At 39.3% G+C, this 144179-nt stretch overlaps 1 protein-coding gene across 1 annotated transcript; it reads left to right on the forward strand.

The window, feature by feature from the left end:
* The first annotated feature begins 7911 nt into the window (after nucleotides 1-7911).
* On the forward strand, nucleotides 7912-9029 carry LOC127075386 (uncharacterized). Its single transcript, XM_051016861.1, has 2 exons — nucleotides 7912-8280; nucleotides 8351-9029. The coding sequence occupies exons 1-2, from the start codon at nucleotides 8057-8059 to the stop codon at nucleotides 8784-8786; spliced, it is 660 nt and encodes a 219-aa protein (XP_050872818.1). The 5' UTR covers nucleotides 7912-8056; the 3' UTR covers nucleotides 8787-9029.
* Nucleotides 9030-144179: the final 135150 nt, after the last annotated feature.

A 144179-nucleotide genomic window follows, 5' to 3' on the forward strand; every position in this document is an offset into this window, starting at 1 on the left:
GCATGCATTAGTACAGACTAGGTGGGAGTGTTGCATTCAAGGGTGTGACACGTGTAAGGCATGCGTGGGAATCTGCCAGACTTGGTGGTGAAGACTTGATGGGGAACAGGCATGCATGGGAATCTCTGAGACTAAGTTCAGGCTAGGTGGATAGGTTGGCATGCATTAGTACAGACTAGGTGGGAGTGTTGCATTCAAGGGTGTGACACGTGTAAGGCATGCGTGGGAATCTGCCAGACTTGGTGGTGAAGACTTGATGGGGAACAGTCATGCATGGGAATCTCTGAGACTAAGTTCAGGCTAGGTGGATAGGTTGGCATGCATTAGTACAGACTAGGTGGGAGTGTTGCATTCAAGGGTGTGACACGTGTAAGGCATGCGTGGGAATCTGCCAGACTTGGTGGTGAAGACTTGATGGGGAACAGGCATGCATGGGAATCTCTGAGACTAAGTTCAGGCTAGGTGGATAGGTTGGCATGCATTAGTACAGACTAGGTGGGAGTGTTGCATTCAAGGGTGTGACACGTGTAAGGCATGCGTGGGAATCTGCCAGACTTGGTGGTGAAGACTTGATGGGGAACAGGCATGCATGGGAATCTCTGAGACTAAGTTCAGGCTAGGTGGATAGGTTGGCATGCATTAGTACAGACTAGGTGGGAGTGTTGCATTCAAGGGTGTGACACGTGTAAGGCATGCGTGGGAATCTGCCAGACTTGGTGGTGAAGACTTGATGGGGAACAGGCATGCATGGGAATCTCTGAGACTAAGTTCAGGCTAGGTGGATAGGTTAGCATGCATTAGTACAGACTAGGTGGGAGTGTTGCATTCAAGGGTGTGACACGTGTAAGCCATGCGTGGGAATCTGCCAGACTTGGTGGTGAAGACTTGATGGGGAACAGGCATGCATGGGAATCTCTGAGACTAAGTTCAGGCTAGGTGGATAGGTTGGCATGCATTAGTACAGACTAGGTGGGAGTGTTGCATTCAAGGGTGTGACACGTGTAAGGCATGCGTGGGAATCTGCCAGACTTGGTGGTGAAGACTTGATGGGGAACAGGCATGCATGGGAATCTCTGAGACTAAGTTCAGGCTAGGTGGATAGGTTGGCATGCATTAGTACAGACTAGGTGGGAGTGTTGCATTCAAGGGTGTGACACGTGTAAGGCATGCGTGGGAATCTGCCAGACTTGGTGGTGAAGACTTGATGGGGAACAGGCATGCATGGGAATCTCTGAGACTAAGTTCAGGCTAGGTGGATAGGTTAGCATGCATTAGTACAGACTAGGTGGGAGTGTTGCATTCAAGGGTGTGACACGTGTAAGGCATGCGTGGGAATCTGCCAGACTTGGTGGTGAAGACTTGATGGGGAACAGTCATGCATGGGAATCTCTGAGACTAAGTTCAGGCTAGGTGGATAGGTTGGCATGCATTAGTACAGACTAGGTGGGAGTGTTGCATTCAAGGGTGTGACACGTGTAAGGCATGCGTGGGAATCTGCCAGACTTGGTGGTGAAGACTTGATGGGGAACAGGCATGCATGGGAATCTCTGAGACTAAGTTCAGGCTAGGTGGATAGGTTGGCATGCATTAGTACAGACTAGGTGGGAGTGTTGCATTCAAGGGTGTGACACGTGTAAGGCATGCGTGGGAATCTGCCAGACTTGGTGGTGAAGACTTGATGGGGAACAGGCATGCATGGGAATCTCTGAGACTAAGTTCAGGCTAGGTGGATAGGTTGGCATGCATTAGTACAGACTAGGTGGGAGTGTTGCATTCAAGGGTGTGACACGTGTAAGGCATGCGTGGGAATCTGCCAGACTTGGTGGTGAAGACTTGATGGGGAACAGTCATGCATGGGAATCTCTGAGACTAAGTTCAGGCTAGGTGGATAGGTTGGCATGCATTAGTACAGACTAGGTGGGAGTGTTGCATTCAAGGGTGTGACACGTGTAAGGCATGCGTGGGAATCTGCCAGACTTGGTGGTGAAGACTTGATGGGGAACAGGCATGCATGGGAATCTCTGAGACTAAGTTCAGGCTAGGTGGATAGGTTGGCATGCATTAGTACAGACTAGGTGGGAGTGTTGCATTCAAGGGTGTGACACGTGTAAGGCATGCGTGGGAATCTGCCAGACTTGGTGGTGAAGACTTGATGGGGAACAGGCATGCATGGGAATCTCTGAGACTAAGTTCAGGCTAGGTGGATAGGTTGGCATGCATTAGTACAGACTAGGTGGGAGTGTTGCATTCAAGGGTGTGACACGTGTAAGGCATGCGTGGGAATCTGCCAGACTTGGTGGTGAAGACTTGATGGGGAACAGTCATGCATGGGAATCTCTGAGACTAAGTTCAGGCTAGGTGGATAGGTTGGCATGCATTAGTACAGACTAGGTGGGAGTGTTGCATTCAAGGGTGTGACACGTGTAAGGCATGCGTGGGAATCTGCCAGACTTGGTGGTGAAGACTTGATGGGGAACAGGCATGCATGGGAATCTCTGAGACTAAGTTCAGGCTAGGTGGATAGGTTGGCATGCATTAGTACAGACTAGGTGGGAGTGTTGCATTCAAGGGTGTGACACGTGTAAGGCATGCGTGGGAATCTGCCAGACTTGGTGGTGAAGACTTGATGGGGAACAGGCATGCATGGGAATCTCTGAGACTAAGTTCAGGCTAGGTGGATAGGTTGGCATGCATTAGTACAGACTAGGTGGGAGTGTTGCATTCAAGGGTGTGACACGTGTAAGGCATGCGTGGGAATCTGCCAGACTTGGTGGTGAAGACTTGATGGGGAACAGTCATGCATGGGAATCTCTGAGACTAAGTTCAGGCTAGGTGGATAGGTTGGCATGCATTAGTACAGACTAGGTGGGAGTGTTGCATTCAAGGGTGTGACACGTGTAAGGCATGCGTGGGAATCTGCCAGACTTGGTGGTGAAGACTTGATGGGGAACAGGCATGCATGGGAATCTCTGAGACTAAGTTCAGGCTAGGTGGATAGGTTGGCATGCATTAGTACAGACTAGGTGGGAGTGTTGCATTCAAGGGTGTGACACGTGTAAGGCATGCGTGGGAATCTGCCAGACTTGGTGGTGAAGACTTGATGGGGAACATGCATGCATGGGAATCTCTGAGACTAAGTTCAGGCTAGGTGGATAGGTTGGCATGCATTAGTACAGACTAGGTGGGAGTGTTGCATTCAAGGGTGTGACACGTGTAAGGCATGCGTGGGAATCTGCCAGACTTGGTGGTGAAGACTTGATGGGGAACAGGCATGCATGGGAATCTCTGAGACTAAGTTCAGGCTAGGTGGATAGGTTGGCATGCATTAGTACAGACTAGGTGGGAGTGTTGCATTCAAGGGTGTGACACGTGTAAGGCATGCGTGGGAATCTGCCAGACTTGGTGGTGAAGACTTGATGGGGAACAGGCATGCATGGGAATCTCTGAGACTAAGTTCAGGCAAGGTGGATAGGTTGGCATGCATTAGTACAGACTAGGTGGGAGTGTTGCATTCAAGGGTGTGACACGTGTAAGGCATGCGTGGGAATCTGCCAGACTTGGTGGTGAAGACTTGATGGGGAACAGGCATGCATGGGAAGACTTGATGGATAGGCAGTAAGATTCTTGCAGTATAAATATTCACACACATTTTCGCAAAGGTATTCACAATATCTTCACAACAATCTTCACAAAACCTTGACAATATCTTCACAAAACGTTCACAAAACCTTCACAAAACCTTGACAATATCTTCACAAAACCTTCACAAAACCTTCACAAAACCTTCACAAAACCTTCACAATATCTTCACAATATCTTCACAAAACATGGCATCTTCATCACAATACAAAATTAAAGCTCACGTCAATGGTGAGACTTATGAATGTGATATGTCTGGCTTCCTATTTAGAAACACCGAATGCACTCGTTTTTGTCTAAATAGAGGAGCTGACTTCTCTTACCTGAAGAGGAAGATTGAGTCCAAACTAAGACAACCCGTGTCCCAAATTTTTTATCAACAACCTTTTTTTTCAGAAAACAACTCTGTCAAGTTTTATAAGTCATTGATTCAAAATGACATGGAGACACAATACATGCTTCGTAACCATGAGTACTCTGGTTACGAATACATAGTGTTGTACATTGTGTTGGAACAACCTCAACCAACTCAGAATATTCAATCACAGGTTATTGATCCTGTGATTGATGACGAACAAGATGCTGAGCACCACGTTGAAGACGATGTGGTTGATGATGCTGAAGACGTGCTTGATGACTTGGTGAACCGTCATTCTGAAGACGAAGACCAAGCTCAAATACCTATAGCGCAACGCTACTCACCTCCTGCGCACTTCACAACACTTAACTTGGGCGAGGATGAGCCCTCATCAGATATGTTCTACAACCCATATATGAGGTCTGATGAGGACTTAAAGAAGGGTGACCAATTTCGGACCAAGGAAGAGTGTCTGTTAGCAATAAAGAACTGACACTTGAAAAATTGTGTTGACTACGATGTTATCAAATCAAATCCGGAAAGATACGTTATTGTATGCAAAAATCCGGAGTGTGGATATAGGTTGATGGCATCGTACAAGAAGAAGCATAATGCGTGGGTGATAGGGTCCATATCTCAAGCTCACATTTGCGTCAACACCAACATGGCACAGGATCATCGCAAACTTAGCCATGACATGATCTGCCATTCCATATTACCTCTAGTTGAGGCTGACCCGTCACTGAAGGTCAAAACAATTATCTCCCATTGTGTGGCTGTTTTCAAATATACACCGTCATACAGAAAGGCTTGGTTAGCGAAAACCAAGGCAATTGAACTGGTGTACGGTAACTGGGAGGAATCATACAAACAACTACCACGCTACCTGGCTGCACTACGATTGTATTCACCTGGGACGGTTACTATAATGGAGACCTTGCCTGCACAATCCCCTGACGGAACTCGTCTAGAAGGTAATGGAATTTTCCATAGACTTTTCTGGGCATTCCGTCCCTGCATCACCGGGTTCACATTCTGCAAACCACTTGTTCAAGTCGATGGAACTTGGCTGTATGGGAAATACAAAGGATCGTTACTGATGGCGGTCGCACAAGATGGCAATTCAAATATTTTCCCAATAGCCTTTGCATTGGTGGAAGGAGAAACGGCTGCTGCTTGGAGTTTCTTCCTTAAGAATCTTCGAACGCACGTGACTCCACAAGCTGGCATCTGCGTGATTTCTGACAGGCACGCTTCAATAGACAGTGCATACAATAATCCAGCAAATGGTTGGCATGACCCCCCGTCTACCCATGTCTACTGCATCAGGCATATTGCTCAAAATTTTATGCGGGAGTTCAAGGATAACTTCTTGAAGCAACATTTGATAAACGCGGGGTATGCATTAAACCAACCTGGATTCCAATACTATCGCCGGGAAATAGTGTTGGCAAATTCTGATGCAGGGAGGTGGATCGATAATATCGACAGAGCGAAGTGGACAAGATCATACGACGATGGGGTGAGGTGGGGCCACATGACAACAAATCTTGTGGAATCAATGAACGGCGTGTTTAAGGGCATACGTAACCTCCCGGTAACCGCATTGGTGAGTGCGACCTATTTTCGGATGGCAACGTTGTTTGTAACAAGAGGCAGGCGCTGGAATGAAGTGTTGCAGACGAGTCAAGTATATAGTGATGCCTGCATGAAGTTTATGAGGCAGGAATCTGCCAAAGCCAGCAGCCATCGGGTTACGGAATTCGACCGCCATGGCCACACTTTTAGTGTCAAGGAAACAATTGACCACAACCAAGGGCTGCCCAGACAAGAGTATAGGGTCCTAATACCAGACCGTTGGTGCGACTGTGGTCAATTTCAGGCCTATCGTATGCCTTGTTCCCATGTCATTGCAGCGTGTTCACACAGCCACTTCGATGCATTATCGCTAGTGTCTCCAATCTACAAAGTTGCAACATTGCTCAATGTATACGACAATCCCTTTCCGGTGGTAGCATTGGAGGCGTATTGGCCAGAGTATGACGGGGAAATTGTTTGGCACAACGAATCGATGCGGCGGAATAAAAGTGGTCGCCCAAATAGCAGGCGCATTAGAACTGAAATGGACGTCGCAGAGAAAATGCAGAGGAAGTGTAGCATATGTAGACAACTAGGGCATAATAAGAACAAATGTCCATATCGTGGATCTAGTTCCACAACTTAGTTTTCACTTTCATAAATCTGTGTACCAAAATCATTTTAAATTAAAGTTTACTTTTTATTCCAAATAGAAGATGACACTTGAACAACAAACACAAACATCTAACATTACAACACCAATTACTAAAACAAAAACAAATACTGGAACAAAAACAAGTACTAAAACAAGAACAAGTACTAGAACAATAACAAATACAACAACAACATGACAAACAACCATTAAAATCTAAGAAATTACAACAGTTAACACTATGTCGTCTGATCCATGCATCATTTGGATGCAATCAATGTCGCTTTCAACTTCAACCCACCAACGTATCGTTTCTCCAGTTTCAAATGAGAACCTTGTTCTAAGCCTCTGAATCCTTCTGATGACTTCACCAGGTTGGTAATCTCCCTCTAACCAAGACATCAAGGACCTTTTTAGTTGGTCCAACGAACGGATGTTCCAAAATTTCATCTCCATTGGAGGTTTCAAAGGCGAGAAAATAACATGCCCATCCCTTTTTAAGATTACTGGTTCAGGATCCGGGCGCCTTGATGATGTTCGCTGCCATGACGACGGTCTTGGGGATGCCATGAACTCAACTTGATACAGAAAGTGATAGGAAACAGTGGTGAAGAAAATGCAAGGAAATAACACTTTATTTATAGGAAAAGATCTGGGTTGTACACCAGTCTACCTAACCCTAATTAGTGTCGCACTTGATTACTTAATCTTATAGGGAATTAGGGTTTCAATTAGGTCATAACTACCAAACTCTAATTATAACCGATCAATAAACCCTAATTATAATTGATAAATTAACCTTAACATGATTAACCCTAATTCTTCCAAAAAATTTTAAATAATAATAATTACTTATAAATTAAATTAGTATATATAAATTTATATATATATATATATATATATATATATATATATATATATATATATATATATATATATATATATCTTGTAAATAATTTTATTTATATATATGTGTTAATATAAATTAATATAATTTAGAAAAAATATAAATTCATAAATTAAAAAAAATTTAAAAAAAAAAAAAAAAAAAAAAAATTTAAGGGTAGGCGCCACTCCTAGTGGCGACTTGCCCTACCCTTTAAGGGTAGGCGCCAACTAGGGTGGCGCCCATGTAGGAAACTAGGGCAAAAATTGCCCATTTTGGTAATTTTTTGGAAAAAATGGATATTTTTGAAATTTTTTAAAAAATTCTGGATATTTTAAAAAAAAATTCACAAATATAACACATTAGAGAATACAAATGTTCTCTTATACATTGTTATCGTAAAGGTCAAAACTAAAAATATTGTTTTTCAAATCAACTTTGATTCAACCTAATTTACCTTTTTTCATATTCCATTTAGTACTTAATATAAAAAAATTACTTTTTAGACTAATTAAATAATTCATATATTTAGTCTGTTATAAAAATCAAATATATTAATTATTCAATAAATTTAAAATAGCATTTTTCTTATATTAATAGTCAAATCAATTTTATTTTAATATATTAAAAAATTAGTTCACACAAGTGATAAATATAATTATAATTTCTATTTAAAAAATATTTTCATAATTTATTAAAATTAGATTTTTTTTAAATTTCCAAATAAGAATAATAGCTATTTGTTTTATACTAATTTTTAAATTTAAATATGGTATTATCCCTAGTTACTACATATATTATGAATGAAAGGGAGGAGACTCGAGACGTGTTAATAATAATAGTGTGTGGATAATAAACTCAATTTCATCGTAACCATAGAACCAAAACCCTTTATCAATTCAACTTTCTGTTCCGTAACATTTACCAACTCTGAGCAAAATCCATGGCTGTTACCACCACATTCAAGCTTTCACTCTTGTTCACTCTCATCTCAGTTTCATTATCGGCTATTCCCCCAACATGCAAGCACATAGAGTGTCCCAATTACGATCTCATACAAGCGGAAAATGGCTACGAAATCCGTCGCTATAACTCAACTGTTTGGATTTCCAATGACCCCATTCAAGAAATTTCTCTTGTTGAAGCTACAAGAACCGGTTTCTTGAGGTAACTTCTCTTGCTGAGTTGTCTCACCGAAAGAGTTAATTGAATTTGATTAATCTTGTTATGTTTTCAGGCTTTTTGATTATATTCAGGGTAAGAACAACTACCAGGAAAAAATAGAGATGACAGCGCCGGTTCTCTCTGAGGTTTTTCCTAGTGATGGACCCTTTTGCAAGTCTTCATTTGTTGTAAGCTTTTATGTGCCTAAAAAGAACCAAGCAAATCCACCTCCTGCAAAGGGTCTTCAAGTTCAAAGATGCAAACCTGTGTATGCAGCAGTTAGACAGTTTGGTGGATTTGTCAAAGATACCGACGTTGGCGAGGAAGCTGCGGCGTTGAAGGCGAGTATTGCCGGGACTAAGTGGTCGTCTGCTATTGATCAAGGCGGTAGTGCTGGTCATGCTTCTGTTTACTCTGTGGCTCAGTATAATGCCCCTTTTGAATTTGATAATAGGGTGAACGAGATATGGTTCTTGTTTGATTTGGAGAGTGGATCGCGTGCTATGTGAAATTTACCGGACGAGAACCACTCGCCAATTCTAGGTAGTATGTAAATTTTCAATGTGAAAGTAATATGTCTAGTTTGCAGCTTGATGTGTTAGTGAAGACACCTTGTTGAATTAATAAATAAAGTGCAGGCTGAAGTGTTTCACAATGCTTTCAGCTTGGCTTTTTGGTTCATGTAATGTTAAACTTTTTTAGTTGGCTACACTGGCAAAATAAAATCATTAGAATTGATATGGCTTTTGAAACGAGTGTCTGACATTTTTAAGTAGTTTACATTTCTTCTATTGCGAGTCCTATATCCTTCGAGAGCACGTCTCTCTGGCATTGGTGGTGGGATTTCCCCTTGAATACAACAACAACAAAGCCTAATTCCACTAACTATGGTCGGCTACGTGAATTAATTTTCGTTATAATATTCTATCTAGAATCATGCTTCTATCCAAATGGTTAATTTCGAGATCTTTCTAGATCTTCCTCTACGTCTTGTAGTCTTTCCTCTTCAATATGACAATAATTCTTAAATGCTTTGGTTCATGGCTGGTTGGAATATCTTTATTTGTGCTACCTTTAAATCTTTAAATCTTTCCTAGTGGGATTTTGGGAAAACAAAATTCTCATCAATGGTACCAAGTTAGAGCTTTTCCTTCGACAGCAACCATGGTAAGCTGCCATTTCTCGCTGTCATTGTTTTCCCCTCCAACTGAAGAGTGTTAGATTGTTAGATTGGAAGTGTGAATTTTTAGTGTACATGAGTATAGTTTGCAGTCTCCACTTTATAATAGGATCCTAGGGTTTTGTCCTGAAATCTTCTTTTAAGGACAATTGTCTCATAGGGGAAAAATATTAGAAAATCCCGTTATTTGTTGTTTACCATCTAAGAGACTCTATGGATCAATCATCTCTGGTAAGATGTGCCACTAAAGGCATAACCATCTCAATACAAGAATCTTCTTTGGGGACGATTGCCACATATCAGTGGATCTAGGACTCTATTTGATGTGATGGTCCTAAAATGTTTAGTTGGCCTCAATCACATACTTTTCCAGGGTGTGAACACCTTGAGATCTTAAGCTTCTAAATCATTTTTCACGTATAGTTGCCCTTAACAAAACTTCTATCCAAATTAGATTCTTGGACAGGTGTGTGGACAACGAGATGTTAAAACTCCACACTCATGGTATTATATCGTCGAACATGTTGGACCTTGGTCCAAATCAGAACACCATCCACATGGGAAAAATAAAACACTACCTTAGATGGCGTTTGCAAATTTTCGAGAGAACCTTTTAGGTTTAAACTCTTTTGCCTAGATAGATTTTTGATCTGACATTTCTCATTTTGTCGGCGACACTCAATATGATAACAAACTCTAGTACTGTACGGTGGTCCTCGCGATATGTCTAATGATAGAGGGTGTACCTTCTCAGGTGATTGACTGACCTGGATCTTATATGATGCTAGGATGTGGCATCTCTAAGATCTCAAAATTCGGAATCATTCTTCGAATATGGAGACCTTCAACATTTGGAGAGAATCATTAGGTTGATCTGACGACCTTAGTGTCATAAATCTGTAGCTCATACCTTAATGTTGTGATATTAAATGAATTGGGACTGGACACAAACCAGGACAATTTCTAAATTTTAAATTCTTTTGAAGAACTCGAACTAAGTTATTATCTTGTAATAAGGTTAAATATAATTTTTCGTACTATAAATATATAACTTTTCTTTTTTACAAAACTTCCTTTAGTCTTCCGTTTCAATTCCAACCTTTTTTTTTTGTCTCCTTTTTTTTAGTCTCTTTTATGAACTATAGTGACACCAAGTACCCAAGTCAAGTGTGACGTGATTTCTTTTTGGTACGTATCTTTTAGCTTTAAAAGAACTAATAAAGGACCCGTGCGTTCGCACGGATCGCGCAAGTGCAATAATCTATTTAAAAAAAAATTAAAATATAATATATTTTTTTGTTTATATATATATATATATATATATATATATATATATATATATATATATATATATATATATATATATATATATATATATATATATATATGGTTGGATCAACGTACACAAATTTATTGCATAAGAGTTTTTTTTAATGTAATGGATGTTAAATAATCAATAAATTGCTTAATTTTTTTTGTATACTTTATTAAGGAAATAATCAAAAAATATAATACAAAAATATTTTTACAATTTATTGATATATAATAAACATCCATTGTTAATGTTATGAATAAACATTCCATTTATCATTGAGATTTTGGACATAAGAAATAAAAATATATTTATTTAGTAATGGATGAAATTTTCCAATCTGTTACTAATTTGAGGTATAAAAGCGCAAATATTAACCTTCATAATAAATGATTATTTAACCAAAATACATAAACCATGTAAAAGAAATACCAGAACCTCATTTGTTTTAAAATATAATAATGAATACTACCAAATGTTGAAATTAATTGCAATTGATACAGTAAGGTTTAATGCAACAAAAGATATTGAAACAAAATGTTCACAATTTTAGTTAAAATTGTGAGAAATAAGTCCAGCAACAAAAATGATTTAACTTCGTACAATTCTTTGGTCCTTAAAAAACTGGATTTATACAAAACCTGTCCGCAACCTTTTAGGAAGTGATGATTCAAAACCTGCCCGCAACCTTAAAAAACTACAATAATAACTAATTTAATTTCAGGATATTGATTTCATTTTGGAATGATAAGATTGCAACAACAATAAAATAACGGTAATATGTTTTAGTAGTATAAATAGATAATTTATTTTATCACATTTTTCACTCACATCTAGTCTAAATTTGACCAATTTATTTTATTTAATTTTAATTTTTGTGTGTACACATTTCATTTGAAAATGAACCTCAATCAACATAACACATGCTCCAATTTTATGCAAAATGATGGAAGTCCTCTTTGTATCCCAAATCAACAAAACACCCCATATTTTGGAAATCCATCTCTTATTCCAAATCCACACCATAATTCAAGATTTCAAAATTCTCTTTTTATCCCAAATCCATAAAATAATTCACCCATTGGAAATTACTCATATCATACATCACCTTACCCAATGAAAAACTCTCTTTTAATGTATTTTGATATATTTGAATCAATTTTTTAATTATATTTTATATAATATATAGTGGGATTTAGTGGGGCCCATTTTCTTAGCCCACTTTAATTATTTACAATCATTTTCTTGTACAACTAAATGTATAAAGAATTGATATTCTTATTGATTTATTACAAATCATGCATAACATTAATTATCTTACGGCTGAATTATTGTAGTTTTTTTGCCAAATATTATCGTTGCTTGATTTTCTTTAAATGATAAAATGATTTTTTTTTAATAATAAATATTACCGTTATTTTATGGTTGTTGCAATCTTATCATTCTAAAATGAAATCAATATTATGAAATCAAATTAATTATTATTGTAGTTTTTTTGCCAAATATTATCGTTACTTGATTTTCTTTAAATGACAAAATGAATTTTTTTAATAATAAATATACTGATTATTTAAGTGGTCTTTCAGAGATGTCAAACCGAGAATATGAAAAGATGGAGAAGTAATATGAAACGGTTTGATGAAAATTAGGGTTTTATTTAATTGAATAAATTGATATTATTATTATTATTATTATTATTATTATTATTATTATTATTATTATTAATATTGTTATTTATTAATATTTATTATCATCACTATTAATCCCATTTACCCACTTAATAACTCAAAATATTCCAAAACCACTATTCCACAACCACTGACAATATTATACCATTTTAAATGTAATGGATACAGATATGCAACTTCCAATACACGTGTTTCAACCTTAAAAAATCAGTATATTCACACCTTTCACTTCAATATTTTTTGCTTATATTTGAAGCAAACTTTCCCAAAAGTAACCATCATTAATGCTCTACTTTAACATCACATCAAACCTATATCTATCATACTTTTCAATAAAGATAGAAACCAAATTTGAATAATATAATATTATTTTTTTTGATTCTGTTTGGAAACCAAATTTGAATAATAAAGATAGAAACCAAATTTGAATAATAAAGATAGAAACCAAATTTGAATAATATAATAATAGAAACCAAATTTGAATAATACAATATTCTGTTTGGATTCGTATATATATTTTTTTAAAAAATCATTATGTAATTGCAATTTTTATAAATTCATTCTGTACATTGACAATATTTTTTCTTAATACTGTTTTGTTCTTACATTGACAATATTTTTTCTTACCTATTTATAATACTAAAAAATATTACCGTTATTTTATTGTTGTTGCAATCTTATCATTCCAAAACGAAATCAATATGCTGAAATCAAATTAATTATTATTGTAGTTTTTTTGCCAAATATTATCGTTGCTTGATTTTCTTTAAATGACAAAATGAATTTTTTTAATAATAAATATTACCGTTATTTAATTGTTATTGCAATCTTATCATTCCAAAATGAAATCAATATCCTGAAATCAAATTAATTATTATTGTATTTTTTTTGCCAAATATTATCGTTGTTTGATTTTCTTTAAATGACAAATTGAATTTTTTTAATAATAAATATGAACCACTTAAATTGTAGGAGCGTGTGTTTCTTTATATACTCTTTTTTTTTTCCAGGTTATTAGGTTTGTAATTTTATAGTCATCTAAATTTGCAGTTACATTAATTTTTGAATTTTTTTCCAGTGAAAATGAGTAGAAAGATTGATTCTGTGAAAGACATCAATGACTCAAAAGAAACTTGGCGTCTTGTTGTTCGAATAATGGATGTTTGGAGTGTTGTGAATAATAAGGGTATTGAACATTTGGAGATGATTGTTATGGATTCCTTGGTAAATTGCTTTTCTTTTTTTAAGTATAGATTTTTGTATGATAGTTAGTAATTACAACAAAATGCTTTTTTGTATAACATATAAAAAGAAGATTATTTTTATTTTGTTAGGGTGATCGGATTCAGGTCCTTATTCGTCATGACCATTTACTGAAATGGAAAGAGGTCATTAAGGAGAATATGATCTGCATTATAAACAATGGCAGTGTCTATAACAATGATTTTCAGTGGAAGGTATGTGATCATTCAAAAAAATTTGTGTTTCTTGGTGGTACCACAATGAAGGCAATCGAACTTCAAAATATTCCACCTAAAGGATATTTCTGTAAAGATTTTGGTGAGATATTTATATATATATATATATATATATTATGTGACATTGTTAGAGACTTTCAAATATTACTTAATATATCTTAAAGTAACATGAATATAGACTACAATTGATGACAAAAATGATGTGAGATAAGAATATGAATTTTTTTTTAGAAGATTAAAAATAAAATTTGATATATTCATTATAAAAAACATAGAATTTATAAGAATGTAGTTTTTTTTACTGATCCATATAACCAAAAATCAACATTAAGGTCAACTGATATTCTAATGTACTAATAGATAGGAGAGAACATTCATGCGTGAATTTGATTGGAGTTTCCCCACTTGTAGGATTGAAAATTCTACTATAGAACACACACCCCTCCAAACAGTTTCAAGTAAAGTGTTCAAATATATAATAAAAAACGTATTTGGACAACCAACATGTTTTCATACCATTTGTATTTGATATTTTTTACTTTCTAGCACTTGAGGTAGTTAATCTTTTTTAGAGAGTTCAAAGGTTCATCAATAACAATTGTGTGCTTCATAGGGAGAAGAACGTAGTTTTTAAGAAGATTGGTTTTGCCATTTAAAAAGGGTAGTGACGCAACTTGTTGTCCATTTGCCTCCCATTTTTGTGCAATTAATATTATCCTCTATAATTTTATATAACGATTATTATAAAAATGAAACACGTGATACCTACTTCTCGTATATCGTCTCTTCTTGTGTGCCCACTTCAGGGCGAGATTATTTGGCATTTACTTCATTAAACCTCAAACAAGACACACATAAAACTAGTTAATTAAAGGTATTAATATTACTAATTCGGTTTGTTACGCGGACTTCTCCATCAATATCGGTCTAATTGAGACAACTTTGGATAAGTATCCTAAACATGGCGCGTTGATCCAAGTCAGTGAGAAAAAATAGAAATAATGTATGAGGGAGAATGGATTTTGTTATGCGCATGAACAATAATTGATGTTGATTGACGATGGTGGACTCCTGAAGCGGTGGTGTCGATCTCTGATACAGTGATGTAGGGTGGACCTGTAAGCATAACACTCCAACGTCCAAGTTAGATACATAGTCCAAGATGAGTGAAGTGAAAAATGAGATCAGAAAAATATATCTTGAATCTTGTGCGTCTTGATTATATATGTTGGATAATTTTGATTGCCTTTGAATGGTTAGGACAAATACTTAAATTCACTTGTATTCAGCCTTTGTCTGGTCTAGAAAAATTAGCCCTAAGGCTTGCCAAGTATTTTACAATCGGGAAGTCTTTCAAAGTTGTGGCCGACATCTTGTTATCAAATCCGACCATGAGGAGAAATGGGAATTCCATGGAGTATCTACATAAGTAATAGAGAATAAATGCAATAAATGCATTTCCCATCATTGATATGTTCTCTGATTTTCCGGGCATGTGGCTTTTCTTTAAGACATTCGAGTGCACTTGAGTTCACTTGTATTTCCAACGTAAAATATGGCCGTTGATTTTTAAATTTTTGTTTTCCTTTTAATTTTCTATGTTGCTCGTTCTTCTATATATAAAGGTTTCTTAACTTTTTGGAGAATTTTTCGCCATTCTTGAAACTCATTTTCCATTTTGTTAAAACAATTTCCTTCCTTCTCAGAAGCATTTGTTTGAACGTTCATCTTCTTCAAAACAGAGCTTTCCTATTATGTCTTTACTTTCTACCTTCTTCACAAGATTTCATTCTCTCCAGGTACCTTTTTACCCTGAGTTTATTTCTTTGCATCCATTTCTTATTTTTGTCATGGCTCGTATAAATGATCACTTTGTAAATCTAACTAGTGATTATGCAAATAATTATTCTTCTCTTTTAGTTAGAACATAAACATGTTCTAGCTTTGATTCCCACCACTCAATTAATAGTCATTTTACTCAAGTCATAATAATTGTGTCTGATAGTTTTAAGTCAGAGAGGTTTTCTAGTGGTTCTCTTGATGGAGAAACTTCCTTTGATGTGTCTTCCTATGATGTTCTCCTTTATGATGACACTGCTAGAGGTAATTGTGCAGTTAGTTCCGTGCTCGCTCCCTCTGCAACTATAAGGGATGTAGTTTTTCGTACTTCGCTGTCACTAGAAATAGAAGTTGATGCCTTGAATAGGGAAGCGGCTTTAAATTTCATTAAGACCTACCATACTATTTATGGTTGGGATCCAAGTGATTATGAGATTAAGGATCATCTAGTGTGTGGGATCCTACCTACTAGTGTCGATTAGCTCAAGCCATCTGATATCTTCCAGACTAACGAGATACCACTAAGGAGTATCGAGCTTGTGGAGCCAATTAATGCAAGCAAATATAGTTGGGTGGACTCTGAAATAATTGGAACATAATATATTTATGTAGTCGTGATTGAGGGCAATGTTGAGGTAGATAGTCCATATGATTGGTTGGTTCTCCCTGTAGAATCAAGCAAAAGGACATGTAGCAGATTTAGGGAGTGCTCTATTCTTTTATATGAATTTTTGCTTACCCAGATAAATTTTTGGTTGCCTTTGTTTGAGTTTGAAGTAGAGGCGTTGAGGTTTTTGAAGGTTCCCCCTCGCAGTTTCATCCCGGTGCCTAGAATTTTATAAGGGCATTCCAACTTTGAGCCAATTACCGGTTTTGGAAGCCCTTATGTCGGCTATTCTTCCATTTTTTTTATTGTGATACATACTTCTCGAAATAATTTCCAAGATCAAGGGCTCATCTCACTTTGTCAGGAAGTTCCCCGTTTGGCCATTACGCTGAGAGCTGAGACGATTTCCAGGATCTCTTTGTGTTGGTAAGGCCCTGTTCTCTAGGGGCCCATTCCATGCTATGTCGGGTTCCTACCAAGCTTCCTCTCCCCACCATCTTTCAAAGTTTTCCCCCTAGTCCGCACACAGATAGGTTCTGAAAGAATTGGGTTTGGGTTAATTTTAAACATGAGCCTCATGAGTATATCGTCTGTCTAAATTCTCTTACTTCTAACAAGATTAAGATGAAGAAAGATCTTGACGCTTTTTATGAGAGTCTTGATGATGAGAAGGGGTTTGGTTCTTATGAGTTAACGTCTTCTCTATTAAACGAGAGGCTTAAATCTAGAAAGGGGGGGGGGGGGGGGGGGTAAATAGATCCCGAGGTAAAACTTTGACAAAAAATAGCTTTGAAAATTTATGACGCGGAAGCAAGTTTATAATATCCCGGATCAAAAATCGTCTAACCGAACCCGTTATCAAAAAGATCGGATATGCATAGTAGTGAATATGATATGATAATGATTCACAAATTGATCAACAACAACTAAATCTAGAAAGGGGGGGGGGGGGGGGGGGGGGGGGGGGGTAAATAGATCCCGAGGTAAAACTTTGACAAAAAATAGCTTTGAAAATTTATGGCGCGGAAGCAACTTTGTAATATCCCGGATCAAAAATTGTCTAACCGAACCCGTTATCAAAAAGATCGGATATGCATAGTAGTGAATATGATATGATAATGATTCACAAATTGATCAACAACAACTAATCACAACTAGTTGAATGCAAAGTAATACGGAAATTCTACTTCTAATGATAAATCACAAAAAAAATCAATTGAAGCAATTTGTCGACACTTAGTGATCAATATTGTTTGGATTTTTATGTGGTATTGTTGATCTCAAAATCCAATCACAACCTAAAGGTTTGTAATCAACCAAACAACACCAATTTTAAAATGTAATAAAAAATTATTATCCAAACAATTTGATCAAACAATCTGTGAAATCAACAATTTGTAAACAAAAAAAAAGATAGATAGATAGATAGAGAGAGAGAGAGAGGGATATATATATATATATATATATATATATATATATATATATATATATATATATATATATATATATATATATATATATATATATATATATATATAAAAAAAGATAGATAGATAGATAGAGAGAGAGAGAGAGGGATATATATATATATATATATATATATATATATATATATATATATATATATAGTTAGATAGATAGATAGATAGATAGATAAATAGATAGATAAATAGATAGAGTATACAAGGATTTTTTTAGACAATTCCCCAATCGACCTCATTATGGGTGCGTCTGCCCTTAATTCTAATGCGAATTGAGATAGTCTAATATATCTTATTTCGAAAATGTATGTATACAAGAGAGATGTAACAATCTAACCCTACAAACTCTAGGATAGATGTTGATTCTACCACCTTCTCTTCCCTTAATCAAAGCTTGACCAAGTAATCAACAATGCCGCATCGATTCATCATCTCATGCTACCTCTTTGAATGAAACTCCTTATTCTTCAAAGTTTTCACTCGATCCAATCTATTCCAAGCACACACTTGTTGAAAAATTTACAAATGCGATGCACCGTCCCACGCAACTCCTTTACCAAGAACCTTTCATTCTTCAAAGACTTCACTCGATCAGATCCATATTGTGTAATCTTATCCAAAACCTTCAAAACCTAAAAGATCTTGAAGGAAAACCCCACATTGGTTTTCTTATTTGAAACCCTCAAAGTTCTCAACCCAATTTTATAGTACAAAAAACCTAAATTGGACGTTATCAATCCTAATCTATATGGTACCCAATCAAAAAATGATTATGTGTAACTTGATTATGTGTATGCATAGAAGAGAGATTGAAGGTGATGAGAATGCTTTGAAATCTCGGTTTTGTATAGGTTTTACTCACTAGAGACCTTACTAGTAAATGATGCATGTACCAAGTATATATATGTAAATAAGTGAGAAGCAAAAGGAATGAAAATTTTCAAGATTTTTGATCTATAGGTCGAACTATACAAGTCACGTGTCGACTTGTACATATTATGTGCCGACCTTTAGAGGTGGCACATGGGATATAACCTACAGGCTTTAACACTTCAGCATATGAGTCGACCTATACATCATATATGTCCTGTAGTAGAAAAAAAATTCTTCTATAGGTCGACCTATAATGAATTTTTTATGCATGAATCTTTTATAAACCATTTCCAAACATGATTACATGCTTCTTAATGCTAAAATTCAAAACTAGACTCAGATGATACAGTCCAATGTACATAAACACTAAAAGTATCCTTATTTTGACATCATACAAAACACATCTAATGGAAAGTTACACTCACATACTCCCCCTTTTTTTGATGGCAAAACTTGAGACGATGCGTTTCGTGTCCATGAAGGCTCCCCCTGAATGTATGCATCATAACTTCATATACTTACTTCTCCCCCTTTGACAACATCAAAAAGAGACAAAATAAGTTATTTGCAGTATCACATAGATAGTAACAGATCACATATCCAATATACAATACAGAGGCAATTGCAAATATAATATGTGCACTCACATATACTCAACATACATGAAAATACACAAAATTAATAAACACAACAACATTACACATGCATCATCCAAAACAATAGACATAGTGCAACCATTGTCACAAGTTCAAACAAACTAGTAATATTGTCAATACATAACAAATAGAAAAACAAATTAATCAAAAATAACAATGCATGAATACTCAAAGCATGACTTAAAACATGCATAATAAAACATGAGACCTAAAAGAGATAACACAAAACAACATCACAACACTTCATCTTCTTCCATGGCCCCTAGGCACCGGTCTTATACCTATTAGTGTAAGCCCTAGAGGCCAATACTTTTGGTACTTGTATCGAATTATTTATTAATAATAAAAGGCTTTTTCTTTATTACGTTTGTTTAATAAAGTCCCTAGAATAGCTAGTCCGTTTAATGTATCAAGTGTGACTTGATCATGAGATCACGTTAAACATAAGGACACTATTCTTAAAGTATCCGTAGTCGAGCCTTATTGTGAAGTGGGATAACATTAAAGCATTAAGACTATTATGTATATAGACTGATGATCACATCTCATGGATCATGGATAAGGAGTTATCAAGTCTTAAACATAGGTATGAATATTAAGAGTAATATTTATACCGGATTGACCCGCTATGAGAATACTATATAGAAAGTTATGCAAAGTGTCATAAGTTATTCTCATGGTGATAATGGTGTATACCACTCTTCGACCTGAAACCACTATGGACCCTAGATGTAGAGTAGAGTGCTTTATTGCTGATCAAACGTTGTCCGTAACTGAATAACCATAAAGACAGTTGATGGGTACTCCACGAAGCATGCTGAGGGACATGAGTGACCTAGATGGAATTTGCCCATCCTGCGTAACAGGATACATGTCTATGGGCCCAATATTGAACTGGACAAGGATGACACGGTCTATGCCTTGTGTTCAATATAGACATAAGGGCAAAAGGGTAATTCTACACATAAGTATTATCACAGAAGGATTTGTCAGATCACATGACATTTTCGTGTCTTGGGTAGCAGTGATATGTTGCTAGATACCGCTCACTGTTTATTATGTTAAATGCGTGATTTAATATAATTGCCAACATCGCGAAAACCTACAGGGTCACACACAAATGACAGATTGATGAGAGATAGAGTAACTAAGGAACACCGTAAGGTACGGTGCACTTAAGTGAATTATAGAACATCGTAAGGTACGGTGTACTTAAGTAGAATACGAAATATGGTAAGGTACCACATGCTTAAGTGATTTTGGGCATATTATAAGATATGGGCCAAAATACACTTAAGTGGGCGTTTTAGCTTGAAGCCCACACAAGTGGTTCTATAAATAGATCCCTTGTGCAGAAGCATTAATTGCGGTTGCATTATTTTCGTTTTCTCTCTCTCTCTCTCTCTCTCTCTCTCTCTCTCACTCAAAGCCTTCATTCGTACCAGCTAGCACTGAGACTGAAGGAATCTGTTCGTGTGGACTGAGTAGAGACGTTGTCATCGTTCAACGTTTGTGATCGCTCTGTGGATCTGCATCAAAGGTTTTGATCGTCACAAGAGATCTGCACCAAAGGTTTCAATCGTCACAAGAGGTAAATATTCTATCACTGATCATGACCATTCGTAAGGATCTCTAAAGGAGAAAATTTTAATTTCCGTTGCGTTTTGGACCGCAAATCTCCTTCAATACCCCTATACCATCATTGGCCATCATTACCATAGTGATGATCTAACAAGTCACACATCTCTTGCTAAAACCTCATATAATGATGATGGTTGTCATTCTCAAACATAATCATATGGTTTGTCCTAGCAATAATGGTAGGATTATTCACATACATGTCATTCCTCATTGACATAAGACTTCTTGTCACATATGAAGCAAAAGCATCAAAATTAGCATCCCGAGTAGTCGTGTGTTCCTGCATCAGACGTAACCTCTCCATTTGAGCAACTTCAAAGGCATCTCGCCTTTGACAATCTTCCATATACTGCTCGTCTTGCCTCAATTGCATGTTATGGAGCCTTGACATGATGGAGGATGTATCACCAAAACCAGTACCAAAACACTAACATTAGCATCTCCATGAGGAGCATCTTGCATAATAGCATCACCCTCAAGAACATCATGAGGGCACCCATTGGTTGCTCATCATCCATATGAGCATCACTAAGATCATCATCGAATTCTGCATGATCATCAAAATTGTAAGCCTTCCTACCATTTTTACCTGTATGAAAGTAGTACGCTCGATATTATGCATCCAAAAAATATCGCATGTTGGTTAGGGTGCATTGAGAAAACTCTTGAGCAGGGCCTAAAGATTTATAGGTAAGATTGGGCATGCCAATGTTAAAGTAATTCAGAATCTTGGTGATCATGGAGACATAGAAAAAAGACATTCCTTTGTTGCACTCCTTAATAGTAAACATATGAGATACAAAATAATATGTCCAGTTAATCTTGATCTTGTTCAACAGAATATACACCAGATGAATTTCAGCAAAATCAATTCTCGAGAATCCGCCATTCTTCGGGCACAAGACATGAGAAACTAGCCATAACAGAATTCTAGGAACCATTTTCAATTGCCCAGTGGTAATAGGATCATAATAGACATCAGAACAAAGAGCTTTAAGTAGCTCATTCACATGAACTTTCCACTTAAAGTGAATATGAGGCTGGATATCAGTAATCAATAGATCAACTTCCTCCTCCTCATCAACATCAACAACAGTTATACCAAATAAGGATTTACAAAGTTCATTAGTGAACTCATAAACGATGTTACATACGGTAAATTTAAAGCATGGACCAATCCTATCATGCAAACCGGAGTAGAATACACAAATGAGGTCTTCATTATAATCATGAGCAAGTTGCAGAAAATAATCAATCTGCTGATGTGCAATAATATTCGTCGCTTCAGGGATATCCAAACCACCAAACACACTTGCCTTCCAAACATATTGCTTTATCACTAGCCGATGTTGGTGTTTTTCCTCAAATTACTTAACACGCTTAATAGAAACCAAATAAAACAGAGTTTCCGCAGTAGCAAAAGATGTACTTGATTTTCCTTTGCCTTTAATATCACCTTTGGTCTTAGAAAGCTTGGGAGCCATTGAAAATTGTTCAAAAACATTTTGCACACCAACTGTTTGATGAAATGTATGAACCAAAAATGGAGTATGAGTGATAAATAAATACTCACACACTCAAACAAGACACACAGTCACAGAAACACATAAAGAAGTGAAAAGGAACCATAAACAAGTGAAAATTTTGGATTTTTAGAGTTTTGGTGAAATAGGGATTTTGGAGATAAAGTGAGGAGAATTGATGAAAACGCAAGTGAGGAGAAGAGAAATGAAGAGATTTGACCATGAAAAGTCACTTATGTGTCGAATCTTGGACTCATGTTTCGACCTATCAAGGTCATGAGTCGACACATACTAAAGCATATACCAAAGATTTCAAAAATTTATTTTATGTGCCGACCTATCCAACACATGTGTCGACACATACTTAACGAATTTTGAAAAATTCAAAAATCCGATTTTATGTGTCGACCTATATGATTTATGTGTCGACACATGATGTTCAAAAATTTAAAATTTTGACACTTATGAATTTGGAATGACTTGGGAAGACTCAATTTGACTCATGCATGATTAATTAATGAGATACTTATGAATATGATTGTTTTTATATGATTTTCTAGTTAATAACATGCAAACACATAAACGCAAGCATGAAATGGTAAAAGATATAGATAAAATGTGAATACATTTAGAATGAGGCCACTATAAACATGTAAAATGAAACACACAATGGTCACGTTTGACATTTTTGGAAATGAACACTCATAACATACATCATACACACAATATCACATACCTTTGAGAAGTAAAAAGGTTAAAGAAAAGCTTACTTATAAAGCAAGAAAAGGATTGAAACAATATTACCCCACCATACAAACGGCGGAGGATGCACTTGCATTCCACAAGGAACTCTCGAGCAAAAGTTTGAATGAATGCAAAATGTGCCACAAACTCAATGAAAATGAACGCTCTTACCACTTTTCCCTTTGCAAAAGTACTTTAAAGTGAGATTAATAATGTATCCAAGAATCTCATTGACTTGATGACCATCCTTATGATTGGACTTTCAATCTTGTTAAGTCAAGATGATTATCTTACTCCTCCTCATGTTTTATCATTTTTGGTTGATCAATCCTTAATTTGATGAACTTGAGTATGTCTTATTGAAGATAACCTACATCGTGAAACACAATAACTTTTTCGACACTTCTCGGATAGGAAACATTAATAATAATCAACACACTTTTACCAATTAAAAGATCACTAAAAGTTAACCTCCTTGGTAACATTATCCTTCTTGCTCGCCACATAGTCAAAGAAATAAAGATATGTCACATGTATTATGTCTTGAACCTCCACAAATGAGATATCATACTCTCTTCATAGATCCAAGACATCTATCCTACAAGATCAATGAATAATGTTAGGTACACAATCTTCATTGGTTCCTTGATGAATAATGAAACCTTAGTTGCATTTAAGAAACCATTGAAAGGCTCCTTTAGGAACAAAAAGTCTCCTAAATTTGCACTTTGCTTTGTGTGACCTTTTTTGCAAAAGTAATGACAATACAAGTTATAAGAAGATGTACTTTTGCTATTAGGACCCTTTTCAACAAGTTATACCTTCTATAAGGATTATGAGAAGGAATATCATATTTATAAGTATCAATAGAAAAAGTAACCTTAGGTTGTAAAGCCTGATCCAACTTGGGTTTAAGAGTTTTTTACTCTTTTTACCAAATGTGATAAGTTTAACAACCAAACCATAAAGGTTTGTCATCCTCACTATTATCTTTTAGAATATCTAGCATAGATTGCCTAATAGCTTCCATTTTCTTTTCATTTTCCAAAATTTTAGCTTCTAAGAGTGAAAAAATTCTTTTGTTTGAAGCTAACTTTTTGAAAGCATATATGGCTTATTTTTGTAGATTTTCAAAATATTATTGTAATTGAGAATAAGATAAGTCATGAGTAAATTCAAGCTTAGAGTGACTTACAACCTTTTTCTTCTTTTTGTTTGCCATGAGGAAAACATGGGAAGATTCTACGCTTGAAGTTGAGCTTGCATAACTTGTGGAATCACTTTCGCTTTCCCAAGAAACATAGGCTCTTCTAGACTTTCTAGATTTATTGTGATGACATTTCTCTTGATCTTTTTTCTTTATAGGACATTATGGCCTATAATGACTTATTTTACCACAGTTATAGCATGAACTTCTAGGTTTACCCTTCTTATTCTCATATTCCTATGAGGAGTTAGATAACCTTCTAGATTTACTTCGGTTATTTTCGGAGTATTTATCTCCATGCTTCCACATGTATATATTAAACTTTTTGATGAACAAACTCATATCTTCTTCATCAGAATACTTGCCATCTTTTGTTTCACAGTCACTTTTCTCATTGTGTGAGGACTTTAAGCTAGAATTTGTTAGAGCAATGGACTTATTCTCTTTCACCTTGTTCTTACCTTTACCCTTCTTTACCTTCTTCTTATGTTCTTTTTCATGTTTTTCCAAGCAAGATAGTTCTTGCTCATGTTCTTCCAATTTTCCAAACAAAGTAGTGAGATCAAATACTTTAAGATCATTTGCCTCTTTGATTGCGGCAACCTTGGGTTACCATTCCCTATTAAGACATCTCAAAACCTTATTAGTAGCAATATCATTGTAAATAGGCTTACCTAGAGTATTCAACCGGTTAATAAGATGTGTGAACCTCTTTTGCATTTCGGAAATGGTTTCACCATGCTTCATACGAAAGAGTCCAAACTCTTGATTCAATGTATTGATCCTAGCTTGTTTGACCTCATTAGTTCCCTCATGGGTAACTTGTAATGCGTATCACATAGCCTTGGTAGTTTTACAGTGGGAAACACGATAAAAGTCATCAACACCGAGTGCGAATATGAGAATTTTTTGTGCTTTCCAATTGTAAGACCTTGATTTCTTATCATTATTATTCCGTTGACTTTTTGATTTCAGCATGATAACGCCTTCACCATTGGTCATTGTAATTTAATGATGACCATTCGCGATGACGTCCCATACACCCTTATCAACCGAGTTGATAAGGATACATGTACAATCTTTCCAATATCCGTGATTTTCGTTGGTGAAAATTGGTGCTCTATTGTACGCCCCTTTAGGTTCAGTAGCCATTTTCTAATAAGCAAATATTAAGCACGAAAATAATGGAAGCTCGTGATACCACTTTTTAGATGATAGGATTAGATATAAAGGAGGGGGGGTAAATAGATCCCGATTTAAAACTTTGACAAAAAATAGGTTCAAAAATTTATGGGGCGAAAGCAAGGTTAAAATGTCCCAGACCAAAAATCGTCTAATCGAACCCGCTATCAAAAAGCTCGGATATGCATAGTAGTGACAATGATATTATAATGATTCACAAATTGATCAAAAATAACTAATCACAACTAGTTGAATGCAAAGTAATACGAAAAGTTTACTTCCAATGATAAATTGCAAAAAAAAATAAAAATCAATTGAAGTAATTTGTCGAACACTAAGTGTGCGATCAATATTGTTTGGAGTTTTATGTAGTATTGCTGATCTCAAAATCCAATCATAACCTAAAGGTTTGTGATGAACCCAACAACACTAATTTCAAAATGTAATCAAAATTTTTTATCCAAACAATTTGATCAAATAATCTATGAAATCAATAATTTGCAAACCGAACATAAAGGAGAGAGAGAGAGAGAGAGTACACAAGGATTTGTTTAGGCAGTTCTCCAATCGACCTCGCTATATGGGTAAGTCTGCCCTTAATTCAAATGTGAATTAAGATAGTGTAATATATCTTACTTTGTAAATGTATGTATACAAGAGAGATCTAGCAATCTAACCATACAAACCCTAGGCTTGATGTTGATTCTACCACCTTCTCTTCCCTTGATCAAAGCTTGATCAAGTAACCAACAATGCCACTTCGATTCACCATTTCACGTTACTTATTTGAAGAAACCCCTTGTTCTTCAAAGTTTTCACTCGATCGAATCTATTCCAAGTACGCACTTGTTGAAACCCAAGATTTACCAATGTGATCCACCATCCCAGACTACTCCTTTGCCAAGAACCTTTAGTTCTTTAAAGATTTCACTCGATCGGATCCAGATTGCGTAATCTTGTTCAAAACCTTCAAACCCTAAAAGATCTTGAAGGAAAACCCCACCTTGGCTTTTTGACTTCAACCCAATTTACAGTACAACAAACCTAAGTTGGACTTTATCAACCCTAATCTAGCTGGTACCCAATAAAAAAATGATTATGTGTAGTTTGATTGTGTGTATTCCTAGAAGAGAGATCGAAGATGATAAGAATGATTTGAAATCTCGGTTTCGTATAGGTTTTACTCACTAGAAACCTTACTAGTAAATTATGTATGTACTAAGTATATATATGTAAAAAAGTGAGAAGAAAAAGGAATGCAAAAGGAATAGAAAGAAATGCAATTTTTCAATACTTTTGATCTATAGGTCGACCTATACAAGTCATGTATTAACCTATACATGTTATGTGCCAACCTGTAGAGGCGACACATGGGACAGAACCTACAGGCTTTAATACTGCATCACATGAGTCAACCTATACATCGTATGTGTCGACCTGTAGTAGAAACAATTCTTCTACATGTCGACCTATAATCGTATGTGTCGACCTGTAGCCAACTTTTCACACAATAATTAATTTTTGATGCATGAATCTTTTCTAAACCATTTCCAAACATGATTACATGCTTCCTAATGCTAAAATGCACAACCAGACTTAGATGATATAGTCCAATGTACATAAACACTAAAAGTATCCTAGTTTTTATATCATACAAAACACATCTAATGGAAAGTTGCACTCATATTCTCTATAGAGGAAGTGGTCCATTGACACTCGTGTTATTTTGGGCACGACTAGTAGTCGGGATAAGAATGAAATTTTTGGTGAGGATAGGATATTCCCCTCGTAGGATTTCTTTTATGTGAGGTATTTGGTATTTGAAGATAGAATGAATTATTTAAAGAAGGTCTTTGAAATTTCTATTGAGAGGGAGGCTAAAGGTTCCACCATCACTTCTTCAGCTCAGACCCCCTCCTCCTTTAGTTGGTCCTGACATATATGTTACTACTGAAATTTCCCCAGTATCCTCTAGCCAGGAACAACCTTCTATCATGGTTGTGGTTACAGTTGTTGAAGTACAAGTTCGGTCTCCTCCTACCAATAATAAAAGGGACAGGGAACTGGATCAGATTCCTCCCACATAAGATTTGTTCAAACAAACCCGACATGCTGAAGGGTGCGTCATTCGGGTCATCTACTAATGTGCTTAAGCTGCCAACTATTTTTCCATCTTAGATTCCCCGTACTTTCCAAGAGGAACTATTGTCGAGGATTATAATATTATTTATGTGCACAACATTTCTTTAGGAAAAAGATTATTTATTTTAATTTTGAGGAACTTTAAGAAATACTTATCTCATGTGCGAATGGGATTAGAATACATCCTTTGGACAATCATAATTAGGAGGTATGCGTATGACTGTCTGGCGATCAATTTTACCTTCGATGGGATATGAGTCAGTGAATTTTACTTCCTTGCATGCTTTTTCTCTCTACAATGAGTCGTGGGGCTTGACTCTTAAAGCTTTTCATACCTGGCATTTTACTCAGAGTCACGAGCCAACATATTTCAGATTACTGCCTCATTTAGTGTCCAAATAAGTTGCTTGTATTTTTGGAAATAAGGTCCTCTCACAACGCCAATGTTATGTACCCATCGATCTCGAGTCTACAACATTACGACTATGAGGTATTGTCTTATTTTGATGTGAGAACCCTCACATCTTTTTCCTTTAGAAAAGGTGTCTCGTTGGGTTGAGTTGTTGTCTGTGTCAGTTTATCTGACCCGACATTGGGAGTATATTAGCCTATTAATCTCCCTCCGTAGACAGTCGACGAATTTATTGGATCCATGAAGTTTTATTTCCCCTTCCATTTTGGTCAGTGTAGGAGATATGCTTTCGTGTTCATCTCAAACTATACTTGGATTTCTTAAACTTCCATTGTAGACTGAGTCTCCCCATGTGGTACGGTCTGTCACTAGGACAAAGAAGGATTTTAAATTTTTGGCGGAGGTTCATTTCTTCAATTGCAATGACATTGATTTGTGGATTATTTTTGTTTTTCTTTCAGATAGGGTGAGATCTAGAAATAATGAGGGGATATTATCCAGCATAAGGTTTCCTCCTTGATCTTTATAATGACATTCATCGAAATCGATACTCGGATCATGGAGGTATGGAAGAAGAGTTCCTTGGCGTAAGGTAAGGGATAAATTTATTCTTCGAGTCGTGACTCTGTTACTATCTAGCTTTGGATCAAACAAGGTTTGATCATCGAATTTCCCGAGAATTCGAATTTGTTTCCCATAAACAGGGCCATTAATTCGCGAAGGAATCAAAATTGACGTTGATTGATGACATTGGATTCCTGAAGCGGTGGTGTTGATCTCTGATACGGTGGTGTGAAGTGGATGTAACACCCCAACTTTTTGAGTTATTATTTTAATTGATTTAATTATATTTTAATTTAATTATTATATGCAATTATTGAATTAATTAAGGGGATGGGGGTGTGTGGCCTTGAGATGGAGGTGTAGAGAGTAAGTAGAAGTTAATGGAGTTTATTTAGAATAATTGGAATGTATTTTAATAATTAAAATAATACTATTTTATTGGATTTATTTAATCAAAAATAATAATTTATAGAGTTTGGGTTCAATTTGTGAATTAAGAGAAATAGTGGGGTGAAAGGAGTAAGATTAATTGTTAGTAAGGGAGAAAATTATAATTATGACTAGAGTACCCTAACTATAAGAGATAACCTAGGTTTAGGGGATTTTTTTCTCAGTACGTGAAAAAAGGATTAGAGGCACAAGGGAGATAGAAAGGTAGAGCTTTGGTGAGAGGGTAAGAATAATCAAAGACCATAATTTTGCTATTACTGCTAGGAAAACAAGGTAAGGGAGATAATTGGTTCAATAATGTGTATATGCTTGAGGGGTAGAATGAAAGAGTCCTTAACCTCCATTAGGGTTCTTTGGGTTTTTGATAAAATTATGATTTTGTGATGATTAAATAGATGTTTATGTTGTCATTGACATTAAATTCATGCACTGTGATATGTATGGAATTATGTTTTTGAGTTGTGGATGAAACGTCACAATTGTTGTGTGTGTGTGAAGGTTTGGGAATAACATGAATTTATGAAAACAATGAAGTAAATGTATTGATTTGATGAAATTGGGTGTTGTTGATGATCATATAACATGTACGCACTGTTCTAGGTCGAATTTATATGACGGAGATGGAAAAAAATAGAGTTCTGCAGTGAACTCCATTAACAGAACGAATTCCGTAATTCCCAGGGCAATGACAAGCGTCACCATTGTGACGGGTAACCCATCTTGCTGCCAAGGCCTATCTTTCAAGCTGATCGTCAGCTGAATGATGTTTTGGATGTTTGGGGGTCGATGACAGGCATCACTACTATGATGGGTAACCCGTCATGGGTATGCGTTGAGCGCATATGCTTGTGTTAATGATATAAATATGCAGATTTCAATTTTTTGGCTTTGTGGATGTTTTAGGGTACTATTGTACTCTTTTAGTTGCTATTTTAAATGATGTTTTGTATGATTTATCGATTAAATGTGATTTTAATCGAATTCGTGAAGTAATTGATGAATGACAGATGTGTGTATACATGATGGTAATGTTGTGATGAATTTTGTGAATTATGATGATGATATGTTGTTGTATGAGCATGAATTATGTTGTTAAATTGTGAGTTTGTTATTGTGGATGATAGTTTGGGAGGAGAACTATTATCGTTGGGTCAATGCATGTTTTGTTTATTGTCAGGAAGGGACTTAAACATTATATTATTTTGAATTGACATGTTGTGACATGCATTCATTATGTTATTGTTGTTGATGAAAGAGGCAAGTTACAATCCGAGCAGGGTGGATTGTGACTTGTCTTGAATCTGAGCAGGGTGAATTTGGGGTTCGAGCAGGGTGAACCTGGTTCCTGAGTGAACCCATTGGTAATGATACGGTACCACATGCATATGAGTCTAGTTGAGGTTATGAGTCTCATTGCATAATTAAATGATGAACGTATGATTGTTTATGTATGTGGATGTATTGGTTGTGAGAATGATGTTGTGTGGTTATCATTGTATGAGTAGATGTTTGAATTCTACCTTATAATTTATACCGTTAATTTGTTGATGTGAACTCTCACCCCATTTTCCTTGATGTTATCCGCCATGGACATCTTGCAGATACTCAGGAGCAGAGTTGCTGTTGTGAGTGAAAGATAGGTTTTGAAGTTATTTCCATTTTGTTTCATTGTTTATTTAGTGGCAATGCTCCGATTATGTAACGTCGGGGCTGGGACGCTTGTTTTAATTTTTGAATTCAAATTAATGTTTTTGAGGAGTTTTTATGACGTTATTTTGAAATTGAGAACAAACATGATTTTGTCGAGTATTTTAATTTGATTTTTCTGCTACTATTTGAATAAATTTAAGATGTTTTGAAGTTGGTAACACTTTAATCAGTGTATAATGCTTGTTATATAAGTTTCAGGGTTAGTGTGTTACAGTGGATCTGCAAGGTTAGCACTCCAACACCTAAGTCAATTAAAGAGTCCAATATGAATGAAGTGAAAATGGAGATCAGAAAAGGGAACATTGAATCTCGTGTGTCTTGATTATATACATTGGATAATTTTGACTAAACTATGATTCATTCGGCCAGTTACTAGGATTTCGTGAATTAGGCCTTTGGTCGACCAACACAGATTTCAATACCTAAAATGGTGTGATTTACCAATATGTATCAAGAGCAATTGAAACCGTTCATGTGTGATGCGTCGTGGTTTGCGGACAACTGTCTAATTGAATGAATTAGTGATTGATGCGTTAAAGGGAGGAATTGTCTACTTCTAGCTAAGAGAAGGTATACCTATATGCGCCATTTAACTCGAGGTTTGTTCTTGGGACTTTCTTTGCGGGCCTTGTGAGAGTCCCATAAAAGTTCCTGCCAAGCCCTTATTCTTATTTTGTAGAATGAGCGTTTTTCCATGTACATCTTTAGGTCGATTTTTAACAAAAGTAAGTGAAGAGCCTTGATGGGACATCTAGATTTGGGAACAAACACATTATAGTCTTTCTCTTGATCATTGATGTTTCATAAGGAAGTCCTGGTATGTGTCTCTATGTCTAACGATAATGATATCCTCTATGTATTAGGATACTCAAATACCTTTAATAGTTCACAAGGAGATCACACGGTGTTAGTAGTGTGGTTCACATTTCTCAATGTGGTAGATCATACGGTTCATTGTTTATGTTTTTATTTCTTTAAAAGTAATGCCTTTCTTTTTATTTTAATTTTTATTAAATTATTAAATAATATATTTCATTGTTTTCCATAATAATCGAGGGGTATGATAACCATAATTATCTATAAGAAGACTCATTCACTAAGTTTTACCCTAAATAAACCTAACTAATATATACAACCGCTCCATACTCATAAGCAACATTCTTTTGAATGACTTGCAAGACAAAAAAATTCGTTAGTTAAGTGTTGTTGTTCTTCTAACACCAATATCAAACAAATCATTTTATTTTTTTGCGTGTTGTTGTTATTGTTATTGTATCCACCTCTTTCCAATGTTGAATGGAAAAAGAAAACATTGTTATATTTTTGAATAGCTTTTCAATGTCGTTAGTTAAAGAAAACATTCTATATATATTGATTTCTTTGGTTGACAATATTGAGAAATTTATTCCTAATTATACTTCAATTTTGTTCTTTTATTAAACTAGACATTGAAAGTTTTTTTAGAATATATTCGTTTGTTTGATTATTGCAACACACAAAGAAATTTGATGAATAGTAAAAAATTGAAAAAGTAAACAATACATGTTACTTTCAATTTTTTCCATTCACCATTTTTTTTTGCAATAGAAGTAATTTATTACATCGGTGCAATAAAGCACCGAGGAGAAAAGTCCTTATTTTATTTTATTTTTCATTAAAAAATAAAAAATATTTTACCTTAGTTTTTTGACTAAACCGAAGGGTAAAATAAGCGAGTTTATTGATTTTCTTTGCCGTCCATAAACAAATCTTGAATGTCCATTTATGCAGTATCAATGCTCAACATATTATTCCACAAGAAACATTAGTGATCTGCGTGAAACCGTCAAAACAACCATTTAGAACATTAACACCACACTATATATCTGAATCACAAACATTCAGAATATTAAACATTATATATATATATATATATATATATATATATATATATATATATATATATATATATATATATATATATATATATATATATATATATATATATATATATATATATATATATATATATATATATATATTCACCTAGGTTATTGTTAAAGCTGATATGTTAAGTTGTTTGTTTTTATATAAAATACAAAATTGCAGTTGTTGGGGTCCGAACCCATATGCAATACACTTTATCCCTTTTCAAATGTGTTTTTTTAGTAGTGCTTGGTTGTTTGAGAAATTCTTCTTCCTCCTCGCTTGCGATATCCGCCATTGCTACCGGCTTTTTTGCACAAGTCTCCATCTCGGACTCGTATGCGCCGTAAATTTGTATTTGTTAAGGTAACGTCCATTTTTATCTTTCTTTGTGAAATTCTGGTATCAGATATGAGATGTCGAAGGTAATGTCACAACACTAATATCTGAACACTATAAACAGGATAAAAGATAAAGAACAATAGTACAAGTGACACAAGCAATTGTTAACCCAGTTCGGTGCAAACTCATCTACGTCTAGGGGCTACCAAGCCAGGAAGGAAATTCACTAAACAAAATTAGTTCAAAGACTCTCAGTAAACAACTTCAAGTTACAGTCTTTTCACCTAATCTCTACCCGTGTGACTTCTATCTAAGAACTCTTAGATATGAGATCCTACTCACTCCCCCTCAATCACAGCAGTGATGTAAAACAAATATTACAATGAAAGAAGACACTCTTCAAGAACACATACTTGATCTTGCTTAAAAGCTTCAACCAAGTAAACACACACTCATGCTTCAAATCTTAGAGTGGATAAATTACAACTCAAAAGTCAGTCCAATTCAATCATCTATGGATGAATGAATGGCTCACAGTACACACGCTCACACAAGACTGAAACCCTTATTCTCTCTCACTATTTCGTTCGTTATTTCTTGTGTGTTAAAACCAGGTTTTCCATGCCCTTTATATAGAAGCGTTTGACTGGGCTTGGACATCATAAAACCCTAAAACTATTTTCCATTCATATCTTTTCATGACAGCTGATCATATCTTGTTGGAAAATAAGTCAATCTGGTTTTAATTACTGATTGAATGGCGCGTTCAGTCTTCACATCAATCACACATAGATTAGCATAAAAAGCGCAATCACAAAGTACATAACATTCAGACTGAATGTTCTATATACAGATGTCTTGACATCGGGTCTGACATCTCAGCTAAATCCTGCACATCTATATTTTAAACACCCTGCAGGAACCTGTTATCTCATGTCAAGACAACACTTGTGACAACTTGTGAAAACTCCAGGTTTTACCAAAATTGATGCCAACACACAGAACCAACAAACTCCGCCTTTGGAAAATTTTGGCTCAAACATACATCAGATCATTTGTTTCACAAGAGAATAATCACAGTATCAGTTTAGCAGCAGAAGTAATAAAACACACATTACTAGCTAAGATAGCAACTAGTAAACACATATTAAACACACATGCGCTTGTGCTCCTCCTCCCCCTCAGTCTGCTCAACACAGACAAAACACTTCTCCTCTTTATCATCACCTGTAACATACACCTCCCCATCTAACATCACCTTCAACATCATTTGTGCTAAACAGATTAACTCCAACATACATCATCTTCAACATCATTTGTCATCTGTTTATAGTATAGCATAGCTACTTTAGCTACTTCTCCCCCTTTTTAGCCAAAAGAGACCAAAGAGACAAAATAAATGTCTATTAGTCAAACAGAATGTCACACAGAATGTCAAAGCAGATTGTTAAGTGTTACAGATCCCAGAACACACACAACTATACAAGTTGAGAAAAAAATCCAGAAAAACTAAAAAGAACCCAGAAAAAAATACATCAAGGCAGCAGAACATGACTACCAAAAGAAACACCAGAACATCCATCACAGCACATCATCAGAAGAGTGGGGGAGAACTTCAACAAAACTAGTCAGAGGAGCTTGCATCTTCATCAGCATCAGAACCAGAACTGCCACTTGTTTCATCTTTAGATTCAAACCTCTCACTAGAGGTTTGGGCTTCTGTTTCCTTGGCCTGTCTAACATTTTCTCTTTCAGCTTGCTCCAAGCTTGCAATTAGAGCCTCCAAAGCTTCTTTCCTGGCTTTTGCTACCCTTATCCCTGTATCCAATTCTTTACAAGTTTCTTTCAGTTCAGCAATAAGACCACCTTTTGAGGTTGGCTTCTTCACAGTAGATGTCATGACAATGTCTTCGACATGACTGCCTTCAAACAATTTGTAATGAACTGATAGAGGAGGTTTTCTTTTACTAGGAAGATCATTTATGCTCAGAATTCCAGGTTGCTGGCTCAGGATAATCCCACAAATTATTGAGGGAAAAGCTATGGGAAGCTTCACTGCATTTGTAGAAGCATGTTTGACAATTTATTCAAACATAAATCTACCATAATCAAATTTCAGCTTGGTTCCAACAGCAAAGATGAACCTTCCAAGGGCATTTGAAATTGTAGAGATGTGGTTGGTTGGTACCCAATTTGCTGACCCTATCTTATGCAATATAGCATATTTCATAATCAGCTTCCAGCAGGGAGATGCTTCTTGCTAGGCCACTCCTTCATCTGTCATGCAGTGATTTCACTACAGACCTCATTATCTGTGGCTTCCAGTTCACATGCACCTTCTATTCCTCTTCCTAAAAACTTGTTAATCACAGTTGGAGAAAATGTGATACATTTCCCTCTTACAAACACTTTACAAAATTCTTTGTTTTTTTATCAGCAATGTCTTCATGAATGTTGACCACAAATTCTTTAACCAGTCCTTCATAACACTGAGATAACCCAACAACAGTTTTTATTAATCCAACAGTTTTAATCAGGTCCATGACCTCTTTGACCTCCACAACATCCTTGCCTAATTCTCTCTCCACCACCACCCTCCTTTGGATTACAAACTTCCATTTTGCTGCTCCATCTTCAAGATGGAAAGAAATATTGTCCAGGTGTACATCATCAACTTTTATAGGGGACTTCCTAACAGTTGTCCTCTTGACAGGGGAGATGTCAAGGACATCTTCTTCAACATCTTCACCTGACTCAGAAATTTCTCTCACTTTCCTCTTCTTTACCTCAACTTTGCTCCAAGACTTTGAGGGGCCTACAGCAGTAGCCTTCTTAGCAGTTTTGGCTGACATCATTTCAGCCACAAACCTACCCTTTTTGATCTTCATCCTCTTAGCCACACTAGGCTTCAAGTGATGAAGCAAGCTATCATCTTGATCATCCGAACTATCAACTTATAGGTCAATCACCTTCTTTGCAGAATCATGCTTCTTAGACTGTGAAGCATTGGCAGTAGGTGATGCCACAGATTTCTTACCAGACAAAGTTTGCCCTAAAGAGCACAAACCTTCAACAGCCATATCTTTTTCAGACCTAGAGGAATCATCATCCTTCTTATTATGAGGTCCAACCTCAGGAGAGGGGTCCCTTCTTGATAGAGGAGTAGAAACTCCTTTTATAGAATGTCCTTCATTGAGAATCCTAGTGACTAGGTTTCTTATGACATGATCAGTGTGATGCATGTCGTCCTTAGAACTAGGAGTATGAGTAGAGTTGGAGGGGATATTAGAACTGTTACCTTGAGTAGGGCATGCAGTGGCGGATGAGCCAGGAGCTTCGCCTGGAATGACAGACAGGGGAATCACGTCCAAAATATCTTCATCAAGAAAGTACATAGAAGGCGTTCTATCTTTGTGAGTAGGTTTGGTAGTTTTAGAACCAGATGGTGTTGGATGTTGTGACATCTTGTTGTTTTTGTGGAAAGGTTTCAGTTGCCCTAGCAGATAAGTTTGATGAAGTTGTAGGAAGTTGGAAAGGTTTGAGTAGAGGTTGCGTGTGAAAAGGCAATAGATGGAATTTCCAATACTAGGTGATGATTTACCATAAATGGGGCACTTTATTTTAAGTGGCCAGACAATATTTTTATTACCTTTTCCATTCCAAATTAATTGCTACAAATTCTCATAAATGCAAATCCCTAATTTCCCTCTTAGAGATTCAAATTGATTTGCATCCAAGGCCTTTGTAAAGATATCAGCTAACTGCATTTCAGTAGCAACATGCTCTAGGACTATGATTTTATCTTCCACTAGCTCTCTAATAAAATGATGACGAATATCAATATGTTTTGTCCTGCTGTGCTGAATAGGATTCTTAGAAATATTTATAGCACTCAGGTTGTCACAGTGCAATGTCATGACATCTTGCGTGACATTGTATTTAGTCAACATCTGTTTCATCCAAACCAGTTGAGAACAACTACTTCCAGCTGCTATGTATTCAGCTTCAGCAGTGGACAAAGACACACAATTTTGTTTCTTACTAAACCATGATATTAAGTTGTTCCCCAAGAAGAAGCATCCTCCTGATATGCTTTTCCTGTCATCAGCACTTCCAGCCCAATTAGCATCACAATAACCAGTCAGCACATATCCAAATCCATGAGTGTATCCATTAGGTAATCATCTCTTCCATGGCCATGTTTTGATATATCTACGCTTGTTTACCATGTTCATCACCATTAATCCTTCCATTTTCATATTTCTTTTTCTTATTTAAAATATTTTATTCGTCTATAAAATTACCCAAAAATATTTTTCACTTTTCTTAACATTTTATTTAATTTTATATAATTTTTATTTTCGTATTGTTTTAATATTAATATTTTATTTTAATTATTTATTCTAACTGGTCCATTTTAACACACTTTTTTTATTGATTTTATTTTTATGACTTAAAATTATTGTTAGCATTTGATTTTTGGGATGAAGGTTGCCCACTGTCTAGTGGTCAACCTGACATTTTCTTGGAATTTTATTTCACATTTTCAATTTATTTTAGATTTATTTTTGACCTAGTTTGGTTGGTGGACTTTTAATTTGACTTATGTTTTATTTTAATTGATTCACGTACTAATTTTCATTATTTTTAAAATCTTTTTGGGGGATGATGACTTCCTGACCCCACCTTATTTAGTTTAATTTTTCATAATTTTCTTGATTAATTTACTATTTATTCTTGATATATTTCTAACCTAGTCTCATTAATTGACTTTTGGTTTGACCTCTGTTTTATTTTAATTAATTTATATATAAATTTTCGTTATTTTAAAAATATTTTTGGGGGATGATGAAGTCCTGACCCTATCTCATTTAGTTTAATTTTTCATAATTTTCTTGATTAATTTGCTATTTATTTGTTATTTTTTAAGTTGACTTGAATTTTCAGTTGACTTATTTATGATCGATGTTTGACTTAGGGATTGTTTATGGCAATTGAAGAGATCTTTTGATCCTCCCTTGTTCATCTCATATGCCATGTATTAGAGGCCTTTTACCTTGATTTTATTTGGTCCTTACCTCATTTCCTGATTAAATTATTCAGTGGACCCTTCGTGTGCATATTTTCATCTGTTTGATTCATTTGTTATCTTTTATACTTGTTTCTCTCATTCATGCTTTATATTACTTGATTATTTAACATGTTCATACTCCCATGCATTGTTTAAATGCTCCATTATTTGATTCTTTGGTTTGATTATATATTGTTTATTTATCTGATCTGATTGATAACTGTTGCCTACTTGTATGATGTATGAGGCATATATTCTTATTGATTGTTTGCCATGAACAATCTCCATTCATAACAAATGTACCCCTCTCCCATAAAGTGTATAATATTTATTTCTTTATTTCTTTAGTCACCTGTTAATACAAGAATTAAAACGAACATCCGATAACCATTTCAAAATAAGATCAAAAGCTTGATCCAACGTCGAGTAATCATTTTCAAAACTTAACAGAACCAACACGCATTCATCCATCCTCTTGTATGTCAATTGCCTCAGTGTAGCACCTCAAATTTGCACCTCCTATTTGTACATTCATTTTATCTTTAGGTCATTAACATTGCATTAACATTGCATATCACATTGCATTTCATCAGTCAAAACTGGTTAGGAGGATTCATCTGCGCAAGAGAGCAAGGGTTTTTCCATGAGAAAAAGGCCCTATGGTTGTTCTAGAGAGCTTACATGACCCAAGGATCATTTTGAAGCAACTTGACCCAAAGACTAGAGGCTCAAAAGTCATCAGTACATGCCCAAGTCATCTGAGGCCCATAAAAGTCAACTGCAAGTCAACTGAGGGCTAGGAGGTGGAGAAATGGTTTGAGACACTTCATTCATGTCCCAAAGAGGTTCAATCAACATGTCAAACATCTATCTTGAAGGATTTGAAGCCAGATCAAAAGTTTCCAAAAATGGAAAGTGACCTGTAATTTGAAAGTTTCCAAAAATGGCAAGTTTTTGGACCAACTTCAACTCAAATTTCCAACATCAAATAAGCTTCAAATGAAATTTTGTCCAACATGAAAGTTGAAGATCTTTCTATCCCATTTCCAAAAAGTCCAAGATCATGAGCATCTGACGAATGATCAAAGAGTTATCATCAAATCATTGCAAAGTGTGCTTGAAACTTCAAATGGCCATATCTTTTGAACCAAGACTCCAAATTGAGTGGCTCTTCTTGCATTGTTCTCCTCTTGACTCATACTTTCCAAATACCTCATCACATTGCATGAATTGTCATCACATGATCATTTGTTAATCCATGCCTTTTTTGGAGGGAAATTGCAAAATTCAAAAATGGTGCATTGTATGGACTTTCTACCATTGCCATTGTGTTTAAAAGATGATTTTAAGTGACTTTCATGAAGGAAGTGGTACTGTTCACGTGGGTTTACTACATGCACCATGCAATTTTGATTTTTTGCAAAACACCTTATTTTCATTAACCAAACTAATTATGGATTAGCAAGTTGATTAGGACTTCATATAAATACTCTAATCTAACAGAATTTGGAGAGGTTAATCACAATTCACCATTTCTAGATCTAATTTTCATCTCCCTCCAAAAATTTCTCATAATCAAATTTCAAAATTCTTCAACATAACACCTTGCTTTTGTTGAAGATTCATGATCAGTGAGTGTGATTGAGTGTGAATTCATCATTTGTTTGGAGAATTGGAGCCATATTCGTGCAGTTAAAGTTCAAGAACCTTGCCGTGGAAGTTGATTATTAAGCCAGATCTACACGATTTCAAGCTTCAATTCCTTCACCAAGCATCATCACAAGTATTCTGGAGCTGCTTTGGATCATTTAGAGCTCTGAATCATGCGAATCCAGAACCTGCTCTTCAAGAGGTAGGTTTTTCGACCTTCATAATTCTCAATTCCATGTGCATATTCATGTAGATCTCATGTTGCTGATGATTCTGAGCTAAATTTCACATGATTTGGTTAAAAATTGAGTGAGATATGGTTGATTGAAGTTTGGAATGTTAAAATGATTTTGCTTCGTTTTGCATGATTGATGATGAATTAGCATAAAATATTGTTTGATCTTTGATCCTCATGATGTAACCGTTCCAATGATGTAAAAAGTTTTGGATTCTGAAAAATTCTGGAAAATCTGGAAATTCGTTCATGAACATTCATACTGTTCATCTTCATCTTCATGAGGAAGATGAAGATCTTCATGGTAGCGACGAATTAGCGACTACTTAGCGTCCAAATTTGCCTGACTAGGGTTTTCAGGCAAAACGGTGTCGTTTTGGCCTGGCGCGCGCTCATTCAAATGTCCATCGAGTTCGATTCCTGGAGAAGACTATTTTCAAATGTTTTCTTCATTTTATCATTTCCCTCCAAATTACATGTTACATGCTTCATATGATTTTTCATTTTTCTTTCAACTTTAAAAATGCATAACAAATTGAAAAATGGCTCAAATGATTCCAAATTTATTGCAAAATGATCCTCTATTTGTCTAGTTTTTTATGATGATGAATTTTGAAGTTGTGCATGGCTAGATTTCTGTTTGTGTTAGAATGATTGAACACATGTGCTTTTATGACCTTGCCTTGCTTCTTCTATCATGAAATGCTTGATATTGATCTAAATGCATTGAAATTTTGCATGATTGTTCTTAACATGTTGATGGATGTTTTGGTTTTGGTTTGACATTTTTTCCATGTGTCATTTCTGTTTTATGTACATGTTAGCATGGTGTGACAATTTGTGTCACACCTTTGGTTGTTCAACTTGTGCAATTTAATTTCCATGCCAAATGATCTTTGATGCTTCTGATTTTTTGTATGATGATTGGATTGGATGTGTTGAATCCTCATGATTGTTTCCCGAATTATTTGAATCATTTCTGTTTTGATTTGGAATTTTCATTCATGATGATCAAATATGAGCTTTGAAATTGTCTTTGACTTCCTTTGCACATGAAATGGACTTGCTTATTGATTTTGATGTGGTCCTTTTTAGGACATGTTAATATGTGTTTGAAGTTGCATAGTGTTGAATTTCAGCTCCTGTTTTGAATTTTTTCTTCACCTTTGACCCTAGGCTTTGACCTAGTGGTTTGTTACTTACATGTGAGCTTTGAATTTCAGGTTTAAGCATCCAAATGCCATGGTTGATGATGCTTCATCATTTGAATGTTGATATTTGCTATTGATTGCTAACATTTGCTGTTTTGTAGGTTGATGATAACCCACTTGAGTTTGCCTTATGGCTTATGTGTTGTATATTGGGATTGTCTGTTTGATATTGACTGTTATCTGTTTGTCTGAGTTCTGTACTGATTGGTTTAGTTGTTTCCATAGGTACCTAAGTTGCTTTAAGTTCATTTAAACTTTGCTTTGCTTTTGCTTGTGGTTGGCATACCACTTAGGTATAATCCCTAATCTTCATGTAGTATGGAAGACCTGTCATGTTACTTTGGCAGGCACCTGTCTGAAGCTCTCCTTAAGAGGCAATGTTTGTGGTTGTTTAATTTTGTGCCAAGCAGGTAAAGTCCTCTTAAGAGGCAATTGGCAGATACAAGGGATGTGTAATCCATCCCCTGCTATTCAGTTGTGTCATTCACTTTGCTCACATCATATGTTGATGCACTTTGAATAAAAAACCCAAAATCTTGTCCATAGAGTCAGTCATTTGTGGAGAAGAGTTCCTTCATTCTGAACTCCCACACTTTCTATTGTTTCAAGCTCTCCCAGGCCAGGGATAAGAGCTGTGAGGTCTTACCCTCACTTCCCATTTCATCTGCTTCACCCTAACTCTCAATGTTAGGGTTAAGAGCTCAAAACACCCATTTCTAGTTGGCTTGTTTGTCGAGGTTGATTTGACCCCTTGACTAAAGCCTAGCCTTGTATGAGCCATTTGTTTGCATATAGTGTGTGTGCTTGCTCTCTTGTGCTTGTGTTTGATTGTGTGCTATTTAGGATAGCTTGCTCCCTGTGCAAGTTAGGATTTGAGACCTCAACATAGGGATCGTATGCATGACAACTTCTAGGCTCGAGTCGTAGTCTCCCTAGTAGCTTGTTATCTCCCTTGTCTCTGGTTATGATAGAAGTTCTTTCCCTGTTAAGGGGAACTACGTCGCCCTGATCCTCATACAAGATGAGGTACGTAGGCAGGAGATGAGCTGATCTCTCTGGGCGCCCTTTTTCTTTTTCAGTCCTTTGTTTGTGCGGAGTCTGACGTAAGTCCAGCGATTGGCAGTCGGTTTCCTATGTGTGGTTGTGTGTTTGGAGTCTGACATAAGTCCAGCGATTGGCAGTCGGTTTCCCGTGTTGGTGTTTGTCGTTCGGAGTCTGACGTAAGTCCAGCGATTGGCAGTCGGTTTCCTGTTTGTGTTTTGTTTGGCGTGCGTTAGCCGAGCTACGAGTGCTCTGATTCTTTCTCTGGTTGGAGAAGATACGTATGCACAGGATGCGATATCCTAGCGAGCACGTTTCCCCTGTCCCCGAACTACGTTAACTCTGATGTTTGTCCATGACAAACTACGTAGGCCCAGGATGCGATATCCTGCCGAGTCCGTTTCTTCCGTCCTTTTTGTGTTTCCTTCCAGTGTGTGCAGTTTTGAGCAGTTTTTTAGCAACCTTTCTTCTTTTCTTTTTGAGCGTGGATCCCGTCGAGTACGACGGATGCGTAGGGGTGCTAATACCTTCCCTTCACATAACCGACTCCCGATCCTATCAATCTCTGGTCGCAAGACCATGTCCTTTCCAGGTTTACTTCGAGCGTTTCCTTTCCCTCCTTTGGGATAAATAACGCACGGTGGCGGCTCTGTGTCTTTTTTCCCGCCGGTTTTTCGCGTAATGCGACAGCTGGCGACTCTGCTGGGGAAAAAACAAAAGTTGACCTCTTGCTGGTCCATCTTCCCTAAGCGAGTCAGTCCTAGCACTCTTTAGGATGGTTGTGGTTGCTTTTACTGCTTATTTATTGCATTCATTTTTATTATGCTATGATTGTATATACTTGCATAGATACTTGCATGCATCATACTGTCATCATATTGGATTCTGTATAGGTGGGTTCCTCTGATTTGGGGTGGGTGTTCTGAGTGGGGCCCAATACCCAGGCCCGAGTGTACACCTAGGATTAGCGTGGTCTCATGTCTCTTCACATCTTGTACGACATGATGCGGAGATGTGACATACCACAGCCGGACGAGGTTCATCTGAGAGAGTCCTTCCGGGTGGAGTTATTCCATTTAGGTTGGGTTATCTCATTTGGGCTGTTGACTTCGGTGACCGTTCTTTCCCGGATCCTTGGTTTAGACGATCTTATGAGAGCTACAATAGCACACCCGAAAGGGCAAACCCGTTGAGTATCTTGTCCGATTGTCAAGACCATTATCCGCCTTAGGATGACCTTGTTAGAATTCACCTGTGAGGGGAGGGTTTGATTCTTGCAAGTACAGGTTCCGTCAGTGATTCTGTGATGGTAACTTTGGTTCAGTCGGACTTATGGATTTCTGGGACGCCGGAGGTTTGACTGTGGTATTTATCAACGGGTTCCGTTTATTTTGGATCCCCGGGTTGAATCCAAGGGTACTTGTTCAGAGGATCTGGTTGTCATCCGTTCAGTAGATGTTCCTGTGATGATGGTGATATCTCCAGTTCCGTTTATTTCGGAACTCCCCAAGTTGGATTTGTGGTTACTTGGGCCCTCAGATGATTGAAATCAGTTCAGAGAACGGTACTCCAGTACAGTTGATCTTCAGATGACTTGGAAGATGCACAGTGACTTGCATTCATGCATCTACATCATTCCCATTTTGCATTCATCCGCATCTAACCCGTGTCTATCCATATGGGGAGTATTGTGATTGAGATTCCGGTTGAGAGACATCCAGATGTCAGAATGTTATTGATGAATTATTATCTGTCTCGGTGAAGCCAGAATCGAAGGACCAAATGTTCCTAGTACGGATAGACATTGCATGTGTGAGTCATATTAACCTGTTTTCTGTTTTGTAGGTGTCAGTATCTAACCAGGTGCACGTAGCTCTTCCGCTCAGATATCCAGCCAGACTCAACAAACTCAGACTGATGGATCCACCCAACGCCGACATTCTCGAACTGAAAGAGATGATGAGGGAGTTGTTCAATGTCGTGCAAGGGCTCGCCTTGGGGAAGAAAGCAATTGTTGAGAGGTTGGAGAGGATTGAAAGCCGGTTAGGAATGGAGAAAGTTCAAGGAAAGGCTCCGTCATCCGTAGTAAAGAAGCCCTCTGGCAATGGTCAGCTCAAGAAGGAGGTTGAATCAGGTGGGGTGTAGGCAAAAAAAAGAACGCGGTCAGGATCGTTACCACCCTTATGCTGCCACTGTAACCACTCCTGCTGGTAATCCATCTGTACCACAGCAACAACTACCACCTCAACAGAAGGCACCGAAAGCTAAGGGCCAAATGAAGAAGGGGACGACGGACCGTCAGTTTGATAAGCCACCCGTGACTTATACCCTTATGTTCAAGAAGTTGAGGGATCTTGGGTTAGTTCGGCCGAGGATATTGGTTCCTGTAGAACTACATCAGAGGCCTGCAAACTACGATGAGAACGCCAGGTGCGAGTTCCATTCTGGGGCACCGGGACACAACATTGAGGGTTGTAGAGCTTTTAAGCATGCCGTCCAAGATATTGTGGATTCTAAGGCCATCAGTTTGGCACCGACACTGAATGTTAACGCTAACCCCGTGCCAGGTCCCGTGGGAGTGAAGGTGATGTCAAAGGACAAGAGAGGAATAGAGGTGACTGAGGGGGATCAGTTAAAAACTCCAATGTCTATGGTCCTAAAACATCTGATGAAGAGTGGAGCATTCTCTAGTGTTGATAACTGTTTTGCGGCCGTCGCCACAAATGGGTGTGTAGTGATGGGGGAAACGATCCAGAGAATGATGGAAGTAGAAATGGACGGTGGAAAATTTGAAACACCAAGTCAGGCAGTTGACACCGTCAAGGTAGAGGATGCCATTCTAGCTGAGAAAGAGAAGAAGTTGTCCATTTCTTCTTACAAACATGCCATGGAAGTGGTGAAGAACGGAGAAGCCCTAGGTTGGGGAAAGATCATAGACATTGTGGTGAAAGCGAATATGTTCGGGATTGGCTATCAGCCAGACCAAGACTCGTCTGGGCAAAATAGAGGACGTCGTCAACCGTTTACATTCGTCAGTGCAGGAATGCTGGACCCAGGTCACGCCTGTACAGTGGGTGAAGAGATTAACAGTGACTGCGAGCTTGACTCGTGGATAAAATCGTGCGTATCAAGGAACTAGAAGGCCTCAAAGATCATCACTGTCACTCATCCTGAGGAGTAGTATTTCTGTTTTTCAAATTCTGTTTGCATGAAAGCCATTAGTTTTGCCCGAAACGAAATGGTTTATTGTAAGGGCCATCTCATGTGTTTCATTTTGCAACATTTTGCATCATTAATAAATGGATGTTTTTGTATTAAAAGCGATGTTCCCTGTTTTTCATTTATTTTTGCAGTTTAAAAATAAAAATAAAAATGGCAATGTTTGTTTTCATTTTTTCTTTCCTTTTGATTTATCTTGTTTCGACCTCAAAAGTGACTATCCTCCTGATCTCATTGATAACAATTCGGTTACACCTTTGTATGACTTCGACAATCCGATCTATCATGCCGAAGAAGAAGGCGAAGAAGATTGTGATCTGCTGGAATTAGCCAGGTTGTTGAAACGAGAGAAGAAGGTGATTCAACCGCACGAGGAGCGATTCAAGATTGTTAATCCAGGTACCGCCGAGGTCAGAAAGGAAGGGAAGGTTTGTTTCATGATATGATTCATCGTGGAATCAAATGCTATGTTGATGACATGATAGCAAAGTCCCGAGCAGAAGAGGGGCATCTGGTGGATCTGGCCAAGTTGTTTGACCGGTTGAGACAACTCAGACTGAGGTTGAGTCCGAATCAGTGCACTTGTGGAGTGCTGTCCGGTAAGTTGCCGAGGCTTATTGTGAACGAAAGAGGAATCGAGGATGATCATGCTAAAAAAAAAAGAAAAAAAAGGAAAAAAAAAAGAAAAAGCAATACAAAGAAATGCCTGAACCGAGAACAAACAAGAAAGTTCGTGGTTTCTTAGATAGATTGAACTGCATTTCACGGTTCATATCTCATCTGACAGCCACGTGTGCACCCATATTCAAGTTGAAAAAAAGAGCAAACGGTCAGGTGGATAATGATTGCCAAGGGGCATTGAAAGATAAAAGAATAAGTTGCAGGAGCCTCCGATTCTGATGCCTCCCGGTGGAGAGACGGTCATCCTCGAGGGGTCTATGAGGTGTGTACTGGGTCAGCATGACTAGTCTGGTCGAAAAGAGCATGCAATTTACCTTAGCAAAAAGTTTATCGACTGTGAAACAATACATTCACTGCTCGAGAAAACTTGCTGTACTTTGGCATAGGCTGCTCGCCGACTGAGACAGTATATGCTGGTTCATACCACTTTGTGGATTTCCAAGATGGATCTGATCAAGTAAACAAGTGAGAAGCCAACATTGACTGGACGGGTTGTGAGAGGGAAAATGATTTTGACTGATTTGTGATATACAGTACACCTCTCAGAAGGCAATCAAGGGGAGTGTGTTGTCCGATTACCTCGTCCAGCAACCCATTGAGGATTATCAACCGAGGAAGTTTGAGTTCCCTGATGAGGACATCGAGGTTTTCAAATCGAAAGATTGTGAGGAGCCGATCACGGAGGAGGGGCCTGACCCTGAATCCGAGTGGATTCTGATGTCTGATGGGGCTGTCGATATGAATGGAAACGGAATTGGTGTTGCTTTGGTTACGCCAAAGGGATCCTGCAGTCCTTTTGTTGCCCAGATAACATTTGGATGCACCAACAAGGATGGCTGAGTGCGAAGCTCGTGTCCTGGGTATTGAACCTCAGTGCGTACATCTACTGGGGCAACGCCTTCCTCGCTTGTGTATGGGATAGAAGTGGTGTTACCTGCTGAGGTCTAGATCCCATTGTGGAGAGTCTTGAGGGACGTGAGATTGAAAGAGGCTGAATGGATCAGGACTCAGTATGAAGGGAGTCCGATTGAGGGAAAAAGGCTGGCAGTTATTTGTCATGAGGCGGTTGTACCCGGTGCATGAAACGGGCTCTTAACCGAAAGGTACGACCCCGTGCATCCCACGTAGAAGAGGTGGTGTTGAAAAGGATCCTTTCTCCTCAACGATCGTAGGGGAAAGTGGACACACAGTTATGGATCCCATTCGTGGTCAAAAAAGGTTTTCTCTGACAGAGCTTTGTTGTTGACGACCACGGATGGCGAGGATTTTCCATCCCCTGTAAATGCGGACGCAGTTAAAAAATACTTCGTAAGAGAGACCCGCTGGACGAAAAGAATAAAAGAGTCCAGGCAAAAATGGGCATCCCGGCGAACCCAAGAAAAAAGAAAAGGTTCGGGCAAAAATTAGGGATAAAAAAAAAATTGTACACCCGGCAAGTCAAAAACCCCGCAAGGGCGGCTTGGGCAAAAAAGGGTATCCCGGTGGACTGAAAACCCGAAAGGGCGGTCCAGGAAAAAGAGGGAATGAAACGAACAACTGCGTCTAGCATGGTCGTTTGTGCTTTGGATATGACCTGGATAATCCTTGACAGAGATCGATCGGAAGCGTCTTGTCCAGAAGGCGGAAAGTGCGGAAAGTCTTGAGGACATATGGGGTGTAACCGAGTTGGAACCCGATGAGATCACGGTTTCACATTGCCATTAGGATAGATTTTTCCTTTTGTGCGCAATCACCTCTTTTCAGGGATTGCTACCGGTGCGTTGCTCGGTTCTGAGCCACCTTTTTTCAGTCAATAAAGTGCATGTTCAGTCAAATAATTTTGTTTTTGTCTTCATTACCACTTTGATTGCAAAAACATCCGTTTAGTTTGATAAAGAATATTTGCATTTTGAAACATGGAGATCCCTTCCAATGCATGTTTATAAGATTGAAATCTGGAAATCTTATTCGGAAGGTGGAGTGACCTAGGTGTTGAAATTTTGGCACGCCTGGGGCACGTTTTTATCTAACGATCTCTTTGCAGGTGCTGTTGGTTTGTTTTCACTCACTTGCAGGTTGTGATATGAAGCCTTTTGACAAAAGATCCCCACAGAGTCCAATCAGGGGCAATGGATAGAAGAACGGCGAAAAGACGGTGAAAGAATTACGACGACGATCCTAGAGGGTAATCAAGAAGACTCTTCAAAGTCCGTAGATTAGAGAGTTAGCCCGGATCTGAGGAGATCATTCGTCTCAAAGCAAAGAAAAGACGAGAATACTAGGTGATGAATCAGAAAAGACCGGATGAATCTGGGAGTCCTCAAAAGAAGAAAGTTGACACTGCGGTTGGATGATGAATGCCGGTGCTCGATGAATCGACGGGTGTTCCGTGTCAAATAGACCGTATCGCCCCAGTGGATTTGGGAGTGTTATCTCCACAGCAGATTCGAGATCGATGTCTCCCCAACGAGCCTGAAGGTTGCCATATCCCCAGTGGAGGTGTCGGTGGGTAAATTGTTCCTAAGGGTGGAGGGATGTCTTCCCCAGCAGTCGGGTAGCAGGCCTGAAAGTTGTTCTATCCCCAGCTAGTCTGAAGACTTTTAATTCCCCACTGAGCTTGAAAGTTTGCTATGTCCCCAGCGGAGGTGTCTGTGAATGGTTTGTTTCTCAGCAGTCAGGTCTGAAGTACAGTGATCCCCAGCAGGTTCTGAGCGCCTTTCCCCAGCAGGGTTGTGATTGTTTTCCAAGGTTGAAGTGGGCAGTCTTCCCAGCGGAGGTTTGTGTTGATGGTTTTCCCCAGCGAGGTTCCCAAGCGGGTCAGGTTCGGTGGAAATAATCCCTAGTAGAGATAAGCATTGGTTGCTTCCCCTAGCAGAGTAGTCCCCAAGCAGATCGGGTTCGGTGGAGGTCATCCCCAACAAGGGTTATCTTTCCCCAGCAGCAACGCTATTCCCCGGTGGATTGGAAATTGGAGTGGCATCCAGTTCCTCAGCAGAGTTTCTTGAGCTCCCCGGTGTTGTCCCTAGAGGGGACATGTTTTTATGCATTCATCATTTAGATAAGCATGACATATTGCATCATTAGTGCGTAGCATTTCCATGATTATGGAGCATTGCGCTGAAAAAACTCATGCATCAGCATTACAAGCATAGACTAGCCCTAAGCCGTGGTGACCATCCGAGAATGGGATCAAGTGGTAGGTGTATATGTTATTCAGAAAGGTTTAGCATCGCAACGATTGGGTCATTTGGGTTGATTTTAGAGTTGGTTTCCCCATCATGGTTGAGAGGTTGGTGTTTTCCCAACAAGTGACTCCTTAGTTGAGTGGGTATCCCCAGCAATGATACTCCCCACAAAATTGGTAGCATCTTGCGAGCTTGGATCAATTCCCCAGCAGAGGTGGACTGTTTTGCAACATCTGTATGGCACAGTTGCTGCAGTTGCTCTTGACAGCGTTCAGAATCAACAAACCCCAGAGAGGTTTATTTCCTTACCCGACAGTGAAAGGAAAGCTTGACTCCTCAGCATAGCCCCCGACAAGCGTGTGACCTGGTCCTGACATATGTAGATGTCGTCTTGGTGATACCAGTAGGCGTCGTGTTGATCCTCGGGTAGGTCCTTCCTGTTTTTGGTGTCCGTAGACATCATCTTTTGATGTTCGTAACATTCTTTCTTTTCCCATTCATCTGTTGATATCTGGTCACCTCTCCGTTGGTGTCGGTAAACGTCGAGTTTCTCCCATTCATCCGTTGATGTCTGGTCACCTCTCCGTTGGTGTCGGTAAACGTCGAGTTTCTCCCATTCGTCCCTTGGCGTATGGTTGAGTCTTCCCATTCATCCGTTGATGTCTGGTCACCTCTCCGTTGGTGTCGGTAAACGTCGAGTTTCTCCCATTCGTCCGTTGGCGTATGGTTGAGTCTTCCCATTCACCCGATGATGTCTGGTCACCTCTCCGTTGGTGTCGGTAAACGTTGAGTTTCTCCCATTCGTCCGTTGGCGTATGGTTGAGTCTTCCCATTCATCCATTGATGCATGGTCACCTCTCCGTTGGTGTTGGTAAACGTCGAGTTTCTACCATTCGTCCGTTGGCGTATGGTTGAGTCTTCCCATTCATCCGTTGATGTCTGGTCACCTCTCCGTTGGTGTCGGTAAACGTCGAGTTTCTACCATTCTTCCGTTGGCGTATGGTTGAGCCTTTTCCAGTCATCCGTTGATGTCTGGTCACCTCTCCGTTGGTGTCGATAAACGACGAGTTTCTCCCATTCGTCCGTTGGCGTTTGGTTGAGTCTTCCCATTCATCCGTTGATGTCTGGTCACCTCTCCGTTGGGGTCGGTAAACGTCGAGTTTCTCCCATTCGTCCGTTGGCGTATGGTTGAGTCTTCCCATTCATCCGTTGATGTCTGGTCACCTCTCCGTTGGTGTCGATAAACGTCGAGTTTCTCCCATTCGTCCGTTGGCGTCTGGTTGTATCCTTTTCCAGTCATCCGTTGATGTCTGGTCACCTCTCCGTTGGTGTCGGTAAACGTCGAGTTTTTCCCATTCGTCCGTTGACGTCTGGTTGTATCCTTTTCCAGTCATCCGTTGATGTCTGTTCATCTCTCCGTTGGTATCGGTAAACGTCGAGTTTTTCCCATTCGTTCGTTGTCGTCTGGTTGTATCCTTTTCCAGTCATCCGTTGATGTCTGGTCACCTCTCCGTTGGGGTCGGTAAACGTCGAGTTTTTCCCATTCGTCCATTGACGTCTGGTTGTATCCTTTTCCAGTCATCCGTTGATGTCTGGTCACCTCTCCGTTGGTATCGGTAAACGTCAAGTTTTTCCCATTCATCCGTTGACGTCTGGTTGTATCTTTTCCCATTCATATGTTGATGTCAGGTTGAGCCTTTCCTATTCGTCCTTTGGCGTCTAGTCGTGATTTCTCTTCCCATTCATCATCTTTCGATGTCGGGTCGTGGGTCCTTTTTCTGATAAAAATCAAAATCCCCAGTGGAGTCGTCGGTGAACGTCTTGTCTGGTCCAGTGATAAAAATCCAAATACCCAGTGGAAGCTGTCATTGGTGAACATTCTTTTCTTTGATCATCCACCGCAGAGTGCAAATTTCTACGGTTCTGTGGTATTCAATCCCTGTGTACCTTGAAGGTCTGACAGTCGTTGCTCTCATCCGTTCAGGTTCCCAGTTGATTGAATAGGGGCAGCTGTAGCACCTCAAACTTGCACCTCCCATTTGTACATTCATTTCATCTTTAGGTCATTAACATTGCATTAACATTGCATATCACATTGCATTTCATCAGTCAAAACTGGTTAGGAGGATTCATCTGTGCAAGAGAGCAAGGGGTTTTCCATGAGAAAAAGGCCCTATGGTTGTTCTAGAGAGCTTACATGACCCAAGGATCATTTTGAAGCAACTTGACCCAAAGACTAGAGGCTCAAAAGTCATCAGTACATGCCCAAGTCATATGAGGCCCATAAAAGTCAACTGCAAGTCAACTGAGGGCTAGGAGGTGGAGAAATGGTTTGAGACACTTCATTCATGTCCCAAAGAGGTTTAATCAACATGTCAAACATCTATCTTGAAGGATTTGAAGCCAGATCAAAAGTTTCCAAAAATGGAAAGTGACCTGTAATTTGAAAGTTTCCAAAAATGGCAAGTTTTTGGACCAACTTCAACTCAAATTTCCAACATCAAAGAAGCTTCAAATGAAATTTTGTCCAACATTAAAGTTGAAGATCTTTCTCTCCCATTTACAAAAAGTCCAAGATCATGAGCATCTGATGAATGGTCAAAGAGTTATGATCAAATCATTGCAAAGTGTGCTTGAAACTTCAAGTGGCCATATCTTTTGAACCAAGACTCCAAATTGAGTGGCTCTTCTTGCATTGTTCTCCTCTTGACTCATACTTTCCAAATACCTCATCACATTGCATGAATTGTCATCACATGATCATTTGTTAATCCATGCCTTTTTTAGAGGGAAATTGCAAAATTCAAAAATGGTGCATTGTATGGACTTTCTACCATTGCCATTGTGTTTAAAAGATGATTTTAAGTGACTTTGATGAAGGAAGTGGTACAGTTCACGTGGGTTTACTACATGCACCATGCAATTTTGATTTTTTGCAAAACACCTTATTTTCATTAACCAAACTAATTATGGATTAGCAAGTTGATTAGGACTTCATATAAATACTCTAATCTAACAGAATTTGGAGAGGTTAATCAAAATTCACCATTTCTAGATCTAGTTTTCATCTCCCTCCAAAAATTTCTCATAATCAAATTTCAAAATTCTTCAACATAACACCTTGTTTTTGTTGAAGATTCATGATCAGTGAGTGTGATTGAGTGTGAATTCATCATTTGTTTGGAGAAATGGAGCCATATTCGTGCAGTTAAAGTTCAAGAACCTTGCCGTGGAAGTTGATTATTAAGCCAGATCTACACAATTTCAAGCTTCAATTCCTTCACCAAGCATCATCAAAAGTATTCTGGAGCTGCTTTGGATCATTTAGAGCTCTGAATCGTGCGAATCCAGAACTAGCTCTTCAAGAGGTAGGTTTTTCGACCTTCATAATTATCAAATCCATGTGTATATTCATGTAGATCTCATGTTGCTGATGATTCTGAGCTAAATTTCACATGATTTGGTTAAAAATTGAGTGAGATATGGTTGATTGAAGTTTGGAATGTTAAAATGATTTTGCTTCGTTTTACATGATTGATGATGAATTAGCATGAAATATTGTTTGATCTGTGATCCTCATGATGTAACCGTTCCAATGATGTAAAAAAATTTGGATTCTGAAAAATTCTGGAAAATCTGGAAATTCGTTCATGAACATTCATACTGTTCATCTTCATCTTCATGAGGAAGATGAAGATCTTCATGGTAGCGACGGATTAGCGACGGCTTAGCGTCCAAATTTGCCTGGCTAGGGTTTTCAGGCAAAACGGTGTCGTTTTGGCCTGGCGCGCGCTCATTCCAATGTCCCCCGAGTTCGATTCCTGGCGAAGACTATTTTCAAATGTTTTCTTCATTTTATCATTTCCCTCCAAATTACATGTTACATGCTTCATATGATTTTTCATTTTTCTTCCAACTTTAAAAATGCATAACAAATTGAAAAATGGCTCAAATGATTCCAAATTTTTTGCAAAATGATCCTCTGTTTGTCTAGTTTTTTATGATGTTGAATTTTGAAGTTGTGCATGGATGGATTTCTGTTTCTGTTAGAATGATTGAACATATGTGCCTTTATGACCTTGCCTTGCTTCTTCTATCATGAAATGCTTGATATTGATCCAAATGCATTGAAATTTTGCATGATTGTTCTTAACATGTTGATGGATGTTTTGGTTTTGGTTTGACATTTTTTCCATGTGTCATTTCTGTTTTATGTACATGTTAGCAGGGTGTGACAATTTGTGTCACACCTTTGGTTGTTCAACTTGTGGAATTTAATTTCCATGCCAAATGATCTTTGATGCTTCTGATTTTTTGTATAATGATTGGATTGGATGTGTTGAATGCTCATGATTGTTTCCAAAATTATTTGAATCATTTCTGTTTTGATTTGGAATTTTCATTCATGATGATCAAATATGAGCTTTGAAATTGTCTTTGACTTCCTTTGCACATGAAATGGACTTGCTTATTGATTTTGATGTGGTCCTTTTTAGGACATGTTAATATGTGTTTGAAGTTGCATAATGTTGAATTTCAGCTCCTGTTTTGAATTTTTTCTTCACCTTTGACCCTAGGCTTTGACCTAGTGGTTTGTTACTTACATGTGAGCTTTGAATTTCAGGTTTAAGCATCCAAATGCCATGGTTGATGATGCTTCATCATTTGAATGTTGATATTTGCTATTGATTGCTAACATTTGCTGTTTTGTAGGTTGATGATAACTCACTTGAGTTTGCCTTATGGCTTATGTGTTGTATATTGGGATTGTCTGTTTGATATTGACTGTTGTCTGTTTGTCTGAGTTCTGTACTGATTGGTTTAGTTGTTTCCACAGGTACCTAAGTTGCTTTAAGTTCATTTGAACTTTGCTTTGCTTTTGCTTGTGGTTGGCATACCACTTAGGTATAATCCCTAATCTTCATGGAGTCTGGAAGACCTGTCATGTTACTTTGGCAGGCACCTGTCTGAAGCCCTCCTTAAGAGGCAATGTTTGTGGTTGCTTAATTTTGTGCCAAGCAGGTTAAGTCCTCTTAAGAGGCAATTGGCAGATACAAGGGATGTGTAATCCATCCCCTGCTATTCAGTTGTGTCATTCACTTTGCTCACACCATGTGTTGATGCACTTTGAATAAAAAACCCAAAATCTTGTCCATAGAGTCAGTCATTTGTGGAGAAGAGTTTCTTCATTCTGAACTCCCACACTTTCTATTGTTTCAAGCTCTCCAAGGCCAGGGATAAGAGCTGTGAGGTCTTACCCTCACTTCCCATTTCATCTACTTCACCCTAACTCTCAATGTTAGGGTTAAGAGCTCAAAACACCCATTTCTAGTTGGCTTGTTTGTCGAGGTTGATTTGACCCCTTGACTAAAGCATAGCCTTGTATGAGCCATTTGTTTGCATATAGTGTGTGTGCTTGCTCTCTTGTGCTTGTGTTTGATTGTGTGCTATTTAGGATAGCTTGCTCCCTGTGCAAGTTAGGATTAGAGACCTCAACATAGGGATCATATGCATGACAACTTCTAGGCTCGAGTCGTAGTCTCCCTAGTAGCTTGTTATCTCCCTTGTCTCTGGTTAGGATAGAAGTTCTTTCCCTGTTAAGGGGAACTACGTCTCCTTGATCCTCATACCAGATGAGGTACGTAGGCAGGAGATGAGCTGATCTCTCCGGGCGCCCTTTTTCTTTTTCAGTCCTTTGTTTGTGCTGGGTCTGACGTAAGTCCAACGATTGGCAGTCGGTTTCCTATGTGTGGTTGTGTGTTTGGAGTCTGACATAAGTCCAGCGATTGGTAGTCGGTTTCCCGTGTTGGTGTTTGTCGTTTGGAGTCTGACGTAAGTCCAGCGATTGGCAGTCGGTTTCCTGTTTGTGTTTTGTTTGGCGTGCGTTAGCCGAGCTACGAGTGCTCTGATTCTTTCTCTGGTTGGAGAAGATACGTATGCACAGGATGCGATATCCTAGCGAGCACGTTTCCCCTGTCCCCGAACTACGTTAACTCTTATGTTTGTCCATGACAAACTACGTAGGCCCAGGATGCGATATCCTGCCGAGTCCGTTTCTTCTGTCCCTTTTGTGTTTCCTTCCAGTGTGTGCAGTTTTGAGCAGTTTTTTAGCAACCTTTCTTCTTTTCTTTTTGAGCGTGGATCCCGTTGAGTACGACGGATGCGTAGGGGTGCTAATACCTTCCCTTCGCATAACCGACTCCCGATCCTATCAATCTCTGGTCGCAAGACCATGTCCTTTCCAGGTTTACTTCGAGCATTTCCTTTCCCTCCTTTGGGATAAATAACGCACGGTGGCGGCTCTGTGTCTTTTTTCCCGCCGGTTTTTCGCGTAATGCGACACTCAGGCATCGCCATCTACCTGTAAGTCGATTGCCTCCGGCATTGCCATCTACCCGTATATGTAACTCCTCTCCGCGCTTCATCCGTCGACTCTTATCCCGTTTAGGTAGCACCCATTAGGTAGAACCCTTTGTATGATAACATAGGTAGAATTCCCTTATTCTTTGCATGCTAACATTAGGTAAATGTTCCCCTTTGTAAATCCTAACACATAGGTCCATATTGCATGACAACTCTAGAGCAGAGCTTTCGCACTTTTAGACCTTCCGTGCGTCTCCGATCTTGTGGCATGTCAGTCCGTTCTATTGCAAAGAGGTAACTGCCTAAGACTCGATTCAGCGAGCTGCGACACTACTGCTAGGAGGTTGAACACACTGCCCACCCTCCTTTGACACAGTTGGTGTCCTCTTTTGTAAGTCCATGTTCAGATGGCAATCCTTAACCCCTAGTTAGCCGAACTACATTTTGCTCTGATTCTCATTCCAGATGAGATACGTAGGCATAAGACGCGACGTCTTATCCGAGCACACTTCTCTTTAACACATAGGTAGCCGAGCTACGAAGACTCTGATTCTCATACTCAGATGAGATACGTAGGCAGTGGATGCGACATCCTTGCGAGTCATTTTCTTTTAACCTTCCTTTTAGTAAGTAGTACTTTAGATATACCTACACCCTTTAGATTAGAAAAACACTTATGAAAAGGGCTCCCTAGGAGTACCTAGGATGTTTTGGGTGCTTAAAACCTTCCTATTGCATAACCAACCCCCTTACCCAGATCTCTGACATTTTTACTAGTTTTTGATTCGATAAAACTTTTAGGTTTTTGTTCGCTTTCTAACCATTCCTTTGGATAAATAGAAGTGCGGTGGCGACTCGACTTGTATGGTTTACCTTGGATTTAGTAAATATCTCTAATGGTAACGAATACCCCGCTACAGAAAAGTGGCGACTCTGCTGGGGAATATCATTTGCCTAGTAGGTTTTGCCTACTTTTCATATTTGTTGTATATTGCTTTGTGACATATTTTTGTGCAATTTGAGATTACTGTATTATATGTAATGATTGAATTGTTTGAATATTAATTCCTTGTATGCTTGGTGATCTTCGTGAGATGAGTTCTATAGCCGAACTCGAGTGCACTTAGGATAGGAGAATGGCATAGTCTTGTTGACTTGTGTGGAGTTATTCCTTAGCAAGTTCACTTACAAGACCATTCACTTGGTGGAGGTTATGTTGGGATCAATAATGTCACACGAGTAGTCGTGGTTAGGCATTACTCTTTCCAATATATGCCTTAGAAGCCAAGGACCTTAGTTTACCACGCCCATCTTGGCCTATTTTTAGAACGTAATGCGAAGATCGTTCAAGTGTAAGATTTGATACGATTGTTACATGATACTACACTCATAAGAGTCTCTCTTGAGAATATTTTTGGAATACGAGTAGTCGTTTATACGATAATATCCGAAAGTTGGGATGATGACTATGGGAACCTCTTGTAGAACATGATTGTCAGGTTTAACCATAGTACACTCCCTTTGGGTGGTTCTTAACCAAGACTCCATGCTCGCGACTCGCAACAAACCCTTGATTCGTGGTTGATCCGTTCTTGTGTATCCTTAATATCAATGGAACTTGGGTGTTGATAAGGTGTAAACCATAATCCACCAAAATGGATGATTGATATTAAGGATGACTTGATCCATCTCATGACCTTTGTGTGGTGTGATTTGCTTGATCCTTGAGTGTGATTGTTGCATCCATGCATTCATGCATTCATACACATCCATATCATCAATAATGAGAAAATTTTCAAGGAACTTAAGAGGTCTATTTGCAAATTTTCAAACATGGATAAGCAAAGAAGGAATACGAAGAAGTACAGTTTCAGACAACCCAACTTGAAAGAGTTAAGGAGTTTGACATCCTATATATTAGATCCCTTGGAATTCAAGGCTTGTCATGGGAAGCTTCTTTCTATTCTGGCTACTCAAGTGGATGAAGGTCTAATGAGTGTGTTGGTGCAGTTCTATGATCCCTTGTACCGTTGCTTCACTTTTCCGGATTTCCAGCTTTTGCCCACGCTTGAGGAGTATGCCTATCTTGTGGGCGTACCTATCCTAGACCAGTTGTCGTTCAGTGGCTTGGAGAGAGTTCCTTCTTCTTAAGAGATTACTGATCTGTTGCGTATAGATGAATCTATTATTGGTGCTCATATGACTACCAAAGGTGGAATTCAAGGTCTCCCGTCTGATTTCCTCATTGATCAAGCTACTATGTTTGGGAAGGCCATGAGTGAGGACGCCTTTGAGGCCATATTTGTACTTCTCATCTATGGGCTAGTGTTATTCCCCAACATCGACCAGTTTAAGGATGTGAACGCCATTAGGATTTTCTCTACTCTTAATCCCGTTCCTACTCTGTTGGGCGACACTTATTTCTCTTTGCATATGAGGAATGCAAAGGGCGGTGGTACCATTGTGTGCTGTTTGCCTCTATTGTACAAGTGGTTTATTTCGCACTTGCCTCAGACGCTCGCCTTCAAGGAGAACAAAGGATGTCTACGGTGGTCCACGAGACTTATGTCTCTCACTAATGATGATATCTTTTAGTACAACCGTGTATATGATGGTGTGCAGATTATCGACTCTTGTGGTGAATTCTCCAATGTACCTCTTCTTGGTACATGCGGTGGAATTAACTACAACCCTATTTTGGCACGTCATCAGCTTGGGTTCCCCCTAAAGGATAAACCCAATAACATTCTGTTTGAGGGTGTGCTCTTTTAGGAGGGTAAAGATCCCCAAGGCTTGAAGGGCAGGATGGTCCGCGCTTGGCGCAAGATCCATAAGAAAGGAAGGAAGGAGCTAGGTCCGAAGAACTGTATCGCTTTGGAACCTTATACCTCTTGGGTTAGGAGGATAGCTTCCGAGTACCTCATGCCTTATGAGTATCCAAGACCCACACCTTTGGTTGTGGCTGGGCCTTCAACCCTCCCTAGCCAAGGAGTAGAGGAGTTGAGAGACGAAGACCGTTCGCGTGCTTGGATCCGTGAACGAGAGGAGTTGCTTCAGCAGATCAGAGAGAAGGATGCTTTGATAGAGTTCCTTGAGTACCAGGTTATTGATGATCCTGATGACGTATTGACTTCTATACTTCCTCAGTCTTCCAAGTTTTGGAAGAGGAAGTATGATCGACTCGCCAAAGAGAAGGCAAATATGGAGGCAACCTATGAGAGGGAGGTGAAGAGGCTTCGTGCAGCTTATCTTCCGGTCTCGAGGGCTTTGGACGATTGCTTCTAGGGATCCATAGGATGTTCATTTTCCTTCTCTCTTGTATTGTATTTGGTTACCAAGATTGTACTTCTTTGGCGTAAAAACATTTCCAAATATTAATTGACGTGATATTTCCGAATGTGATAAACGTTTAATATTTCCAAAATTTGCAAATAAGACTCTAAAGTTCCTCTGATATAAAAATTAAATCATAAGCATTGCATGCATCATTTTTATCTATTCCTAGGGGTTTATATCTTCTTGATTCTAGTCGGGGTTTTCTTACACTATTTATCTAATGTGAGACTAGAATCAAGGGGTAGAATACCCTTTGAAATTGATAAACATGTCATTGCATTTGCATATTCATTAGCATGTCTTGTATAACAGGTACCGCCGCAGTGTTCTCATCTTGTTTGGTATTCCATTATTAGGATAGCTGACTCAGGAATTCACCGATACGGTACCCGAAGGAATCAACAGAGAGCAATGGCAGGTTTACAAGCAGAGCTCGCTGAGATGAGGATTCGCATGAATCAGTTCATGGAAGTGGTCCAAGGAGTGGCTCAGGGACAACAGGAGATTAGATTGTTGGTACAGGGGAATCCCCCTACTACTCAACCGGAGGTTGTGGCTGGTCCTCCCGCTGGAGAGGCTAATGGACCCAATGGACCGGGGCCTATCCTAATCCCACATGGCAACCTTGGTCAACAACCCATCCATGATGATCAGAAGGATCAATTCCCCCTGCTTCAGGAGGACTTTGGCATGGGCCATGATATGGACCCTATGTTTCGGAGATTGAAAGAGAGGTTAAAAGTTATGGAAGGGCAGAATGCTCTTGGTGTGGATGTTGCTGACTTGGGGCTGGTCCAGGCGTGAGAGTTCCGCAAAAATTCAAAGTCCCCGTGTTTGATAAGTACAATGGCAACTCTTGCCCGAAGACTCATGTACAAGCTTACTATCGCAAGATGATCGCGTATTCTGATGATGAGAAGCTGCTCATGTACTTCTTCCAGGACAGCCTAGCTAGGGCATCCTTGGAGTGGTATATGAGGCTGGACAGAGCCCATATTCGCTGCTGGAGAGACTTGGCTAAGGCCTTTGTGAAGCAATATCAGTACAATGCGGATATGGCACCTGACAGGACTCAGCTCCAGAATCTGTCTCTCAAGAGCAACGAGTGCTTCAAAGAGTATGCTCAACGCTGGAGAGAGTTGGCTTCCCGTGTTCAGCCTCCGATGTTGGAAAGAGAGATGGCCAACATGTTTATGAACACACCGCCTGGATCTTATTTGGAGCGCCTGGTGGGTTGCAACGCCTCGAAGACGTGTAAGATCCAAAATGGGGTTGGATCATCCTCAGGGACAAAGAAGCCATTTATAGGAGGGTAGAAGAGGAGAGAAGGGGATGCAAATGCCATATCTTCTTATCAGAACAGGGGTAACCGGAGGAATAACTTTCAGAATTACCATCAACAACCTTATGTTGCAGCAGTGACCATTCCGGCTGCAGCACCAGTGCAACAACAACAACCACAACGCCAACAAAATCAATACCAACAACAACAGGGTAACAGACCTGCTTATCAACAGAGACAGAGGATGATAAATAGGCGTTTCGACACTCTTCCGATGTCGTATGCCCAGTTGCTTCCCAACCTTCAACATTTGCAACTTGTGCAGTTATGCACTTTGGCTCCTCCCATTGACAGGCTTCCAGTGGGTTATGACGCCAATGCTAGGTGTAATTTCCACTCTAGGGCACCTGGCCACACTATTGAGAACTGCAAAGCTTTTAAGCACGTAGTTCAGGACCTTATTGATTCAAAGGCCATTAACTTTGCGCCGGCTCCTAATGTTGTCAACAATCCCATGCCGCAACATGGTGGAGCAAATGTTAACATGGTTGAAGGAGAAGTCAAATTAGTCAAGGAGGGGTTGAAGCTGAAGACTCCGCTGTTAGAAATCAAAGAATACTTGCTAAAGGAAGATGTTTTCCCCGGCTGTGGGAGTGGTTGTTTGGGTTGTGTTGCACAGAGTGGGGGTTGTGTGAAGCTGCAACAGGGTATCCAGGCCTTGCTTGACGATGGTATCCTCCAAGCTGAAGACTTATCTGCCCAAAGGTCTATTGAAGGGGTTGTTGAGAATGCAGATGTTGATCCTCTCTTTCCTGAAGATGCTGAAGAATTATACAAATGTTGTTCCTGCTGATTTTGTAATTCCCAATGATGTAATTAATTTTTCTAATGTTGTTGCTGATATTCCAAACATGGTGTTTGATTCTAATGTACTTGCTGAACTTGATTCCGATGTTTCAGATGTTTGTACTTCAATAAATAAGATTTCTGAGTATGACTGTGATGTTGCCACTATCACATTTTTCTACCCGACCGCTCAGATCAGTGTGCCAGTAGTGCAACCGGTACCAGTAGTGCGACCGCATCAATCAACTATGACCATCACGACCCCTGGTCCTTTACCTTTCACCAGCGAAAGGGTCATTCCTTGGCATTACGGGGGGAGTGTGTACATGCATGGTCATGAATTGGAGCAGCCACTGAGAGTAGAAGAGGTGCAGGATCAGAAGTCTGGATTTGGAGTTGAGTTAAAAGATCCTATAGTGGACAATGTTGGTGGAATCGGGCGATTCACCAGAAGTGGTAGACTGTTCTCACCATCGGTTACCCAACCTGATAGTGCTGACGCCGCGGCGAAGGCCAAAGGCAAGCAAGTTGTGAATGAGGGTACTTCTGCACCACAGGCTTGCTCTGAGTCTGCTTTTGCGAAGGATGTGGACGAACTTTTGAGAATTATAGAGAAAAGTGATTACAAGGTAGTCGATCAGTTGATTCAGACGCCATCCAAGATATCTATTCTCTCACTCATGCTGTGTTCGGAGGCACACAAGGAGGCACTCCTGAAGGTCCTTAATGCTGCATATGTGCCTCAGGAGATCTCAGTGAACTAACTAGAAGGGATCGTTGCAAATGTTCATACAAGCAACGGGTTGGGTTTTACTGATTCTGACTTGACACCAGCTGGACGCGATCATAACAAGGCTTTGCACATCTCGATGGAGTGTAAAGACACTGTGCTATCCCATGTTCTGGTGGATACATGTTCCTCTCTCAATGTGCTACCCTAGAGAGCCCTGTCAAGGTTAGATGTAGAAGGTTTGATCTTGAAGCCTCCCGATCTCGTGGTAAGAGCCTTCGATGGTTCTAAGAGGTCGGTGTTCGAAGAGGTAAAATTGCCCATTCAGATTGGATCACAAACCTTCAACACCGTCTTCTATGTGATGGATATCAGTTCTTCGTATATCTGTTTGCTGGGTCGTCCTTGGATCCACAATGTCGGGGCAGTCTCCTCGACCTTGCATCAAAAGATCAAGTTCCCGGTCAACGGAAGAATTATCAATGTCTGTGGTGAAGAGGATATTTTGGTCAGTCACCTGTCTACATTCAAGTATGTAGAGGTAGAAGGTGAGATTCATGAGACCCTGTGTCAGGCCTTTGAGGCAGTTCAAGTCAAGGATGCAGCTCTAGTGGAAGAGGTTGAAGCAGGTGCCTCTATTTTGTCCTTTAGCAGGCACATGCCTTGGTAAATTCAGGTGTTGCTCCCGATTGGGGACGTCTATTGGATTTACCTATAAAGGAAGACAAGTTTGGGATTGGGTATCAGCCAGGATTGACTTCTACAACTTCAACGCCTCAGACTCGTCAGGGGCCGATTACTTTCTCCAGTGCTGGTATCATTCAGCATGGCCAGATCTCTACGATCAACGAAGAAGATGGGGATAGTGATTGTGACATTGACAACTGGGTGCGTCCAAGGGTCCCGGGTGAAGTTCTCTGCAATTGGTCTTCTGAAGAGATTATCCAAGTCACTCTTCTTGAAGAGTAATTTTCTTTGTTTATTCATGCATATCCAAGTCTTACGTTCCGCCCAGGGCGTAATGACTCATTGTAGGGCTCATCTATGTGAATACCTGTATTTTTTATCATAAGTAAAGGACGTCTTTTTGCATTCAAATATTTTGCTCACTGTCTTTCTATTTTTGCAGTTTTCAAAAATATATATATATATATATATATATATATATATATATATATATATATATATATATATATATTTGGCAATGTTTTGTTTAGTTTTCACTCCTTGTTCACACTCATAAGCACATACCATCACTCATGCAGATGCACGTCACCGGATCCTATTCATAACGGTTCTGCTATGGCTCGCTTCGACTTTGAAAATCCAATCTTTCAAGCTGAAGAAGAGGGTGATGAAGACTGTGAACTCCCTGAAGAACTTGCCAGGTTGTTAAAACAAGAGGAAAGGGTCGTTCAACCGCATCAAGAGTCTATTGAAGTGATTAATCTCGGCACCGAGGACGTCAAGAGAGAAATCAAGATAGGGGCTACTTTGGAAGATAATGTGAAGAAGGGGTTGATTGAATTGCTGCAAGAGTATGTTGACATCTTCGCTTGGTCTTATCAGGACATTCCAGGGCTTGACATGGACATTGTGGTACAGCGTTTGCCTCTCAAAGAGGATTGTCCTCCGGTCAAGCAGAAGCTCAGAAGAACGAGACTAGAGATGGCTGTCAAGATAAAGGAAGAAGTGCAAAAACAGTTGGATGCAGGGTTTCTAGCAATTACAAATTATCCGCCATGGGTTGCAAATATCGTTCCAGTACCTAAGAAGGATGGAAAGGTACAGATGTGTGTCGACTACCGGGATTTGAACAGAGCTAGTCCTAAAGATGATTTTCCATTACCTCACATCGACGTTTTGGTGGATAACACGGCTCAGTTCTCGATATTCTCCTTTATGGATGGCTTTTCTGGCTATAATCAAATTAAGATGGCACCAGAAGACATGGAGAAGACAACTTTCATAACCCCATGGGGCACCTTCTGCTACAAGGTGATGCCGTTTGGTCTAAAAAATGTTGGGGTCACATATCAACGACCTATGGTAACTCTTTTCCATGATATGATTCATCATGAAATCGAGGTTTATGTTGATGATATGATTGCCAAATCTCAGACGGAAGAAGAACATTTGGTGAACTTGCAGAAACTGTTTGAGCGTTTGAGGAAATTCAAGCTGAGGCTTAATCCGAACAAGTGTACTTTCGGGGTGAGATCTGGAAAACTGCTGGGTTTTATTGTTAGTGAAAAAGGGATTGAGGTGGATCCCGCCAAAGTAAAAGCAATACAAGAAATGCCTGAGCCAAGAACAGAAAAGCAAGTTTGTGGTTTCTTAGGAAGGTTGAACTACATTGCAAGGTTCATCTCTCACCTAACAGCCACGTGTGAGCCAATATTCAAATTGTTGAGAAAAGATCACGCTATCAGGTGGAATGGTGATTGCCACAGGGCTTTCGAAAAAAATAAAAGAGTATTTGCATAATCCTCCTATCCTTATGCCTCCAGTCCCAGGGAGACCGCTGATTATGTATTTGACAGTACTTGATAATTCCATGGGTTGTGTTCTCGGTCATCACGACGAGACAGGTAGGAAAGAGCATGCCATCTACTACCTGAGTAAAAAATTCACAGATTGCGAGTCGAGATACTCAATGCTTGAAAAGACATGTTGTGCACTTGCATGGGCTGCTAAGCGATTGAGACAATACATGCTGACTCACACGACCTTACTGATCTCCAAAATGTATCCAGTCAAGTATATATTTGAGAAGCCAGCTCTCACCGGAAGGGTTGCTCGTTGGCAAATGGTACTGACAGAGTACGACATACAATATACATCCCAGAAAGCCATCAAAGGGAGTATTCTGTCAGACTATCTTGCTCAGCAGCCGATTGATGATTATGAGCCGATGAAGTTTGACTTTTCGGATGAAGACATCATGTTCCTCAAGATGAAAGACTGTGAAGAGCCAGTTGTTGAGGAGGGACCTGATCCAGATGAAAAGTGGACTTTAATGTTTGATGGGGCCGTCAATGCCAAAGGAAGTGGAATTGGTGTTGTCATTACCACTCCGAAAGGTGCCCACATGCCTTTCACCGCTCGTCTGACTTTTGAATGCACCAATAATGAAGCTGAGTATGAAGCCTGTATCTTAGGTATCGAGCAAGCCATTGATTTGAGAATCAAGACTCTGGACATCTTCGGAGATTCAGCTCTAGTGATCAATCAAGTGAATGGTGATTGGAATACTCTCCAGCCTAATCTGGTCCCCTACAAAGACTACACGAGAAGACTGTTGACTTTCTTCACAACAGTAAGGTTGTATCAAATACCTCGTGATGAGAACCAGATGGCAGATGCTCTTGCTACTTTGTCCTCCATGATCAAGGTGATTCGGTGGAACTATGCTCCCAGGATCAATGTTATGCGCCTTGATAGGGCCGCGTATGTGTTTGCTGCTGAACTGGTAGTTGATGACAAGCCCTGGTACCACGGCATCAAGTGCTTTATGAAGAATCAAGAGTACCCTGCAAGGGCATCCAACAATGATAGTAAGACTTTGAGAAGATTGGCAGGCAATTTCTTCTTGAACAAAGACGATGTGATGTATAAGAGGAACTTCGACATGGTTTTGCTCAGATGCGTGGATAGACACGAAGCAGACATGTTAATGCAGGAAGTTCATGAAGGCTCCTTCGGTACTCATGCGGCGGACATGCAATGGCTAAGAAATTGTTGAGAGCAGGTTATTACTAGATGACCATGGAATCTGATGCTCGGAAGTGTCATAAATGCCAGATTTATGCTGATAAGGTGCATGTGCCGCCAAATCCTCTGAATGTGATGTCTTCGCCATGGCCGTTTGCTATGTGGGGCATTGATATGATTGGAAAGATTGAGCCGACTGCTTCCAATGGGCATCGCTTCATCCTTGTTTCCATCGACTATTTCACCAAGTGGGTCGAAGCAACGTCATTTGCGAAGGTCACCAGACATGTGGTTGCCCGATTCATCAAGAAAGAAATCATTTGTCGTTATGGGATTCCCGAAAGAATCATTACTGATAATGGTTCTAATCTCAATAACAAAATGATGAAAGAGTTGTGCAAGAACTTCAACATTCAACATCACAACTCTTCCCCTTATTGTCCTAAGATGAACAGTGCTGTTGAGGCAGCAAATAAGAACATAAAGAAGATTGTGCAAAAGATGGTCGTTATGTACAGAGATTGGCATGAGATGCTACCCTTTGCCTTGCATGGGTACCGTACTTCAATACATACATCGACCGGGGCAACCCCTTATTCCCTTGTGTATGGTATAGAAGCAGTCTTACCTGTTGAAGTGGAGATTCCTTCTCTAAGAGTCATGTTGGATGTCAAGTTAGACGAAGCTAAATGGATTCAGACAAGGTTCAATGAGTTGAGTCTTATCGAAGAGAAGAGAATGGGAGCCATTTGTCATGGGCAGTTGTATTAGAGTCGGATGAAGAGAGCCTTTGATGAGAAAGTGCGTCCTCGATGCTTCCAAGTCGGAGATTTGGTGTTGAAAAGGATCCTTCCTCCTCAAACACATCACAGGGGCAAGTGGACTCCTATATATGATGGACCGTATATTGTCACCAAGGTTTTTGATGGTGGAGCCTTAATGCTTGCAACTATGGATGGTGAAAACTTCACTTCCCCTGTGAACTCAGACGCAGTTAAAAAATACTTCGCATAAAATAGACCCGCTGGACGATAAAAAGAATAGTCCAGGCAAAAAAATGGGCATCCTGGCGAACCAAGAAAATGAAAAAGGTTCGGGCAAAAGTTAGGGATTAAAAAATGAAAAGATTGTACAGCCGGTAAGTTGAAAACCTGAAAGGGCAACTTAGGCAAAAATGGGTATCCCGGTGGATTGAAAACCTGAAAGGGCGATCCAGGCAAAAGTTGGGGATTAAGCGAATGGCTGCGTTCTGAGTAGTTCTGAATATCATCTCGTGTCGATAACCAGAAACTTCCGAAGGATAGGAAACAGTCCAATCACCTTTTTCGGAAAGCTGATCATCTGGAGGATCTTGAAGACGAGCGAATCATAGCAGAATTGGAACCCGATAGAAATTCATTTCACATTGCCATTAGATTAATTTCTGTTTTTATCTATTGTGCAATTACCTCTTTCCAGGGATTGCTTCCTGATGTAAATACCTATTCAGAGGCCACTCAATCAATAAAATCATGTTATTCAGTACATCTCTGTGTTCATTTTCATTTTACTGTTTTGTATGCAAAAATGACGTCCGAATTTTTGATAAACATTGCATCATGAAACATAAGAGCTTTACAGGTACGTGCTTAATAAACATTGAAAATTGTTGTAAACTTTAAGTGCTTTGGATCACCTATTCAGAACAGGTACACTCGGGGCATTTCCTTAAGGTCCCCATCAAATGATCGCGGATGTTTTTCCTCAACAGTTGGAATTTGGTATCTTATCCCTGCAGAGCTGGTCCGAGCGTTGGATTCTTCAATCCCCAGCAGGCTCTCACTGTTGTACTTCCCCAAGCATTTGTTTCATATTATACATTCACTAGTAGAGTCGACAGTGTCTGACTGTATATCCCCAGCGGAGTTGACAGTGTCTGACTGTATATCCCCAGCGGAGTTGACAGTGTCTGACTGTATATCCCCAACGGAGTTGATAGTGCCAGACTATATCTTCCCAGCAGAAGCGGCTGCTCCTCAGAGTTCGATGCCAGATCGATGATCTCGACGCTAGACCCATGGTCTCTTTCCTTGAAGCAAAATCTCGGTACCGTATCGGTGTTTGCTTTCCCTGCTGAGTCGTCTCTCTCGCAGATTATGGTTTCCAAAACCACTGTCGCTTTCCTCAGCAGCAAGTTTTCAGTGCCATTCTCTCCCCAGTCAGAGCCTCGATATTTTGTTATTTGCCAGAACACCGTGTGACGAGTCATTTCCCCACAAAGTTCTTTGTGCTGTGCATCTCCAACAGCCTTGCCAGGGTCCAGAAGATGGTGATCATTTCCCCAGCAGAATTCCTTACCTCAGCTTGGCGTTCTCTCTAATCAAGCATTTCGCATCCCTGCATGTAGAATCATATTGCATTGCATCCTCCCAAATTGCGTAGCATTTCCATTTTCATGAAGCATTACGCCATTGAAAAATTCAAACATACGCATGTAAAGGATAAGGCATTCTCGGTATCCCAAGTGATAAGCTAGAAGTTGTTTCCAGTACTCAGACTGAAGATTATTCACGACTTATATTTATTATTCCCAGCAGGGGTCGTTGGCCCACGTGCCGCCTCAATTATCATTTTCCCTATTTCTGCCGATGTTGACAGGCATGAAAGTTTCCGGTATTCAGACCGAAGTGGAATTTAGGCCAGTTTTCCGATGTTCAGATCGAAGAAGTTTTCGACATTCAGGTTGATGCAACTTGTGGCATTCAGGCCAGTTTTTCGGTATTCAGACCAAAGTGGCATTCAGGCCAGTTTTCCGATGTTCAGATCGAAGAAGTTTTTGACATTCAGGTCGATGCAACTTGTGGCATTCATACCAGTTTTCCAGTATTCAGACCGAAGTGGCACTCAGGCCAGTTTCCCGGTGTTCAAACCGATGTTTGATAATCTAATATCTTCCGATGTTCAGATCGAAGAGGTTTCCGACATTCAGGTCGATGCAACTTGTGGCATTCAGGCCAGTTTTCCGGTATTCAGACCGAAGTGGCGTTCAGGCCAGTTTCCCGGTGTTCAGACCGATGTTTGATAATCAAGTATCATACGATGCTCATATCGAAATCATTTCCAGTATTCAGATTGATGAGCGACATTCAGGCCATGGTTATTTCTGTGTTACCATTTATTTTGGTATTTAGGCTAACATTCCTTGTTTCGGTGTTCAAACCGACTCTCACCGTACCAGACGGATTCTTTTTCAAGACCACCTCTTGGCCGATTCTGACAGGCATTGTTACTTCATTTTTTCACTTCAGTGTAAATTTTCGGGCTTTTATCGTATTCAATCACTTGATACCTCGAAAGTGCGAAAGCCGTTGCTATCTTCCTTTCGGGTTTCTAGTTGATTGAATAGGGGCAGCTGTAATACCCCAAAATTTACCGTTCATTTTTCCTGGAAGCATGGGATTATGTTTTACACTTCATTAGCATCATATTAGGTCATACTCATTGCATACTGCATTAGTGACATGGAGATCAGGTTTTGATCGATCACTCCTTAATAGAAGGAGCCCACACAAAGAAAGATTGAGAATTGGACTTCATTTTCTAAGTATACAAGTCTCAAGGGTCTCAAGGGGGTCCAAGTATCTTATTATGGTCCTCAGTTCATCAGTGAAGGATTCAAAGCTATCAGAGTGTTCATCTGGATTTAATCAGAAATTAGGGTTTCATGGCTACCTGCAACAGGCAATGTTTGTTTGGAAGTAGAGGATCTCATCCATGTCATGATTAGAGAGGCATCTTGGCCTAGGAAGATTCACAATTATCTCAGAAAGATCCATTGGCAATCAGTGCAATCAGTTCTTGATCATTTTGCCCTAAAACTAGAGTTTGGTATAAAATCAGTTTATTTCTGATTCTTTGGGTGAAACACTTTTCCATGGCCCTCCATATGTCCACAAGAGTCTACATACAAAAAATCAGCTCTTTATTTGAGCTAGAAGTGCTTCAATTGATCAATGGAATCGGGAATCAAACAGTTTGGGAAAAGTCAACTATGGGGCCAGAAAAGTCAACTCCTGACATTTTGAGAGTAGAATCTCGAAATCCATGCCTAGGGGATCCTACATGTGAAATTTGATCAAGGTTGGATCATGTATTCATCATTTAATCAGGAATTGGAAAAGTTACTTAATTTGGAAATGGTTGACTTTCCATTTAGGGCAAGTTTTCATGATCGTTGCACTCACTTTAAACCCATTTTGCATTAAGATAAAAGCTCCATTTGAAAATTTCTATAACATGAAAGTTGTTCCTCTTGTTCCAAGATTTCTAGAGATATAAAGTTTTCTCCATTTGGATTAGAATTGAGAATGTTATGCTTAGTCAAAGTGAGACATTTTTTTAGGACACTTAGAAAAATTTCTAAGTCCAAAATCTTCAAAATTTGTTAAGACTTCTTGGCCAGTTTTCTTGCACTTCAAGGCATTATTTGAAAATACTTTCTTCACAACAATTGTACCTTGACATGTCCTCTTTCACATCCTTTTGGAATCATCTCATTTGGATCCATGGTTTGAGAGATACATTCATTTAAAGTGGGCACCATGACTTGATTTTCTAGGCAGATTTTGGGCCTGGCTGGCCCAATCAGATTTTCTAAGCATGCTGCACAAACCAGTCACGTTTTTTTTTACCTCTTTTGGTCATGCATTGGACATCCATTCACTTAAGTTTGGTCCAAAATAACAATATTTTACACCTCACTTCACACTTTTATTCTTATGGATAAATCACTTATTAAGAAGCCCATAAGAACACCTAATCCACCCTATTTAAGAAGCTGAAACCCTAACTCTAAAGGAGCATTGGAATTTCGTGACAAGGAGGAATAGCTTCATCACATATCAGATTCCATTCCACTTCTATTTTCCATTAGGTAATCATCTCTTCCATGGCCATGTTTTGATATATCTACGCTTGCTTACCATGTTCATCACCATTAATCCTTCCATTTTCATATTTCTTTTTCTTATTTAAAATATTTTCTTCGTCCATAAAATTACTCAAAAATATTTTTCACTTTTCTTAACGTTTTATTTAATTTTATATAATTTTTATTTTCGTATTTTTTTAATATTAATATTTTATTTTAATTATTTATTCTAACTGGTCCATTTTAATACACTTTTTTTATTGATTTTATTTTTATGACTTAAAACTATTGTTAGCATTTGATTTTTGGGATGAAGGTTAACGACTGTCTGATGGTCAACCTGACCTTTTCTTGGAATTTTATTTCACATTTCCAATTTATTTTGGATTTATTTTTGACCTAGGTTGATTGGTGGACTTTTAATTTGACTTCTGTTTTATTTTAATTAATTCCCGTACCAATTTTCATGATTTTTAAAATATTTTTGGAGGATGATGATGTCCTTACCCCAGCTTATTTAGTTTAATTTTTCATGATTTTCTTGATTAATTTACTATTTATTCTTGATTTATTTCTAACCTAGTCTCATTAATTGACTTTTGGTTTGACCTTTGTTTTATTTTAATTAATTTATGTACCAATTTTCGTTATTTTTAAAATATTTTTGGGGGATGATGATGTACTGACCCCACCTCATTTATTTTAATTTTTCATAATTTTCTTGTTTAATTTACTATTTATTTGTTGTTTTTTAAGTTGACTTGAATTTTCAGTTGACTTCTTTATGATCGATGTTTGACTTAGGGATTGTTTATGGCAATTGAAGAGATCTTTTGATCCTCCCTCATTCATCTCATATGCCATGTATTAGAGGCCTTTTACCTTGATTATATTTGGTCCTTACCTCATTTCCTAATTAAATTATTCAGTGGACCCTTCGTGTGCATATTTTCATCTGTTTGATTCATCTGTTATCTTTTATACTTGTTTCTCTCATTCATGCTTTCTATTGCTTGATTATTTAACATGTTCATACTCCCATGCATTGTTTAAATGCTCCATTATTTGATTCTTTGGTTTGATTATATATTGTTTATTTATCTGATCTGATTGATAACTGTTGCCTACTTGTATGATGTATAAGGCATATATTTTTATTGTTTGTTTGCCATGAACAATCCCCATTCATAACAAATGTACCCCTCTCCCATAAAGTGTATAATATTTATTTCTTTATTTCTTTAGTCACCTGTTAATACAAGAATTGAAACGAACATCCGATAACCATTTCAAAATAAGATCAAAAGCTCGATCCAACATCGAGAAATCATTTTCAAAACTTAACAAAACCAGCACGCATTCATCCATCCTCTTGTAAGTCGATTGCCTCAGGCATCACCTTCTACCTGTAAGTCGATTGCCTCCGGCATTGCCATCTACCCTTATCCGTAACTCCTCTCCGCACTCCATCCGTCGACTCTTGTCCTATTTAGGTAGCACCCATTAGGTAGAACCCTTTGTATGATAACATAGGTAGAATTCCCTTATTCTTTGCATGCTAACATTAGGTAAATGTTCCTCTTTGTAAATCCTAACACATAGGTCCATATTGCATGACAACTCTAGAGCAGAGCTTCCCCACTTTTAGACCTTCTGTGTGTCTCTGATCTTGTGGCATGTCAGTCCGTTCTATTGCAAAGAGGTAACTGCCTAAGACTCGATTCAGCGAGCTGCGACACCTACTGCTAGGAGGTTGAACACACTGCCCACCCTCCTTTGACACAACTGGTGTCCTCTTTTGTAAGTCCATGTTTAGATGGCAATCCTTAACCTCTAGTTAGCCGAACTACGTTTTGCTCTGATTCTCATTCCAGATAAGATACGTAGGCATAAGACAGGACGTCTTACCGAGCACACTTCTCTTTAACCCATAGGTAGCCGAGCTACGAAGACTCTGATTCTCATACTCAGATGAGATACGTAGGCAGTGGATGTGACATCCTTGTGAGTCATTTTCTTTTAACCTTCCTTTTAGTAAATAGTACTTTAGCTATACCTACACCCTTTAGACTAGAACAACACTTATGAAAAGGGCTCCCTAGGAGTACCTAGGATGTTTTGGGTGCTTAAAACCTTCCCAGTGCATAACCAACCCCCTTACCCAGATCTCTGACATTTTTACTAGTTTTTGATTCGATAGAACTTTTAGGTTTTTGTTCGCTTTCTAACCATTCCTTTGGATAAATAGAAGTGCGGTGGCGACTCGACTTGTATGGTTTACCTTAGATTTAGTCAATATCTCTAATGGTAACGAATACCCCGCTACACTCAGTATATCCAATAACTATACATAGCCGTTGTGGCTTTTGCTTTCAATCAACAGTCTGCTCAGGCTTATCAACCTGCTCCAGCTCAGCAACATGCTCTGACTCCTCCAGCATATCGGCAAGCACCAACAACTTCTGCCTATCAACAACCAATAGCTCAAGCTCCACGACAAAATACTCATAATCAGAACATGAGACATGGGGATAGAGAAGCCTTTAATCCAATCCCAATGTCATATACTAAGCTTTACCTATCTTTGTTGCAGAAAGAATTGATGGTTTCTAGACCTATGGGACCTCCACCTGATTGTTTTCCTCTATGGTACAACCCTGTTTTACACTGTCCTTTTCACGAAGGTGCCCCCGAGCATGATCTAGAAGGTTTCTATGCTTTGAAACATAGGGTTCGTGAGCTGGTTGATAGAAATATTCTATCTTTCAGAGACATGGGACCAAACGTGAAGAATAATCCTCTTCCCGTGCATGGAAACCCTACAGTGAATGCAATTGAAGATGCCTTTGATGGTTTTATGGTTGAGAAGGTTGATGATGTTAAAACTCCTTTGGCAGCATTCCATGCCCGAATGGTGGAAGCTGGCTTGATTGATATTTGTCATGACAATTGTGAAGAGTGTGCCATACATCCAAAAGGATGTCAGGTGGTACATGATAATATCCAAGACTTAATGAACCAAGGAGTGTTGTAAATCTCCAATATTGCAAGGAATGAAGATGTGTTGGTAATTGAACCTTTTTTCAATTTACCTGAACCAGTTGAAATCCCTTACTATAGCAGGGAGGTTGTGCCTTCAGATAGTCATTTATCGCCTGTTGTGATCTGTATGCCTACTCCATTTCCATATAAGAACACCAAGGTTGTGCCTTAGAAATATGAGATTACTGTTGTGGATAACATCTTTGAAGAAATTGAATATGGTAAAGGTTTAGAAGCTGTGAATGAAGACGTCACCAATATTGTAGGAATGAGCATAATGACCCACATTGGTCGAATTTATACGGCTGAATTCAATGTGACTCCTCAATTGCCAACCAAGGAAGCTACAATTATAGCCCATGCTAAAGAACCTGAAGTGGTTCAATCTGAAGATGTTGTTGAATTCTTGAAGTTGATCAAGAGAAGTGATTACAAAGCTATAGATCAGCTGCATCAAACACCATCTAAGATCTCTATTCTATCTTTGTTATTGAATTCCCAAGCCCACAGGGACGCTTTGTTGAAGGTGCTTGCCCAAGACCATGTAACATTAAGCATAAAAGTCGACCAGTTTGATGGGGTGGTTACAAACATCACATCTTGCAATACTTTGAGCTTCAGTGGAGACAATCAATCTTGGCACATAGGAAGAGAAGAAATAAGTCAAGGTCGGGACCACACTTGTAGCAAGCGTCAAAGAGAGATTGGTCAAGCTGCTACAAGAATATGTGGATGTATTCGCATGGTCATACCAAGATATGTCGGGCCTAGACACCGACATGGTTGTACACAAGTTGCCACTTCAGCCAGACTACCCGCCAGTAAAGCAGAAACTCTGAAGAACAATACCAGATATGGCTCTGAAGATTCGTGAAGAAGTCAAACGACAATTTGACGCCAGTTTTCTCGCAATGGAGAAGTACCCACAATGGGTAGATAATATTGTGCTTGTGCCTAAGAAGGACGACAAGGTGAGGATTTGTGTAGATTATAGGGACCTAAATAAAGTTAGTCTGATGGACGATTTCCCTCTGCCATACATTGATACTCTAGTGAACAACAATGCAAGTTTTATTGATTTCTCCTTTATGGATGGATTTTATGGATACAATCAAATCAAGATGGCTCCAAGTGATATGGATAAGACCATATTTATCACCCCTTGGGGAACATTTTGTTATAAGGTGATCCCTTTCGGTCTCAAAAATGCCAGAGCAACTTATCAAAGAGCTATGGGTACTCTTTTCATGATATGATGCACAAGGAGATACATGTTTATGTTGACGACATGATCGCTAAATATCAGAATGAAGAAGATCATATGGACCATCTAAAGAAGCTATTTGAACGCCTCAAAAAGTTTAGACTATGATTAAACACTGGAAAATGCACATTTGGTATCCAATCAGGGAAATTGCTTGGTTTCATCGTTATTCAACAAGGAATTGAGGTAGATCTGGACAAGGTCAGAGCAATACAAGAAAGGCTCGCTCCATGCACCGAGCAAGAAGTCAGAGGTTTCCTAGGACGTTTGAATTACATCTAAAGGTTTATCTCACATATGACGACCACATGTGAGCCTGTTTTCAAGTTTCTTCAAAAGGATCAAGAAATTGAATGGAATTATATTTTTCAAAGAGCTTTTGAGAAGATCAGGCAATACTTGCAAGAGCCTCTCGTTCTGATTCCACCTGTCCTAGAAAAACCATTAATCATGTATCTGACTGCGCTTGAAGAGTTATTGGGATGCCTACTAGTATTATCTAAGTAAAAAGTTTACCGCTTGTGAAAGTAGATATTCACTTTTGAGGCAGTATATGATTTTTCATACTACTTTATTGATCTCGAAAATGGATCCAATAAAGTACATCTTTGAGAAACCTGCCTTAACTAGAAGGCTTTCCCATTGGAAGATGCTCTTGTCTGAGTACGACATACATTATGTAACCCATAAGGAAATCAAGAGAAGTGTATTAGCATAGTACCTCGATCATCAACCAGTTGAAGACTATTAGCCATTGTATTTTGATTTCCCTGATAAGGATATAATGGTGATAAAGGATTATGAGATCCCAAGCCCAGATGAAGGACCAGAACCAGGATCTTTATGGAAGCTCGCGTTTGATGGTTCCTCCAACTATAGTAGTCATGGTGTGGGAGTTTTTCTGATGAATACTAAAGGTGGCTATACTCATTTCACAACAAGGTTGTGCTTTAGTTGTACAAACAATATCGCAGAGTATGAAGCTTGTATCCTTGGTATTGAAGGTGCAATTGATCTCCAAATTAAGATCCTTGAGGTGTATGGAGACTCAGCCTTGGTAATCTATCAAGTCAAAGGTGAATGGGAGACATGTGACGCGAAGATGATTCCATATCGTGCTCATGCTGTAAAGTTGGTGGAATACTTTGATGATTATCGTTTTCCATCATATCCCAAGAGCAGAAAATCAAGTGGATGATGCTCTGGTAACATTAGCATCAATGTACCAAGTTAGACTCCACAATGAAGCTCCAATTATTCAAATAGAGAAAAGAGATGAGCCTGCCTATTGTCAATTGATTGAAGAGAAAACTGATGGTAAACCATGGTTTCATGACATCAAGCGATGTCTACTAAGTCAGGAGTATCCAGAAGATGCTATGTTGTTGAATAAGAAAACTCTGAGGAGGTTATAATCCAAATTCTTTTTTAGCAATGATGTGCTTTACAAGGGAAACCATGTCATGGTTCTGCTCAGATGGGTGGATAGACACGAAGTAGACCTGTTGATCAAAGAGATTCATGAAGGATCCTTTGGGACCCATGCCAATGGGCATGCCATGGCCAAGAAGATCTTGAGTGTTGGTTATTACTAGTTGACCATGGAGTCTGACTATTTCAGCTATGCTAGAAAATGTCATAAATGTCAAATTTATGCCGACAAGGTACATGTGCCGCCAACGCTGCTGAATGTTTTGAGATCACCTTGGCCTTTCTCAATGTGGGGCATTGACATGATTGGAGCCATAGAGCCTAAAGCTTCCAATGGTCATCACTTCATCCTAGTTGCCATCGATTACTTTACTAAATTGGTAAAGGTTGCTTCCTACACCAACGTGACAAGACAAGTGGTATCCCGCTTTATCAAGAAGGAGATTATTTGCTGCTATGTAATTCCAAGCAAGATCATCACCGAAGGTGGTTCAAACTTGAACAACAAGACAATGGCATGATTATGTGAGAGATTCAAAATTGACCACCATAGTTCTTCTCTATATCCTCTAAAGAACAACTGTGTCGTTGAAGCCGTCAATAAAAACATCAAGAATATCCTGCAAAAGATGGTGAAAACCTACAAGGATTGGCATGAGATGCCACCCTTTGCATTGCATCGATACCGAACCTCAGTCCTCACTTCAACGGGGAAAACCCCATTCTCCTTGGTTTATGGGATATAAGTAGTTCTCCCAGTCGAAGTAGAAATACACTCAATGAGAATTTTGATGGAGACGAAGCTAGATGAAGCTGAATGGATCTGGAACAATTATGATCAACTTAACCTCATTAATGAGAGACGTATGACCGCTCTGTGCCTTGGACAATTATACCAATAATAGATCAAGAAAGCATTTGAAAAAAAGTATGTCCTCGAGAGTTCAAGCAAGGGGATCTCATGCTTACCAGTACACAAGGATTCACGTGGGAAGCGGAGTCCTAATTATGAAGGCCCATACGTTGTAAAGAGAGCATACTCTAGAGGTGCTATGTTTCTCACAACTATGGATGGAGAAGAGCTCGCTCACCCTGTGAACTCTGATGCAGTCAACAGGTACTATGCATGACAAAAACCCGCTAAGTTGAATACCTGAAAGGGAGACTTAGGAAAAAATGGGTATCTTGGTAGACTGAAAACCCGAAAGGGCGGTCCAGACAAAATTTAGGGATAATAAAAATGATAGCTCGCTAAGTTGAAAACCTGAAAGGGCGACTTAGGTAAAAAAAGAGCATCCCGGTGGATTGAAAACCCGAAAGGGAGATCCAGGAAAAAATTAGGGACAAAAAGGCATATACTACGTTAGTTGTCACTGATCAACAAAGAAGAGCCAAAGGCAGAATATCAATCCAACTGCTCCCTTCAGAAGCAAGGTTTTGTGGAGTCATTATTAGTAGGGATAGTAGTAGTCACTATGATTCAATGTAAACCTTTTCCCTGTTGCCATTTTCAAATTTGTAACATTCCATGGAGTTACACCCTTTGTGTGCTACCATTCTTGAATAAATACAAGTTTGCCTATCAATTTCTATCATTTGTTGTTTTTTCTAATTTTATTTATTATGCAAAATGTAATTTATTTGTTAATAAAGAATTTTTGAACTTAAAAAGAATATTCAACATATTGAGAAACACAATTTTTGCTTTGACGTGTGGAAATATTGAAAGGAAATCTTTTGTTTTTCCCGCAAGTCTCAAGTTGCAAGACTTCTCCTGGATAATCAACATAAATTTCCATGGAGCATAATTCATAAATCCTCCAAAAGGATTTTTGGGCCATTTGTAACTGTAGAGCTTGATAGACCCTCCTTTGATGCATCTATCATCCTTCCTTTTGGTTGAGTTGTCGGTAATGAAGATTCAGAACCTCTATAAAGCCTCTAAACTCTCAGTATGCATAGTGTCAGCATTTTCATATCATGATCATTCATATATCATGCATAGAAGCAAGATCAAATCATGCATAGCTTGAAGCATACTTCATTCTCATCTACATTATCTCAGGTCCCATTGTTGTTTCTTATCCCTTGATCTCCAAGTCCAGTTGTCACTAGCATTGATTTCAAAATCCAACTGACATTGGTATATCCAAGTCCAGTTTGTCACTGACATTGATTTCAAAGTCCAATTTTCATTGGCGAAACCTTTAAAGTCCATTTGTCATTGGCATCATCTTTTAAATCCAGTTGTCACTGGTATCATCTCCAAATTCCAGTTGTTACTAGCATTCATTGTTTGTAATCCAATTGTTATTGGTTTTCAGAGTCTAATTGTTATTGGCAAAGTTTGAAGTTCAATTTTTATTGGAACAATTTGAAGTCTAATTGTTATTAGCACACTGTAAAGTCCAGTTGTAACTAGCACCTTTTGTCAAACTCCAATTATTATTGATAGCCAAAGTATGGTTAGTACCAGCATGTACCCTTTCAAATCCAGTTGTTACTGGTACCTTTCTTCAAAGTCCAATTATCATTGGTACCCTAAGTCAAATTGTAATTGGTACCCTAACATCTTTTGGTTCAATCGGATTGTTATCAACATATGTCTTTCAAATCCAGTTCTAACTAGTATCTCTTTAAAATCTGGTTGTCACCAGCATTTTTTTTAAAGTCCAGTTTGTTACTGGAATCCCCACAAAATCCAATTGTAATTGGTATCCTAAGTCCAGTTGTAACTGGCACTCTATTAAAATCCATTTGTAAATGGTGCCTTAAGTTTGGTTGTCACCAACATTGCTTGTAAGCCCAATTGTTATTTGAATTGCCCGTTAAGTCCAATTGTAACTGACACTCGGCTTTTAAAATCCAGTTGTCACTGATATCTTTTTAAGTCCAGTTGTAACTGGCACTCTATTTTAAAATCCATTTGTAAATGGTATCCTGAGTCTGGCTATCATCAGTACCTTTTAAAGTCTAATGGTAATTGGTGCCATAGAAGTCCAGTTGAAATTGCACCGATCCGTTTGAAGATGGTTGTAATTGATGCCTACGGTCTAAGTCCAATTGTTGTTGGCACCTATAAAGCGTTTTATGCCCTATGTGCCCTGATGTTTCCTAAAAAGTCATGTATGACTCTTTATTTTAAGGAATTTCCAGATTTATGGATGACATTCTTGTTAGAGGACTCTGAATTTTTGTCTTGATTGATTTCTCTGTAAAGAATCATCATAGCTTTTGCATGGATGTTTTTATTGTCAGAAGAATCCCAAGTTTTATTTTGGATGGTTTCCTTGTGAAGAATCTCCATGTTTCCTTGTGTGGGTGCTTTTCTTGTGAGAAAACTCACAGTTTTGCATGTGTATATTCCTCGTTAGAGATTGCCTTGTTGTCTGATTTGACGTTTTTCTTATTAGAAAGCTCCAGATCTTTGTGTAGGATGTATTTCTTGTAAAAAATCTCCGACTTTTGCTTCCTCTTGTATTCTAAAGTGCCATTTGTCAACTTTCACTTTGAATATTCCCGAGTGTCTCTAATTCTCCATCAAGATTGTTATCCCCAACGAGTTTTTACTCTCATTGTTTGTCTCATATGGGCCACTAGTACCTTGGTGTCCATCATTCCCCACATATTTTTTTGTCCTGCATAACATCTCCTGTAAGGGTTCATCATATCCCTAGCAAATAAAAATCAAGAAGAGAGTCATGTATCCATGCATATCATATCATATCATTTGCATCTCAGGATCAAAATTTGGGTCTTCTTATTATTTAATTATCTCCCACTATGATCATATGAAGAGTGTCCTACTTCATATTCTCTGGTTGAAGATACTTAACTAGGGGCAACTGTCACACCCTGATTTTGACCCTGAATCACCGATTTCAATACATTCATCATATCTGTTGCACCTCTGTGTAGCATAACATGCATCATATACCGCATAGTGCCTAAAATATCAATCGAAATAATTTTTTGGATCTACAGGCAAACCAGTTGAATAATTGGTCAAATGTGCGTTAAAATAACGAGCGGACAATTTTAAAATCAAGCTTGCAGACATCAGTTTTATTAATCTACGTTTCATGTAGTTTAACCTGGTGTGCTCGATTTATTTTTCAGTCACATTTTGGCCCGCCTGAGTGTTTTAACCAGGCGTTTTCCATTTAAAAATTTGACAAAAAAATTGTATGTTCCCGAGAAGTTTATTTCGCGTTGATCATTATGGTGCAATCATTTTAATTTTTTGGGCATTTTTGTGTCAAATTTTTATTCATTCTTTATCCGTTTATTTTTATTTTACAGTCAAGGTGTTCATCATAATTAATTATAATTAATCGGTCTTTCGGTTTGAATTTTTGTTGTGTGTTTTATTTTATCTTAATTTTCCAAAATCTATTTTTCATAATGCAAAATGATCAATAAAATGGATAAAAAAATCAAAGATTAATTGGCCACTTGGCATTTTATCATCGAGGCTTTCGTCTCAATTTCAAGCAAAAAACAGATCCTATGCCAACGAGATTCATGCCAATTCTAAAAACCACAATGCCAACTCACTTGTTGGTGTTCAAGATAAGAATAAAAGATTTGGACTTCACGTGATGGAACCCACAACAGCTAGAAAATTTTGATTTTTTTTGCCTCAAATAAGTGGAGGACAAGTGCATTACTGGAGGAAAAGAAAGGAGGGAGAATATCCAAAGGAATGTATACATGAGTGTAACACCTCAAAATTTGCCCTCCTCTTCTTGGGACTAGTTTAGCATATTGCATTTCATTTTGTAGGACATTAGGCATTTGCATATTGCATATCATGTGATAATAAGAAAGTCATCCTCCTAAGTCTTTCTCAGAAGATAGACAGGTTAAGAGATTCATGCCTGAGGGTCTTATTGAATTGATGATCAATCATCTGAGGGTTGCTCTTCAATTAGGGTTTTATTGGTTCCTCAAGGAGGTTGAGTATTATCTTGATTGCAAGGGTACATCATCATCATCATGGTTATTGTCATCTGTAAGGGGTTCATTGTTCATGCTCAGGTTCCTTAGGATTAGGGTTTTGACCTCTGGTCAACCCTAATCAGTTGCATTCTTCCAATCAGTGATTTTTAAGGAGATGAGGTATTCTATGGAGAGTGGGATCACATGATCATCCTATTGAGTTTATATGATCCAAGGTTCATTTTGAAGCCAATTCCTCAAGTGGTTGAGGCTCAAGCTGATCAGAGCACTTCTAAGTCATCTGTCAACTAAAAAGTCAACAGAAAGTCAACTGAGGGCTACGAGGTGGATAAATGGTTTGAGACACTTCATTCATGTCCCAAAGAGGTTCATTTGTCATTACAAACACTTATCTTGAAGAATTTGAGGTCAGATCAAAAGTTTCCAAAAATGGAAAGTGACCTGTAATTGAAAGTTTCCAAAATTGGAAAGTTTTTGGCTCAAATTCAACTTGATTTTACATCATCAAAGAAGCCTCAAATGAATTTTTGTCCAACATGAAAGTTTAAGATCTTTCTCTCCCATTTCCAAAAAGTCCAAGATCATGAGAATCTGATGAATGGTTGAAGAGATATGGTCCAATCGTTGCCAAGTGTCCATGGAACTTCAGAAGGCCATAACTTTTGACTCATAACTCCAAATTGAGTGCTCCTTTTTGCCAAATTCTTATCATGACATGTATTTTCCAAATCATCCATCACATTGCATGAAAATTCATCATATGATCATATGCATATTCATGCTTATTTTGGAGGGAAAATGCTAAATTTAAAATTGGTGCATTTTATGAACTATTTTCCATTGCCATTGTGTGCATGAGGTGTTTTTAAGTGAATTTGAGCTCTCATTGGTTACTGTTCACGTATGCATGCTCCATACACCTCCAATTTTCCAAATTTGCTCACACACCTTGTTTTCACTTAATCACAATTAACAATTGCTAATTACATTTTCAGTAGGATTAACACATGGTATATAAACTAAATCCTAACAGAATTTGTGATTATTCATCATTTCTAGATCTAAAACTTTTTCCCTCCAAGTTTTTCTCTCCATTGAAATTCAAAATTCTTCCACATAACATTGCTATTTTCTTGCATATTCTTGTTCTGTGACATTGATTTGGTGTAGATCAAGCTCTTAATTGCAGCATTTGGCCAAGATTCATGCTGTGCAAGTTCAAGATTACAAACATGGAAGTTCATATTTGAGCAAGATCTAAGCCACTACAAGCTCCAATTTCTTCACAAAGCTTCAAGACATCACTTCAGGAGTAGATCTGTAGCTTGCAAGGCCTTGAATCGTGCGTATTCAGAAACTGCTCTTCAAGAGGTAGGTTTTTCGATCCTCTTAATTGTTGATTTTATGTGCATAGACTTGTAGATCCTTGTTTGCTGATCAATCTGATGAAAATTTCATGTGATTTGGTTGAGAAATGGTTGAGATATGCTGAGATAAAGTTTTGAATGTCATAATGTTTTCCTTCGATTCTTATTATCCATGGCTTGTTATGATTAATGGATGTTAGATTCGGTTTGTGCTTGGAATAATGGTTCGAACGGTATAGGTATTGCATGATTCTGTAAAAAAAAATTGAACTTCATACTATTCACCACCGTCTTCACGAGGAAGACGGTGTTTTCCACCGTGCGCCGCCAGCTAGGGCATCCCTGGTTCATGCGTGTATTTTGTACTGTAGAAGAGACTTTCAGGTCTAGCGCGCGAGTTCGATTCCTATTGTTTGCATATTATTTCGTTTATTTCATGCTGATTCAGCGCTTGCATGGCGTTCCGTGGCATAACCATTGGTCCTTGTTTCTTTGACCGTGCCACATAACCTTGACCGGCTGATGTAAGCGCCACATAGATTAAATGAAACGGTGCGTATTAGGAGCGCCTTTGAGCCTTGTCACCGAGTTCAATTCCAGCATGCAACGTATTTTCAAATTAATTCTTCCATTTACCTTTCCCTCCAATTTCATGTACATGATCATTTTAATTCAAATAATATTTTTTGCCAACTTCAAAAATGCATATCAAATTGAATAATGATCCAAATAATTCCAGGTTTTTTGCTACATGATCCTTGGAATGTCTAGAATTTTAAGGTTTTGATTTTATGATTTTTCCATTTTTGGATTTTGAATTGTGGTTGATCATGTGATCATGTGTGCATATGTGACATTGTTTCATTCTTTTTATCATGAAATGCTAAAAAATAATCCAATGGCCATGAAATTTTATGTGTTGACTCTTAACATGTTGATTGACATTTGAGGCTTGGTTTGATATTTTTCTCATGTTCCATACCTGTTTTATGTATATGTTAATATGGTGTGACAATGCATGTCACACAATTGGATGTCCTAATTGATCATTTTCATTGATAGACCAATTGATCTCTCCTGGTTACAATTTTTGGTATGATGATTGTATTGGACATGTTGTATGCTCATGAAAATTTCCAGAATTATTTGAGTCATTTCTGTTTTGATATGGAATTTTTATTCATGATGATCATTTGTGTGCTTTGAAATTGTCTTTGTCTTCCTTTGCTCATATCATGACTTTGCTTGATGATTTTGATTTGGTCCTTTTAGGACATGTTCATGATTGTTTAAATGTGATTCATGTTGATTTTTAGCTTCTGTTTTGAATTTCTTCTTCACTTTTGACCCTAGGCTTTGCCTTAGGGGTTTGGACTCACATTTTGAGTTGTGCATTTCAGGTTTTCAAGCAATTAGCCACATTGGTTGATATGATCTCATCACTTGAGATACAAGTTATTTTGGTTGACTAAGCTTGATGTTTTGTAGGTCTTGTGGATGGTGAATCAATTTAGTTTTCTTGCACCTTATGCCTTGCACCATTGTTGTCTGATAATTGGTTGTCTGACTGTTGTTGATTGTTTGATTTGTCTGATTGTAAATATTGACTGGTTTAGCTTTTCTCACAGGTACTTTAGCCGCTTTAACTCATTGATTGAGTTGCTTTGCTTGTGGTTGGCATACCACCTAGGTAACTTCCTATTCTCCATGTAGTCTGGAAGACCTGTCATGTTATTTTGGCAGGCACCTGTCTGAAGCCCTCCTTTAGAGGCAATGTTTGTGCTTGTTTATCTTTGTGCCTTGTACATGTAAATACCTCCTTAGTGAAGAGGCATTGGCAGATACAAGGGATGTGCAATCCATCCCCTGCTATTCAGTTAAGTCTTTCATCTTGCTCACACCATGTGTTGATGCACTTTGAATAAAAACCCAAAATCTTGTTGTGTCGGTCATGTGGAATAGAGTCCCACATTCTGGACTCCCACACATTCTTTGATTCAAGCTCACCCAGGCCTGGGTTAAGAGCTATGAGGCGTAACCCTCATCTCCATTTCATCTGCTCACCCTAACTCTCAATGTTAGAGTTTAAGAGCCTGACCACCCCTTTCAGTATCTGGCTTGTTTGTCAAGGTCGATATGACCCCTTGACTAAAGCCCAACCTTGCTTAAGCCCCTTGGTTGTGTATAGTGTGTGCCGATTGCTTTTGATGTTTATCTGTTTTGCTTCTCATCTCCTTTCTGTAGGAGTCGTATGATCAACTTTCGAGGAAGTTGAACGTACGTAGAGATAGACTTGAGTTGACTCACTGCCTGTGTGAGTCAAACTCTGGTTAGAGACTTCAACATAGGGATCATTTGCATGACAACTTCTAGGCTCGAGTCGTAGTCTCCCTTTTAGTTGTTATCTCCCTAGTCTCTGGTTAGGATAGAAATTTATCCCCTGATAAGGGGAACTACGTCGCCCTGATCCTCATACCAGATGAGGTACGTAGGCAGGAGATGAGCTGATCTCTCCGGGCGCCCTTTTCCTTTTCACCCCTTTTGTGTTGTGTGTGTTAGGAGATGGATGTAAGACCAGCGATTGGCATTCCGTATCCTATTTGTGTGTTTGCTTGTTTGGAGTCTGACGTAAGTCCAACGATTGGCAGTCGGTTTCCCGTGTGTGTTTGTTTGTTTGGAGTCTGACGTAAGCCCAACGATTGGCAGTCGGTTTCCTGTTTGCGTGTCTACATGTTCGGAGTCTGATGTAAGACCAGCGATTGGCATTCGGTTTCCTGTTTGCGTTTCTTTTGTGAAGTTGGATGTAAGCCCAGCGATTGGCATTCCGTTTCCAGTTTGTGTTTATGAGTTTTCTCTGACATCTCAGCGTCCTCTTTCAGCGTTTTGTTTGGCGTGCATTAGCCGAGCTACGAGTGCTCTGATTCTTCCTCTGGTTAGAGAAGATACGTATGCATAGGATGCGATGTCCTAGCGAGCACGTTTCCCATTTCCCCGAACTACGTCGACTCTGATGTCTGTGTCTGACAGACTACGTAGGCCCAGGATGCGATATCCTGCCGAGTCCGCTTCTTCCGTCTTTCATCTGTGTACCATTCCAGCTTGTGCAGTGTTTTGAGAAGTTATTTAGCAACCTTTATTCTATTCTCTTGAGCGTGGATTCCGTCGAGTACGACGGATGCGTAGGGGTGCTAATACCTTCCCTTCGTATAACCGACTCCCGATCCTATCAATCTCTGGTCGTGAGACCATTCTTTTCCAAGTTTACTTAGAGCGTTTCCTTTTCCTCCTTTGGGATAAATAACGCACGGTGGCGGCTCTGTGTCTTTTTCCCGCCGGTTTTTCGCGTAATGCGATAGCTGGCGACTCTGCTGGGGATTTGAGAAGTTGACCTCTTGCGAGTCCATCTTCCCTAAGCGAGTCAATCCTAGCGCTCTCTAGGATAGTTTTGGTTGCTTGTACTGCTCTATTTATTGCATTTATGATTATTATACTGTGATTGTATATATTTGCATATATGTTTGCATGCATCATATTATCATTGTGCTGGACTCTGTACAGGTTGGTTCCTCTGATTTGGGGTGGGTGTTCTGAGTGGGGCTAAAACCCAGGCCCGAGTATACACCTAGGATTAGTGTGGTCTCACGTTTCCTCACATGTTGTATTAGCATGTTGTTGCGACGTGACATACCACAAGCCGGACGAGGTTCTTCTGAGTGAGCTCTTCCGGGTGGAGTATTCCACTTTGGTTGAGTTATCTCTTTAGAGCTGTTGACTTCGGTGACCGTTTCTTTCCCGGATCTTTGGTTTAGACGATCTTATGAGAGCTGCAGCGGCACACCCAAAAGGGAAAACCCGTTGAGTATCTTGTCCGATTGTCGAGACCATTATCCGCCTTAGGATGACCTTATAGAATTCACCTGTGAGGGGAGGGTTGATTCCTACGGATGCATGTTCTGATGGTGACAAATGGTTCAGTTATTGATCAGAGTCTTATTTATAAGTCGGATTTATGGATTTATTTCCGAGACGCCGGAGTTCTGTCCGTGATATTTATCAGTGGGGATCCGTTTATTTCAGGATTCCCTGGGTTGGTACAGATGATTGTGTTGCTATTAGACCAGTGGTTCTCCAGTGATGATGGTGATGTATTCTCCGGTTCCGTTTATTTCGGAACTCCCGAGTTGGATTTATGGTTGCTCAGTACCTCAGATGGTGGAGATCAATTCAGAAACCGGAATCCAGTACAGTGGTTGTTCAGATGACTTGGAGGACGGCACAATGCATTGCATTCATACATCAGCATCATTCACATTTTGCATTTATCTGCATCTAACTCATGTTTATCCATATGCAGGGGACATTCTTGATCGAGATCCTGGTTGAGAGACTTCTTTGTTTCAGACATGAGGCCCGACTTGAAAGATGACATCGTCTACAGTTTCTTCAATCCAGAGATTGATGTGTTGAAGGATATGATAGCATTGATTACACCTGACCATGTGGGGATGTTCCGTGAGGATTATGGTGGTATTCTGAAGGTGGTTTTCAGGCATACTGATACAGATAAGAGTGCTATCCACACTTTTCTCCAGTTTTATGACCCGGGCTTGAGGTGCTTTGTGTTCCCGGATTACTTGTTGGGACCCTTGATGGAGGACTATGCCAGCATCCTGGGTATTCAGGTCAGGAATCAGATTCCATTCTATGTCACTAAGGAAGAACCTGATGTTGCTGAGATTTCTCGTGCTCTTTATTTGAGCCCAGAAGTGACTAAGGGGGGTTTGAAGGAGAAAGGAAAGTTGCCCGGTTTTCATCTGAGTTTCCTGGAGGCTAAAGCCAAGGAGCATGCTGTTTTGGGTAATTGGAAGACCGTTTGTGCTTTGATTGCTGTCAGCATCTATGGAATTGTCCTGTTCCCTAATCAGAAGAACTTTGTGGACATTAATGCCATCCGATTGTTTATGCAGAGGAATCCCATTCCTACCCTGGTTGGAGATGTCTATTACTCGGTCCATAATCGGAACGAGAGGCGGCGTGGTGGATTGATCCGATGTTGTGCTCAACTGTTGTACAAATGGTTTATGGGGTATTTGCCTTCCAAAGGTGCCTTTGTCTTTCTTGATCCTACTGTCAAATGGTCAATCAAGTTGATGGGTTTGCGAGCCAAGGACATAGCTTGGACTCACAATGGTATGGCTGGACAAGATTTCATTTGCAGTTGTGGGAGTTTTCCCAATGTGCCTCTTATAGGAGTTCAGGGTTGCATTAATTACAACCCGACGCTTCTTAGGAGACAAATGGGGTATGCCGTGGAGGTTCCTCCTCTCGAGTGGGAGATTCAGGAGTCTTTCTACTTCCCGGCTGAGGGTAACCCGACACGGTTGAGGCAAGTGTCTGGAGCATGGCGTAACATTCAGAGGAAGGGCAAGGTTCCTTTTGGTCAGGTTAATAGCAGGTCTTTTCCTCCCTTTGATGATTGGCTTAGGAAGAGGATTGAGCTCACGCATTTACCATTTCTTGGGGGTGATCCTTGGTGTCCTTTGATTGAGGGGCCACGTTCTTCTGTCAGCATGGAAGAGTTCCTTGAGATGAAGAAAGCCAGAGATCAACTGCAAGCAGAGAAGACTGAGTTGGAGATGAGTGTTGCTAGGATTCAGAGGGCTAATCAGGAAATCAAAGGGAGAATAGAAGATCAGGATAAGAGACATGCCATTGAGGTGAGGCGCTTTGAGGTAGACACCGCTTATTATTGCAAGATCAGCCAAGCGTTGGAGTCATCCACGAAGGAGCATGACATTACCAAGGGGAAATTGGCTAGGGCTTTGAGGGATATTGAAAAAGAGAAGAGGAGACAGGTCCTTGTGAAGACTCAGAGGGAAGCCAAAGTCAAAGTCCTTATCGCCGAGTGGGAAGCAAAGCTGAAGGTTAAGGAAGAAGAGAACGTGAAGGTTATTGCTGAGAGAGACCATTATCTTGCTGAGAGGGATCATTATTTCCGACAGATGAAGATTCACCAGAAGGGGGTGGGAAGATTGCAGCAGGAGAACACTGAGCTCAGGTTTGCCGTGAAGTTTACCAAGATGGTCGATGATGCAGAACCGTCTGTGGGACCTTCTTCAGTGTAGACTTTTGTTGTTATGTGTGGATTATCGTCAGGCCTGTTGACGGAATTCACTTGCTTGTATTTTCTTTCTGATTCTGGAGAATTGTGTTTGATTTGTATCAGCCTGATGTATGACTCTTGCACGTAAAACGCACTTTTGATATATAGTGGTTATTATCATTCAGTGATTGATCTTCAAGCTTTATTTGCTTTCCTGTCTGCACTCACATAGAACACACATGGTCGGGTGATATCTTTGATAAATTATAATTCTCTGCTCTGTATGGCAAAACCAGATGATTGATGTCAGAATATTGCTGTCGAATTATTCTCTGTCTCGATGAAACCAGGATCGAAAGACAAAATGTTCCTCATATGGGTAGACATTGCATTCATGCGTGAGTCATAATAACCTGTCTTCTGTTTTGCAGGTGTCAGTTTCTAACATGTTTGATTGACTTAGGAATGATGAATCCACCCAACGCCGACATTCTCGAATTGAAAGAGATGATGAGGGAGTTGTTCAATGTTGTGCGAGGACTCGCCTTGGGGCAGAAAGCAATCGCCGAGAAGGTGGAGAGGATTGAAAACTGGCTGAGAATGGGGGAAATCCAGGGAGATGCTCCGTCGTCATGAGTAAAGAAGCCCTCCGGCAATAGTCATCACAAGAAGGAGGTTGAATCAGGTGATGTGCATGCCAAAAGGGGTAGGGATCGCTACCACCCGTATGCTGCTGCAGTGACTATTCCTGCTGGTAATTCATCTGTACTACAACAACGGCAGTCACCTCAACAGAGAACACAAAAAGCTGGGTGCCAAGTGAAAAGAAGGACGACAGATCGTCATTTTAATAAGCCGCCCGTGACTTATGCCTTTCTGTTTAAAAGGTTGAAGGATCTTGGGTTGGTTCAGCCAAGGACATTGGTTCCAATGAGACCGGATCAGAGGCTTGCAAATTACGATGAGAGTGTCAGGTGCGAGTTCCATTCTGGTGCACCCGGACATCGCATTGAGGATTGTAAAGCCTTCAAACATGTTGTTCAGGATCTGGTAGACTCTAAAGCCATCAATTTTGTACTGACGCCGAATCTTAATGCTAACCCCGTGCCGATGCATGGTCCTATGGGGGTGAACGTGATGACAGAGGATAAGAGAAAAATAGAGGTGACGGATGTGGATCAGTTAAGGACTCCAATGTCTATGGTCAAGAGACATCTAATGAAGAGAGGAGTTTTCCCTGGTTGTGATAACTGTTGTGCGGCTTGCACTGTCACTACGAATGGGTGCGTAATATTGAGGGAGACGATTCAGAGAATGATGGACGAGAGACGTCTCCGATTTGAGAAAGTTGATTGGGGGGAGGAGGATATTTTTATTAGTCAACTGTCATCATTCAAAGGCGTGGAAATGGACGGTGAAATATTTGAAACACCGAGTCAGGTGTTCGAAACCGTCAAGGTAGAGAATGCCATTTTTGCTGAGAAAGAGAAGAAACCGTCCATTGCTTCTTATAAATAGGCCATGGAAGTGGTGAAGAATGGAAAAGCCCAAGGCTGGGGAAGAATGGTAGACATTACGGTGAAAGCAGATAGGTTCGGGGTTGGTTATCAATCGGGTCAAGGATCATCGGGACAGAACAGAGGACGTCGTCAACCGTTCACGTTCACCAGTGCTGGAATGCTAGATCCAGGTCACGCCTGTACAGTAGGTGGAAAGATTGACAGTGATTACGAGCTGGACTCGTGGATAAAATCGTGCGTACCAGGGAACTGGAAGGCCTCAAAGATCATCACTGTCACTCATCATGAAGAGTAATATTTCTGTTTTTCAATTCTGTTTGCATGAAAGCCATACGTTTTGCCCGAAACGTAATGGTCCATTGTAAGGGCCACCTCATGTGTTTCATTTTGCAACATTTTGCATCATTAATGAATGGATGTTTTTGCATTAAAAGCGGTGTTCCCTGTTTTTCATTTATTTTTGCAATTTAAAACGAAAAAAAATGGCAATGTTTATTTTCATTTTTCCTTCCTTTTGATCGGCTTCGTTCCGACTGTTGTATTCTCCGGATCTCATTGATAACAATTTTTACACCCTCATATGACTTTGACAATCTGATCTATCATGCCGAAGAAGAAGGCGAAGATGATTGTGAACTGCCGGAGGAATTAGCCAGGTTGTTGAAACAGGAGGAGAAGGTGATTCAACCGCACGAGGAGCGAGTTGAGCTTGTTAACCTGGGTACCGAGGAGGTCTGAAAGGAAGTGAAAGTTGGGGCCGCCTTGGAGGCGAGTGTCAAAAGTGGAGGTGATGCCATTTGGTCTCAAGAACGCCGATGCCATGTATCAGAAGGCCGTAGTGACTTTGTTTCATGGTATGATTCATCATGAAATTGAATGCTATGTTGATGACATGATAGCAAAGTTCCAAACAGAAGAGGGGCATCTGGTAGATCTGGCCAAGCTGTTTGACTAGTCGAGACAATTCGAACTGAGGTTGAATCCGAGTAAGTGCACTTTCGGGGTGCGGTCTGGTAAATTGCTGGGGTTTATGGTGAAAGAAAGAGGAATCGAGGTTGATCCTGCTAAAAAAAAAGTAAAAGCAATACAAGAAATACCTGAACCGAGAACAGAAAAGAAGGTTCGTGGTTTCTTAGGTAGATTGAACTAAATTTCATGGTTCATATCTCATCTAACAGTCATGTGTGAACCCATTCAAGCAGTTGAAAAAAAAGGAGATCAAACGGTCAGGTGGATAATGATTGCCAAGCGGCATTTGAGAAAATAAAAGAATTTGCAGGAAACTCTGATTCTGATGCCTCCTGTGGAGGATGACTATTAATTCCGTACTTGATAGCCCTCGATGGATCTATGGGGTGTGTACTGGGGCAGCATGACGAGTCTGGTCGAAAAGAGCATGCAATTTACCTTAGCAAACAAAAGTTTACCGACTGTGAAACAATATATTCACTGCTCGAGAAAACTTGTTGTACTTTGGCATAGGCTGCTCGCCGACTGAGACAGTATATGCTGGTTCATACCACTTTATGGATTTCCAAGATGGGTCTGATCAAGTATATGTTTGAAAAGCCAGCATTGACCGGACGGGTTACGAGATGGCAAATGATTTTGACTGATTACGACATTCAGTATACCTCTCAGAAAGCAATCAAGGGGAGTGTATTGTCTGATTACCTCGCCCAAAAACCCATTGAGGATTATCAACCGATGAAATTTGAATTCCCTGATGAGGACATCATGGTTCTCAAATCGAAAGATTGTGAGGAACCAATCCCGGAGGAGGGGCCTGACCCTGAATCCGAACGGATTCTGATGTCTGATGGGGGCCGTTAACGTGAAGGGTAGTGGAGATTGGTGCTGTTTTGGTTATACCGAAGGGATCCCACGGTCCTTTTGTTGCCCGACTAGCATTTGAATGCACCAACAACAGTGTGGTTGAACACGAAGCTTGTCTCCTGGGTATCGAACCTCGGTGCGTCTACTGGGGCAAAGCCTTTCTCGCTGTGTATAGGACGGAAGCCGTGCTACCAGTCGAGGTCCAGATTCCCTCTTTGAGAGTCCTGATGGACGCGAAATTGCAAGAGGCGGAATGGGTAAGGACTCGGTACGAAAAGTTGAGCCTGATTGAGGAAAAGAGGCTGGCGGCCATCTGTCATGGGCAGTTGTACCAGCAGCGGATGAAGTATGCTTTTGACCGAGAGGTGCGACCTCGTGTGTATCGTATGGGAGACGTGGTGTTGAAAAGGATCCTTCCTCCTCAAAACGATCGTAGGGGCAAATGGACACCCAATTATGAAGGTCCATTCGTGGTCAAGAAGGTTTTCTCTGGCGGAGCCTTGTTGTTGACGGCCATGGATGGCGAGGATTTTCCATCCCCTGTGAATGCGGACGCAGTTAAAAAATACTTCGCATAAGAGACCCGCTGGACGAAAAGAATAAAATAGTCCAGGCAAAAAAATGGGCATCCCGGCGAACCGAAAAAAAATGAAAATGAAAAGGTTCGGGCAAAAAAAAATTAGGGATAAAAAGGAAAAAAACTGTACACCCGACAAGTCGAAAACCCCACAAGGGCGGCTTGGGCAAAAAAGGGTATCGCGGTGGACTGAAAACCCGAAAGGGAGGTCCAGGCAAAAGAGGGATTGAAACGAACAACTGCGTCTAGCATGATCGTTTATGCTTTGGTTAAGACAAATGGATAATCCCCGACAGGGATCGGTCGGAAGCGTCTTGTTCAGAAGGCAGAAAGCACGGAGAGTCTTGAGGACATATGGGGTGTAACCGAGTTGGAACTCGATGAGATCACGGTTTCACATTGCCATTAGGATAGATTTTCTTTTTGTGCGCAATTACCTCTTTTCAGGGATTGCTTCCTGTGTATTGCTCAGTTTTGAGCCACCTTTGTCAATCAATAAAATGCATATTCAGTCAAATAATTTTGTTTTTTGTTTTCATTACCGCTTTGATTGCAAAAACATCTGTTTATTTTGATAAAGAATCTTTGCATTTTGAGACATGGAGATCCCTTCCAATGCATGTTTATAAGATTGAAAGCCTGAAATCTTATTTGGAAGGATGGGTGACCCAGGTGTTGAAATTTTGGCGCGCCTGGGGCACGTTTTTATCTAACGATCTCTTTTGCAGGTGTTGTTAGATATTTTCACTCACTTGCAGGTTGTGATGTGAAGCCTGTTGACAAAAGATCCCCGTGGAGTCCCGTCAGGGACAAGGGACTGAAGAATGGTGAAAAGACAGCGAAAAACGTACGACGATCCTTGAGGATTAATCAAGAAGACTCTTCAAAGTCTGAGGATTAAGGAGTTCACCCGAATCTGAGGAGATCGATTATTTCGAAGTAGAGTACGGAGAAGTCAAGAATACAAGGTGATGAATCAGAAAAGTCCAGACGAGTCTGGGAGCTCTCAAAAGTGGAAAGCTGACACTGGATTTAGATGTTGAATACCAGGGTTCGACGAGTCGACGGGTGTTCTGTGCCAGACTTTCCTTATTTCCCCAAGCAGAGTCGGGATTGTTACATCCCTAGCAGATTCAAGGTCTGTGTCTTCCCTAGCAAGGTCGGGATGGTTATCTCCCCAGCAGGCTTGAGATTGGTGTTTCCTCAGCAGCCAGGCCTGAAGGTTGCTATTTCCCCAGCAGAGGTATCTATTGGTAGTTGTTTCCCCTAGCACGGCGGAGCTTGTTAGTTCCCCAGCAAGTCGAGGATTGCTGTTTTCCCCGCAGAGTGCGTTGGTGGTTGGTTCCCCAGCGAGGTTCCCAAGCGGATCGGGTTCAGTGGAGGCCATCCCTGGTGAGGGTTGTCCTTTCCCCAGCAGCAGTGCTATTCCCCAGCAGGGTGGCGATTGGAGTGTTATCGAGTTCCTCAGCGGAGTACCTCTCCCCAGAAGAGTCCCTTGAGGGGGATACTTTTTATGCATTCATCATTTAGATAAGCATAGCATATTGCATACCTAATTGCGTAGCATTTCCATGATTATGGAGCATTACGCTGAAAAAAAATCATGCATCATCATTGCAAGCATAAGCTAGTCTCAAGCCATGGTTACCGTTTGAGATTTGGTTTCGCCAGTTGGTGAAGATGCTACTCAAGCCATGGTTACCGTTTGAGAAGTGGTTTCGCTAGTTGGAAGATCAGCATCAGCATTGCGAGCATCAGTTAGTCTCGAGCCGTGGTTACCGCTTGGGAGTTGGTTTCACTGGAAGTTTGAAGATGTTACTCTGAGGAGTTTAGCATAGTGACGTTGGGTCAACGGTATTCCCCGGTAGTGCGATACTGGAGGAGATTTTCCGTCGGGCGGAGATAGAAGTTTGAGGATGTTACCCTGAGGAGTTTAGCATCATGACGTTAGAGCAACAATGTTCCCCAGTAGTGCGATATTGGAGGAAAATTTTCCGTCGGGCGGAGATGGAAATGAAAATCAGAGAACGTTACGCGATCAGCGCGAAAATCGAGATTCAAATGGAAAAAAGGAAGTGTTGCGGCATTTTCTAGAGAACGGGGTTCAAATGGAGATTGGAGTTGAAGATTATATCCGGGATGAGGTCCTCAGGATTGTCTTCTGATCATGTGTCACCTTGGACTTTGGCGAGGCCAACAAAAGTCGTTATGGGTATCTTCAGAGGAAGAAATGCACATGTTACCTTCCTTTTGTGAAGGTGTACCCTCTGATATGTCGCCATCAGAGTGGTGTTTTGGTGTTATTTCCGGCATTGCCAGCGGAATTATCACAAGGAAATGGAGAACGGGGTTCAAATGGAAAGAAGGAAGTGTTGGGCATTTTCTGGAGAGCGGGGTTCAAATGGAGAGAAGGAAGTGCTGGGCATTTTCTGGAGAGCGGGGTTCAAATGGAGAGAAGGAAGTGCTGGGAATTTTCTGGAGAGCGGGGTTCAAATGGAGAAAAGGAAGCACGGGGTGTTTTCTGGAGAATGGGATTCACAATGGCGATCGTGAGTTATCGTCAGGCGACTGGGGTTCAAATGGAGAACGGGGTTCATTGTTTGGCAAACGAGAGTGACAGTCGGGGTTCAGATGCGGTGATCGGGGATCATCCGTGCAAATCAAAAAATTCTGGGGTTCAAGAAAAACAAAAAAAATCAATCAAAGAAGTCCGGGGTTCAAGAAAAATAAAAAAAATCAATCAAAGAAGTTTGGGGTTCAAGAAAAGGAAAAAGAGAAAAAAGTTTTGGGGTTCAAGAAAAGCAAAAAAATATAATAATCCCCAGCGGAGTGCAAATTGTTCGTTTGTTCTTGGTATTCAATCACTCTTCACCCTGATCATCTGAAAGCCGAGGCTATTCATATCGACAGGTTCACAGTGGATTGAATAGGGGCAGCTGTAACACCTCAAAATTTGCCCTCCTCTTCTTGGGACTAGTTTAGCATATTGCATTTCATTTTGTAGGACATTAGGCATTTGCATATTGCATATCATGTGATAATAAGAAAGTCATCCTCTTAAGTCTTTCTCAGAAGATAGAGAGGTTAAGAGATTCATGCCTGAGGGTCTTATTGAATTGATGATCAATCATCTGAGGGTTTCTCTTCAATTAGGGTTTTATTGTTTCCTCAAGGAGGTTGAGTATTATCTTGATTGCAAGGGTACATCATCATCATCATGGTTATTGTCATCTGTAAGGGGTTCATTGTTCATGCTCAGGTTCCTTAGGATTAGGGTTTTGACCTCTGGTCAACCCTAATCAGTTGCATTCTTCCAATCAGTGATTTTTAAGGAGATGAGGTATTCTATGGAGAGTGGGATCACATGATCATCCTATTGAGTTTATATGAGCCAAGGTTCATTTTGAAGCCAATTCCTCAAGTGGTTGAGGCTCAAGCTGATCAGAGCACTTCTAAGTCATCTGTCAACTAAAAAGTCAACAGAAAGTCAACTGAGGGCTAGGAGGAGGAGAAATGGTTTGAGACACTTCATTCATGTCCCAAAGAGGTTCATTTGTCATTACAAACACTTATCTTGAAGAATTTGAGGTCAGATCAAAAGTTTCCAAAAATGGAAAGTGACCTGTAATTGAAAGTTTCCAAAATTGGAAAGTTTTTGGCTCAAATTCAACTTGATCTTACATCATCAAAGAAGCCTCAAATGAATTTTTGTCCAACATGAAAGTTGAAGATCTTTCTCTCCCATTTCCAAAAAGTCCAAGATCATGAGAATCTGATGAATGGTTGAAGAGATATGGTCCAATCTTTGCCAAGTGTGCATGGAACTTCAGAAGGCCATAACTTTTGACTCATAACTCCAAACTGAGTGCTCCTTTTTGCCAAATTCTTCTCATGACATGTATTTTCCAAATCATCCATCACATTTCATGAAAATTCATCATATGATCATATGCATATTCATGCTTATTTTGGAGGGAAAATGCTAAAATTAAAATTGGTGCATTTTATGAACTATTTTCCATTGCCATTGTGTGCATGAGGTGTTTTTAAGTGAATTTGAGCTCTCATTGGTTACTGTTCACGTATGCATGCTCCATACACCTCCAATTTTCCAAATTTGCTCACACACCTTGTTTTCACTTAATCACAATTAACAATTGCTAATTACATTTTCAGTAGGATTAACACATGGTATATAAACTAAATCCTAACAGAATTTGTGATTATTCATCATTTCTAGATCTAAAACTTTTTTCCTCCAAGTTCTTCTCTCCATTGAAATTCAAAATTCTTCCACATAATATTGCTATTTTCTTGCATATTCTTGTTCTGTGACATTGATTTGGTGTAGATCAAGCTCTTAATTGCAGCATTTGGCCAAGATTCGTGATGTGCAAGTTCAAGAACACAAACATGGAAGTTCGGATTTGAGCAAGATCTAAGCCACTACAAGCTCCAATTTCTTCACAAAGCTTCAAGACATCACTTCAGGAGTAGATCTGTAGCTTGCAAGGCCTTGAATCGTGCATATTCAGAAACTGCTCTTCAAGAGGTAGGTTTTTCGATCCTCTTAATTGTTGATTTTATGTGCATAGACTTGTAGATCCTTGTTTACGGATCAATCTGATGAAAATTTCATGTGATTTGGTTGAGAAATGGTTGAGATATGCTGAGATAAAGTTTTGAATGTCATAATGTTTTCCTTCGATTCTTATTATCCATGGCTTGTTATGATTAATGGATGTTAGATTTGGTTTGTGCTTGGAATAACGGTTTGAACGATATAGGTATTGCATGATTCTGCAAAAAAAAATTGAACTTCATACTGTTCACCACCGTCTTCACGAGGAAGACGGTGTTTTCCACCGTGCACTGCCAGCTAGGTCATCCCTAGTTCAGGCGTGTATTTTGTACTGTAGAAGAGACTTTCAGGTCTAGCGCGCGAGTTCGATTTCTATTGTTTGCATATTATTTCGTTTATTTCATGCTGATTCAGCGCTTGCATGGCGCTCTATGGCATAACCATTGGTCCTTGTTTCTTTGACCGTGCCACATAACCTTGCCCGACTGATGTAAGCACCACATAGATTAAATGAAACGGTGCGTATTAGGCGCGCCTTTGAGCCTTGTCACCGAGTTCGATTCCAGCATGCAACGTATTTTCAAATTAATTCTTCCATTTACCTTTCCCTCCAATTTCATGTACATGATCATTTTAATTCAAATAATGTTTTTTGCCAACTTCAAAAATGCATATCAAATTGAATAATGATCCAAATAATTCCAGGTTTTTTGCTACATGATCCTTGGAATGTCTAGAATTTTATGGTTTTGATTTTATGATTTTTAAATTTCTGGATTTTGAATTGTGGTTGATTATCTGATCATGTGTGCATATGTGACATTGTTTCATTCTTTCTATCATGAAATGCTCAAAAATAATCCAATGGCCATGAAATTTTGTGTGTTGACTCTTAACATGTTGATTGACATTTGAGGCTTGGTTTGATATTTTTCTCATGTTCCATACCTGTTTTATGTACATGTTAATATGGTGTGACAATGCATGTCACACAATTGGATGTCCTATTTGATCATTTTCATTGATAGACCAATTGATCTCTCCTGTTTACAATTTTTGGTATGATGATTGCATTGGACATGTTGTATGCTCATGAAAATTTCCAGAATTATTTGAGTCATTTCTGTTTTGATATGGAATTTTTATTCATGATGATCATTTGTGTGCTTTGAAATTGTCTTTGTCTTCCTTTGCTCATATCATGACTTTGCTTGATGATTTTGATTTGGTCCTTTTAGGACATGTTCATGATTGTTTAAATGTGATTCATGTTGATTTTTAGCTTCTGTTTTGAATTTCTGCTTCACTTTTGACCCTAGGCTTTGCCTTAGGGGTTTGGACTCACATTTTGAGTTGTGCATTTCAGGTTTTCAAGCAATTAGCCACATTGGTTGATATGATCTCATCACTTGAGATACAAGTTATTTTGGTTGACTAACCTTGCTGTTTTGTAGGTCTTGTGGATTGTGAATCAATTTAGTTTGCTTGCACCTTATGCCTTGCACCATTGTTGTCTGATAATTGGTTGTCTGACTGTTGTTGATTGTTTGATTTGTCTGAATGTAAATATTGACTGGTTTAGCTTTTCTCACAGGTACTTTAGCCGCTTTAACTCATTGATTGAGTTGCTTTTCTTGTGGTTGGCATACCATTTAGGTAACTTCCTATTCTCCATGTAGTCTGGAAGACCTGTCATGTTATTTTGGCAGGCACCTGTCTGAAGCCCTCCTTAAGAGGCAATGTTTGTGCTTGTTTATCTTTGTGCCTTGTACATGTAAAGACCTCCTAAGTGAAGAGGCATTGGCAAATAGAAGGGATGTACAATCCATCCCCTGCTATTCAGTTAAGTCTTTCATCTTGCTCACACCATGTGTTGATGCACTTTGAATAAAAACCCAAAATCTTGTTGTGTCGGTCATGTGGAATAGAGTCCCACATTCTGGACTCCCACACATTCTTTGATTCAAGCTCACCCAGGCCTGGTTTAAGAGCTATGAGGCGTAACACTCATCTCCATTTCATCTGCTCACCCTAACTCTCAATGTTAGAGGTTAAGAGCCTGACCACCCCTTTCAGTATCTGGCTTGTTTGTCAAGGTCGATATGACCCCTTGACTAAAGCCCAACCTTGCTTGAGCCCCTTGGTTGTGTATAGTGTGTGCTGATTGCTTTTGATGTTTATCTGTTTTGCTTCTCATCTCCTTTCTGTAGGAGTCGTATGATCAACTTTCGAGGAAGTTGAACGTACGTAGAGGTAGACTTGAGTTGAGTCACTGCCTGTGTGAGTCAAACTCTGGTTAGAGACTTCAATATAGGGATCATTTGCATGACAACTTCTAGGCTCGAGTCGTAGTCTCCCTTTTAGTTGTTATCTCCTTAGTCTCTAGTTAGGATAGAAATTTCTCCCCTGATAAGGGGAACTACGTCGCCCTGATCCTCATACCAGATGAGATACGTAGGCAGGAGATGAGCTGATCTCTCCAGGCGCCCTTTTCCTTTTCACCCCTTTTGTGTTGTGTTTGTTAGGAGATGGATGTAAGACCAGCGATTGGCATTCCGTATCCTATTTGTGTGTTTGCTTGTTTGGAGTCTGACGTAAGTCCAGCGATTGGCAGTCGGTTTCCCGTGTGTGTTTGTTTGTTTGGAGTCTGACGTAAGCCCAACGATTGGCAGTCGGTTTCCTGTTTGCGTGTCTACATGTTCGGAGCCTGATGTAAGACCAGCGATTGGCATTCGGTTTCCTGTTTGTGTTTCTTTTGTGGAGTTGGATATAAGCCCAGCGATTGACATTCTGTTTCCAGTTTGTGTTTGTGAGTTTTCTCTGACGTCTCAGCGTCGTCTTTCAGCGTTTTGTTTGGCGTGCGTTAGCCGAGCTACGAGTGCTCTGATTCTTCCTCTGGTTAGAGAAGATACGTATGCATAGGATGCGATGTCCTAGCGAGCATGTTTCCCATTTCCCCGAACTACGTCGACTCTGATGTCTGTGTCTGACAGACTACGTAGGCCCAGGATGCGATATCCTGCCGAGTCCGCTTTTTCCGTCTTTCATCTGTGTACCATTCCAGCTTGTGCAGTGTTTTGAGCAGTTATTTAGCAACCTTTATTCTATTCTCTTGAGCGTGGATCCCGTCGAGTACGACGGATGCGTAGGGGTGCTAATACCTTCCCCTCGCATAACCGACTCCTGATCCTATCAATCTCTGGTCGTGAGACCATTCCTTTTCAGGTTTACTTCGAGCGTTTCCTTTTCCTCCTTTGGGATAAATAACGCACGGTGGCGGCTCTGTGTCTTTTTCCCGCCGGTTTTTCGCGTAACGCGACAATGAGTTATTGAGAGTGGGGGCCAGAACCAATAAGAATAGAGGGTCTGAGAGTAGAAAAGCATTTTTTTATTCTCATTTGGGGGGTATTATTTTTCTTCTTCGTGAGGGATATTTCCCTTGACTGTTTATCGAGCCAACTCTCGTTTTCCACATTCCTCAACCTTCTGCACATCTAAAACAACAATGTCCATCTTCCCCAAACTCCTCTCTTTCGACCGCAACTGTTGACGAACTCACTTCTTCCTTCATCTCTCTCACTAGCATCACACTCCCCGCCTCTTTCTTCCTCTCACTGACACTCTTAAATTTCATTTCTTCGTAACTTTCCTTTTTCACCTTAATTCGTTGGTTCCGAAAAAATACTAAACCCCCCCAACAAAACCATTGTATAACCTCTACTTTTTCCATCACAACACAAACTTCATTATTCTCGCACTTTCGAACCATCATTGTGTTACACAACTCATCAACCATTGACTCAATAGCAACAACCACCAGAAAACATAAATACCCTACTGTAAATTCCGTTTCAAAACACTAAAAAACAAATCCATCACCATATTTCATTCACGCCTAAAAATTCCAAGTGCACTTCATTCTTTGATATGCACTTTAAAGCATATGTCGACGATAATATTACAACAACTACATCAGAACTTTTCACTTCTGCTTCAATAATCCATCCGCTCATCACACAAAGAGCGTCCCGAGCAACTCTGTTTTGAGGCACATTCACCACCTCAGACTCACCCTCTCCGATAAGATTTTGTAGCTCCAGCGAACGCGAGGTTTGTGAGAGTCGAAGGAGGCTGGGATAAGTGAGAGGGTCTACTTTGGATTGTGTTAGTTTTCCAAATTTTTCGTTTTGAGCATTGTGATTGCGTTTAATTTTTTTCCTTTTATTTTATTATTTATTTTATTATTATTGAGTTATTTTAAGGTAAGTTTTGACAATGTCTAACCAAATTTTTTAACGTTTTTTTTACTTTTACTTTTTCTATTTTATTTTTTCTATTTGTATTAATGTAAGATTTATTAAAAAAAAAATTTTTTTTTTGTTATTGAGTTTCTTTCTTATCTTTGTTTGAAGCTCATTTAGTTTTTTGCTTTTAACACCCCATGGTGTTTTTTTTATTTTTATGATTATGTTGAATTTTATTCCTATTTCGATTATGATAAATACGATGTAAATATATTTTGTAATACTTAGAACTTGTAATGAGTGGTGTTTGCTGTTTTCTTTTTTTCATTACACTAAATCAGATTTTTAATCAGTGGATCCAATATTTTCATGTTGTTATGCCGCCGGATTTTATCGATATCGATTATATTTCATCATGTTATGACCCTTTACATACTACATTTCCATTGTTGTCAATATGTGCAAACCGTCTTTGAGCACATTACCTAGGGGTTTGCTTGCACTTCTCAATCTCATTTTCCTTTGCACATTCTTGCATTGTATGACTTTGATTTGCATCCTCGTATCTCAATTTTAATTCGTGCATGTTTCAATTTTATTTCTTTCGATAAAGTTTTTAAATGTGTTGTAAATATAACTTGTGTATTTGTTATTTTTTTCACATAGCTTAATCTTAGGCTTTCTTACAATGAAACTGTTCTCTTGCACTTACACTCATCCATTGCTTGTTTGTTGATTGGGCCTAATCTAAGTGATTCATTATCATGAATCCCCATTCGAAAATATGTACCCCCATTCCCATATCATGTAATAATTTTACTGTTTTCATTTCTTTGTTGCTTGTTTGTTTAGCTAGTTACTAACACAAGAATAAAATCAACCCTTTCTTCCATAAAGATCAAAATAAAAACTCAATCCCAACATCGAGTATTTTCTCAATAAACAAATCAATCCATTTCCATCCATTCTAATTCTTTCAAACCATTTCAATTAAACCTTTCACAATCGTTCATCAAATGCTTGATCCAACGTCAAGACGTTTTAACAATAGTACTCAAAAATACTTAATGCTTATGAAACACTTTTTAAAAAGATGGAAACGGGAAAGGGTGGATACCACGAGCTCCTGAGACTAAGATTCGAGATGGATATCTCACCCATCTTAGCTCTCGCCATCATTCAAAACTTCAATACGGTTTCTTCAAACCCTTATTTTAATCAAATCTCAAAAACACCTAAAAATATCAAACATTTTTTAAAATAAGATGGAAAAGGAACATGGTGGATACCACGCACTCCTGAGGCTAGGATTCAAGATAGATATCTTGCCCATCCAAGTTCTCTCCATTACTCAAAACACATCCAAACCAATCAAACTCTTTTCTCGCCATCATGCAGTTGATCCTTTAACCCTTTTCTCAAATGAAATGTGTTTTGTTTCAAGATGATTCAAAATAATGTTTCGTCCACTTGAACGTGTGAGTAAGCTTGCAACGTTGCCCACGAATGTTGGTTTGTAATTCCATTTGGATGTGATGCAAAATGTCCCCTTCTCCACTTGTTTTGGGTAATCCAACAATGTTTTCTTCGATTGGCACAAAGTAGCTTTTGCTAAAATCGACAACAAACAAACACTTTTTACCCAGAACTACGTAAGCCTTGAGTTCTCTATTGCACCTGGAGATATATAGGAGCGAGATTTGTAAATCTTGTCAGACGCATTAATAAAAAGCTTTGGTTTAGCCCCCTTCATTGCAAAATCCAAAAACCATTTTCTCTTTTCTTTTGTTCCTATTCTTCTTTCCATTTTAATAACTTGAGATGACTATCATTTCAAGCTAACAGTAACGCGAACAAATAACCTAACGGTTCCCGTTGAGTACAACGGACATGAATGGTTCTAATACCTTCCCCTTACGTAATCGACTCCCGAACCATGATATTGGTTGCGACTACCATAATCATTGTCGTTCTTTCTCGGGTTTTGTCAATATTTCCCCTTTACTTTTTAGGAATAAATAAAGTTCAGTGGAGATTCTGTTTAGTCCATCATTACGAGTGTGCGATTGCGCTTCGCTAGGTCGTGTTCTCATTTTTTTGAGGTGCGAAATTATGATTCATAAAGAGATTGAGGTTTATATGGACGATATGATTTCCAAACCAAAATTGAAGACGTTCATTTGGACCATTTGAGGAATTTATTTGTCAGGATCCGAAAGTTCAAATTACGGTTGAATCCAGCAAAATATACCTTTGGGGTTCGATCTAGTAAACTGTTGGGTTTTATTGTGAGTCAGAAAGGCATTGAGGTTGATCCCGATAAAGTTTGAGCAATTAAAGATAAGCCACTTCCCATAATTGAAAAAGCAGTCTGAGTTTTTCTTGGTCAACTTAATTACATCTCCAGATTTATCTCATCTAATGGCAACATGTGAATCGATCTTCAAATTTTTGAGGAAAAATCAATCGATCATGTTGAACAATGATTGTCAAGCGGCATTTCACAAAATAAAAAAGTACTTGCAAGAACCACCGATCTTAATACCACATGTTCTTGGTAGGCCTCTTATTATGTATCTCACGGTACTAGTTTAATCTATGGGTTATGTACTGGGTTAACACGACGACACATGCAGAAAAGAACATGCAATCTACTATTTAAGCAAGAAATTCACAAAGTGTGAGACCAGATATTCACTCTTGGAGAAAACCTGTTGTGCTCTAGCTTGGGTTGCTCGACGCTTGAGAAAATATATGGTTTGTCATTCCAATTTTTTTATATCCAAAATGGATCTAAAAAAGTATATTTTTGAAAAGCCTATTGTCACTGGTAGAATTTCTCGTTGGCAAATGTTGTTAATTGAGTACGATATCTAGTACGTGACCTAGAAAGCTATAAAAGGGAGTGTTATGTCTGACTACCTTTCTCACCAACCTGTGGAGGGTTATCAGCCGTGAGGTTTGAATTTCCAGATGAAGACATCATGATTATCAGAGACTGTAATATTCTAGGACCCGAACCAGGATCACGATGGACGCTCGTGTTCGACGGTACTTCTAATGCTCGAGGTTATGGAATAGGTGTAATTATTACTTCTCCAATTGGCCTCCATCTTCCATTCACTGTTAGATTATACTTTGACTACACCAACAACATGGCAGAATACGAGGCATTTATCTACGGTATTGAAGCAACCATTGATTTGAGAATTAAGATTCTTGAAGTATACGAAGACTCCACTCTGGTAATCAGTTAGGTTAAAGGAGATTGAGAGACTCGGGATAGTAAATTGATTCCTTACAGAGAGCATATTATGAAGTTGATTCCCTATTTTTATGAAATCACTTTTCATCATATCCCAAGGAAGAGAAACAACTGGAAGAAAATCACTTTGATGAAATCACTTTTCATTACTTTTCATCATATTACTGGACAACAATGGAGGTTGATTGTTACAACTTCGTCAGAAGATGTCATAAGAGTCAGATCTATGGTGACAAGATCCATGTGCCACCAACTCCATTCAATGTTTTAACTTCTCCTTGGCCCTTCTCTATGTGGGGTATTGATATGATCAAAATGATAGAGCCCAGAGCTTCCAACGATCATCGATTCATTCTAGTTTCGATTGATTACTTCACCAAGTGGGTTGAAGTTGCTTCCAATGCTATTGTCACACGAAAAGTGATTACCAGGTTCATTAAGAAAGAGATAGTATGTCACTATGGTGTTCCTAACAAGAATATAACTGACAATGCCAGTAACCTCAATAATAAGACTATAGTGGTGAATTCATGACCATCAAGCTATGGATAAACTTGTTGTCAATAAAACCCAAGGATAAGAAGTTTTAAAATCAAAACTAATAAAATGCCAGAGATTATAGGTAAGGGGGTTAGTTACACAGAGGGAAGGTGTTAGCACCCAAAGTGTCCTAGGTACTCCTAGGGAGCCCTTTTTTGTGTTCATATCTTTTTGGGTATAAATGATGTTTGATAAAATATAGAGTGTGGGGATGAGAAAATATTTCATTGATTATATTTTTGTGTTTGACAAGACCTTCGGTCTTGTGCCTACGTACCAACATAAAAATGAGGGATCAAAATCTCGTAGTTCGTGGTAAAAATTTCAAAGAAGTTGGTGGGTTGATTTTAACAGAAATTTAAATGAAAAGGCAGAACAAGCCCAAAGATTTGAATGGGGTGTTAATTCCTTTTTTTTCTTTTGAAATTTAAGTCAATATGATTAAGTTTATTTATAAATTTGATTAAGAAAAAGTTTGAAAATTCATTGGCATAAGGCCAAAGTTTCTAATCATTAAAATTTGTCTAAGTTTGAAATCACAAGCAAAGAAAGTTTTTGAAAAGAGGGTGAGATTTTGAAATTTAAGAAGTGGGAGGAGATAAAGAGACTACCCTAAGCAAAAATTTAAAAGTTAAGAGTTGAAAAGATCTGACCAATGGGATGCAATCCAACAGACAAGAATGTCATATAGAAACCCATTTTCCCTTGGACTTTGACAAGCAATAAGCAATAAGGAATATCCAGACATCATAAAAATCAAGGGATCAAATAAAGATAGCCACATCCAAGCAAGCATTCCAATAGCTAGCAGTCTCCATTGTCTTCCAATGTATCTGTAGCACCTCAAATTTGCACCCTACCATTGTATATACATTTTCAACATTAGGTCATTAACATAACATAGTCCATTGCATAACATAGCATTTCCTTTTGCCCAAGTGCAAGTCATTCAGACAGATTAGGTCAAACTGGTCAGGAGATCAGGTCAATCAAGCAAGCATGTGCAATTTCCATTGAGACAAAGCCCTAGGGTTGATTTATCAAGGTCATATGATTATGTGATCATTTTGAAGTGATTTGGCCAAAGATTGGATGCTCAAAAGTCATCAGTCAAGCTGAATTTTAGCTGAAACCCTAGAAAGTCAACTGTGGTCAACTATGGTCAACTGTGCCTGATTTTATGGATTTGAAGGTGTGAGATAGTTTGAAAGGCTTCATTCATGTCCATACAAGTCTCATTTGACATATCAGAGATCAAGGTTGAAGAAATTAAAGTCAGATCAAAAGTTTCCCAAAATAGCAGGTGACCTGTAATTGGAAACTGCCAAAAATGGAAAGTTCTTCTCCTCAAAATTACTTCATCATACAAGCTTCAAATGGAATTTTGTCTAACATGAATGTTGAAGATCTTGTTCTCACCTTTCCAAAAAGTCCAAGAACACTCATTTCTCATGTGTGGTTGGCAAATTATGATCAAATCATTTTCAGAAAATGTTGAACTTCAAAAGGCCATAACTCTTGAATGGAAAGGCCAAATTGGGTGATTCTTTTTTGAGCAAGTCACATTTGCCATGTACTATCACATTGCATCATTACATTTCATCAAAAATCAATACATAAAAAGGTCATTTTTCATGTGGACTAATTTGAAATTTGGTGGGAAAAATAGTGATTTTCAAAAATACATGGCATTTGCACTTCAAACCTTTTCCAACACATTCTAAATGTCAAATATGACTTGTTTGCATTGCATTTCTACTGTTACATTGGCTGCATCTTGAAAAGGGCATTTTGGCCAAAACTCATGAAAGTGCATTTTGCTAATTCACTTGGATTTGCCTAATCTTGATTAACAAGTTGATTAACACATGGTATAAGGGCATAATCATAACAGAAATTGATAATCACAATTCATTTTCTCAGATCCAAATCCAAAAATCTCCAAATTCTCTCAAAATTCTTCAAACTTTTTCTCACTTTTTCCTTCGAATTCATCATTCTTTTTGCTTTCTTTCGTACTAATCATCATTTGCAGATGCTATAGAAGATCTGTTGAAGCCAAAACTTGGAAAAAACTGGAAAATCGTGGCTGTTGCATTTTGAGTTCTCACATGGCGTTTGAAGATTCAAGCTGATCCAGGAGGTTCTGAGCTAAAGCATCGATTCCTTTCATCTTCCCTTGCATCAATCATCATCTCTTTTTGCAATTGGAGGCTCGAAACTAGCTGCATCAAGGATTACACATTCATAAGGTCAGATTTCGACTCCTTCGATTCTTGAAATTGGCATGTGGTTTAGGTAGATCTTGCAACCTAGAATGCACTGCAACTTGTGGTTTTGAATTTCATTAGGTTTTGAGTGAGAAATTTGGAATTGAAGGTTTGAATGTGAAACTTCTTTTGATCGATTCGTGCTGGATACTTAGAACTAGGCTAGAGCATGTTGATATTGTTGATGTACGTGATTAGACGATTCCATTGATGTATGATTTGCTAAGTTTCGTGAACAAATGTTCTTGCTGATTTCTGGAATGATGAACACTTTGAATACGCTCAAGAACGCGTCCAAATGCTTGTTTGATCCGTTTCCTCCTGGCTTTCGTTTGAATTCTTGTTTCCCGCGGGTTCCAGCCAGTCAGAGCGCGCCACGGCGTTTAATGAAACGCTGCGTTTCAACGCTAGCGCTCAATAATTACAAAAATGCCATTGCAGTCTTTAATTCATTTTAACTGTTTAAATGTTTATTTCATTTTTAGATCAAACTTCAAAAAATCATAAAATGTTCATGGATGATCCAAATTGGCTGGGGATTTTTGCATTCATCTCCAATTTCTCTCTAGTTTTTTTTAGGTATGATAGCAAAAGTTGTGCCTGATTGATTTTTAATTTTGTCTAGAGATTTTGATCATGTATGTTCCTTGCATATGTTTTTCCATTTCATTCATAAAATAATGATGCCTGCTCCAAAATGCATGAAATTTTATAGGCATGTTCTTGACTCTTTCTTGGTGATTTTGATGTATAGTTTTCTATTTTTGAGTTTCTGTATAGAGAGATATGAGGTGATCTTTATGAGTGTGACAATGTGTGTCACACTAGGTTATGTCCACTTCTTGAATTTTGTTTCCATGCTTATTGAATGCCATTTGCTCTGGAATTTTGCATGTGATTACATCTGTATGTCTAGTTTGAATATGATTTGTTGTAGGATTTGTTGATGCATTTCCTATTTGATTGGGATTTTTCATTGCTGTTTGGTCATTTTTGGATTTTCTTGAGTGATCATCTTACATGACTTGTGAAATTCTCATGCCTTATCATATGAAGCTGAAATTTTGTGGATTGATTCTTAACATGTGTAACTTCATTTTGGCTTTGGAGTGACTCATTTATCTTATGTCCTTTCTGTTTTACACTTGCTTGAAGTTGACACACGATTTGTGACCTAGTTTGGGTTTGTTTTTGCATACCATGACTTCCTGATTTTAATTTCCTTACTTCCACTTGTCCAAATAGCATGAAATTTGATATGATGCTCATTGAATGTGTTCTGTTTAGACTTGAATTTTTGTGGAATTTATTGAAATGTTTTGGTATTGATTTGATTGTGATCATTCTGTTTGGTCCTTTGAGGTTCTAAGTTGCATGTTTGATGCCTTTTCTTTCATAAAATGATATTGATGAATGATATGAATGTGGAACCACTTGGGTTTGTTTCTTGATTGTTTGATCTTGAGTTTGAATAATTTTCACTTGCTGTTTTGGATTTTTCATCTCCTTTTGACCCTAGGCTTGTCCTAGTGGTCTTGTTTCTCATGCTTGAGTTTGCTTTTCAGGTTAGGAAGCAAATGCTTCAAGGAGATTAATGCAAGTTGATTAAATTTGGTTGATTGTTATGAACTAACTTGTTATATTTTGTAGGATGCTTAGCTCACTTGATTTGGGCTTGTGCTTTGCACATGTGAATGATTGTGTGACTGTTGATTCTTATGCTGTCTGTTTGACTTTGTGATTGGTACTGATTATATTTGATTGGTTTCAGGTACCGTAGTTGCTAATAGTTCTTTGAGAACTTGCATTGCTTTGCTTGATAGCATTTTCATTGAGGTAGAATCTCTTATCTCCATGTAGTCTGGAAGACCTGGCCTGTTACTTGGCCAGGCACCTGTCTGAAGTCCTCCTTAAGAGGCAATCTTTGTGCTTGTTTATTTTTGTCCCCAAGCAGGAAAAGACCTTTGTTAAGGCAATTGGCAGACACAAGAGGTGTGTAGTCCACCTCCTGCTATTCTGTTGAGTCGTCCCTTGGCTCACATCACATATTGATGCCTTGTGGACAGTAACCCAAGATCTGTTGAGTCAGTGTCGCAAGTGTAGAAGGGTTCCCACTTTCTGGACCCACACTTCATTGTCTGAAGCTCTCCCTGACCAGGGATAAGAGTTGTGAAGTCTAATCTTCACTCACCTTTCATCTGGCTTCACCTTGACTCTCAATGTCAAGGTTAAGAGCTAACATTACCCTTCCAATTGGCTTGCTCTTGCAGCCTAACCCCTTGATTGAGCCCCACTTGTGTGTATATAGTGTGTGCTATTTGTGATTGTTTGCTTTGCTGTTTGAGCTGATTAAGATAGGCTTGCTCCCTGTGCAAGTTAGCTAGAAACCTTGACTTAGGGATGATTTTGCATGATAACATCTAGGCTCGAGTCGTAGTCTCCCTAGTTGTGTCTCCCTCTGTTATCTGGTTAGGTTAGTCCTGTGTCCCTCCGTAGGGGAACTACGTCGCCCTGATCCTCATACCAGATGAGGTACGTAGGCAGGAGATGAGCAGATCTCTCCGGGCGCCTGTGTCTTTGTTTTGTCTTGTGTGTGTCAGGAGATGGATGTAAGCCCAGCGATTGGCATTCCGTATCCTCTTGTTGTGTGCTTGGAGTCCGGTATAAGTCCATCAAGTGGCATCTGGTTTCTAGTGTGGGTGTGTTTGGTTCGGAAGCTGATGTAAGTCCAGCCATTGGCATTCGGGTTCCATGTTTGCCCTTGCCTGTGTGGTTTTGTGTGCGTGTTATCCGAGCTACGAATGCTCTGATTCTTCTTCGTCCAAGAAGATACGTATGCATAGGATGCGACATCCTAGCGAGCATGTGTTTCCCCAGTCCGAACTACTTAGACTCTGATGTCTATGCCTGATAGACTAAGTAGGCCCAGGACGCGATGTCCTGCCGAGTCAGTCTTGTTTGTTTTCTTGTGTCTCTTTCAGCCAGTGTGTGTGTGTTTGAGTAGTGTTTTAGCAACCATTTTCCTTCCTATTGTGCGTGGATCCCGTCGAGTACGACGGATGCGTAGGGGTGCTAATACCTTCCCTTCGCATAACCGACTCCCGATCCCATTCTCTTTGGTCGCGAGACCATGATTTTTCCAGGTTTACTCTGAGCGTTTCCTTTCCCTCTTGTGGGATAAATAACGCACGGTGGCGGCTCTGTTGTTCCTGTTTCCCGCCGGTTTTTCGCGTAATGCGACAGCTGGCGACTCTGCTGGGGAAAAAGTTGAGAAGTAGACCTCTTGCTGGTCCATCTTCCCTAAGCGAGTCTCTCCTAGCGCTCTCTAGGTTAGGGTTTTGGTTGCTGTTTGCTGTTATTTATTGCATTCATTCATTTATTGTTTGCATTTAATGTGTACGTTAATGTTTGCATTCATTCATATTCATCTGCTGGCTGTGCTGTGTTCTCTCTGTTTGGGGTGGGAGTTACTCGAGGTAAAAGGCCCAATACCCAGGCTATGAGTGAAATCTAGGAAACCTAGGAGTAGAGTGATTCATGGGAAGCGGGTGGTATGCGCCACTTAGCGGAACATTGATATCACGAGCAGTTCAGACTCTGATGGGGTATTATCGGTGCATACACCTGGTGTGCACAGGATGATATTCTTGAAAGGGTTGTTTATCCTGCGTTTCTCTCGACCTTACCCTAGCCTAGATGACACCCGTGAGTGGGAGGGGATGATTATTACAGGTACAGTTGCTGACTTGTTGGTGACTTGTTGGTGACTCTTGGTACTGATGGTGACTGTGAATTATGGACATCTATTTCTGGGACGCCGGAGTTCTGTCCGTGGTTTATCAGCGGGTTCCGTTTATTTCGGATCCCCCAGGTTGAATTTGAGAGTACCTGTTCAGAGGATCTGGCTGTCATCCGTTCAGTGGATGTTTCTGTGATGATGATGTAATCTCCAGTTCCGTTTATTTCGGAACTCCCCAAGTCGGATTTATGGTGACTCAGTTGACTGTGACTGGTCCAGAGATTTGATGGGTCTTCAGATGACTTGGTGGCCCAGTGACCTGCATTCGTGCATTTGCATCATCCCATCTTGCATTCATCTGCATTCAACCCATGTCGATCCGTACTCAGGGTCCATTGTTGATTGGGATTCTGGTTGAGAGACATCCAGACGTCAGATTGTTATTGATGAAAAATTATCTGTCTCAGTGATGCTAGAATCAAAGGACGGAATATTCCTGGTACGGATAGACATTGCATGTGTGAGTCATACTAACCCATTTGCTGTTTTGTAGGTGTCAACCAGTGTGTATAGCTCGTTTGCTCAGGTATCCTGCTAGGGGCAACAAATCCAAACTGATGGATCTTCCCAACACCGACATCCTTGAACTGAAAGAGATGGTGAGGGATTTGTTCAGTGTTGTGCAAGGGCTTGCCTTGGGGCAGAAAGCCATGGCTGAGAGATTGGAAAAGATTGAGAAGTGGCTGATGGTGGAGAAAGTTCAAGGAAAAGCTCCATCATCCGAAGTGACAAATCCCTCTGACTCTGTAGCAAAGGAACCCTCTGGCGGTGGCCTGCTCAAAAAAGAGGTTGACTCAAGTGGTGTGCCAGCAAAGAAGGAACGTGGTAAGGATCGTTATCACCCTTATGCTGTTGCTGTAACCGCCCCTGTTGGTAATCCACTTGTACCACCGCAACAACCACCACCTCAACAGAAGGCACCGAGAGCTAGGAGCCAGGTGAAGAAGAAAAAGGAGGATCGTTAGTTTGAGGAACCACCTGTGACTTATACCCTGTTGTTCAGGAGATTGAGGGATTTGGGGTTAGTCCGGCAAAGGATTTTGATTCCCATAGAACGGCAGAGGAGGCCTGCACATTATGATGAGAATGCCAGGTGCGAGTTCCATTCTGAGGCACCCGGGCACAGTATTGAGGGTTGTAGGGCTTTCAAGCATGTCGTCTAGGACATGGTTGACTCCAAGACCATCAGCTTGGCACAGATAATAAATGGCGAGGTCAACCCCATACCCAGGCAGGGTCCTGTAAAGATGAAGATGGTGAAAAAGGTCAAGAAAGGAATGGGGGTGACTGAGGAAGATCAGTTAAAGGGTTTGATGCCTGCGGTTCCAAAACCTCTGATGCAGGATGGAGCTTTCCCTGCTGTTGATAATTGTTGTGCTGCCATCGCCACAGAGGGGCGTGTATTGATGGGAGATCCGACCCAGAAGATGAAGGAAGTAGAAATGGACAGTGAAAAATTTGAAACACCCGGTCAAGCAATCGAAACCGTCAAGGTGGAGGATGCTGTTGTTACTGAGAAGGAGAAGAAGTTGTCCATTTCTTCTTATAAACAAGCTCTAGAGGTGGTGAAGAACCAAGAGGCCCAAGGCTGGGGCAGGATCATTGACATAGTGGTAAAGGCAGACATGTTCGGGATTGGTTATCCAGATCAAGAGTCGTCTAGACCAGGCAGAGGACGTCGTCCTCCGTACATCTTTGTCAGTGCAGGAATGCTGGATCCTGATCATGCTTGTTCAGTGAGTGAAGAGATCGACCGCGACCGCGAGCTCGAGTTGTGGATAAAGTCGTGCGTACCAGGCAATTGGAAGGCCTCCAAAATCACCACTGTCACTCATCCGGAAGGGTAGTATTTCTGTGTTTCAATTGTTGTTTGCATGAAAGCCATACGTTTTGCCCGAAACGTAATGGTCCATTGTAAGGGCCATCTCATGTGTTTCATTGTGCAACATTTTGCATCAGTAATAAATGGATGTTTTTGTGATTAAAGCGGTGTTCCCTGTTTTTCACTTTTTGCAGTTTTAAAAAATAAAAATAAAAATGGCAATGTTTTTATTCTCTTTCCTTTTGATTCATTTGGTACCAACCACAAAAGTGACCATTCTCCTGATCTCATCGATAACAATTTGGTTACACCTCTGTATGACTTCGACACTCCGATCTATCATGCCGAAGAAGAAGGCGAAGAAGATCGTGATCTGCTGGAATTAGCCAGGGTGTCGAGACAAGCGGAGAAGGTGATTCAACCACACGAGGAGCGAGTCAAGATTGTCATCCCAAGTACCGCCGAGGTCAGAAGGGGAATGAAAGTTGAGGCCGCTTCAGAGGCGAGTCGAGAACAGAATGGTAGCCCTGTTGAAAGAGCAGGTTGATATCTTCACCTGGTTGCATCAAGATACACCAGGGTGGAATACCCATGTTATGGGGCACGAGCTACCATGGAGAGAAGACTGTCCTCCAGTGAAGCGGAAACCGGTGTTAAAAGATGAGAATGTGTGCGGACCATCGAGACGTGAATAAAGCTAGTTTGAGAGATGAATTCCCGGTACTTCGCATGGATGTATTGGTTGATAGTACAGCTCAATTCTCGGTGTTTACCTTCATGGATGGCTTTCTGGCCAAAATCAAGTGGAATTGTCGCCAGGTGATATGGAGTAAACAATGTTCATCACACCAAAGAGTACCTTCTTGTTATAAGGTGAAGAAGAAGGCCGGTGCCACGGATCAAAGGGCTACGGTGACTTTGTTTCATGATATGACTCATCGTGAAAGCGAATGCCATGTTGATGACATGATGGCAAAGTCCCAAGCCAAAGAGGGGCATCCGGTAGATCTGGGGCAAGTTGTTTGACCAGATCGAGACTACTCAGACTGAGGTTGAGCCCAAATCAGTGCACTTGTGGAGTGCTGCCCGGTAAGTTACCGAGACTTATTGTGAGTGAAGGAGGAATCGAGGTCGATCCTACTAAAAAAAAGGGAAAGAAAAAGAAAGAAAAAAAAAGGAAAAAACAATACTAGAAATGCCTGAACCAAAAAAAAAAGAAATCAAATGGTCAGGGGGAATAATGATTGCCAAAGGGCATGGAAAGATAAAAGAATGAGTAGCAGGAACCTCTGATTCCGATACCTTCCGTGGAAGAAACCACTGTTAATGTGGTACTTGATAGCCCTCAAGGGGTCTATGAGGTGTGTATTAGGTCAGCATGACGAGTCTTGTCGAAAAGAGCATGCAATTTACCTAAGCAAAAAGTTTATCGACCGTGAAACAATACACTCACTGCTCGAGAAAACTTGATGTACTTTGGCATAGGCTGCTCGCCGACTGAGACAGTATGCTGATTCATACCACTTTGTGGATGTCCAAAATGGATCTGATCGAGTATGTGCTTGAGAAGTCAGCATGGACCGGACGGGTTGCGAGAGGGCAAACGGCGTCGACTGAATACGATATTCAGTATACCTCCCAGAAAGCAATCAAGAGGAGGGTATTGTATGGTTATCTCGCCCAACAACCCATTGATGATTCTCAACCAAGGAAGTCTGAGGTCCCTGATGAGGACATCTCGAGGTGCTCAAATCGAAAGATTGAGAGTGACCGATCCCGGAGAAGGGGCCTGACCCTGAATCCGAACGGATTCTGATGTCTGATGGGGAGAGTTTAAAGTGAATGAGCTAGTGTTTCCCCCGATAACATTTGAATGCACCAACGATGGTGGCAGAGTACGAAGTAGGTATCCTGGGTATCGTACTTCGGTGCGTGCATCTACTGGGGCAAAGCCTTTCTCACTCAGATATGGGATGAAGGCTGTACTACCATTTGAGACTCAGGTTTCGTCATGGAGTCCCGTTGGACGTAAACTTGAAAAAGGATGAGTGGATAAGGACTCAGTATGACACGTGGGGCCTGACCGAGGAGAAAAGGGCTGACAGTTACTTGTCATGGGGCAGTTGTACCCGGTAAATGAAGCGTGTTGTTAACCGAGAAGTGCGACCTTGTGGGTAGCATGGAAGAGATGTGGTGTTGAAAAGGATCCTTCCTCCTCAAGACGATCGTGGGGCAAGTGGATATACAGTCATGAATCCCCAGCATGGTCAAGAAGGCTTTCTCCTACAAAGCCTTGTTGCTGACGACCATGAGTGGCGAGGATTTTCCATCCCCTGCGGATGCGGACGCAGTTAGAAAATACTTCGTAAAAAGAGACCCGCTGGACAAAAAGAATAACAGAGTCCAGGCAAAAAAGGGCATCCCGGTGAACCAAGAAAAAGAGAAAAGGTTCGGGCAAAAGTTAGGGATAATAAAAGAAAAGAACTGTACACCCGGCAAGTCGAAAACCCCACAAGGGCGACTTGGGTAAAAAGGGGTATCCCGGTGGACTGAAACCCGAAAGGGCGGTCCAGGCAAAAGAGGGATTGAAACGAACAACTGCGTCCAGCATGATCGTTTGTGCTTTGGTTAAGACATCACGGCTAATCTCCGACAGAGATTGATCGGAAGCGTCTGGTTCAGAAGGCCGAAAGCGCGGAAAGTCTTGAGGACATATGGGGTGTAACCGAGTTGGAACCCGATGAGATCACGGTTTCACATTGCCATTAGGATAGATTTTTCCTTTTATGCGCAATCACCTCTTTCCAGGGTTTGCTTCCTGTGTTTTGCTCGATTCTGAGCCACCTTTTTGTTTCAGTCAATAAATGCGTTCAGTCAAATAGTTTTGTTTTTGTTTTCATTACCGCTTTGATTACGAAAACATCCGTTTTTTTTAAGAATAGTTGCATTTTGAAACATAGAGGTCCCTTCCGATGCGTGCTTATAAGATTGAAATCTGGAAATCTTATTCGGAGGTTTGAGTGACCTAGGTGTTGAAATGTTGGCACGCCTGGGGCACGATTTTATCCAACGATCTCTTATGCGGGTGCTGTTAAATATCTTCATTCACTGGCAGGTTGTGATATGAAGCCTTTTGACAAAAGATCCCCACAGAGTTCAATCAGGGGCAAGGGATAGAAGAACGGTGAAAAGACGACGAAGGAAGGACGACGATCCTAGAGGGTAATCAAGAAGACTCTTCAAAGTCTGAGGACCAGAAGTTTGTATGAGTCCCAGAGGGTCGATCCGCGTAAAGGACAGAGTGGTCGGGAATACAAGGTGATGACTCAGAAAAGTCCAGGCGAGTCTGGAAGTTCTCAAAAGTGGAAAGCCGACATTGTGGGTGGACGAGGGATGCCGCTGATTCGGCGACTCGACAGGTGTTCCGTGTCCAATAGGCTGTATTTCCCCAGTAGGTGTGAGAGGGTTATCTCCCTAGCCGATTCGAGATCGGTGCCTTCTCAGCAAGTCTGAAGTTTACCATATCCCCAGCGGAGTTGTGATTGTTTTCCAAGTCTGAAGCTGTCTTCCGAGCAGAGGTTGTGTTGATGGTTTTCCCTCAGCGAGGTCCCCAAGCGGATCAGGTTCGGAGAAAATCATCCCCAGTAGAGATAAGCATGGGTTGCTTCCCCTAGCAGGGTAATCTCCAAGCGGATCGGGTTCGATGGAGGTCATCCCCAGCAAAGGTTGTCTTTCCCCAGCAGGGTGGAAATGGACGTGATAATGAAATCTTCAGCAGAGTTCCTGGAGCTCTCCGGTGTTGTCTCTGAAGGAGACGTGTTTTTATGCATTCATAATTTAGATAAGTATAGCATATTGCATCATTAGTGCATAGCATTCCCATGATCATGGGGCATTGTGTAAAACAAAAAAAAACTCATGCATCAACATTGCAAACATATCCATTAGCCCTAAGCCGTGGTGTCCGAGAATGGATTGTTGGAAGGAGTTTAGCCTTGCGCCTTTGGATTGATTTCAGAATTGGGTTCCCCAGCAGGGTTGAGAGAAGTGTTTCACCAACAAGTGACTCTTTAGTCGAGTGGGTATCCCCAGCAGTGCTATTCTCCAGAATTGGTAGCATTTGGCAAGCTTGGATCTTGTTCCCCTAGCAGAGGTGGGTGTGTCTGATCTCTCCATGTAGAGTTGACCCCTTAAGCAGAAAGTGTCTGTCGTTTTCTTCTGCATTTCCCCACTGAGTTATATCCTCGTGGATGACGGTTGTTTCCGTTCCCTCCCCTTGGGATGGGTTTTCCCTATTGAGTTTGCTCCTCATTAGGATGTCTTGATTCAGTTTGCCTTTTCGGATCGATCATGAATTGGCTTCCTTGTGGCTATCTCTTGTGCTTCCCTGGGGCATGAATGAATAGTTGCTTACTAACCGGCACTCATTCATCTCGTCCTCAGTGGAATTTGGGGCTTCTACCTACTAACCGGTAGTTGTAAGTCCTATCCTTGTGGTTTTCTACCTAATAGCTGGTAGTTGTAAAATCCCACTTTCATCCCCTAGCAGAGGTAACCTTTGTGGTTCATTCTGATTGTTGGCGGATTTTGCGGTCTTCTACCTACTACCCGGTAGTTGTAAGTCCGATCTTTGTGGTCTTCTACGTACTAGCCGGTAGATGTGAATCCTCTGTTCTCCCCTTCGTGGAGTCAACCCTTTGTGCTCATCCTAGTCGATGACGGTTGCTTTTCTGTGGTTTTCTACCTACTAACCGGTAGATGTAATCCCCTCTTTGTGGTTATCATTATCCTGTCTCGGTATTGATATTCCTTTCACCTCTCGGATATTTGCTTTGAGTAAGCAACTTTATCCCCTTTTGATTGGTCATCTTTGCATACCTAGTCCTGGTACCCCGATGCCTTTCTTGTCGGTTGATTTATCCATTTAACAACCTACAACCCGGTTATGGATAATCTTCCATGCGAGTGTATTATCTATGTTTTGACGGCTATAGATGATATATCTCATGCACTCTTTGGTCAATCTTTTGATTGTTTTCACCATCAGAGTAAGATTCGTATTCCTTGGGGAATCGAATGTCCATCCTTTAACAAGTTTGCTTTCGCTCTCTTCAGGATGATGTCGGTTGATTTATCCATTTAACAACCTGCAACCCGGTTATGGATAATCTTCCATGCGAGTGTATTATCTACGTTTTGACGGCTATAGATAATATGTCTCATGCGCTCTTGGGTCGAAGTTTTGTCCTCCCCAGCTGAGTAAGATTCGCATTCCTTGTGGAACCGAATGTCCATCCTTTAACAAGATTGCTTTTCTAGCCCTCTTCAGGATGTTGAGTGTTTTGGAAAACAAACCAATTCACGCTTTGCTCGGTCACCCGTTTCATACCTACAACCCGGTATCCTTGGTGTTCCTTCCTGTTTTCTCGCTGTCATGACCTTGACCCCCAGTGAGATCCCCTGCAAGTGTTCAGCCTTGCTCTGACATAAGTAGATGTCATCTTGTGATACTGTTCAGTGTCATTTCAGCACCCGCGTGTGTTGTTTCTTTGGTGTTGGTAAACACCATCTTTCGGTGCTTTCCCAGTCATGCGTAGTGTCTGGTCTTCTTTGGTGTCGGTAAACATCATCTTTCGATGTTCGTAACGTCGTACTCTCTCCCTCAGAATCCTCCTCTCCGTTGGTGTCGATAAACGTCGAGTTTTTCCTATTCGTCCGATGACGTCTAGTTGTACTTTTCCCCATGCGGATTTACCTCTCCGTTGGTGTCGATAAACGTCGAGTTTTTCCTAGTTGTCCGTTGACATCTAGATGTATTGCTTTCTTCCCAGTTCATCCGTCGTCCGTTGATGTCTGGTCTCCTTCTCCGTTGGTGTCGATAAACGTCGAGCTTCTCCCTTTCGTCCGTTGACGTCTGGTCGAGTCTTCCCAGTTCATCCGTCGTCCGTTGATGTTTGGTCTCCTTCTCCGTTGGTGTCGATAAACGTCGAGTTTTTCCTAGTTGTCCGTTGACATCTAGATGTATTGCTTTCTTCCCAGTTCATCCGTCGTCCGTTGATGTCTGGTCTCCTTCTCCGTTGGTGTCGATAAACGTCGAGCTTCTCCCTTTCGTCCGTTGACGTCTGGTCGAGTCTTCCCAGTTCATCCGTCGTCCGTTGATGTCTGGTCTCCTTCTCCGTTGGTGTCGATAAACGTCGAGCTTCTCCCTTTCGTCCGTTGACGTCTGGTCGAGTCTTCCCAGTTCATCTGTCGTCCGTTGATGTCTGGTTACCTCTCTGTTGGTTTTGGTAAACGTCGAGTTTTTCCTGGTCATCCCAGTTGATCTACCTCTCCGTTGGTTTTGGTAAAAGTCGAGTTTTTCCTAGTCGTCCCCAGTTGAGCTACCTCTCCGTTGGTTTCGGTAAACGTTGAGTTTTTCCCATATCGTCCGCTGACGTATGTTTGTATCCCTTCCTGGTCGTCCCAGTTGGTTTACCTCTCCGTTGGTCTTGGTAAACGTTGAGTTTTTCCTAGTTGTCCGTTGGCATCTAGTTGTGATTCTCTTTCCCATTCATCGTGTTGAGATGTCTGGATGTGATCTTACCCTCTGAGAAGAAGAGAAGAAAATCAAAATACCCAGTAATAAATATCAGATCCCAGTGGACGTTTCCGTTGGTGGATCCCCGTATTGTGCAAATTCTACGGTTCTTGATATTCAATCCCTGTTTACCCTGAAAGTCTGACAGCCGTTGCTCTCATCCGTTCAGGTTCCCAGTTGATTGAATAGGGGCAGCTGTAGCACCTCAAATTTGCACCCTACCATTGTATATACATTTTCAGCATTAGGTCATTAACATAACATAGTCCATTTCATAACATAGCATTGCCTTTTGCCCAAGTGCAAGTCATTCAGACAGATTAGGTCAAACTGGTCAGGAGATCAGGTCAATCAAGCAAGCATGTGCAATTTCCATTGAGACAAAGCCCTAGGGTTGATTTATCAAGGTCATATGATTATGTGATCATTTTGAAGTGATTTGGCCAAAGATTGGATGCTCAGAAGTCATCAGTCAAGCTGAATTTTAGCTGAAACCCTAGAAAGTCAAATATGGTCAACTATGTGCCTGATTTTATGGATTTGAAGGTGTGAGATGGTTTGAAAGGCTTCATTCATGTCCATACAAGTCTCATTTGACATATCAGAGATCAAGGTTGAAGAAATTAAAGTCAGATCAAAAGTTTCCCAAAATAGCAGGTGACCTGTAATTGGAAACTGCCAAAAATGGAAAGTTTTTCTCCTCAAAATTACTTCATCATACAAGCTTCAAATGGAATTTTGTCCAACATGAAAGTTGAAGATCTTGTTCTCACCTTTCCAAAAAGTCCAAGAACACTCATTTCTCATGTGTGGTTGGCAAATTATGATCAAATCATTTTCAGAAAATGTTGAACTTCAAAAGGCCATAACTCTTGAATGGAAAGGCCAAATTGGGTGATTCTTTTTTGAGCAAGTCACATTTGCCATGTACTATCACATTGCATCATTACATTTCATCAAAAATCAATACATAAAAAGATCATTTTTCATGTGGACTAATTTGAAATTTGGTGGGAAAAATAGTGATTTTCAAAAATACATGGCATTTGCACTTCAAACCTTTTCCAACACATTCTAAATGTCAAATATGACTTGTTTGCATTGCATTTCTACTGTTACATTGGCTGCATCTTGAAAAGGGCATTTTGGCCAAAAGTCATGAAAGTGCATTTTCCTAATTCACTTAGATTTGCCTAATCTTGATTAACAAGTTTATTAACACATGGTATAAGGGCATAATCATAACAGAAATTGATAATCACAATTCATTTTCTCAGATCCAAATCCAAAAATATCCAAATTCTCTCAAAATTCTTCAAACTTTTTCTCACTTTTTCCTTCGAATTCATCATTCTTTTTGCTTTCTTTCGTACTAATCATCATTTGCAGATGCTATAGAAGATCTGTTGAAGCCAAAACTTGGAAAAAACTGGAAAATCGTGGCTGTTGCATTTTGAGTTCTCACATGGCGTTTGAAGATTCAAGCTGATCCAGGAGGTTCTGAGCTAAAGCATCGATTCCTTTCATCTTCCCTTGCATCAATCATCATCTCTTTTTGCAATTGGAGGCTCGAAACTAGCTGCATCAAGGATTACACATTCATAAGGTCAGATTTCGACTCCTTCGATTCTTGAAATTGGCATGTGGTTTAGGTAGATCTTGCAACCTAGAATGCACTGCAACTTGTGGTTTTGAATTTCATTAGGTTTTGAGTGAGAAATTTGGAATTGAAGGTTTGAATGTGAAACTTCTTTTGATCGATTCGTGCTGGATACTTAGAACTAGGCTAGAGCATGTTGATATTGTTGATGTACGTGATTAGACGATTCCATTGATGTATGATTTGCTAAGTTTCGTGAACAAATGTTCTTGCTGATTTCTAGAATGATGAACACTTTGAATACGCTCAAGAACGCGTCCAAATGCTTGTTTGATCCGTTTCCGCCTGGCTTTCGTTTGAATTCTTGTTTCCCGCGGGTTCCAGCCAGTCAGAGCGCGCCACGGCGTTTAATGAAACGCTGCGTTTCAACGCTAGCGCTCAATAATTACAAAAATGCCATTGCAGTCTTTAATTCATTTTAATTGTTTAAATGTTTATTTCATTTTTAGATCAAACTTCAAAAAATCATAAAATGTTCATGGATGATCCAAATTGGCTGGGGATTTTTGCATTCATCTCCAATTTCTCTCTAGTTTTTTTTAGATATGATAGCAAAAGTTGTGCCTGATTGATTTTTAATTTTGTCTAGAGATTTTGATCATGTATGTTCCTTGCATATGTTTTGCCATTTCATTCATAAAATAATGATGCCTGCTCCAAAATGCATGAAATTTTATAGGCATGTTCTTGACTCTTTCCTGGTGATTTTGATGTATAGTTTTCTATTTTTGAGTTTCTGGATAGAGAGATATGAGGTGATCTATATGAGTGTGACAATGTGTGTCACACTAGGTTATGTCCACTTCTTGAATTTTGTTTCCATGCTTATTGAATTCCATTTGCTCTGGAATTTTGCATGTGATTACATCTGTATGTCTAGTTTGAACATGATTTTTTGTAGGATTTGTTGATTCATTTCCTATTTGATTGGGATTTTTCTTTGCTGTTTGGTCATTTTTGGATTTTCTTGAGTGATCATCTTACATGACTTGTGAAATTCTCATGCCTTATCATATGAAGCTGAAATTTTGTGGATTGATTCTTAACATGTGTAAATTCATTTTGGCTTTGGAGTGACTCATTTATCTTATGTCCTTTCTGTTTTACACTTGCTTGAAGTTGACACACGATTTGTGACCTAGTTTGGGTTTGTTTTTGCATACCATGACTTCCTGATTTTAATTTCCTTACTTCCACTTGTCCAAATAGCATGAAATTTGATATGATGCTCATTGAATGCGTTCTGTTTAGACTTGAATTTTTGTGGAATTTATTGAAATGTTTTGGTATTGATTTGATTGTGATCATTCTGTTTGGTCCTTTGAGGTTCTAAGTTGCATGTTTGATGCCTTTTCTTTCATAAAATGATATTGATGAATGATATGAATGTGGAACCACTTGGGTTTGTTTCTTGATTGTTTGATCTTGAGTTTGAATAATTTTCACTTGCTGTTTTGGATTTTTCATCTCCTTTTGACCCTAGGCTTGTCCTAGTGGTCTTGTTTCTCATGCTTGAGTTTGCTTTTCAGATTAGGAAGCAAATGCTTCAAGGAGATTAATGCAAGTTGATTAAATTTGGTTGATTGTTATGAACTAACTTGTTCTATTTTGTAGGATGCTTAGCTCACTTGCTTTCGGCTTGTGCTTTGCACATGTGAATGATTGTGTGACTGTTGATTCTTATGTTGTCTGTTTGACTTTGTGATTGGTACTGATTATATTTGATTGGTTTCAGGTACCGTAGTTGCTAATAGTTCTTTGAGAACTTGCATTGCTTTGCTTGATAGCATTTGCATTGAGGTAGAATCTCTTGTCTCCATGTAGTCTGGAAGACCTGGCCTGTTACTTGGTCAGGCACCTGTCTGAAGTCCTCCTTAAGAGGCAATGTTTGTGCTTGTTTATTTTTGTCCCCAAGCAGGAAAAGACCTTTGTTAAGGCAATTGGCAGACACAAGAGGTGTGTAGTCCACCTCCTGCTATTCTGTTGAGTCGTCCCTTGGCTCACATCACATATTGATGCCTTGTGGACAGTAACCCAAGATCAGTTGAGTCAGTGTCGCAAGTGTAGAAGGGTTCCCACTTTCTGGACCCACACTTCATTGTCTGAAGCTCTCCCTGACCAGGGATAAGAGCTGTGAAGTCTAATCTTCACTCACCTTTCATCTGGCTTCACCTTGACTCTCAATGTCAAGGTTAAGAGCTAACATTACCCTTCCAATTGGCTTGCTCTTGCAGCCTAACCCATTGATTGAGCCCCACTTGTGTGTATATAGTGTGTGCTATTTGTGATTGTTTGCTTTGCAGTTTGAGCTGATTAAGATAGGCTTGCTCCTTGTGCAAGTTAGCTAGAAACCTTGACTTAGGGATGATTTTGCATGATAACATCTAGGCTCGAGTCGTAGTCTCCCTAGTTGTGTCTCCCTCTGTTATCTGGTTAGGCTAGTCCTGTGTCCCTCCGTAGGGGAACTACGTCGCCCTGATCCTCATACCAGATGAGGTACGTAGGCAGGAGATGAGCAGATCTCTCCGGGCGCCTGTGTCTTTGTTTTGTCTTGTGTGTGTCAGGAGATGGATGTAAGCCCAGCGATTGGCATTCCGTATCCTCTTGTTGTGTGCTTGGAGTCCGGTATAAGTCCATCAAGTGGCATCTGGTTTCCAGTGTGGGTGTGTTTGGTTCGGAAGCTGATGTAAGTCCAGCCATTGGCATTCGGGTTCCATGTTTGCCCATGCCTGTGTGGTTTTGTGTGCGTGTTATCCGAGCTACGAATGCTCTGATTCTTCTTCGTCCAAGAAGATACGTATGCATAGGATGCGACATCCTAGCGAGCATGTGTTTCCCCAGTCCGAACTACTTAGACTCTAATGTCTATGCCTGATAGACTAAGTAGGCCCAGGACGCGATGTCCTGCCGAGTCAGTCTTGTTTGTTTTCTTGTGTCTCTTTCAGCCAGTGTGTGTGTGTTTGAGCAGTGTTTTAGCAACCATTTTCCTTCCTATTGTGCGTGGATCCCGTCGAGTACGACGGATGCGTAGGGGTGCTAATACCTTCCCTTCGCATAACCGACTCCCGATCCCATTCTCTTTGGTCGCGAGACCATGCTTTTTCCAGGTTTACTCTGAGCGTTTCCTTTCCCTCTTGTGGGATAAATAACGCACGGTGGCGGCTCTGTTGTTCCTGTTTCCCGCCGGTTTTTCGCGTAATGCGACAGTATCAGATGAAATATTCCTCGATCAGCTCAGAACAAAACATCAGACATAGACCATAACAAAATAACAATTAAGCATAGAGACAAAGTAGCATATGAATCAAAGAGATCCCCGATCTTGCATCAGATGAAAGTCACTGCTAAAGATAGCTCAGTCTCAGATGTTGGCATTGGCCAAGTCCTTTAGCACATGGAATGTTGCCTAATCCTAAGTCCAAAAGTTCAGATCAAGTCCCAACAGTCCACCAAATGTTTTTTAGGGTTTTTGTTGTTATTGGGTATTTTAGGGTCCTAATACCATAAACAAAATCAAAACACACGAACAAATATATGCAATTACAAGATATGGCTCAAATGAGCAAAGTGAAAATGACTGAAACATAAACAAGTTATATGAAATGTAAATGGCAATGAATGATAAATGACTGAAATTTAAATTGCATAAAGTAAATGACTTGAAAGTAAAAGCATGATGAATAAAAGTTAGTCAATGAGTAGTCAAATGTTAGTGTTGAATTTTAATTGATTAAGTCATTCTTTGGAGAACACTCAATCATTCATTCACAAGTATGAATCCTTGAACCAAGACATCTTCCATGAGAAGGGCTCTAACTTGGATAATTCAACAAGTATGCCACTAGCTTTCATGAAAGTAAAAAATGTCAAGTCTCCACACAATTCCATGAGGAATGGGAGACTTACAATCTCACTTACTAGAATGCTATGCTTTGAGGGTCAAATTTAGCTCTATGTTAAGCAATCGTAATTGGACTTATGTAAAAGTCACAACTATCTGAGGTTGGGAAATAAAAATATAGGTGTTAATGCATGCTAGAGATTTGGTACAAAGAATCAAATCACTACGCCAAAAACTGGAATAGACAGCGCACCTTAGAGGGCGCTTTATTACAAAAGCGCTCTCTAAAGTGAAGCAAAAAAATAAGGAGCAATAGACAGCGCACCTTAGAGGGCGCTTTATTACAAAAGCGCTCTCTAAAGTGAAGCGAAAAAATAAGGAGCAATAGACAGTGCACTTTAGAGGGCGCTTTTGTAATAAAGCGCCCTCTAAGGTGAAGCGAAAAAATAAGGAGGAGATAGAGGGACAACAATACATGGCGCTTTTTAGAAAGCGCCCTCTAAGGTTACCCTTAGAGGGCGCTTTTAATAAAGCGCTGTTATAAGTCCATGTGCATTTCCAGTTTATAAAGCGCTTCTGGAAAGCCTTAGAGAGCGCTTTCATAAGCGCCCTGTTAGGCCCCCTTTAGAGGGCGCTTTTATTCCATAAGCGCCCTCTAAGGTCCCCTTTAGTAAACATTAAAATTATAACATACTGCGCGTTTTGTTATTTCACTCTCTGTTATTTTCGTTCTTTTTCACGTTAGGGTTCTCACTGCTACGATTTTCGCTACTTCTAAGGCGTTCTCCTTCCACCTCTGTTAGATCTACGACGTTTCCTCCTTCTACCAATCAAAGCTACACGATGCAGCTTATGAGTGTATTTATTCTAGCATACATTATTACTTGCATTATTGCTTTGATTTAGCTTTGCCCCATTTCAGTTTTATGTTATTGTTGTCTATGCTACGTTTGTTTCGACCTGTAAAGTTTCAATATTCATAGTCATTTAAATAGTTTGGGTTTATTAGGCAATTGACGGTTGGTTTTTAAATTGCTGAATTTGATATCGCTATGAATCACATTCAAAGACTGTTGTTAGGGTTCGGTTATGGTTGCATTATAGAGACATTAGAAACCTTTGATTCTAGTAACTTAGCGTACATAGCGTAGCTAGTAACTTAAGAAGTTTAGGTATGGATGTTATTTGATAGAGTAAATGGAGACATGAATGCCCTGCACAGAGACTAACTCAATAAAGCGAAATTGTTTTGTCTCATCCCATTTTTGGTTTCTCTTCTGAAATTGTTTTTTGTTTATTCTAATTAGTAATGGATAATACATGGATGTCTTCCAATCGATTGTCGAGAGAGTACGAGAATGGGGTATCAGAATTCGTTAAGTTTGCCGTTGCGCACGCCGAAGACCCCAGTAGAATGATATGTCCTTGCTTGGGTTGTTGTTATGGGAAACGGGTTGACGCAGTTCAGTTGACATCGCATCTAATGAGGCATGGAATTGATCGAAGTTATACATGTTGGAATTTGCATGGTGAGAAAAGTAACGAGAATGTTGAACCGGGGGATAGTACGACCTATGCCTCAAACTATAGTGGCGCAGATACATACGATTGTGATCGAGTTGAAGAGATTGCAAAAGCACTTGAAGGAGATCTTAAGGATTGTCCCGAAATGTTTGAGAGGTTGGTAAGTGATGCAGAGAAACCTTTGTATGATGGTTGCACTAAATTCACAAGATTGTCTGCGGTATTAAAGTTGTACAACTTAAAGGCGGGCAATGGATGGTCGGATAAAAGTTTCACAGAGTTATTAGCCCTTTTGAAAGATATGCTTCCTGAGGATAATGTTCTTCCCAATCGAACATATGAGACCAAAAAGATGTTGTGCTCTATTGGCATGAGCTATGATAAGATACATGCATGTCCAAACGATTGCGTTTTGTTTCGAAATAGTATGCATCGTTAAATGAGTGTCCTAAATGCGGTGTCTCGCGATATAAGAACAAGTTGTCTCCAGCAAAAGTCTTGTGGTATTTTCCTGTTATTCCGAGATTTAGACGCATGTTTCGTAGTGAAACCGATCAAAGACACTTGACCTGGCATGCAGAATAAAGAATTATAGATGGAAAGTATCGACATCCGGCAGATTCACCACAGTGGTTGAAAATTGATAATGATTATCCTGAATTTGGAGAAGAATCAAGAAACCTTCGCTTGGCATTATCTACTGATGGAATGAACCCACACGGTATCCAGAGTATCTCACACAGTACATGGCCTGTGATTATTTTGATTTATAACCTACCTCCATGGCTATGTATGAAGCGTAAGTACATGATGTTGGCTATGTTGATTTCTGGACCTAAACAACTAGGGAATGACATAGACGTGTACTTGAAGCCCTTAATTGAAGATTTAAAGATTTTGTGGGAGACCGGTGTGGAGGTTTATGATGGATATAGGAAAGAAAGTTTCAACTTGAGGGCGATGTTATTTGGCACAATTAATGATTTTCCAGCATACGGAAATCTATCAGGGTATAGCATAAAAGGTCAATGTGCGTGTCCTATTTGTGAAGATAAAACAGATTGGAAGCGCTTGGAGTTTGGTCAGAAGAATGTCTTTCTCGGTCATCGGAGATTCTTAAATTCAAATCATCACTACCGTGGATGGAGAAAGGCGTTCAATGGAGAGACAGAACAAGGCAGAGCTCCACCTATATTGACGGGTGATCAAATTTTTGAAAAGGTGAAAGATTTGGATACTCAGTTTGGCAAGCCTTTTGCCCAGACACTTGTCAAAAGTGGGTGGAAGAAGAGGTCAGTTTTTTTTGAATTTCCGTATTGGAAGTCCTTGTATGTGAGACATTTTCTTGATGTTATGCATATTGAAAAAAATGTATTTGAAAGTGTTATTGGCACGTTACTCAATATACAAGGAAAGTCTAAGGATGGCCTTAAGGCAAGAAAGGACTTGATAGCGATGGGAATAAGAACTGAATTAGGACCCTTGAAGAAAGGAAAACGAACATATCTACCACCTGCTGCTTATACTCTATCTAGAAAGGAGAAAAAAACATTGTGTAAGTTTCTAAGTGAGGTTAAAGTTCCAGAAGGGTACTCTTCAGATATTAGAAGACTTGTGTCTATGAAAGACCTCAAGTTAAAGAGTTTAAAGACCCATGATTGCCATGTTATAATGGAACATTTTCTCCCAATAGGTATACGTTCTATTGTTCCAGAAAAAGTAAGAAGCTCTATAACTAAGTTGTGTTCTTTCTTCAAGTCAATTTGCAGTAAGGTGATCAATCCTGCGATCTTACCAATGTTGCAAAAAGAAATCGTTATTACTTTGTGTGAGCTTGAAATGTTTTTTCCTCCATCATTTTTTGACATAATGGTACATCTAGTTGTTCATCCTGTGAAAGAGACACAATTGTGTGGACCAGCTTATATGAGATGGATGTACCCTGTTGAACGTTATATGAAAATATTAAAAGGGTACGTGAAGAACCAAAGTCGACCAGAAGGTTGTATGGTTGAAAGATACATTGTTGAAGAAGCGATTGAGTTTTGTACTGAATATTTGTCTAATGTTCAGTCAATCGGACTCCCCAAGTCTCAGCTTGTCGAAAAGAAAGAAAGAAAAAATCTAATTGGAAATAAAATCGTGGCAGTATCAAGGGTCGAACGGGATCAAGTGCATTTGTATGTTCTGCACAATGAGAATGAGGTTGAGCCGTATGTTGAAATTCACAAGGATGTTCTCCGAGGTTTAAATCCCAATAGAAATGAAAATTGGATAGTACGAGAGCACAATCGATGTTTTATACCTTGGTTTAAGGATCATATTTATTCAAAGTATTATTCAGATCCCGCTTCAATAACAGAAAGGTTGAGATGCTTAGCATATGGTCCAAGTTTCCATGTTTTTTCTTATAGCGCATACGCGATTAATGGATACACATTTTATACCAAAGAACAAGATGATAAAAGTACTATGCAAAATAGTGGTGTCATCGTGGTAGCTGAAGCAATGCACATATCAAGTGTGAAGGACTTAAACCCCAAATTTGCAAATCTGTCGTATTTTGGTGTTATCGAGCGCATTTGGGTGTTTGATTATGAGAAGTTTCAGATTCCTATATTTGGTTGCAAGTGGGTTGAAAATAATAACGGCATTCGAATGGATAAGTCAGGATTTTTGCAAGTGGATCTTAATAGGGTGGGATACAAAGATGAGTCTTTTATTCTAGCCTCTCAAGCTAGACAAGTGTTCTATGTCAATGATCCGAAAAGTACGAAATGGTCTATAGTTCTTTTTTCCAACAAAGTAATTGATGAAAACACTGGAGATCAAGGTGATATTGATGTTGAGATTGAATCGTTTACCAGAAATGATCAAGATGAGAATATTATATCAAATGATTCATATATTAGAAATGATCATAGTGAGGGTATTTGGATCAATCCAACCGTCCGTGTTGTTAAGAGACATGTAGAACATATTCCAACCAAGAAAAGAAAGAGAACTTAGTGAAAAAGGTACAGGTCAAATGATTTTAATTGTTTTCTTTATTACAGGTAAAATGACTTTTATGATTTTAATTGTTTTTATATTTGTCATCTGATTTTAATTGTTTTCTTTATTACAGGTAAAATGGCTATTATGAAGTCAATCATTCGTGCAAGGGGCAAGGGATACTTGAAAGTATCAATTGATATTTGTTTAGATGGAGATGTTCCATTGTCGTCAAGCCTCATTCGCGTAGATGATGATGCTGGATATTTGAAAGTATCCCTCTACGAAAATGGAACATGTCCATCTAAACAAATATCAATTCTATCTTCAAAAGATAAGGGACCAAAAATATAAGGGGATTACGCACCAAATCGAGTCAGTTGCATAAAAAAAAAGGTATAAACACAATTATATGATATTTATGCATAGAAAATGTTAATTCTTGATCTTATACTTCACCTAACTAATTTTATGATATTTTAGGTTCATGCTATTGATATTGAACAAAAAGAGGTTGTTGCTAAGAAGACTGCTGCTAGCAAAAAAAACATACATCTCAGAGATGCTTTTGCTACTTAGTTTTATTTCTTTTTAAGTTATGAATTGGTTGTATATTTAGAATCTTTAGAAGTTAAACGATTATATATCAGTGGATTGTTGTATATGTATGGATTGTTGTATATAAGGCTTGTTGAATGCAATGTGTGAAAAAGGGCTTCAAATTATACAGTTTTGGGTGTACTGCTTCAATATACAGGTTGTCTAAAATAAATAAAAAAATATAGCGCTTTTAAAAAAAAAAAATTAAATAACCACCCACTTTAGAGGGCGCTTCCCAAAATAAGTGCCCTCTAAACCCTTTAAATTTCCACTTTATAGGGCGTTTTCCAGTAAAAGCGCCCTCTAAAGTGGAAACATTTAAGGGTTTAGAGAGCGCTTTTACTGGAAAGCGCCCTCTAAAGTGGCCCTTAAAGGGCTTAAAGAGCCACTTTAGAGAGCGCTTTCACCAGGAAAAGAAGCGCTGTCTTTACCTATGCCAGCGCCAGATTAGAGGGCGCTTTAAAGCGCTGTTATAGGCCAAAAAAAGCGCCCTCTTTTCCCTCTTTTGGCGTAGTGAATTCCTAAAACATACCACACACTAAAAGAAATTGGAAGGGACCTATCTCAATCAGACTTGTATTGATTCATCTGACACAAGGTCATTGATGAATCAATTAACATTTAGACATTAGAGATTTCATTGGTCAATTGAGGAAATGGGGAAGAATAGAGATGAAGATAAAGAGGGAATGGGAGATAGAAACATAAATTGATCATGAGAGGAAATTCATCTGATCAATACCATTCATTCATTTTGGGAGATGAAACGTACATTTCATCAATCCCCTAAATCCAATAGTTTTGATCAAACAAAAGTCAAATCAACCATGACCAAGGCCCAAACAGAAATTCAAACATCACAAGACCATAAAAATGGCTCAACATAATTTTTAAACATTTAATCAATTAAAAATAAATTTAAAAAATGAATTGAAATGCATTTTAATTTGGTCAAAACCTCAAATCCTTCAAAATATCAAATAAATGGCCAAGGGATTTATCCTAGGTCAAACAAGGCCAAAGGATCTTAGACAAAAAATTTCACAATTTTTAGAAAGTCAGAAGTATTTTTAAACAATTAAAAATATGCACAAAAACATTTAATTCATGAAAAATACCAAAATTAATCCAAAAAAATGATTTTAATTCAGAATATGGAAGAGAAAAATATTTAAAGATTTTTGGTGAAAGTCCCATATTTTTTGGATTAAAAATGAAATTTCTATGAATAAAATAAAATAAGGCTATTAAATGAAAAATCAGAAAATACAAAAAAACAAGGCCCATCAGATCTCCCTCTTGAGGTGGAAGATCTGATGGCCAAGCGTATGCTATCCACGATGCGCTTCAGTCAACGTGCCACACACATGGTAATCTGAACCAAAGGCTGTGATTAAAATGTTTGAAACAAATCAGAAGGTTGAGAAGGTGCCAACGCACCACCGGAGCCCTAGGTTCGGTCTTCTTCTTGGGTGGACCTCATCGGACTGGTCCACCACCAACCTTCACCAAAATAAAAAGTGTGGACATGATTTTAAAGGAAAAATGCCCAGGAGCTCGAATCTAACCTCCATTTCATCCAATTCCAAGTATACTGAAAGATATATGGATATGAAATTTAAGGCTCATGATATGAGTTGCTTTGATTTGACCTCAAAGCAACTCAACCGTGTTGTCTACATTGGTAGGACTTCAGGCAACCAATAATCAAGCAAAATAGTTGAGAAATGAGGGAGAAGAGAAGAAGAGAAGTTTGGAAAAAAATCACCTTCGGGTAGCTTCAATTCAACTTTATTTTGCTTTCAATTTGCCTTGGCTCGACTATAGAAGCTTGCAGAAAGTGAAATGGATTAAAGAGAGGCTTGGATTCTTGGAGTTTCAATCTCAAAACAGAAGGAGAATTGAAACTCGAATTCAAGTGAAATCTTCAAGTTTATCCTTTAATGGAGGATAGAGATGCAAGGGTTCAAATCTTGGGCAGAAGGGATCCTCATTCTGATCATAATGGTCATGTATATATAACCTAGCAAGTTTCTTTTCATACACTTTAGAATTTTGCCAATTTTAGCAACTTTGGTGCATGGATGCATGGGAAATGATTTGGGCCCAATTCCTGATGTAATCTTGCTCCAATTCGTGCACAATGGATCCTAAAGCATTATCATGTAAGCATGCAAAAGGAAATGGACAAATGAATTCAAATTTTTCCAAAACAAACCTATGAAAGGAACCATGCGCAAGTCCCTCAAATCTTGTACAAATGAAGTGATCATAGACTTTTTGGAAAGGTGACATCAAGGGGAACAACTTTTATGTTGAACACTTTTCCATTTGAAGCTTGGATCATGATCAATTTTGAGGTGGAAGTTTGAGAAATCAAACATAATTGAAATTTTTCTAAGTACTAAGTCAAATGACCACTTTATCCACCTTGATCATGAAACTTACATGGACTTCATACCATACAAATTGAGCAAGTTATGGTCATTGGAAGTTGACCTCCTAACTAGGGAAAAGATAAAATGACCTATAATGTTTCACCATAAAAAATGACTTTCCAAGCAAAACTAGATCTTAATGTCAACATGGAAGTTGTTTGTAATGTCATAAGGAGTAACCTTTATCTTGGAAGAATTTTCATATGACAAATATTGTAGGAGATAGGGTCTAGGGAACCCCAGTTTTGACCAGTTGACTTTCTCTGGTCAACCTCTTTTAACCAACTTGCAAAATTGAAGTTCCCTTGATATTTTGGACTCATGGAGGATCATATATGCATAAGATGATGTATAATGAAGTATCCCTTAATATATTGGACCAATTGTTGAAGAAAATTGTTGAGGAAGTCACACAAGATACCTAGATGAATTAGGGCTTCCAATGCAAACTAGCTTCAAACTTTTAATGATTTCTTGATCCAAATGATAAATAAAGAACATGGGGACCCACATATGATGTATAGGACCATTGTGAACCATATCTTGATTGATCTCCTTGTTGGTGTAAGCCCTAGAGGCCAATACTTTTGGTACTTGTATCGAATTATTTAAAGGCATTTTCTTTATTATGGCTGATTAATAAAGTCCCTGGAATAGATAGTCCGTTTAATGTATTAAGTGTGACTTAATCATGAGAACACATTAAACATAAGGACACTATTCTTAAAGTATCCGTAGTCGAGCTTTAATGTGAAGTGGGATAACATTAAAGCATTAAGACTATTATGTTTGTAGACTGATGATCACATCTCATGGATCATGGATAAAGAGTTATCAAGTCTTAAACATAGGTATGAATATTAGGAGTAATATTTATACCGGATTGACCCGCTATGAGAATACTGTATAGAAAGTTATGCAAAGTGTCATAAGTTATTCTCATGGTGATAATAGTGTATACCACTCTTCGACCTGAAACCACTATGGATCCTAGATATAGAGTCGAGTGCTTTGTTGCTGATCCAACGTTGTCCGTAACTGGATAACCATAAAGACAGTTGATGGGTACTCCACGAAGCATGCTGAGGGACATGAGTGTCCTAGATGGAATTTTCCAATCCTGCGTAACAGGATAAATGTCTATGGGCCCAATATTGAACTGGACAAGGGTGACACGGTCTATACCTTGTGTTCAATATAGACATAAGGGAAAAGGGGTAATTATACACATAATTATTATCACAGGAGGTTTTGTCAGATCACATGACATTTTCGTGACTTGGGTAGCAGTGATGTGTTGCTAGATACCGCTCACTGTTTATTATGTTAAATGCGTGATTTAATATAATTGCCAACGCCGCGAAAACCTATAGGGTCACACACAAAGGACGGATTGATGAGAGATAGAATAATTAAGGAACATCGTAAGGTACGGTGTACTTAAGTAGAATACGAAATATGGTAAGGTACCAAGTACTTGAGTGATTTTGGCATATTATGAGATATAGGCCAAAATGCACTTCAGTGGGCTTTTTGGCTTGAAGCCCACACAAGTGGTTCTATAAATAGAGCTCTTGTGCAGAAGCTTTGTATGGGAATACAACACAACTGAAGAGTTGGAATTTCGTATCTCTCTCACTCAAAGCCTTCATTCATAACAGCTAGCACTGCGATTGAAGGAATCCGTTTGTGTGGACTGAGTAGAGACGTTGTCATCGTTCAACGTTCGTGATCGCCCCGTGGATCTGTATCAAAGGTTTTGATCATTATCAGAGATCTGCACCAAAGGTTTGAATCGCCACAAGAGATAACGATTCTATCACTGATCATGCCCATTCGTAAGGATCACTAAATGGAGAAATTTTTAAATTCCGCTGCGCCTTGGATGGCAATTCTCTAACAGTGGTATCAGAGCCACTTACGAAACCATGAATCTGATATCTGTTTTTGTTATGTAATAATATGATTAAAACAGAATGAATCAAAGGTTAAATTGAGATCGATCAAGTTACATATATGTGATATATGTGATCCTGATGCAAAATACATATTATATGATATAGTGTTCTCGTTTCGTTCATTCAAACCCTCGATGATTGTTTTCCTTTGAGCGATCAATGGTCGTTTGCTTCTTGATCCGACATTAGTATGGTGAAGCAATGACGTGTTAATCAATCATACTGAATTAACAATCGAGACGTGTTTGACGGTCTGAAATTGGTGCATCAGGGTTAGTGACGACACAAGGGTTGTGTTGTCAGAGAGTTATGCAATTGGGGTTTGAACGCACAATAGTTGTGCTTCTTAAACACTTTTTGGGACAGTGTTAACCGGTTAACGCGTATGGTTAACCGGTTAACGGAATGCGAAATAATTTTTTTTGAGATTCTTAACAGTGTTAACCGGTTAACGCATATGGTTAACCGGTTAACGCAAGGCGGAAAACAGTTTTCCAAGACATTTTCAAACAGTGTTAACCGGTTAACGCATTTCGTTAACCGGTTAACGCAAGGCAGAAAACATTTTTTGTTTTTAGATTTCAAACAGTGTTAACCGGTTAACGCATATGGTTAACCGGTTAACACAAGGAAATTTTCTCCCGTCCGGCTAACTCAGTGCTTTAAAAGTGTCAAGTGTTGATACGAAAAGCGACATCGATTTTAAATGAATTATTCATTAAAATGTGATGATCGATCATCGAAATTTAATTTGATTTTAATTAATTAAAGGAATTAATAATAATAATAAAGTGTTTATTATTGTCTTGTGGTGATCGGTTATGGCCTTAGTTTTCCTTTGTTTTGTTTTGGGTTTTTTAAAATACGACCTGCGTGTCGTGCCTCTCTCTTAATCTCCAAAATGTAACTTCTTTTCTCATCTCACTCCCTCGTATGTAAAACGAGTTTCTTTCATGTAATGTAATGATATGAAGAAAGCAAAGAAGTCAGTGCCAAAGGAGGACAACCTTGAAGATCTTGCTTGGAGAAGCTTAGATCGTTGTAGGTTAGCTTAGGTTCTCTCATTGGCTTGGGAGAACAATTGCGCTAGGGGCCATAACTGTTTCATTTTGTTTGTATGTATGTTGATGCATGTGAATGTATGTTGATGCATGTGAGAGACGGTTTATATGATAAACAAGCCGGTGAGATCAGAAAAAAATTGCAATTCCCTCAAAACTAAATATTAAGTTTTAAGCTTTCCAAGTTTTAACACTCATCAAGACTAGTATCGAATAATGTAGGTTTCGCCTACGCGAGGTGCATCTTCTATATTAGTAAGGTGCGATGGGATAATTGTAATATCCAACTGTTAAAACAATGGGTCAAACTTAACTAAACAAATTATAATAAGATTATATATATGTTTAGAAGCAAGAGTTGGGAATGATCCATATGATGGATTAGAATAAGGAGTTATTCACCCAACTGAAATTTTCGAGAGTTGTATGAGATACAATTGGAAGGAGTTCCTACCTAAATAACCTAGTTTTGTGTAATCCGCCTACGCGGACTTAGAACAAAGTGAAATATGGATCTCGACCCACAAGAAAATCTTCCAACGGGATTTTCCGAATCAAATGATGAGGGTCATTTGTTTTGAGTAAAATAGTGGGAGCATATTTAATTAAAGGCCTAATTGAATATGTCCATGATACTTATATTTTCATTAATCCTTATGTAGATTACCATGACAGCAAACACCTCTAATAACATCTTGCGATCAATCCTTGATAAGGAAAAATTGTCTGGGACAAATTTTCTGGATTGGCACCGAAACCTGAGGATTGTCCTCAAACATGATAAAAAGCTGTATGTCTTGGAGACACCTGTTCCTGAAGAGGAACCTCCTAGTTCTGCACCTAAGGCAGAAAGAGATGCTTATAAGAAGCATGTCGATGATGCCAATGAAACTGCTTGTCTCATACTAGCTACCATGAACTCAGAATTGCAAAAGCAACATGAGAACATGTCAGCATTCGATATGATCAAACACCTGAAGTTGCTCTATCAAGAGCAAGCAAGGCATGAGAGGTTTGAAGTTTCAAAAGCCCTTTTTCAAAGCAAGTTAGCTGAGGGAGCCCCTGTAGGTCCCCATGTACTCAAGATGATTGGGTATGTGGAAAACCTTGAGAGATTGGGTTTTCCCCTCGAAAAAGAACTTGCAACTGATTTGATCTTGCAATCGTTGCCAGATAGTTTCAGTCAATTTGTCCTAAATTTCAATATGATTGATATGGACAAATCTCTTCCTGAACTGCTCGCCATGTTAAGAACTGCCGAGCAGAATCTGAAGTCAAAAGGGAAGTCCATTCTGATGATCGGAAATGGAAAGAGACAGAACAAAAGGCCCACTAAGCAGAGTGATAAGGGGAAGGGCAAGGAAGTTGCCAATCCCAGACCTACTGCTGCTTTGAAGCCTAGTGGAGGCATAGCAAAAGAAGGCACCTGCTTCCATTGCGGTAAGACCGGACACTGGAAGAGGAATTGCCCAAAGTACCTGGAAGATAAGAAGAATGGAGTAGAGACTTCAACTTCAGGTATTTTTGTTATTAATTTATCTACTTCTGCATCATGGGTATTAGATACTGGATGCGGTTCTCACATTTGTACAAATGTGCAGGAACTAAAAAGGAGTAGAGATTTGGCAAAAGGTGAAGTCGACCTACGAGTTGGCTATGGAGCAAAGGTTGCTGCTTTAGCCGTAGAAACTTTTGTATTGACTTTACCTAGTGGTTTAATAATTCAGTTAGAGAACTGTTATTATGTACCTGCAATTAGCAGGAATATTATTTCCATTGCTTGTTTGGACAAGTTTGGTTTTTCATTTATAATAAAGAACAATTGTTGCTCAATTTATTTGAATGATATATTCTATGCTACTGCACAAATAAACAATGGACTATATGTCCTTGATCTTGAAATGCCTATTAATAACATTAATACAAAAGGGTGAAACCTAACGAGTTAAAACCAACTAGGTAAGAATATTAAAACTCTTCGATCAGATTGAAGTGGTGAGTATTTAATCCTAGAGTTTGATGACCGTCTGAAAGAGTGTGGGATCCTATCCCAACTTACTCCTCCTGGCACATCCCAATGGAACGGTGTATCTGAGAGAAGAAATCGAACCCTGTTGGACATGGTCCGATCCATGATGAGTCACACCAATCTTCCAAACTCCTTTTGAGGATATACACCATTGACATCAGCTTACACACTTAACCGTGTTCCATCCAAAAGGTTGAAAAGACACCATATGAGATATGGAGTGGTAAGAGACCCCATATGTCTTACATGAAGATTTGGGGTTGCGGAGTTTATGTGAAACGACAAATTTCAACTAAGCTTAAGCCCAAATCTGACCAATGCTTATTTGTGAGGGTATCCTAAAGAAACAAGAGGATATTACTTCTACAATCCTTCGGAGGGCAAAGTGTTTGTCGCTCGAACTGGAGTTTTTCTAGAAAAGGATTTTAATTCCAAAGGAACCAGTGGGAGGAAAGTAGAACTTGAAGAAATTCAAGAATCACAAAGTATCGATACACCTATGGAGGAATTAGAGCAGGAAACACAAGTAGTTGTGTAAGAGCAACCTGCTCAAATAGAACAAGACCAACGTAGGTCAGGCAGGATACGTCACCTACCTGAGATATATGGATATCTGATCAAGGTGATGTATTACTCATGAATCAAGATGAGCCTGTGACCTAGTCATGGAATCTTCGTTTTGATGAAACAGTAAAACTGTATGGATTCATCAAGAACAAAGATGAGACTTGTGTCTACAAGAAGGTTAGTGGGAGCATGATCGTATTCCTGGTATTATATGTAGATGACATATTACTCATTGGAATCGATATCCCTACCCTGCAACAAGTAAAGTCTTGGTTGGGGAAATGCTTTTCTATGAAGGACCTAGGTGAAGCAGCCTATATATTAGGAATCAGAATCTATAGAGATAGATCACAAAACTGCTTGGCCTAAGCCAGAGTACATACATAGACAAAGTGCTGCGACACTTTAATATGAATGATTCCAATCTGGTTATGTGTTTTGCTTAAATGGTGGCACTGTGAGCTTGAAAAGTTCAACGCAAGATGCAGTTGCTGATTCTACAACTGAGGCCGAGTATATTGCTGCCTTAAGTGCAGCAAAGGAAGCTGTTTGGATCAATAAACTTGGCATAGTCCCTAGCATTGTGGATCCTATTGGTCTCTATTATGATAACAATGGTGTTATCGCACAAGCTAAGGAGCCTAGATCTCACCAACGATCCAAACACATACTTAGGCGTTGTGCGAAAATATGTAAAGTATCTACACTTGACAATGTTGTTGACCCACTGACAAAGCCTCTTGCGCAGCAGAAGCATGATGGCCATACTAGATCAATGGGCATACGGGGTATGCTTGATTGGCTCTAGTGCTAGTGGGAGATTGTTGGTGTAAGCCCTAGAGGCCAATACTTTTGGTACTTGTATCGAATTATTTAAAGGCATTTTCTTTATTATGGCTGATTAATAAAGTCCCTGGAATAGATAGTCCGTTTAATGTATTAAGTGTGACTTAATCATGAGAACACATTAAACATAAGGACACTATTCTTAAAGTATCCGTAGTCGAGCTTTAATGTGAAGTGGGATAACATTAAAGCATTAAGACTATTATGTTTGTAGACTGATGATCACATCTCATGGATCATGGATAAAGAGTTATCAAGTCTTAAACATAGGTATGAATATTAGGAGTTATATTTATACCGGATTGACCCGCTATGAGAATACTATATAGAAAGTTATGCAAAGTGTCATAAGTTATTCTCATGGTGATAATAGTGTATACCACTCTTCGACCTGAAACCACTATGGATCTTAGATGTAGAGTCGAGTGCTTTGTTGCTGATCCAACGTTGTCCGTAACTGGATAACCATAAAGACAGTTGATGGGTACTCCACGAAGCATGCTGAGGGACATGAGTGTGCTAGATGGAATTTTCCAATCCTGCGTAACAGGATAAATGTCTATGGGCCCAATATTGAACTGGACAAGGGTGACACGGTCTATACCTTGTGTTCAATATAGACATAAGGGAAAAGGGGTAATTATACACATAATTATTATCACAGGAGGTTTTGTCAGATCACATGACATTTTCGTGACTTGGGTAGCAGTGATGTGTTGCTAGATACCGCTCACTGTTTATTATGTTAAATGCGTGATTTAATATAATTGCCAACGCCGCGAAAACCTATAGGGTCACACACAAAGGACGGATTGATGAGAGATAGAATAATTAAGGAACATCGTAAGGTACGGTGTACTTAAGTAGAATACGAAATATGGTAAGGTACCAAGTACTTGAGTGATTTTGGCATATTATGAGATATAGGCCAAAATGCACTTAAGTGGGCTTTTTGGCTTGAAGCCCACACAAGTGGTTCTATAAATAGAGCTCTTGTGCAGAAGCTTTGTATGGGAATACAACACAACTGAAGAGTTGGAATTTCGTATCTCTCTCTCACTCGAAGCCTTCATTCATAACAGCTAGCACTGCGATTGAAGGAATCCGTTCGTGTGGACTGAGTAGAGACGTTGTCATCGTTCAACGTTAGTGATCGCCCCGTGGATCTGTATCAAAGGTTTTGATCATTATCAGAGATCTGCACCAAAGGTTTGAATCACCACAAGAGGTAACGATTCTATCACTGATCATGCCCATTCGTAAGGATCACTAAATGGAGAAATTTTTAAATTCCGCTACGCCTTGGATGGCTATTCTCCAACACTCCTTGCATTGAGGGTCTCAAACCCTAGTTGTGAGCTTGATGAGGCATTGGTGGATGCACACACTACCTACAAAAGAAACAAAGCTATACATAAACATATTTTTGGTATTTTGGTTAGTAAACAAGGAAAAACAAAGTATGATACAATCAAAAGTGCTTGGTGATCTCTCCCAATGCAAACCCAATGAGTGAGGGGTAAGGAGGATGCCAAGGTGTGATCCCAAAGCTAATGCAAATGTGAAGATAACATGAGGGATCTTATGGTCAAAATTAGGGTCTTACAACTTCCCCTATTTAAGGAAATTCTAAATGAGGATGTGAAGGTTAAAATATTTGTATCAACTCAGTAGAATGGACTTAAATAACAACATCAAGAAACAATTTTTGGTCCCTAAGAGACCTCATGATGCATATGATATGAATGTTAAAATAATCTTTATGGGGAGCACATTACCACAAAGGAAGAGAATACGGAGAGACCGAAAGTCCATAGGAGCATAATGCATTCCATAAGAAAAACTCACTGAGGAGACAAAGACTCTGGGGGATGAAAATCTATGCGTAGGCCAGGCTATGACTTGAAAACTGCTGGAGACATGAGGGGTTTTCCATGAAAATAAATTAATGGAAGGACTCGGCCTGGGGATAAGGTTATCTGCAGGGGATGGCGACTTCATAGAGGAAATACGCGCTCAAACTCAACTGGGGAAGAATGAACTTTAACACAGGAGTAAAAGAGATGTATCATCTACTTCCGGTTACTAGGTAAGCAAATCAATACACTCGGGTAGAGGGACATCGATTACCAGTTAGAATAAACATATCAAGGATGACTCGCTGAGGAAAAAAAGGTGTATTCATTGTCGGCTACTGGGTAAGAATAACCTACTGGGGAGAGAAGATCAAATAGGATTTACAACTACCTGTTACTGGGCAGAAGACTAAAGAGATAATATTTGTCACTGGTTAAAGTGAGCATATCAAGGATAAACTCAAAGGAAGAATATTTGTCATCGATTAGGATGAACATATCAAGGATAAACCACCTAGGGATAGAGGAGGAATATCCGTTACGTGTTAGGGTAAACATATCAAGGATAAACTACCGAGGAGAAATAGGAATTACAACTACCGGTCACTGGGTAGTGAAGCTAGCGGAAATATACCCGAATGTATCACACGCTCGAACATACAACAGAGTCGTCATCGAACTTTATTTATCCCCAAAGGGAAGTGAAAACATTGATAAAACCCGGGGGAAAGAGATATGCTAGGTAAGGAAGTCGATTATGCAAGGGGAAGGTATTAACACCCCAAACATCCATGGTACTCTATGGGAACCGTTTTGATTGTTCTCGCTCGAATAGGTGTGATATCTAAAGATTACTCGCAAAAGAATGGGGAAATGAAATAAATAAGCAAGGTGTTTATCTAAGCACCAAGGACTGACAGGACAAACAACTAAAGGAGTATGATTGAAGTGATGAACAATTATAACTCGTACCAACAGAATGGTAACATGGGAATCCATAAAGGAAAATTGACTTTGAATCAAAGAGTAAACAGACCGACCGACGAGTAAGGGGCCCGAGGCATGGTATCACTGTCGTTGAATGACTGGAAACAAGGAGAAGTAATTGTATGGCATTAATCCAAACAACTCTTGATACAAAGATGGACATTTCATTAGGTCATCCTAAAAGGGTGAATACGGAATCCAAAAGAAAGTATTGATTGGCACAAGGAAACATATATCACTTGCTGGGGAACAAACAATTTGAGATCAAAGTGAAGAAGTATCTTGGATCCATGAAGGAATAAACTCCGAACCGAAGAGTAAAGGTAAACCAACAAGTGAGGGGCCCGAGGCATGGTATCACTATAGTGGAATAACCAAAAACAAAGGAATTAAATGTTTGGGTACAAGCCAAACAACTCTTGATTCATAAGACAGACTGTTCATTAGGCGTCCTAAAAGGATGTGAATGGAATCCAAGGAACAATGATATTTGATCTCTAAAAGCTGGAATTGATTGATGAAAGAGTGATGGATTAATAAATAGGGTAGAAATAGATAAGATAGCTCGCGAAGAAACTAGGTTCTCTTGCCTACGTACCCTCATTGTGCAATGAGGAAATCAGAGCTTTTGTAGTTCAGCCCACTAGGGCTGAAAAGAAATTGGTTGGAGGCAAGAAGAGATGGAATGATTGAAATTAAAATGATTAGAATTCGAATGATAGAGAATGGATAGACTTGATAGTTATTGGATGAGAATCACACTAAAGTTTATTGGATGAGACTTGTCAATTGTATGGTTAGAATTGTGCTAAAATCTATGAATAGAGGTGAGTAGAATGAGCGATGGGTCATACGTCCCATACCCAAGGATACTCAGAATGGGGGTAGGAATACTCCAGTCCCACTCCTTCACTATTGCTTAAGGCTCGTGTCACACTCTTCTAACTTTGATTTAACAAGTGTTGAAGATGCCACCTTTGATGTGCTTAAATAATCCACTGCTTGGTATAACCGAGGAGGCCTTGATTTAAGATCTTGTCTTGAGGCCTTGAGCTCCACAGCTTAGAAGAAAAAAGTCTTATTAAGTGACCAAGGGTCTTTTGGTCAATCAAATTAGACTGTGGGATTATACAAGTTCAAAGGATTTAATTGATCAAAATTGTTTTTGATCAATTTAATCATGGGTTAAGATTTAATTTTAAAATTATGATTAACCTAATCTAAGGGTTAAGATTATTCACAAGTTATTCCTAAGTGAACGTGCCACAATTAAGGTCATAGTTAATCAAATTACCAATTATCCCAAGAAAAAAGTTTGATTAAAAGGACCAATTAAATCCGAATCAAAACCCTTAATCTAAGAAAGCATGAAATCCCTTGATTTTTCTAAGACATAGGAGACAAAGGTCATGCTAAATACATATTAAGAACATGAAATTATGGAAAAGAAATAAAATATTAAATGATTGAATCCTCATGAAAGTCTTTAATATATCATTAACTGAAATCAGAAAAGGAATTAAATTCTAACAAAATCTAATTTTAATTAAAATCCTAATTTAATTACTAATCAAATAGTGACAGGGGGCTAGAATTGTAAATAAAACTAGATAAAAATAATATGGTGTAATAATACTTGTATCCATAATTTTCTAAATTAATATTAATTATCATAAAACTAACATTTTTTAAACTAGTATTAAGCTAATGCTAACATTTGTCTACCTAATATTTTCCAAGTTAATGCTAACATTTTCTAAGCTAATGTTTTCCAAGTTAATGCTAACATTTTCTAAGCTAATGTTAAATAATGCTAACATTTTCTATTTTCACGAATTCTTTCAATTGATTTTCGGAAGTAACCGTTATTAAGCAAACGCGACATCTACTGTTCATGCATATAGGTAAACAAATACCACTGTTTTAAAATAACTACTGTACCAGAAACATGA

Source organism: Lathyrus oleraceus, chromosome 4, assembly GCF_024323335.1.
Source record: "Lathyrus oleraceus cultivar Zhongwan6 chromosome 4, CAAS_Psat_ZW6_1.0, whole genome shotgun sequence".
NCBI lineage: Eukaryota > Viridiplantae > Streptophyta > Magnoliopsida > Fabales > Fabaceae > Lathyrus > Lathyrus oleraceus.

Bases quoted from the DNA above. Each gene is read 5' to 3' on its own strand.
- LOC127075386 (XM_051016861.1), top strand. From the start codon at position 8,057: ATGGCTGTTACCACCACATTCAAGCTTTCACTCTTGTTCACTCTCATC. The intron at 8,281-8,350 runs GTAACTTCTCTT...TTATGTTTTCAG, and splicing joins ACAAGAACCGGTTTCTTGAG to GCTTTTTGATTATATTCAGG.